We start from the raw sequence: 144179 nt of genomic DNA, 5'->3' as shown, positions 1-144179 counted from the left end.
ATTTTAATTTAGAGTAGGACCAAACTAGTGTACACTGTTAATTCAAGTATTTTCTAATTTAATTTTTACTCAAATTCCCTAAGAAGTGAGATGCATAAATGCAAGATAGATAGCATAAATTATTCTGATTTATATCTTACTAATCATTACTTGTGAATACAGCTATACATTTCTAATAACAATGGCTATTATCTCTTAATTAATTTAATTTCCAGTCTTTTAGCCTTTGCACAACTAGAAATTTGATAATCAAAACCTTTCAGTGATGTTAATTCTTGCAAATCAAATTAATGAAGATATTCCACGTTTGTTGCAGAATGTCTTTGTTCTAGCAGTACTAAAGTAACTGATCTTCTGAGGAACAGGTGGAGAATTCAGTTCAAATTTCTGAAGTAACTATCACTTATGATGTAAACACAAGTTTGTAAGGTTTTACCTTTATCATAGAATCATAGAGTGGTTTAGGTTGGAAGGGGTCTTAAAGATTATCTGCTGTAAGGTCTCCCCTGAGCCTTCTCTTCTCCAGGCTGAACAAGCCCAACTCTCTCAGTCTGTTTTCAGAAGAGAGGTGTTCCATCTTTGTGGCCTTCCTCTTGACTCTCTTCAACCGGTCCATGTCCTTCTTAAGTTGGGGGGCCCAGAACTGAACACAGTTCTCCAGGTGGGGTTTCAGGAGAACAGAGTAGAGGGAGAGAATCACCTCCCTCAACCTGCTGGTCACGCTTCAAGTCTTTCTCCTCAGGGCTGCTCTCAATCCATTCTCCACCCAGCCTGTATTTATCACTGAGCATGTTAGCTCTTCTACTGGTGTAAGTACCTGTGAGGTAAGGGGTATAAAATTGTGTTCTTTCTTACCTTTGTCTGCACTTAAAAAATACTTGGTATAAAAGGATGAACTTTTTCAGAAATGAAGGTCCTAGATCATTGCTTGGATGCTGTAGCCAAAAACCAAAGAAAACAAACCTGAAATCTTGTCAAACAGAATTTGTATTATAGTACCTGGAGTTTTCTTCATCACAACATTTTCCTGTGATCCCGTGTGATAATTTATTTCATCTGTGTGTTTAATCTCCTGATTTCTTCATGTACTCATCAACACTAATCATATATTTGCCAGTGAAAACACATATCCAAATGAAAGTCCATTGTTAAGCAGTCTTGGTTAGCAAAATTGAAATTCAGCTAAGGAAATGCTCAACTACAAAGGCTTGAAAATTATTATACCTTCCTATTAATGATGTGATATAATCAAAGAATGTTTTTGAGTGCTTTTAATTCCATATTTAAAATGATGAGCCATGTTTAGAAAATGTAGAAATATTTATTTACTTATTTACAATACAAAGCAATGGCACACATTATATTTATGGTATAAAAACATCCGATTTATCTTTCCAGAAATTCTAGGCTTAAATTATCTTGAACTTGGTGTATAAAGGTAACAGCATAAGGTTGTAGTCAAATTTTTACTTGCATGAGTCGTCCTTTTTGAATGATTCCTGAGATCTCAGCTGATTATCCTGTGCACTTCCTGCCCTCAGACTTGCTCAGAGTTGGCATGGATGCTAAGAACTGAGAATGAGGATGCAGACAAATGTAGAGATGGAAAGACAGAAAAACAAATGGACATTTATGTCTTTATGTGGGAAGGTGACGTATAAATGTTGCTGCTTGACACTCAAAATATAATGAACAGATGTAATCAGTGATTATCTACTCCTGCACTGTAATCTAACAAGATACAGATTAAAAAAAAAATACAGAAGATAGACCTTGATTCAACTTCTAGTCAGATATGATAAGTCAACTTTCAATTATTTTCAGGTTAATTTAAATTTGCAGTCATATTGTGTTAATATTTTCCTTAAATTAAGTAACATTCAACTCCACAGCTGAGCTCGGCCTACAGAATAATATACTTTAGCCATTAAAGAAAGTAATTTGAATACACCATGCATTAATGACAATCCATTAGAGAGCATACAGTTTTCAAAATATCCAAATAGCTTGAGACTAAGTGTCATTTTCCAAACAATTTGAACTTCTTTAAAAGTAAATAGGATTAGGCTCCTTAATGACTTGGGCACTTCTGAAATGGAACTTTCTGCAAGCATTATGCAAGATTTTTCTAGGGACTTTTTTGTCACAGTCAAATTCCATGCTTGAAGTTTAACCTTCATTATTACACTTCCATGTCAGCATGATACCGCTCATATAAAAGACATTAGTCTAAAACTAGTATGTTGAATTAAACATTCAGTCTCCAACTGTGTGCCTTTTTTTGTTCCTTGCTTTTTAACACAAATTTATTTGCATACCAATCAGGATATTCCCCTCTTCAAACTTAGGCTATTTTACTTCACTGTTTTTGACTCAAGCATCTGCTTTTTCCACTGTCTACAGACCTACTGCTTTCTAGCCACAGACTTGACCTAGTACTAGGGTTATTGTGATGGGTTGACCTTGGCTGGACACCAACTGCCTACCAAGCCACTCTATTACTCCTCCTTCTCCTCAGCTGGACAGCGGGAGAAAAAAATACGACAAAAGTGTCATGGATCGGGATAAGGAAAGAGTCTCATTTAGTGTGAAGTATTTGTACACATAGTGACCCCTATACATAAAGGCAAGAAGGCAAGATCTGTCGCAGACATCTATCCCTAACTCACAGGGTAGGGGTAAAAAACGTATTCTAAATGCATGATGAAATTATTTGGTTTTCAAACAAACAAAAAAGTTGTAAAAATATTGTTGTTAACAAAAATTATTAAAAGTTACAATTGGTTTTTTTCTAAACAAAGAGGTTTTTAGACATTCCAGATCCCTATGTACTTAAAAGGGTTTATGAATATTGCTTTCTATATAATAAATTTTCTTCATTGTCCCAGTCAAAGCAAATACTGACATAGGATATATTTTAATATATTACTAATAAATAATTGTTAAGTCACACAGAACTTAAGAAGTATTATCAGTCACAATTAAGAGACATATATCTAGACTTCCAGAGACAAACTGAATTTCTTGGAGAAGTTTTTATGTGTTACTTATGAATCATTTATCTTAAAGAGTTACTGAGTCACCTACTGTGTGCAAGTTGAACTGGAGCATAGGAATACATCTTTAATAGGAAAGCAAATGATGTTTTATAAAATTTATCCTCAAATGCTAGCCAAGATAATTACACACACCTTGCTGCTTTGTTTCTACCAAGTATGCTTTTCTCTTTTTTTTCTGATTCAGGTATCAACGGTCTCATGTACTTTCGAACTGTGGCATTAAGCACATTCTTTCTATGTGCTCTTCAGCTAATCTTGCCTGGTACTGGTTTTAAGACTCTTGTAACACACATATTTTAGGGCAGTGGGAAAAAAATCGAAGGGTTCACATGTTAATATATATGTGTATTTATCTATAGTTAAAGATGACAGGAAACCAGTAAAAATCCTGTAATTTAGAACTATGTGAGATTCATATAAATAGATAGTTCTATTATAATAAGCATCAACAGTGTAAAATTATTGTCAATTATCGATTATCTGTGACTGGAACAGCTGAAATATTTTTTGCAATAAACATAAAGCACACTTTAACAAAAATCAGCATTCCCTTTGGAAAACTTTCTGGTAAGGTTAATTTTGTAACCTCTTTCCATGGTAGCCTTGACTAGTCCTCTACACAACTATGTAAGAGTAGGCGTATGCAGGACCTCAAATTTCCTGGAGTAGCTGTTTCAGAAGATTTACAAACTTACTATATGTATTTAAAAAGGGACTTGTTATATCTGATCTAAGAACCTGATATCCAGTTATAACTTCTGATCAATTCTGTTGCACAAAAGCACCCAGGTCCCATGTGAAACCATAATCCCATAAATCTGAAGTCCTAAAAGGCACATCTACTCTATGGAACTATAGAAAGTAAGGAATTAAGTTCGAACACTGGTACCTAACCATCTACCTTTTTAGTTTTCTTTCTGAGTCAGTTGTGAATTAGTCTTCTGTAAGACAAAATCGGGGCAGAGTTCAAAGCATGCTATACATCAAATAGTCTTGCTCCAAAAGGTCAGTATGAAAGGAGTGCATCAGTTTTGGATCCCTTTATGTTATGGAGTCTTCTGGCACTTTCCCAGCACCATCCTTCTGATGCCCTTATGCCATGCCCTAAAGCTCACAATACATACTTTCAGATTAATGCTATAAAGCAGCATTCTGATGAGCTATAAACAGAGACTTTATTTCAGAAAACTTGAAAAACGAAAATAGAAGAATGGAAAGCCACAAAACCCTGATAATTATGTGTCAATGCTACAAGGATGCTGTATAAGATCCATGGGGGAACAGCTGTGATAAAAATATTGAGACAGAAATTAAACCACAATGTCTTTCTTCCTAATACATCTGCTATTTCCTAGTTAAACCTGGCTTCTGTCTGAAGTAGGCACAGCCCATGCTAATATTAGAAGATCCTAGTAACTTGCAAAACAAAGCCATTCAGAATTAATGAAGTAGCTCCTTCTGTGTGGGTCTAGATGTTTCAGAGAACTAAGCAGCAAACTGAATATATTATAGTGCTGCAATGCAAAGAAATGTAAGTCATGCTGCCAAGTAGAGAACCTCCAGTAAGTTGGTAATACTTCAAATAGAAGACAAATTCTTTTAAGGTCCCATTTTAGTGCTCAGATGTATCTGTATCCAATTATGTCCATCAAAATTCTTAAAACTGCCCTTTTTTATTATTTAGAATATAAGCATCTTTAAAAAAATATTTGTTACTGTTTGCAAGATGTTACAATGTACAAAGAAAAAACACCAGGCCCTACACCAAAACTACTTGCAGTCTAAATAGACACGATACATAAGGGAGACATAAGTAAAAATACTAAATTACTTGTGTGGTGCCATACAGCTTATCAAAAAAGTGTTTGATTTACTGGTACCCAACTATTCTAACTGGCAAGCCCAGCAGAAATTTTCTTGAGGATTCCTCCAGTGCAGACACAGCTGGATGAAGAGCTGTGGTGGTAGCAACCAGCTCCAGCTCCTTAGCTGTGTCCATCATAGAATCATAGAATTATTTGGGTTGGAAAGGACCTTAAGATCATCTAGTTCCAACCCTCCTGCAGTGTCACTCAAGTCTCTGTCCAACCTGGCCTTGAACACTGCCAGGGATGGAGGGGTGGAGCATTTGCGACTTCTTTGGGCAACCTGTTACAGTGCCTCACCACCCTCACAGTAAAGAACTTCTTCCTTATATCTAACCTAAACTTGCCCTGTTTAAGTTTGAACCCATTCCCCCTTGTCCTATCACTACAGTCCCTAATGAAGAGTCCGTCCCCAGCATCCTTGTAGGCTCTCTTCAGATACTGGAAGGCTGCTATGAGGTCTCCACACAGCCTTATCTTCTCCAGGCTGAACAGCCCCAACTTTCTCAGCCTGTCTTCAGACAGGAGGTGCTCCAGCTCCCTGATCATCCTCGTGGCCCTCCTCTGGACTTGCTCCAACAGCTCCATGTCCTTCTTATGTTAAGGACACCGGAACTGTACACAATACTCCAAGAGGGGTCTCATGAGAGCAGAGTAGAGGGGCAGGATCACCTCCTTTGACCTGCTGGTCACGCTTCTTTTGATGCAGCCCAGGATGTGGTTGGCTTTCTGGGCTGTGAGCGCACACTGAAGCTGGCTCATGTTCAGTTTCTCATCAACCAACACCTCCAAGTCCTTCTCCACAGGGCTGCTCTGAATCTCTTCTCCGCCCAACCTATAGCTGTGCCTGGGATTGCCCTGGCCCAGGTGCAGGACCTTACACTTGGCTTGGTTGAACTTCATGAGGTTGGCATTCGCCCACCTCACAAGTGTGTCAAGGTCCCTCTGGATGGCATCCCTTCCCCCACCGTATCAACCGAACCACATAGCTTAGTAATAGTTATGTAATAGGGTGCAGGCTATGGTGCTATGGCAACTGCCATATGCTGTCATTGCCAGATCATTTCATCCATTTTCCAGCCTATTCCTCTGGGGCTAGAGAGGAAGAGGACTAGTGGGAGTAGGCTTGGTGTATGTATTCTTTCTGCTGAGCAAAGGCTAAGGTTAAAAGTTGCATATCATAGCCTTTAGCCTTAGACTACAACACAGCATGCAGAATTTCCATGGGATTTTCTCTTTCAAGTGTTTTTCGTGTGGTATCAAAGGAAAAATACGCTCAATTTGTTATCAACCCGAGATAAACACAAGGGGAAGGTTGTCTTCCAGACAGCTCTCTGGATTCACAATCTGTGTCAATAAATGTAATTCTAACTTCTGCGTATTATTAATTCATACCAGTAGAGGATTTGGCTCTAACTTATTTTATTAAATTTGCAGGATGTTTTGCGTAAAATTCATATGAATATGTACATTATCTAAAACATGTATCTGCAGGGAATACGAAATGTTTCTCTGAGAAATAGAGAATGATAGATACTGAGACAAAACATTTGAGTTTTCCAGAATATCATAGAATATATGTATTTTTAGCAGTTCTCCATCGAAACGAGAGGAGAACTGTTCAGGTCTGCCCAGATTTTGTTTGATTCAGAACTATCTGGATTTGGATTAAGAAGAAAAGAATTCAAGTGCAGTGTCGTGGTTTATACCCAGCTGGTAACTCAGGACCATGCAGCCGCTCGCTTGCCACCCATCCCAGGCAGGATGGGAGGAGAATCAAAAGAATGTATAACCCACAGGTTGACGTAAGAACTGTTTAATAACTAAAATAAAGTAAAATATAGTGATAATAGAAAGAATACCAACAACAATAATGGTGATAGTAGGAAACAACAAGAGAAGAAATGAAAATTCAGAAAATGTAAGTAATGCACAACACAATTGCTCACCACACGCAGACTGATACTGAGCCCAACCTGAGCAGCAATCAGTCCCTTCCAGGTAACTCCCCCCAGTTTATATACTGGGCATTATGTGCTGTCATATGAAATACCCCTTTGCCTAGTTTGGGTCAGATATCCTGTCTCTGCTCTCATCCAGCTTCTTGTGCCCCTCCTTACTGGCAGAGCACAGGAAACTGGGAAGTCCTTGCCTTAGGGTAAGCACTACTTTGCAATAAGTAGAACATCGATGTGTTACCGGCATTACTCTCAGACTAATTGCACTCTCTACAGTACAATTTGCACTGTACCAACTACTGGGATGAAAAATAACGGTTACAGCTGAAACCAGGACAAGCAGCTTTTGCCCTTAAATCCATGAAAAATCGTCTGCTTTTAATTTGTAACTAACTGCAGTGAGCCTTGCAGTGATTTCTGAACAGCTAATAACCACTGGAAGTGAGATTCAGCTAGGACGTATCTCCTAAGGCCAATTTCCACAGTGCAGGTAGTGAAAGAAAAAATTAGCTGTGCTGTTTTCATGGATTATGCTTCAGCTAAAAGCAATGTGGCCCTAGCCAAGTCTCAGAGCCCTGAATGTACAGGGTCCTGACCTCCCGTTGTTCTGTTCAAAAGGGGAATGATCAGAAATGTTCTGTCAGCTGAGATACAGTAGCCAGGCAATGAATTGTGGTATGGAGATACTTGCATTGTTAAACTAAGTGATTACCTATCATGTGACTGGTGTTTGTCCCTTAGAAAGATTTATCTTTTAGTAGCTATGTATCAATCTCAGATAAAAGGGGATAATTCCCTCGTGAAACTTTAAATAGAAGTGTTAGCTGCCAGAATTCCTGTGTCAGGGAGACCCAAAAAGGCTATCTGAGAGATGCTGGAATTTTTACAAGGATAATCTCAGGATGTAAGGATTTAACCTGAAATGTATTTTACAGCAGTAGCCAGATTAAGTTCTAGTTGGTATTTCGCCCTTCTAATTTGCTCCCTTCATAACCTCACAACATCTTTGTAGTCTTCCTGAGTTGTCTGTCCCTTCTTCCAAAAGTCAAATTCCTTTTTGGTCATTTTTTGGGTGTGTTTTGGTTGGTTGGTTGGTTGGGTTTTTTGTTTGGGTTTTTTTGGGTTGTTTTTTTGTTTGTTTGGGTTTTTTGTGGGGTTTTTTGTTTGTTTGTTTGTTTGGGTTTTTTGTTTGGTTGGTTGTTTTGGTTTTTTTATTATTACTATTTTATTTTTATTCTCCTGAGTTCCAGTCAAAGCTCTTTTTTAGGCAGGCTGGACTTCTTCCCTGCTGGTTTGTCTTTCGGCACATGGGGCCGGCCTGCTCCTCTACCTTTAAGATTTTCTTCTTGAAGAATGTCCAGCCTTCCTGGACTCCTTTGCCCTTCAGGACTGCTGCCCAAGGGACTCTGTCAACCAGGCTCCTAAACAGGCCCAAGTCTGCCCTCCAGAAGTCCAGGGTAGCAGCTCTGCTGATCCCATTCCTTAATTCTCAGAGAATTGAAAACTCTTAAAATTTCATGATCACTCTGCTCAAGACATCCTCCATTCATCACATCACTAACAAGTCCTCTGTTCACAAATAAGGGGCCCAGTGGGGCATCTTCCCTAGTTGAGTCATGCACCAGCTGTTTCAGGAAGTTACTTTCCACATGCTCCAGGAACCTCCTAGATTGTTTCCTCTCTGCTGTATTGCATTTCCTGCAAATACATGGCAAGTTGAAGTTCCCCACAAGAGCAAAGGCTAGCAATCGTGAGACTTCTTCCAGTTGCTTTTAGAATATATTGTCTGCTTCTTCATCCTGGTTGGGTGGTCTATAACAGACTCCCACCATGATCTCTGCCTTGTTGGCCTTCCCCCTAACTCTTACACAGAAACCTATCATCACCATCTTTAAGATCTAGACAATGAAACAACTCCCTAACATAGAGAGTTACCCCACCGCCCCTCTTTCCTTGCCTATCCCTTCTGAAGAGTTTATAGCCATCCATTGCAGCACTCCAGTTGTGTGAGTCATCTCACCATGTTTCCATGATGGCAACTGTACCATAGTTTTCCTGCTGCACAATGCCTTCCAGTTCCTCTTGTTTGTTGCCTAGGCTGTGTGCATTGGTGTTCATGCCAGAGAGTCAGATGTCATCAGATAATGCTCAGTATTACTTGTCTTTGTTGTAGCAATAGTATTTGTTGTTACATTTGTGTGACTTGCCTGCAAGATTTTATACAATGGGCTTAGCACGCAGTAGCTGTATTTTTTCAGACCTTTTTATTGACAATAATTAAATTTTTGGCAGGATGTTTATGTCAGTAGGTATGGTACTTTGTTGCAATAAATGGAAGCCAACATAAACTGTAATGAACTAGACAGTGTGTTAAGGTAAATTTGTATAAAGACAAAAAAATTATAAAGAAGTGGTTATGATCAGGTATTCATCTCTACTGTGTCAGAATCTAACCACTATTAAAAACTAATATTGATTCTCCTTAATTATATGTGAAGGGAGCTTTTGAGGCTGAACCATAATCCGTGTGAAATACCGACTGGCCTCTACTTGAAGTGCAGTGACAACCACTTGGTTTCATACAACATGGTCATTAATTTTGTTAATAGGATAACATAAAGTTGATCTAAAAGTGATCTAGTTCATCTCACTGAAACGAAGTAGGATTGCTGTGGATTATGTCATTTCCTAACAGAAGTTTGTCCAGCCTGCACTCAGTTTACTACTGACAGAGATCCCCAAATATTCTAGACAATCTATGCTAGTGTTGAACCATCTTTACCTATATGAAGATATTTTCAATTTAAACTCATTGTTTTGGGGTATTTAGATGTATTCATAGTCTGTAGATGGTCCTAACATTGGCAGTTATCAGCATTTCTTTGCAATGGGTAGTCCTAGATATGCATCTTCCAAAACATCTGCAGAAGGTTGCATCGTGAGTTTCAGGTTATAGATATTCACCATCTCGTGGACCATTTCCTGTAGTAAAATAGTAAAAAAAGTATGATTTAATTATTTATGAAATTGATTTTAAGCCTGTGGACTTGAATATATAATTGTTAAACCATCTAGGGGAAAAAAAAATAATAATTTGGATTTGTGGAAAATATTTTTCTGTAGTTTTCGTGAGCTTTAAGCAAATCAGTTCAGAGGCCTGAAAAGCCATTGCGAATATCTGACTGTATAAATGATACAAAGATTAATTTTGTCTTTAAAAATTTATTCTCAATATTTTCCTTCTAAAATGAATGTTTGTATGGCTTCCATTCTTCTGGATTCTGACAAATACTGTCACACAACTGCCAAAATTCTGATAGCTCCTCTAACTTAAAACAGATGCATTAATTGCTAGAAATTTCCTGAGAGAGAGTTCTCCTGAGATTTCGTACACATTTGCCAGTTAATGTGGATAGTTGGAGAAGCAGCCAATTTTTTGTGATGTTTATCAGAAGCAAATCACATAGCCTGTGGTGGTTCATCCCTTGCTAATGAGAGAATTAAATTTAAGCTTATGTGCGTATACTGTTGAGAATATTATGGATAAAATCTGTGCACTCAGAAGGCAGGGTCCAATTTATCATTAATTTTAATGGGGCCACAGTTTAATCCATTGTACAAAAGCACTGTATAAAGCAGGTGGTTCAAAATGACACTAAAGTCTGTTGAGTACTAGAATTCTGAAATCCTGCAAGAAGATGAAGTACATAAAAGGAACACAGAAGTAAAGATGGAATTCTGTATGACCTTACACATTGGGGAAGTTGTATACAACATATAGATCTGACAACTGCAAATATAAATAAAACCAAGATTTGGCCCTACCAAGTACTAAATCATAAGTAAAGTTTTTTCTTTATTCTTCTCACATCAGTAGTTTTTTGTCATTTTTCATAAAGATACAAGCCCCATTATTCAAGCCTTTGGCATTTCGATTCACTTCTGATTCCGCTTCCACATATTAATTAATGTAACCAGCTGCTATCCAGCTTTTCCTAAACATTCCAAAATTTCATCTTGGGCATATCAGCTACTTCGTTAACTTGGCCTTGGAGATTTTTTTTTTTTTGTCCTATTTTTTGGTCATATTGATTTGTATTGTTTGTACAGTATCGTATCTGTACTGCAGATTCATAGAGCCTATTCTCATTATGCAGTGATAATGTTGCTTCATCTTCAGATCTCTTCCTCCTAAGCAGTTTGATTCGACTAGTTCAAAGACTTTCAACTACTTCATGCCTTTGCAGTGTCCTTCCGCATGAGATCATGAACAGTGGGTTGACTGTATTTTCTAGTCAAAATTAAAAACCCATTCGTTCAGCTTGACTTATGCTTAGTGACAGCTCTGTGTATTTCTCACTGTGATGTGAATACATGAAGGACACAGTATAAAGATGCACTGAATTATATTGCATTGTGTGGTAAATGTGATTGAAGTAATTACCAGTGTCCAAGTTTTTTATCCTTTTTTTTTTTCATTAAAGTTGCTATTATGCCAGTGACAGAGATAAATAATAGAACAGTTTTATTAGTGTCTGTCTTGCCTAAAATGTGAATGACAAAAAAGCAATAAAGCAGGAAGTAAAAATATTTAAGAAAAAAAGCACTTCTTAATAGTGCAGGTGTAAATGAAGTAAGAACAAATATTACTGTTAATTATTCTGGATTGCTTAAGAGCAGATGAGAAGATAAGAAGTGAGGGATGCTTGTAAACAAGACAGTTAGAAAAGTTAACCATTATACTGTATCATGCATTCTGTTGAACACCATATTCATTTTCCCGTACAGTGTAGCAAATCCTGTATAACTATGTTATACTGCATGGACCAACTTTGACTAAAACATCCCACATGTATGTGGGATTTTTTTTTTTTTCCTATGGTGTTTACAGAAGGTGTGTTTTCAAACAAACCTGTCTGAACCAGTCCCAGATAAACTATGGGTACTCTTATGCTGTATATCACATTGTTACAATTATTATTTACTACTAGTTACCATTTATCTAGTGGTGTTAACATTTTTTTTCCAATGCGATTTTATTGGCTTAGCATTATTTCTGGTTTACTGCTTGCATTTCTGGAGGAACTATAATGTTACAGTGTACTTGTCATTGACCATAGTACTTATCCAGCTGTTGGGTAAATCTCAAAGTTTGGACTGTAATTTCAACTATGGACTCATTATTCAAGTCTGGGAATGTAATGTTCTTCTAAGGGTATGCAACCATAGTTCATAACCAAGCACAGATCACAAAGTTTCATTAAATGCTCTATCCACAGATGGTCTGTATAGGGTGGTCACCTTGTTTTTTATGAATGTGGCTATTTCAACAAGTCCTGTTTGAGAGATGATAATTCCTGAAGTTTTTCTTCCTTACACAGAAGTCATGATTCAGTAGTTTAGTCTGATTCAGCAAAGTGTTTAAATGAGTTATTTTAGACTTTTCCAAATTGAGGCTAGTGAGAAATTGAAGTTAGTTTTTGACTTGTCTAGCTCTATAGATGCAAGTGGAGCTAGGATAATTTACACCAGCTCAGAATATGTCCATAATACTTATGGTCTCATTCACTAAATTATCATCATATCATGTTGATTTTGTGGAGTGATTAAAATTACATGTTAAGAAATTTTGACGAGAATGGAGAAAAGAAGCTTTTAAAAGTTTTAAATCAGCATTTCACTTTAAAACAACACTGCAAGGACCACCTGCTGGGAGAAACTACCAAGAGCAGCTCTTATCATAAAAATTCATTTCCTGAGATGCACAAAAGAGTCAATATTTAAAGTCTATTGTTCATTGATGTCATTGTTTAATGAAGATGGAAATAATGAGTCATGTGGAGTGCCCTTCACACTGAATGGCAGTAGCAATACAAGAGTTGCAGCACAAAATACTAATTCTATCAAAATATTCAAGTTCTTTTCTAACTAGAAGTAACATTGGCAGAGATGTTATTGTAACAGTATACTCGGTGAGTGCTATATTTCGAAATAACCAACATATTTCTTGGACTATTATCACAGCATAATTGATTTAGTATCCAAACTCAGTTTAAAAATAATTTGAGGAAAATAATACTGCTTCAAGCACGACAAACTAGGAAAGCAATGATTTAATACTGCTAACATAGTAAAGTTTAATTGCAATTACTCAGTTAATGTTATTTGTCTAATTTCTCACTACCTTTCTAGAAAAAAACATTCAATTTAATGTCTCTCAACTATCATGTGGAATCATCTGACAGGATTTCAATATCCACATTTGAGCAACTGTTCACATAAGCTGATTTGCTAAGGTTTGAAACATTCAAAGCCCTGTTACAGTGGTGCAAATGCTCAAAAACACCCTTCCAAGATCATTTGCATATGTTAAATACAGACTTAGTTGTCAAATTAAGCACTGGTCACACAAAACTCCAAGACACTGACACTGAAGTGTCAGAACAGTCATTGACTTGCTCATGTTCTCAGCATTCTAAAAATAACATCGCAGCTGTTTAAATTGTAAAATACCAGTAACATTCTTCCATTAACACTTTTTTTTTTTTTAATTAGGAAGAAACACTCATGAAAACGAGCTAAAGTCATGGTTTTCTTTTCATTAGACAGGAAATGCGTGAAAAAGTAAAAAGACCACAATTCTCAGAAATAACGAACAATGTAGAATAATATTTTAAATATACCTAAATAATGCTAGAAGAAAAAAGGTAAATTCTTTATAAGCACTCCAATAGTGGTTTGAATATTGAGAGACTCAGAAGATTTAATCCTTTGAGCCTTTGAGAATTTCATAGCCGCTTAAGTGTCTAAATCACATTTGCAAACTTCCCTTACCTATAAGTCTGTTAATGAAAGTGAAAATCTGTTTCATTTCTAAATAATTTAGATGTGTTTGAAAATGTTACCTCTAGCTAAAGAAATTACTTGAGCTGCTTCATTACAAAGATTTCTTCCTTAACTGTTTCTTTATGGTGTTCTCAGGCAGTAACAAAAGAGCAGAGCGAAGATGTAGGTCTCCAAGATAATCTCAAAGTTAAAAGGTGGATTTTCTTTTCCTTACCAGCTGGACACAAAAAAAAATAATCTTTAACAATGGGTTTTCTTTGAAGTATATTGGCTGTTATTTTCTTCATTCACAGTAAAAACAGAAAAGTACATTAACTGTCACTTTTATTTTCAGTTATGTGATTCCGAGTGCAGAACTCAGCCTTATAAAGATCTGTAGTTGCTGATAAGAATTAACAGTGTGAAAGTTATGCTTGGCCTACAGTTACATAGCCTTTTATATTTCATGTAAGACACAGACAAGTATACTGAATTGTCGTGGTTTGAGCCCAGCCGGTAACTCAGAACCACACAGCCGCTCGCTCACTCCCCCCCCCCCCTTTTCTTCCTCCCCCCGCTCCCGGAGGGATGGGGAGGAGAATGGGAAGAATGTAACTCCCACGGGTTGAGATAAGAGCAGTCCCGCAACTAAGGTATAACACAAAACCACTACTGCTACCACCAATGATAATAACGATTAGTGAAATAACAAGGGGAGAGGATACAATTGCTCACCACCCGCTGACCGATACCCAGCCCGACCCGAGCAGTGATCTGGGCCTTCCGGGTAACTCCCCCCGGTTTATATACTGGGCATGACGTGCTGTGGTATGGAATACCCCTTTGGCTAGTTTGGGTCAGGTGTCCTGTCTCTGCTTCCTCCCGGCTTCCCCTCCTCCCTGGCAAAGCATGAGACTGAGAAAGTCCTTGGTTGGAATAAACATTACTTAGCAACAACTAAAACATCGGTGTTATCAGCGTTGTTCCCAGGCTGAAAGTTAAAAAACACAGCACTGCACCAGCTACTAAGCAGGAGAAAAATGACTGCTATAGCTGAACCCAGGACAGTATCCACCCCTTATTCCATACCATTCACGTCATGCTCAGATCCCACATCTCTCAGCACACCATCACCCCTGTCCCATATATACACATATATATACACCCACACCCACACACAGAGAAAGATATCGTTCCCTAGTCCATGGACCAATCCCTGTAAAATTGCTGAACTCATCCAGTCCATGATGTCAGGCTCCATCTCTTGTAATAGTCTTTCAGGGCAGGAGGGACGGTACATAGTGTTGGGTTGTTGCCTGCTGATGATACCGCCAAACTCATCTGGTCACTGCTGAGCTCGTCTGGTTTCCTCAAAATTCATTCTTTGTTGAGGTGATGATCGGAGGGAAGTCAAGGTCAATGGCTGGCGACCTGAAGATATCTAGCTGGTGGGCTATAAAAGTGTTATAGAGCAGGCAACAGCGTACAATTGAGTTCATTGGCTGTTTTCCCCCAAAATCAAATCCCCTTGAGGTACACATCGGACTTCCCCATCTTCCCGCATTACCCACCAAGTATATCCAGGTCCCTGAGCAAAAGCAACCCCACGAGTGGGTTTGCCTTTACCTGAAGCAGGAATAACCCAGACTGTCTTCCCCAACAAATTCTTTATGTGCACCACAGGAACTTTATCCCCCTCTACAGTACGTAAAAGTTCTGATTGGGCTGGGCCAGCCCTGTTGGCAGATCCCCTACTGTTGACCAACCAGGTGGCTTTTGGTAAATGTGTATCCCAGTGTTTGAAAGTCCCACCACCCATTGCTCTCAGTGTAGGTTTTAACAGCCCATTGTACCGTTCGATTTTCCCAGAGGCTGGTGCATGGTAGGGGATGTGATATACCCACTCAATGCCATGCTCTTTGGCCCAAGTGTCTATGAGGTTGTTCCGGAAATGAGTCCCATTGTCTGACTCAATTCTCTCTGGGGTGCCGTGTCGCCACAAGACTTGTTTCTCAAGGCCCAGGATAGTGTTCCGGGCAATGGCATGGGACACAGCGTATGTTTCCAGCCAGCCGGTGGTTGCTTCCACCATGGTAAGCACATAGCGCTTGCCCTGGCGGGTTGGTGGGAGTGTGATATAGTCAATCTGCCAGGCCTCCCCATATTTGTACTTCAGCCATCGTCCTCCATACCAGAGAGGCTTTAACCGCTTGGCTTGCTTAATTGCAGCACATGTTTCACATTCGTGAATAACCTGGGCAATAGTGTCCATCGTTAAGTCCACCCCTCGATCACGAGCCCATCTATATGTTGCATCTCTGCCTTGATGGCCTGAGGTGTCATGGGCCCACCGGGCTAAAAATAATTCACCCCTTGATACCTTGATGGCATCAGAGTACACTGTGCACCGGTATCTACTAGAGCCTTATACTTCTGTGGGACTGATGTGCCAGGCCATCTGATCCACACAGTCCAGTAAACCCGATTATCCCTCTCCTCCACCTGGCTGGAGGCAGGGCCCCTCTAATAGTGATCACAAAATTCTCCACTTCTGTCTTGTAGAAAGGGATTAGTATTCCTTATCACAGGAGCTGGAGTAAAATCAGCTCTTTCGCTCCATCTGGGAAACTGCTCGCCAGAGACTGGAGCAGCAGCTTTCCTGGGAGGATCATCCTTGACCATTGTTCTCCTCTTCAGTTCACGCACCCGTTGCTCCAGAGCTGAAGTAGGTTTTCCATCCCACTTTCTCATGTCTTCTCCATGATCCCGCAGGTAAAACCATAGGGTGGCCCGTGGCGTGTACCTCGTATATTTTCTTTCTCGAGCAGTAGGGCGCCTTCTGTTGATAGCTGAGACATGGGTTGGTACGCGTGGAGAGCTGGATAGATCGGATAAATCGTCTCTCAATTGTTTGAACTCCTGGGACAGTTTTTCCACAGCTGAAATGATGGAAGGGGTGAGATTGTCTTCGAACTCTCGGAGTTGACGAATCAGGAAATCCACTGTTGGTGATACTCCGTCATTCCAGGTCATTGATGCCAATGTGTGGGCATATGATGATGGCGCACTCCGTGTAAGTTTCCGCCACATGGGTCGTGTACATTCGACTTCATCTGGGTCTACGGATGTGTTCCTGGAATCCGGCCTACGATAGATCATCTCTATAATGGCTGATTCCCTCAGGGACTGGATGCCTTTCTCTATCGTGGTCCAGTTGGCTGAGCGATTCGTAATATCGTCTTTGTAGGGAAACCTTTCCTTCACAGCTGCCAGGAGCCGCCTCCAAAGACTGAGGGCTCGCTTCTCTCTTGCAATCGCTTTGTCAATTCCTCCTTCCTTAGCAAGTGATCCCAGCTGCTTGGCTTCCCTACCTTCTAGTTCATGACCGTCGGCCCCATTGTCCCAGCACCGGAGCAACCAGGTGACAATGTGCTCCCCTGGAAGACGGGTGAAATCTTTTCGCATATTCCGTAGTTCGGTTGAGGTCCGGGGTCGAGAAGTGACCTCTTCTTCTTCTTCCTCTTCCTCTGACCCACGTAGTAGTAACTCTTGTTCAGGTGCTGTTGCATATAGTAATGGCACTGGGTCTTCATCTTTCTTCGCTTCGCGGGTTGCTCTTTGTGCCTTTCGTTTGCTTTTGCTTACAGGGGCAACAGACATTGTCACAAACTGGACATTTGGTTTAGCTGCAGTGTTTGTCACTGTGGTTGGAGTGGCTGCAGTGTCTGCCACTAGGATTGGAGTGGTTGCAATGTCTATTGCTGGGGTTGGTGCAGCTGTTGTGCTTGGGAGTTGAGTAACACCAACAGCTGCATTATCTGTTGCTGTCGGGGTTTGAGTAGCTGTTGTGCTTGTCACTGGGGTTGGTGTAACTGCTGTATTTGAAGTTGGAGTAGTTGCGTTGTCTGTTGTGGTCAGGGTTTGAGTAGCTGGTGTGCTTGTAGTTGGCATAGCTGCGTTGTCTGTTGCTTTGCCATCAGATCCAGAGACATTTTTTTCCCTTTGAAGGTGCTGGATAGTGTTGAGCAGGGCTCTGTAGGCATAGGCCAAGCCCCAGCACGTTGCCAAAATTTGTCCCTCTCTGGTATAACCAGGACGACAGCACACCTCGTTTAAGTGTTTTACTAGTTTTTCCGGATGTTGCACTTGTTCAGTGGTGAAGTTCCAAAGCACTGGAGGGGCCCACTGGCCTAGGTACTTGCCCATACTATCCCACACACCCTGCCACTCATAACTGTCCAGCCTCAGGGAAAATCTCCTGGTGGTCCTCCTATATCGTCGTCTAACCCTAGACCAGATTCGAACCTGATACTGCTGAATTTTTGACATTAAACGAAATAGGATGTTCCTACGACGGGATGGCCGTGGGTAAAACACACTCCGTATGTTTGCCAACATGCTGATCCCCAGCACAATCAGCAGGCAGGTTTCAAGGGTACTCAAAGGCCATCTAAAACCTTCAGAACTCTCAACTGCTGTTGCAAATAGGCTGGTGGGGGAACGGGGGGTGAAAGAGAATGCTTCCTTCGTAAGTTTACCCCCCGAGGAGAAAAAAAAAGATATGCAATTGCTAAAATATTTCATTATATACCTCCCAATGTATAGTGGTGATGGCCACGCTGGAAGCACAAACCAGACCAGTTTCACGATCAATGAGTCTATTGTATTACAAGTCATTACCATGAAGTACAGTGAAACAAGAACCTTAGCCCAGGCCCCCCAGCCGATAAACGCTAAAACAGCAAATAGTGGCTGTAAGTAAGGTACAACATGCTGAAACTCTGAGATCAAGCGCAACACGTCTGAGAGCCAAATAATCACCATTGTGACGAGTAGTAACAATGAATGCTTATCACAAATATGATTAAACACACTCTGGTCAGATCTGTCGTTATCTCAACCTTTCGTGCCCCACGTTGGGCGCCAAAAAGAACTGTCGTGGTTTGAGCCCAGCCGGTAACTCAGAACCACACAGCCGCTCGCTCACTCCCCCCCCCCCCCTTTTCTTCCTCCCCCCGCTCCCGGAGGGATGGGGAGGAGAATGGGAAGAATGTAACTCCCACGGGTTGAGATAAGAGCAGTCCCGCAACTAAGGTATAACACAAAACCACTACTGCTACCACCAATGATAATAACGATTAGTGAAATAACAAGGGGAGAGGATACAATTGCTCACCACCCGCTGACCGATACCCAGCCCGACCCGAGCAGTGATCTGGGCCTTCCGGGTAACTCCCCCCGGTTTATATACTGGGCATGACGTGCTGTGGTATGGAATACCCCTTTGGCTAGTTTGGGTCAGGTGCCCTGTCTCTGCTTCCTCCCGGCTTCCCCTCCTCCCTGGCAAAGCATGAGACTGAGAAAGTCCTTGGTTGGAATAAACATTACTTAGCAACAACTAAAAACATCGGTGTTATCAGCGTTGTTCCCAGGCTGAAAGTTAAAAAACACAGCACTGCACCAGCTACTAAGCAGGAGAAAAATGACTGCTATAGCTGAACCCAGGACATGAATGTTCATTCAAATATTTGATTGCTAGGCTGAAAAGCTGTTACTTTAATATGGAAGGTAAATGATAAGATTTAGGCTTTCACAGTGTACAGAGGAAAAGGATAAATCAAAACAAACAGCAGTCTGCACATCTCTCCAAACCAAACCAAAAAGAAAAAAAATCTACATCTACGTTAATCCAAGTACAAAGGAGACTGATAAACATATAACCCCAGTAGACAAGATATAACCTTTATTTTAGAGTTAAGAATGCAGAAATGGGAAGAAAAGAACAATAGCATAGATTGGTGTTTATCATCTTTAGATGTACATTGCTGGAGTTATGCAAAACAAATGTGGGTAAAAGCTGTTCTTTCTTTTCTGGCAGGCATATTTCCTTTGCTGATTTCAGACAAGAAAATCTTGTACTATCTGAAACTGTAAATCCTACTCCTAAAATTCAATTCACCAGACCCTAGAGGATTAAGTAGAACTGAATTGTGAACACCAGAAGAAGCTCTGAAAAAAGATTAAAAAATAAGAAAGACAAAATCAATTGGTGGATGTTTAAAACATAATTAAATTTATTCTTCTCTCTTTTTTCCCAGAAAGTAAAACCAACCTCTGCCCAAACAAGGTAAAATCTCTTTTTTAGTGACTCAACCCTTTTGAATTTTAGAACTGATTTTCTTTTCCACTGATCTGCATGGCAAACCAGTTTTAAATAATAGAGTATCACAGAACAAATTACTAGTAGGCCAATACACATGACAATGTCCAGCGCTCACCCCTTTCCCAGGCTTCACAATGTTGGACAGAACACATGCTCACTGTTACTATGAAAGCCTTAATCTGGTATCATTTCCTACTTCCTGAAAGCCCTGTACCATCAGAAAGTAAACACAGTGTCATTCCTGCAGTTGAACAGTTGGGTCAACAGAAAGAGGAGGGTCATGTGTATAGCTGCCTTGACTAGTTGCAGACAAGAAGCAGCTGATGCCCCAGAGGAAAGCTCCAGTTTCCCCAGGTGCTTCTTGTCTGGAGAAGCCAGACTCTTCAGAAATGTTGAGCCACTGCGAGAAGGTCAATATTGGAAGACAACTTATTCAAATCTGGACACACAACTGAGAAGGGCATAGTTCTTCTGTTTCAGAACATCGGTCAAGGGCTAAAGGAAAGATGAAAAGTTTAAGAAATGTAAGGAAGTCCTATATTCTTCAGTGTTTGTATTAATACATTGCCTTTTACCAAAGATTTGCCCTCCCAGTTTCCAGAGGTTTTGTTAATATTTAAGACAGACATAACCGGTATAGGTTTGCTGTGGTTTGGCAGCTTGTGCCTTTCAATGACAAATGGAATGGTGGTGGAGAAACATTCTTTAGTAATTAAATAAAGTTCTGACATATGGTCAAACATACTTGCATACAGTTACATAGCGTAAAAAGGAGAAAATTGAATTCCCTTCATCTTCCATCAGTGTTGGGGGATTTTTTGCACAAGAGGGGTATCAAGAAAACCTTCTTCTGGACTGCAGTTATGCCATAGAATGTACAGCACAGGAACAGAGTCCTCGGTACAGAGTGACTGAGTCCTGAGTAAAGACTTACAGTAGATCTGTTCATTGCATGACGCATTCTGTCAGTAGATTCTTAAATGCAAAGGTTTCAAAGATAACCACTGAGTGACCAGACCCTCAAGGTGATGACTTCAATATACTTGAAAAATCAGATTTTCAGCAGGTGATAAGCACTCTCCTTCAAAACTGTGGATCTTTTAAGGCCTCTATTTCCTTTCCTCTGAACTAGAAAACCAGAAAGAGACACACTATAAATCCTTGTCTTAAGTTTGAGGAGAGGTGAAAACTTTGCAGTGGGGTATGAGTGGAAGAATTTTGCTGCTGCATTATGATATAGAATGTTGTGTCTATATTAGAAAGTGGAGCTCAGGCAGGGTAAGTATCTTACCAAAGTAAGAAAACTGTTGATATTAAATAGATCGATAGTGCCTTCTTCACTCCCTTAGCTTTAAACTTTACATTTCTTTTGTGGCTGAAGCAAAGCAATGAAATCGTTACATATTGAGAAAGCAGGAGCCAGCAGTTCATAATTGCTTATGACTGTAACAACCAGAAAAAGAATAAATCCCTGTTGTATTTCTGATTCATTTTCATGATCCGTTGACCAGCTGGTATGAGAAGCATCATTAATGGAGCATGAGATTTCATGCAGTTTGGCCACCCAGCAGGCGATAGGCTTCACCTTATGCTGATTCTCTCTTTACTAGTTCCTACAGCCAGGAAAGTCAATGTGTTAAGGACACGTTAAAAGTAAGATATGTATATATTATTCAGTCGTCTTTGGATATCATTGGCAACTATCATACTGCTTCTCAGAGTGACAGCTTTCAGCAGAGCATTGCCCTGTGAAATAGAGTACTGAGTCACACACTGTGAAAGGAAAAATGTAAAATCAAAGGAGTTTTGTAACAGCTGTTATTCAGTGAGGGTTTAGATATTTTTAACAAAAGCAAACCAGGATTTTTTCTTTCTCTTAAGAAAAGAAAGTCAGTATTGGAAACAAATTAGATTTCATTTATCAAGTCAGTAACAACATTGAAAACGCATAGAAATATTTTTAAAAGAACAGTCTCGTGTTTATATGAATGTGAATTCATGGGCATTTCTTTGATACCTCTGTACAACAGGTATAAAATAATGACCAAGATCCAAAATCTAGTTAAGCCCCCAAGACTCACTACTGCCCTCTGCATATCCTGGTCACTTAAGATGAAGGATGGACCCAAGAGTTTTGTTAAACTACATATGAAAATTAACAAATGGTGTCAAAGTAAATTAATACTGAATTTTGGCATTAATTTACACTTTAACTTCCCAAACTTGATTTTTCAAAATGCTGCTGAATTACAGTACTGAAACTGAAGTAAAAAAATTGACAGGGGAAATCACTGAGGTAGGACCAGGCGTCTGGGGGATGTGTGGCAACAGTTACAGCTCTCCAAGCTTACATGTCAGATTACAAAGTCAGAAAGCCATAATTTTATACACTGTTCATTGCAAAGTGAAGAGAGGATATTCATTACTTTGTAGGACAGGGTTTTAATGGTTCAAAGAGGAATAGAAACATATAATTTGGTTATAATAAGAGGTAATAAACATACCTCTGGCATCAGCAACGAGTGTCACCTAGAGTAGGTTACACAGGAATGCATCCAGGTGGGATTTGAATGTCTCCAGAGCCAAAACACAGCACTGTACCAGCTACTGGGAAAAAAACTAACTCTTTCCCACCTGAAACCAAGACAGTAGCCCTCCTCTGGATTGCTTGTTGGCTCCGCCACCACTTGTAACAAAAATTTATTTTCAACAGTCTGCAGGAATTTCCTGGACTGCATGTGCTGGGCCGTGTTACCCTTCCAACAAATATCTGAGTGGTTAAAGTGCCCGAGGAGAATAAGGGTCTGTGATCATGAGGCTATTTCCAGCTGCCTATAGAAGGCCTCATCAACTTCCTCCTCCTGATCAGGTGGCCTATAATAAACACCCACAACAGTGTCCCTCATATTAGCCTGTCCCTTAATTCTCACCCATAGACTTTCAACTGGTTCATCTATCCCTGCATAGAGCTCAATACATCCCAGTTGCTCTTTCACATAAAGAGCAACTCCACCACCTCACCTCTAACCTGTCCTTGCTAAAAAGTACATAGCCGTCCATGACAACATTCCAGTCATGTGAGCTATCCCATCACAGAAACAAAGCTAGCTTCTGGGAAACTGGCTGAAATTCCTCTAACAATTTGTTTATTCAGAGGTCTTGCTGATACCACCTGACAGAGGAGTAATGTTTGTCCAAGTGAGAAGTATTACAGTTCAAAATACCATGTATATCAGCACCAGACTTTTAGGATGATATTGGGAATTATTCTCTTCTGAAAGAGGACATTTTTCATAATAACAAAAACAGTGTAAAGGAAGAAGACCTCCTGGGCTGAAAGGACTTTATCGGAAGTCTTCACCTCACTTGCTAGTAGGTGGTATTGTGAGTTTCAGAGAGGAGTGCTCCTTCTAAAGATAGTCAGGGAAGTGCCTGAAAATAATGCTTACTAACATCTAGAATTCAAAAGATAAAACTGTGAAGCAGGAACAAGCTGAAGCGTGGGGAAGGTTCCCATCAATGAAAAGAAATGCATACTGTGGCATAGTGATGCAGTTTGTGCAAGGTGGTCCAGAGGTTGTAATACAGCAGAGTCCAGAGGGTGGTTCAAAGGTTGCTAATAAATAGAACCCCACCAGAGAAAATCAGGACTTTCATGTTTTACAGAAAAGCATTGTACTGATCTTCCTAAAAACAGTCTAGAAAAACAACTAAATAAATAAAGCCTGATGCTAATGCTGCGCATGAAGGGAATAGAACATTCTTGGTTTCGTGTCAAGATAATGGGCGGATGTAAAGATTTCATCACAAACATGAACCAGATAAAGTCTAAAGTTTTGGGACCTTTCACCTTCTCCATGCAGGAGAGAATCTTGGTAACCCTCTGTCGTGGTTTGAGCCCAGCCGGTAACTCGGAACCACGCAGCCGCTTGCTCACTCTTCCTCTTCTTCCTCCCCCTGCTCCCAGAGGGATGGGGAGGAGAATGGGAAGAATGTAACCCCCACGGGTTGAGATAAGAGCAGTCCAGTAACTAAGGTATAATACAAAACCACTACTGCTACCACCAATGATAATAATGATAAGGGAAATAACAAGGGGAGAGGATACAATTGCTCACCACCCGCCGACCGATACCCAGCCCGACCGAGCAGTGATCCGGGCCTTCCGGGTAACTCCCCCCGGTTTATATACTGGGCATGACGTGCTGTGATATGGAATACCCTCTGGCTAGTTTGGGTCAGGTGTCCTGTCTCTGCTTCCTCCCGGCTTCCCCTCCTCCCTGGCAGAGCATGAGACTGAGAAAGTCCTTGGTCGGAGTAAACATTACTTAGCAACAGCTAAAAACATTGGTGTTATCAGCGTTGTTCCCAGGCTAAAGTTAAAAACCACAGCACTGCACCAGCTACTAAGAAGGAAAAAAATGACTGCTATAGCTGAACCCAGGACACCCTCTTCCCACTTGGAGAAAAGATTGAATTAGATGAACTTTAGATCTCACCTGTTAGGGTTGTTCTTTGTTTCTTATTCTAGGAACTGAAATCCCTGGGGTTTTGACTTCCTAACGGCTTGGCTACCATAAAGGTCCACCAAAGCTATTGGTGAGTATAATGCTGGGGTTTTTTCTGCAGAAAAAAAAAAAAAAAAAGAAAAAAATCTTTAAATTTCTGCTGACATTAAATTCTTTATGTTACTGAAATGTCACAGTTCTGAATCGGCATCAAAGGAGGCAGTGCTGCACTGGTATAAAATAATTAAAAACTTGCATACCAGACAACTTGCACTCTGGTTGTAAAACAAGAAGTATGAGGTGAATAAGGCAAAAATTATGGAAATGTGTTGGTCTGGCAGGCCAGATTTTGAAATATTAACAGCCTAAATACCATAAAATTTCCTGTAGAAACTTTTGAGAAGTGAAAGAAGAGGGGTTTGACAAGTAACAATGCAATTCCTGGACTTATACTTCTCTTATGTTAGAGGATAAGCATTATAAAGAATTTTGAAGCTGTTTATTTCAATGTTTAGCAAAATAACAATGAGGGGTAATGTTTGATCTCACCAGGGGTTCCAGGTAACTTTTTGGTAGACAGTAAAGAATGATAAGGAGAGTGATCAGCAGAGTGATTGATAAGCAATTGTGATTGATGGTCTTAAAAGCAATGCCTTTTAGGCAAGATACAGAAAGATAAGCCAGAGGAAGGTGACAAAAAAAAAATAAAAATAAAGGAATCGTTTATGGCCTTGATAACCATAAATACAAATAAACTGCAGTAGGAATGAGCCCCACCAAAAAAGATTTGTTATTTATTTATTTGTCAAGGATAGGTAGGATGACGTTGTAGTAACTGAGGAAGGAGTTTAGCTTTGCAGGCAACCTTCAAAGGAGTTGTCTTAGAGGCATTATACAAAACTGAAAGATTTAATATCTAGTAAATTTGTGGCTTAATGATGATATCCAGATGGAACTGAGTGCCATTCAGGATGATGATGTCAACAGAAAAAGAAGAATACTCTTGGTAGATAAGAACAGTTCAGGGAAACCTCCTGGATAAAGTGGAATGTGAGAAGACTACGTCTGCAAAATACTACGTATCCTCTGACTTCAGTGGTGGAAGAGCAAATACAGGTGAGATGGTTATTAGAAAAGCAAAATGGTCACTGGAAGACTGTTGGAAAGGGAAGAATGCATGTTTTTATCATGAAGAAAAAGAACCAGAAAAGAACTGTCATTCAAGAAGATTTAGAGAGCAAACCAGAATTGTCAGGAGAGAGATTCAGGGGAAGTAAGAGGATGAGATAAAAGAAGAAAATTAATTAATCGGAGGGAAGAACAGATTAGTAGAAGATGGCTGGATTAATCAAGCTGCATGAGCATTGCAGCAAGAGATAAAGACAAAAAAAACAAACCATGAAATGTGTAAGAGGGTCACTCAGTAGATGAACTAGCATTTTTCAAGTGAAAGTCTTTCCCAAAGCACCTTCCAATTCATTCTATGCAAATATGTGACACAAAACCCCCTATTCAATTTTGAAGTCTTTTGAAATTTTCTGTCTCGTGATCTTTGAAATTGTGTGATGGGCAGTGTTGCCCATTATATCACTTCCTACAGTACTAAAACATTCATTTGGTGACTGTCCACATAGCTGACCAAACCCTTACTTTTAAGATCATTTTATTAGAGTGGCATTGCTGCTGAAGAGAAGTAAAGTGAAAATGCTGGAGGGCAAAGTCCAGGTGCAGTGAGACTTTAATTAGTCAGATGTCTAGCTAAGGCTTACTTCAGCTTTCACTGAAGTCAAGAGAAAGTCTGCTGCTGATTAGAGTGGAATTGGATCAAAGGTGCATAAGACGAAGACTCTATGACAGTTCTTTGTCCTCCACTCTTCTTAACAGAGAGGTAAAAATTCGTAATTTTTCTTTGAAGGATATATTAAGGTTTTGGACTCATTTTCATATATTTTATAAAGAAAAACAAAGTAAAATGCTAGATGGTTTTTTTTTCTTTCCTCTGCTTTGCCGGGTTTTTTTCCTCCTTTTTTTTCCACTAGACTAGAAAAGGCAGAAGGAAAACAATTTGGAAGAGTCACCAGCAAAGAAATGCCCTTTTAAAAAAATGTTTCCCTCTCCCCTTTATATTTCTCTTCCTCCAGTGAAGGGTCTGTTACCTGTTAGGAAGCTGGTTTCAGTTGTAGTACTTTCCCTGCATGTGAAGACCTAGGGATGTTATGACCTCCTTACCTTCCTTCTTGAGTCAAGGAAAATGAAAAAGTCCTGTATTCTCTGCCTATTACTTTTTCCTGAAACAACCTGCTTCTGTTGGTAATTGGATATAAATGAGAGCAGCCTTTTCAATAAACTAGTCTTAATCAGAAAATTAACACTTGGCAATGTCAGAACTTGTGGGCAGAAAATTTGCCATTTTGGTAGATAAACTCCCTGATCAGCTGTATTGATCTCAAAAGCTCATAAGCCAGTCATATAGTTGATTTAAATACAGCTATAGAGAGATTAAATTCAAAGGCTAATTGGTATGAGTGAAGAAATCACAGCTGGGCTACTAGACCTATGTGTATCTCTAAGGAAACAATTATCAAGAAAAATATCCAATATTTATCAAATAAAACTTATCTTTCAGGAACACACATTTTATATTTTTCAACATTTAAATGAAGTCAGGAAATATTTTTCCGCTTCATAATAAATGAATGGTGTGTCAAATTTAAAAAAAATTCAAGTTTGGAAAATATTTTAAAAATCTAATTTTTTCATTAATCTCTCCATTTAATTTTTTCTTCAACTACTGCAAGGAAATGCTCTGTTTTAATTCTCCAAATGTTCAATTTCAGATCAGTAATTTAATGATTTTTCTTTTGCCTAAACTTCAAAGCACACTCAAAAAGAAAATTAATGTTCAATCCTAAAAAATATTTTGAAATTATTACAACAGGATCCTTTCAGGCAATTTGTAAAAATGTCTTTGTTTCTTCGTAATGGGAAATTCATTTATACTATCCTTTTTACCTGTAAACTTCCGTATCCACAATCATAATTTTGCCAAAAAAAACCCCTGAACTCTAGATTTGACGAAGTCTATAAGCCAAAAGTTTGTCAGCTGATCAATCATATCTGTATATCATTCTAGCTTTCACTTTGTCTAACATTCCAAAATGTATTAATATATTCCTTTAATTTATTCCCATAAAACTGATCTTGTACTTATCAAGTTGAAGAGAATCTTCTGAAAACACCACCACTGCCAGCAGAGGATGAAATAAAAATCAAAGTCACCTGAAAGAGAAATACTCTCTAGGAATTACCATGCATCATCAATCATTAATAATATGAGGCATAGGTAAATTTTAACACACAGGGAAGTGACCTTCTTTAAAGAAATCCAGGGGTGAGTTAAATGACAACATTTTTTTAATGGTTTGATAAATAGTCATTACACAATAAGAAGGAACTTGCACACCTTTTAGCATTACCTTACAATAACAAATTAAAAATAAGTTAACAACAGAGCAAACGATAGAGCACCACATTTCCACATTTGACATTTATGTAGAAAATGGATATTCCAGTAAGACCTTAATCAATATGAAAGCATCCGCCACTGGAGAATGAATTTAAATGAGGAAGTGGAAAATTTCCTCAAACTGGTTAATACTTTCAAATTTACAGTTGGGTATTTTTATTACTCAGGTTTTACTGTCACAAAATGAAAAAAACACAATGTGGAAAAATATCTCCCTATTTTTCAATCTACAAAAAGCACATTCACCCAGCTCCACCATCCTAAATTGTTCACTTCTTGTATAGTCATGATATAACGATTTAAAAATATATAGGTGTAAAGCATTCAAGCGAGGTCAAAATAAGACCTATAAGTAAGACCTACCAAAACAAGACCTTCCAGAAAACTTCCTTACCTACAATCTGTTGTTGTTAACTTCAAACTCTGGAGCTAAGGAAACAGAGATGCAGTTAAAATAACGATAAGCAATATCAGAAGTTTATTGTGGAGTCCTACAACATTATTGAGAAAGTGATCTGTCAGCCTCATACTATTTATTCTTAGATGGAAATGGAGTCACCTTCTTAAACACCAAAAGCAATAACTGGTGAAATAGTAGCCCGAGAATCAAATAAAAAATATTTTAATTCCATTGAAATTATAAATCTACACCTTTATTGTGTTTGGGGTTCTTTTAATTATTATTATTACTATTCTTAAATAAGTGAAAGACGCTTTCAAGAATCTGAAGACTGTCTGGTTTTATTGGTTACTGAAAATGTTGTATTTTTCTTCTTCTTTCAGGTTCTGCATGACTAACTTAAAAATTTAGTTAAAAAAGAGAAAAGAGTATCAGGTATATTCTTGGACTGTTCCTTTTCCTCAAGCCATGGTGATCAAGAATTATATAAAATATTACCTTGCAATGAGTTTTTTCTCACAGCTTTTGCTTCATTAGAAGGCCCTCTGGTCTCCTGATTCGATTAGTGGAAGTTTATTATAAATAAAGAAAAGTTGTGAATACTGACGATGCTTGTGTAATTTTCACAGAAGTAAACATGTCAAAGTCAACTCTTATCTCCTTCAGGACTTTAGCTTGCACTACTAACTTAGACGGAATCAACAAACCTCTCTGTTTTCACTGAGTTTTTGTTGTAACTTGATTCCTTCAAACTAAAAAACCATGAAACTTTTTATATTAGTTATGTTAAAGTTAGACTTTTTATGAGGGCAGAGCTTCAGCACTGTCTTAAACAGAAGAAAGTATTCTTGGGTCAACTCTTTCTTGAGTTTTACTATGCTTCCAGCCTATATTTATCTCGTTTTCTTCAGAAAAATTAGTGTCATTTACTGCCACCCAATCATAATCCTAAATTAAGCTATACACCTTTGCAAAAATAACAGCTTAAATGAGCAGAAAATACTACTATAAAACATATTTAGTTATGAGATGGTGCTTTACAAAGAGCAGGTTTTAACTCTGTCCCTTAGACATATTTGAATTTGAAGAGAGCTCAAGCAGAAGAAGAAATGAGAAGGACAAGGGAAAAGTAGGTTAACATAGGAACAAATACAACGCAATCTAGGATTATATAGGGCCAAGCAATTTCTGTGCAAGCAAAGATTTTTTTTTTCTCTAATATATAAAAATAATTTATCATAGGAGAGTAGGTTTTTAAAACCCTTTTGTCAAGTGAGAGTAAAGTCTTAAACCTTGGCAGTACAGATAATAATGCCCCATACTTATTTTAAGAAATCTCTAATCATCCTGATCTGAGACAACTGATAGCTGTAAACCCTTCTAATTACTTCCTAGAATAGGATTACTTTCACCTGACTGAGTAAACTGACATTTTAAATTCCTTTTTACAATATAACTGGATGCGTTCTGTTCAGTGCTGCATTTCTAATGTCCCAGTGTCTGGCAGAAGCATATTGTGAATTTCATTCTAAATACCAAGGCAGGTGTTTAAATAGATATCCCAAGCTTCAAAGAAAACACAACAAAACCCAGCATTTAACTTTCAATGAGGAAAGGAAGGCAAGGAAACATGTCAACTTGTGCAATCCTTAACACAGAAACTATTTAGACTTGCATCAAATTCATCTACTTGGCATGCAAACCTTTAGAATCACATTTTGCATGAAAAAATCACGCTTTGACTGCAGGGATCAGCTCTGCTAAATGAGCACGCTCAGATGCAAATCCTGATGTTACTGGAGCGGTAACAGTTAAAAGTCAGTAGAAAATAGAAGGACCAGATTAGTCACATATGCAACAGTTGTTTACAGGTGGATGTGATATAGGTGAGAAATGCAGAAAACTTTTCACATCTTTCTCAAGCAATGCAGCTCAATCATAATAATTGAAAATGCTCTTGAAATTTAGAATTTGGTCTGGTTACTCAAATATGTAAAGATAATGACTTCTCCCATCAAATTCTCAAAGAATGGATCTTACTGAAAAACTTGGAATATAAAATAGAGAAAATACTTCAAGGATATCAATTTGGCAAAGATACGTGTGACTAACTTTATACAGCTGGGTCATCCCACCAAGTCAAAGGAACAACTTATTTTAGCAGCCTAACATTTCAGATTAAAAAAGTTATTCATATGTATTTTAGCCAACTCCCCTCCTATAATTCCTAATTCAGAAATTTATTTCAAAATCTTTTTTTGGAAGAGATTTTGTATGAACTCCCACCTTCTTCCAGTGAAACCCATTGGCCGCGCATGATTGACTTCAGAGAAAAAACTAAAGAAAAAATTCTTTGGGGAAAAAAAATTGATTTCAGATGAGAATAGGCTATACTTAATGTACCCTGAGAATATTTCCTGTGCTGAGATACAATGCACATGTTTAAAGAGTGCAAAATGAGTGGAAAGCACTGATCAGTAATCTGAGATTTAAGTGAAAAAAAAACCCCAAACTTAAGAATTGGAGGTTAATACAGCAGAAAGAGATGAAAGCTTGGCTCTGTAGCAGTCATTATATGATTTGACGTGAGCTCCAGTGGATACAGGATTTCAGTCAAGAAGTTTGGCTGTCGTTCAGAAGATTTTCAGAATTAAACGTGATCTTAAAAATATTAAGCACATTATTACTTAAAAATGTACAATCAAGGCTACTAAACAACATTAACTTTTACACAACAGGAAATACAATGAGGAGTAATAAGTTTGTTGGGGTGTTTTCATGAGACGTTGGTTACATTTTTTCCTCTATAGCATCATTGCAAAAGACATTTTTGACAGCTTGAGAGTCAAGACTTGCATATTTTAACACTAGTTTGTATTTCTTTTAAATAAATCTTAGCACTACATTTTCTTAATGTGTAGTGGTTGATTTTGTGATAATTATATCACTATAATAATTTCTGCTCTGGCAGTATAAATACGTACTTCTAACTTTTCCAGATTTGTTTGAGAAACTCCCATGAAAAATTTTAATCATAGACAAATACAAATCAAAGATATTCTTGAAGGTAATGTTGTTATAAAATATTTATCACAGTTTAAGGATCTATATTTTAAAACTTTAAGCTAAACTGAACATCAGAATGACCTTGCTGCTTTTGGTTTTGGTTGAACTGTATCATCTGGATCTTTTGTTTACCTCAGAATAATGGAAAACAATGAAAGCATGACCAAATTAAAATGAAAGTTGACCAAATTAAAATGCATTTACATCTGATTTAGATTTTCAAATGTATCTGTCAGTTCGAGGCTGAAAAATCTAATATACTGCACTAGAAATATCAAAAGTGTGTTTCTTCCAACAGTGGAAATTGCACTATGTGGCTTTTATAAGGTGTTTTACGTTGTAAACACGGGTAGAAGGGAAGATGTCCCTCTTTTTAGATACGGTCCGGTATATTACATGTAATTTAGACACAGAGTTGGTCGCTTCTAAAGAGACATTCGGTTATGTGAGTTCAGCAATGCCATCCCAGTTTTGAGTAGTTGTAATATGAAGTAGATGGAGTTTTCCATGGAGAAAGAATCAGATTTCCAGATTGATTGTAGGGAAGCTGGGCTAATGAAGTGGTTGCTGAAGGCAGTGTCACAGATGCTGTGAGAGGAAAGAAGAAAAGAAAGTGGTTTTCTAGTGAGAACATACACACCTCTTTTATCACAGATAATTGGATTAATCAGAACTCTAGTGCAAGCAGAGCCTCATATCCCTGTCTCTTGATTCATCTGTCAAAGACACTTGTAAACAGTGGCCCATGGAGACGTCACACCAGAGGGACGGGCAGCATCAGAGCAAAGGCATCATGTCGTTTGATAGCATATTTGGGAATCTGACATAGAATCATAGAATCATAGGATCATAAGGGTTGGAAAGGACCTTAAGATCATCTAGTTCCAACACCTCTGCCATGGGCAGGGACACGTCACACTAAACCATGTCACCCAAGACTCCATCCAACCTGGCCTTGAACACTGCCAGGAATGGAGCATTCACAACTTCCTTAGGCAACCCATTCCAGTGCCTCACCATCCTCACAGTAAAGAACTTCTTCCTTACATCTAATCTAAACTTCCCCTGTTTAAGTTTGAACCCGTTACCACTTCTCCTATCACTACAGTCCCTAACAAAGAGTCCCTCCCCAGCATCCTTATAGGCTCCCTTTAGATACTGGAAGGTTGCTATTGAGGTCTCCACACCCCCTGCGCTTCTCCAGGCTGAACAGCCCCAACTTTCTCAGCCTGTCTTCATACAGGAGGTGCTCCAGCACCCTGATCATCCTCATGGCCCTCCTCTGGACTTGCTCCAACAGCTCCATGTCCTTTTTATGTTGAGCACACCAGAACTGTACACAATACTCCAAGTGGGGTCTCATGAGAGCAGAGTAGAGGGGCAGGATCACCTCCTTTGACCTGCTGGTCACCTCTGTAAACAAGATATTTATATATTTGTAAAGAAGTTAACTATTGAATTTTTTAGCTAACCTAACCAAAACTTCAAAACATTGTTCAGGTAAATGGATAATCAGAATCTTGAAAACATTCTATGTTATTTTAGAATCTGGGATGTCTCCTTGCTATGGACAACTGAAATTTTTCTGTCAGTTTTACCTGATGTACAAAATTTGCTTTAAATCAAAAGTAGTTTCCATGGAGAGTTTATGCCTTCTGGATTCTAATTTTAGTTTTAACTTCAAGAAATCAAAAAACTAGGAAAGAAAAAAAGAGCTTAAAAAAAAAAAAGAAAAAACCCAAACAAACAGGATTTCTTGAGGTGAGGTTTTGGTTTTGGGGGTTGTTTTTTTTTCAAATGTTAAATTAAAGGAAAAAGGTTCTTCTTTGCATTGTCACTTAAATCTTCCATCAAAATTACTTTTTCACAGTGCTGTTTTCACTCAGAAAGGACTTATTTATGTACGTTTTTGGTAAAAAGGAGTAGTATAAATTCCCCTACCTAAATCAATGACTCCCATATTTTTGTTCATGATTAACACATGTATAACACATGTGCTGTACACCCAGCTTTGTGCACATAACTGATGCACATGACAAATACTGTCCATATTCAGGCATGCAGTTCACAATAGATCAGCAGTTCAGATGCATCTGGAAGGCCTTGGAACCAGTATCACATACTGTACTGTTGAAGTACTTGTGAAGAGTAACACTGAAGAATCCAACCAAGCTGTAGCAGGCATGTCTACTCCAACCGGCTTCAGTACATCAAGAAACCATGGACAGGTAGCTAAACTTCAAATTTCTTCATATTTTTTAATAGCCTGAACTACAAACAAACCTTGATACACTGTTGTCCTGCATGCAATTGTCCTCATATATCCATAAAACAAGAGAAAACATGCATCAGTTTATTTCAAAAAAGAATTGTAATGTGTGAAACCTAATAATTTACAATGGATTACATGCATGTATTTGGTTCCGAAACAGCAGAGGTTGTTATATGCATACTTTATATCAGAAAGCACAAGCAAGGAAATAAAGTTAAATAAAAGAAACATAGATATCTGACTCTCTCCCTTGAAGAAGCACTAGATTTCCCATTATCACAAATACCATGCACTCTAGACCAGTCATTGACACTTTGTCTACTATCACTATGGTTTATTAGGCTTTATATTCCTAACATTAGGAATATTATAGATGAGTTGCTCTGGTGTTTGGTAAAAAGAAGGGGCAGGTGGTTTGAACAGGATTCAGTACAGGAATGTGATTACAGATGGAAAGGAGTAGGCTGCAACACTAGTATTTGAAGGAATATGTAACTGCTCTGCATATTGCAGTAACAGTACACATCAAAGCGCTTGAGACATTTTCCAACTTTGTTATTGGAGAAGGCACTTCTTGTATCACCCTCTAATCCATGGCAATGCTACAAGGTGCTAATGTGCTTAGATAATAAAGCATTAACCAGTGAGTATTCAAGAAATAATTGGGTGTCAAGTTGCCTCTTTAAAGTTTAGTGAATAAGAATCAAGTTTTCACTAATTCATAAATAAGTGGTTCTTGAAGTGCATGGACTGCTTTCTTTACCCAGTGTAAAAGATGGCCTTTTCTGGCGTCTCTCTGCTCATTCTGCTCAATGTATTTGTATTGTGATCTTGCCGAGTTATTTGGTTTTCTTTCTATTTTTTTTTTTTTTTTAATATGTTTGGCATCCTTGAGGGGTGTTCTCACCATGAGCATCCTGAAAGCCAAGTCATGTAGTATACATCACAACATGGTATCTTCAGACGTCTACCCAGACGCTGTTTGAAACATTCCACCTGATTTGCTGAAGACTAAAGACTGAAAAACAAAACACAGAAAAGCAAGCAACCCCCCCATATGCACATTCCAAAACTTCTGAATTTTCTCACTGAGATCTGAATGTATGATGTGCTTGCTAACTACACAGAGCACTGCTAAGTCTGTGTTCACTAGCATGATTTCCTCTTTTGAAGCTCATGCTGTGTTAAAAAGCTGCTTTGTGTGTAAAAAGGCAATAACTCATAATTTAATTGTATGTGAAAACACAATTATTATCTTAAACAAGTAATTAAACGGAAAGTAATGATAATGGCACACTGGCAAGTATGTATAAAAAAAAAGAGAATGAGCTAATCTTTCAGTGGCAAAGAAAAATCTGTTACTGTACTACATTATCCAATAGGCTTAAATAATAACACTGTTATGACATGAAGTTTATGTTCCATTTTAAAGATATACTTTACTTAAAATATCATATTCATTTAGTATGAACATACTTACTCTTTTTTTCCATGCTACGTTGAAAAATATTCTATAATATTCTGCCATACATCAGTTTCAAAGAGTTGAAAGGGTATCTTAATTTATAGCCTGAAGTTATACAAACTCAATCATATTGGTACAGCTGTCAGGAAACAATTTTCTTGTCCTTTAAAAATTTTTGACTTAGCAAAAATTTTCCCATCTAAAATGAAGCCAAAAAAAGTAAAAATGCCTCCCCCCTCCCCCCAATAATTAGAGCTGATTAATCCTTCAGTCCATACCCAGTTTAGTTTCGCATATTGTGTTTTGCATAGGCAACAACAAAAAAACCCACCCCACTGATTGTTTTAAAATACATTGTATTACTTTGGTAATTTTCTTTTGAACTATTAATTGACTTTTAATTAAGATATTTTGATAGAAAAAATATTGTTAAAAATATTAGCTCTATTAGCGTTAGCTCTATTTACTAGATCCCCAAGTCTACACGGAGAACTGCCATGGAAAACTGATTTCTCCTTAGTAAGAAGATGAGAGGCCTGCATCTCTGAATATGCTTAAAGGCAGTTATTTAAGTTAAGAAATATCACACACAAACTAAAGATATAAAGATTCCTCAGAAAACTAAGAAAAAAATAAGAAGATTAGTAAATTCTTGTCTGATTTTTAAAAATCTGCTTTGACTGTACAATTTTTTGCAGCCCAACTCATATTTATATCCTTAGTTTATAATTCTAAAAAATACATTCACTCTGAGATAGATGGGGGAAATGATACTATATATTCAGTACATAACTTGCAAACACTAATCATGGTAATAGTAATAAATTCTCGATAAACAGTTCTTTAAATGTGTTGCAGACAAACAAAACCATGTTATTTTTAAAAAATGTGGACATCTGATAGCTATTTGCATGTTTACCCCATGTTCATTATTTACATTTTGTACATTAAAAGTCTAATTGTTTATTAAAAACAAATTAATGAAAGCAAACCTTATGGCAACAGAGGAACACACCAGAATGAAACAGAAACTGTCAGAATAAAGCAAATTTGCCCTAAAGCCATGTTAATCTGAGGCTTAGCACAAGGCCTGCTGCTTGTGCTAAGATGTGAACAGCTGTTGTGGGTTTGGGATATTTTTAATCTCTAAATGCAACAACCGTCAGTCAGAGGAGAAATTACATTTGAGTAAATGAATGTGGCTCTCCTTTGGGGTAAAGGGAAATGTGTCAGAGTTACCACAGCGAGGCTGGCATAGTGTCTGGGCTGAATTAATCTATCAACGGATGCCTTTAATGTCTCAGGAACATTAGTGCACACAGACTGCATGCTTTTTCTGACACATTGAGCGATTTCCCAGAAGACCTTGCTTTGGTCTCCAGTACCACAAACAGTTTTAGGCACCTTGACACAGACTGAGTTTCAGCAGTAGTCTATTTTCCCTAGGATTTACATTGCCCTTAATGCAAACAACAGTGTTTGTCCTTGGGGGAAGTTGCACACGGATGGATTTCTTTTCTTTTTTCCTTTCTTTCATTAGGATTATGAATGGCACTGTGGGTAAAAACAGTGATAATACATAGTTTAAAGCTAATCCGTGACATGTAGTATATCATCAAATTCTTTTCACACACTACATCCCTAACTTGAGAGGAGAGCAAATTCAGTTTAATCTTCTAAGAAGCTTGGCAGAAGGTATATAAACTGAAAGACAAGACAAATAATTTAGAACTTATAAAAAAGAAGGGAGTCTTGATAAAAATCGCAGAGAGCAGTTTTAAAAGAATGGAACTTGTGCTCAAGGAAATGCAGCAGCCACTGGTAAGCTAGTCCCTGCATCGATTGTGACTATAGGTCTGAGGGATAAAAGATCATTGCATCTTCCCTAACATGAAGGACCCTCTGGCTGCACTAGGTTTTCAGTTTAGCAGGAGAGAATTAATTTTACAGTACAATCCCTTCAGAGTCATACTATAGAGGAAATTCTTTTAATTCAGAGCCTCCTTTTTAACAGCCCTCCGACTGTTTGGTTTTGAGTGCTATAAAACATCTAGTTTCAAGCTAAAGGGCAACAAAGTGGTGCTTAGGGCTCAGGCACTGGGGAGGAGCACAAAAGTCCTGTCATTTCTTCACAGATGAAGGAGGAAAAGAGCAGAGCAGTAACAGGAAAGCAAGTGTTGAGGCATGATCACACCAGGGCTCTGGTTTAGAAGAGGCTAACAAATGGGTGGCTGCTCCTTTTTAGTCTTCCCAGCAGGGACCATATCAGTGCCTGAAGAGAAGAATTGTGACTGGCAATATGGTAAGATCAGGTCTAAATGAATCTGTATATTTTATACCAAAAGAATCGTTAATGGTACAGTGTGATTAAAACTAAATGCATTGAGATTAAAACAGGGGCATTTCTTTTATTCTGCTGAGTTCTTACATGTAAGCTAAGTATTACTCAGACTCATTTTTCTAAACAACATGATAAGCTTGCAAAATAAGATTTGCAATAGAAAAGTCAGCAGACCCTATGCTAAAACAGTAAAATGACACCACCATAGAAAAGGCATTTATTCTTTGTTACCCATCTATGAGGGCCTCTAACTTGGAGGTTTTCTTACTGAAGTGGCCTCAGCTCCTCGGTGGACTCGGCTTGAGGGAACAGAAGAGAATTCACTGTATTAACAGCACATACACTAAGTAGCTAAGCTTGTTCTCAAGGCAATATGATAATTTTTATGCATATAATAAAGATGGTTTCTTGGTAGCAACTGGACGACATTATTACTGAAGGTTTATAACAAAAACCCATGTTGAAAATTGAGGAATAACAATTCTTACTCAGAAGTCTTAATATTTGAATTGAACATAATATATTTCTACAAGCAGAATTACAGACTCAGTACTCAGAAATAACTATGGTTACTGGAAAATTATGTTATCTTACTTAAAGATTATATAAATTATTTGCTAACAAAATGGGGAAAATTTGAAGAAAAAATGTTACTGGCAGTTTAGTTATTGCAACACATAATTTGGGATTTTTATTGCTTATTCCCATACTTTAACCCATGCTTTCGAGAAAGGTGGTTTGATTGGGTTTGGTTTCTTAATTTTCCCTACTGTTACAATTGATGTAGCTATAATTTTAAGTTTTCTTTTTTATTTGTTCCAAAGGAAATTTTTAAAAGGGATGTGCATGACAACTAAGCTCGGAAATGCTACCACTTAGTTCGTCTGGCTCATCTTTTCAGAGTGATTTATTTGGATGTGTTTTATTTTAATTCCAGTATCTGGCTTCATGAGTTTTGATCTTGGGGTGTGGGAGTGCTTCTGAGCACTCTTTTAATTCAAGAATAGATAATTGTCTCCAAGAGAGAAGAGCTCCAAAGGGAAAGAAATGGGAAGCGAGTAGGATTTGACTACATTCATGGGGTCACTTTGATTTGCAACTGGCCAAAATATGCGAGCAGATGGAGCTGTGTTACCACTACTTCAGCTTCCTGGACAACGTGCGTCACAGTCATTTGGCCACTGAATGCAATGGTTACAGCTGAGAAATACTGAACATCTCCAGACAAGATGGAAGATAGCTCAGCGTAGTCAAGGGCATGCTACATTTTCACAGATGTCGGTCTGATGATCTATGACCATTTGAGGAAAATCCCCTCATGTAGGCACATGCAGTCAATTCGATTGTATGAGATTGTACCTCTCCTCCCCCATACAGCAACAACAACAAACCCCAGAAAAATCCAAAAGCTATTCATGGCAAAAACTACTGCTGCTGAACTGGCAGGCAGTGCACTGCTGAAGTTCAGACTGATGCGTCAGAAAGCAGAAGATGCATTACATTCCCACTAGCCAGGGCAATGTGGTGACAATTAAAGTTTGAACAAGTTCCTGTAAAGTGGTCTGATACCAGCATTACAGTCTAGGGGAGACACAGCACTTAATGGTGAACATGGAGAACTCGTCCTCTCATTCCTTCCCTAAGCTGGTATATGACTGAGGAGTCCTTGCAGCATAGTTTCATATGTGCTGTTCCTTCACTTCCCTTCTACTGACATTAAGAGGTTAGGTTAGGTTGGAGAAGACCTTTAAGATGAAGTCCAACTGAAGTAAACCTAGTACTGCCAAGTCCACCACTAAGCCATGTACCCAAATGCCACATCTACACCTCCAGGGATGGTGACTCAACCACTTCCCTGGGCAACCTATTTCAGTGCTTGACAAACCCTTTCCGTGAAAAAATTTTTCCTAACATCCAATCTAAACCTACATTCAGTAATGTAAAACCACAGTCCTACAGCATGCTTTCAAAGAATCTAGCATAGCATGTTCCTGAAATTTATAAAAGCCCTCTATTCACCACAAAAATAGAAACAGATGATAATAATAAAAACTGACTGTCACACTGTAGTGTTGGAGACTCATTCTAACACAAGTTTATAAATCTGGCTACATGTAAACCACTGTGTTGTCCGTCTGCTGAACTAACCTGACTATTTGGTGTCAGAGGGGACTCAGTAACAACGTACTCCATTACTCCATCTGGCCTTCATCCTAAGAGGATACCCATTCACTCCAAGATAATATTTTAAAGCTTGAGCTATTCTGTACCTCTTAGGATAATGCATTTTTGGAGCACTGTATATTGTTTTTCACTAACATGCAAATATCTTTTGGATTTTCAATAAATTCTGATTCTGAATAAATTTTGGATGCTGCACTAGGCAACAAAATAACCAGATGATCAGACCTCCCATTTGTATGCGTTTATCTAATATATTTTCCTCTCATCTGCCTCCTTTCTTTTTATCCCTGTAGTGAGTTATGCTCCCTCCTGCAATTTTTTCACATCCCCATACCTAATGTGCAGTAGAAAACAGTCACTGATTTCAGGTTATGTAAAAAACAATAAGTAAATAAAAAGTATAGCATTTTTATGCTAATGTCTATTAGTTCACTTGTTGCTTGCACACTTACAGAATATGGTTATGGGTTTTCCAATAACTTCTTGGTAATATCCAGCAATTCAGTATAATCTAGACAGTATTGCTTCTGAAACTTATAGAGAATCTTACATGAAACCCCCCCATAAGGGTGTCTCCTTTTAAATTATCCTATTGTGGTTAGACTAACATTTTCCAAAAATGGGTGTTTAAGGAAACCTGGTTACATAGGACTTGAAGCAACTTAATGTTTCTAGTTAAGAAAAATGCACATTAAATCAATCAAAGCTTTATGAAAATAAATGCCAGGAAACTAAGCACTCTGTAGATTGTAGTTCCATACAATAGGGCATATGGTTTTGCATAATAATAGAGATGGCTTATAAATATGAGCACAATATTAGTTCTGTCTCTTCCTCTCCTCCTACTAGAGAAAGAAATGCTATTAGAGTTGTCTGAAACAGAATTTGTTAAATAGTTTAGGGTGGTGGTTTGGTTTGTGGGTTTTGTTTTTTTTTTTTTAATCAAAATTAAAGGCTGAAATGCTAATAATTTTTTAAAAAAGGATCAAGAGGATTAAATATCCTGGAAAAAAACAAACCCTCAGACTCATCAGAATACCAAAATGCCCTGATTTTTTCAGAAGATATGGGCCAAGTTGTTTCCCCATGTACTTAAGTATATTCCCATTGAGGAGGCCTACACAAGGCACCAGGAAGATTTGCCTGCAGAGAATGCTGCCTTTCACTCAATCCACACATCCCAGCTCAAGGCATGGACACTGGCTTCCCTCAAAACCACAGCTCCAGCCTGAAGATCTTAGACCTCACTGTCTCCAAGACTATTGCTGAGTCCTCAAGTCTGAATCAACTACCAAAGCCCAGAAACTCTCTGATTGGCCTGACAACTAAACAAAGGCCAAAACAGGTTTCATTAATTTCCTGATTGTGCTTTGGTGAAATCTTGGGCAAATCAAAATGTTTCCTTGAAATCTACTGGTATTACCAAACTGATTTTGTTGTTGTTTTCTTCTTTTTTCTACTCTAAAATGCTTTTAATTAGAAACATCTTAATCATCTATGTGCTTCTCTTAATCATCTATGTGCTTCCTATGCTTGCATGACTATTAGAATCTATCTATAGATCCATTAAATCTAATTAGTTTAAGCAGGTCAAACTGCTCAATAGGACTGCTTGCTCTCTCAGTATTGCTGTACCTGTATGATATGTATAGATACCTTTTTCTATTTCAGCCGCATGGAAAAGCCAAGCTCTGAGAAAACAGCGAGAGACCATCATATTTTTGAACAAATAACATGCTAAAATCTTTCTTGCCTTCTTTTTCAGTTGCACTTTCATTCTTTCCTTCCAATCATGATGACTAGAAATATACTTTAACAACAAGTTTGGGGAAAAGATGGATCTTGAATAATTGGCATCATAATCATAGACATGTCACAACTCCAGGAGCTGAAACTTGAGGACAGGATTCATCTCACCTATTAGCAGCAGCTAAAAGTTAGGCAAACAGTTGAACTTCTCAGCAGGGTTCCCTCCATAGTCAGGTGAGAGAAAGAAAAAAACCATACAGATGAGGTTGCTTAGCAACTCCAATTTTCTTCAACTATCTTAGACAGCTATCTTAAAAAGAGATGAATCTTCCTCTAGAGACCTCTTTCTCCTTCCAATAATTGTAGATGAAATAGCTTAAAGAGGCTGTCTAACTTCTGGACCGGTAAAATAGGTGAAATTAATTCCATCTCAAGATCCAATTATAGCACAATCACAGAATTTGGTTGTGCTCCAAGAGCTGTAGTAGAAGGGAACTTGAGTATTACCACACAGAAGGTAAAGAAGTTTATCTAAATAACTTCAAGTAAACAGAATAAAGATTTGCCAAACTGATGGAGGACAGCAATGACATGTGCTGTGAATATTATTCATTTATGCATTCCTTTACATCCATAAGCAGAGAACAACATTGGAGAGGTCTAGGAATATTCTACGCTGACAAAGATCCCTGTTAATAGAGACATTTATGCATGTATATTTATCCCAGTGTAGAAAGAATTAAAGTTGACTTACTCAGTTTTGGGATCATTCTTTATTTTTGTCATATCAAGGGGCAAAGCATCATCTGACAGACCTTTGTTTCTTTTTTAAAAAAGCTGCTGCTTCTGCTATTTTCTTTATCCTAAATCAGCTTCTCCTTCAATGTTAGAGGAAAAAACCTCTCCTCCTACGACTTTTTTCCAGTAACTCTTCATAACTGTCATATGTCACACACTGTAAGCAAAGAATTTAAGCATCAAGCTTATGAAGCAATGACAGTTGAAGTGTTAGCAGTTCATCTTGATAAATTTTTGAATGCACGTACAAAGCTCATATGACTCTAGCTATGGAGTTAAGGATGGAAATACCATGTGGAGCTAAAGTGCTTTCTAGCTGTTCCTTAGCAAGTCAGAAATATCACAGATTTTAGTTTTATCTCCAGAAAATAAAGGGTGAGTTCTTAAAAATCATTGCTTTTAGTGATATTCTAAAATTCCACTCAAATTAATTACCTTTTTTTTTTTAGTATTATAATTTTGTGTCATATTTGCAAATTAATTTTAATAATTTAAGATATATCTCTACAAATCCTTGTATATCTTCTGAACCACAAAGACTGCAATTGTTGCCCTGAAACAGCTAGCTAGGTAGGTAGGTATTTTTTGTGTGCATGTACACATGAATGATGGTGGAGGCAGTTTCATATAAATGTGCCTGAGATGAGGGCTTTGCTGTGGCCCACCAGAGCGATTGTTTCTGTAACAAGAAAGCGAAGGTGGGTTATGTCTGCCCATGGGAGTGGCACAGTTTTTAAAATTACATGCTTTGTTTATGTAGTTGTTTTCTCTAGAAGGTACTTAAATACCATTGGGGATCTGGTCTTCTGTTCTGTAAGTAGTGTATGTGGAGGTCCACCCTCTGCTGGAACATATGCTCTGGTGGGCTTGTCAGGAGTCTTGTATATTTTGAATAATATTTAAGAAGTCCTATTTTTTTTGTATTTGGAAGTAAGGATGGTGCTGTTTTGCGTAGAAAGTGGATTCAGGGTGTCCAAATCAAATTATTGCCTTAACTTTATTTCCTGTTCCAAAAAAATACTTAACTTCATTATTTCACCCCTGCAGCTGAAGCTCATTTATTCACAAGTGCATCTTATAAAAGTGTATTGCTATTGCAAGAAATTGGGTAATTACTGTAAAGAGGTCAGAAATTTTCCATTCAATGTGATTTTTCAAATTTCTGAGAAAGAAGAAGTCCTATCCCCAAGTAAAACCGTCTCAAAATATTTTTCAGACTGAGATGCAAAAAACTATTTGGATTAGGTCAATCAAAACGATGCATTTAAGTGATTTTGAAAGGTTTCAATTTGTGCAGGAATCATATGCTCACTATTTTCTCCCCAAAGAATTCATAAAGGAAATAAACAAGAAGCAACTGATATTTGTCAATAGTTTCAGTAAACCAATATTTCCAAGAAAAAAGTTGCGTTAAAGATTGTGATCAGGTCTAATTATCCAAGTGAAAATTGTTTATACAGGACTGAAAAACAATGTGCTAAAGTCAGTTTATAAGAGTTACGACATGAAACTCAGGCTGGCACTCACTCTTCCCTGTACATGACTTTACTTTGTCTTCTTATGTTAGTATCTTCCATCTAATATTTGTTGTTTCTGCTTAAGAACACTGTACTTTTTGTGTATGCAATAAATAATGCTTCTAGGAACATTTTGTTAAACTGATTGAAAATTAAAACATTTTAACTTTATACATATTTACATTAGTTACTACGTACTTTCAAAATCTTCACCAGCTTTGAACTGATTAAATGCTAAGAAAACATTAAAGCCTTGCTGCTGTGAAATCTAGCCTGATGTTTTAAAACTTCAGATCAGCAAAACCTAACTCAGACTTATTTTAATATTTCAAAACTGATTCTGAAGACCAAGGAAAGAAAGCAAGATAGAAGTGATCAATAACACTGATTTATGGATAACAAAAAAATTAATTCAAATAAAACTAATAAATCTGAAACTGCTAGGGATTTCTAAAAATATTTTTCTACCTATTTAACCCATGAAATCAAGTTAATTACTTTGATTCTTTACTTACTGAGATAAACTTTCTAGTAGAATTATGTTGAATGTGTGCATATATGTAAATATGCATATGCATGTGTGTGTATGTATGCAAATAACTGCAATCATTTCGTGCCAACTATCTAAATAAAAGGTCACTGGCTTTTTATGAAGCTGCGAAAAATTCAAATTTAGTGATTTAATTGACTTTAAGATGCTGTAAATAGAGTATAGAGATTAAGCTATGAAAATAATTATTGCATATATTCTTAGCTAAAGCTTTTGCTACTGTATTTCTCAAAACAGAAACACAAATAAGTATGGAGACACATTAGCCCTATCCAGTGATCTCTGTGGCACAGGTTTGCCTTATATATGTGGTTTAACATTGCTTTGTTTTGAACAGCTCAAGGTTTAGCGATGTCTTATTGTTCTTATCATCTTTGGGTCTTGTTACATGTTTTTCCCCCCTCCCATGTATATGTTTTCCCTCCTCTCATGTCTTTACTGGGAGCTTGGAGCCATATACATAATGTAATTCTCCTTTAGACATCATAGAGTGGCTGTTCTTTGCATTATTGTACCAAAGGAAGAGGTTCAAAATTGGGAAATGAGTTTTCTTATTCTCTCTCTCATGCCCTATCCTTTGTATAACAAAAGGGGGCAGCCAAAATCTAGTGTTTATTAGGTCTGATTTAGTAATGCTCTGACAGTCTTTCAAAGTCATGCACTTCATCAGTCTTTAACAAATAAATCATTTAAAGGCTTTTACAGAAAGAGAGGAGAAAGCTTGGAAAAAAGCTGGAAAAGGAGCTAATCGCATTCCTTTGAAATGATTGACTAAGTGAAAATACAGGTATGGTTAGAACTAGTTTTTGAACTAGTGGTAATTATTTGATCCATTTTCTTTATGTTTCAGAATCTTAAAGGCTCCAGTGAAAATGAACAGAGCTGAAGTTGCACAACTGTTAGCTTTATTCTTGTGAATCATGGGGAGCTTTTCTTACTTATGTGCTTCTTGATTGTTCTATTCTGTTCATCTGTTCTTTTTTTCTAGCATCACAGACTCTCTTATTTGAGAAAGATTAAATACATATTTAACATTTCTGACAATGGAAAAAACTCATAAAAGTGGCGTATGAAAGGGAAATTGTTACTACCACACCCCAGACCAATTTTTCCTTACAGACCCTAGGACATCTGTGGGAACTCATATTTGTGAGAATTGAGGCTTGCCTTGGCTTATTAGAAGCATGGGAAGAGCTTGCATGGGATTTCAAAATCTCACTGGCAGATTTCCAGACATCATCTGCTGACTGTATATAGGTAGAAAAAACTGGGAATAAAAATATTCTTCTGAAGTTTTATCGGCATTTAGTTTTGCCTAAATAAGTTAAGTGTAAACATGTCAAGAAAAAAAGATGATTGGAAACAGTGATTGAACTCAGAATGATTTAACATGGCAACCAGCCCAACTGTGCACTGCTGAGTGATCTTAGCCTCTGTGAAATATGGAAATGTTCAGAATTTCAAGAAATATTGGGTACGTAATCACTGCTTCCCATGAACACCAGCAGGCAAATCTTTAGGAAGGTAAAGAAAGGAAGATGAACAGGGGTCAAAAAAGAGACCTGATTCCAAAAAAGACTTAATAAAACTGAAATACAGTCCATCTTGCACTAAAAGCAATTCCACCTTACCCTTTTTTGCTTTTCCCACTTTCTTACCCACTTTCTGCTTTTCCATATCTCTTTCCACTGCCCACTCGTTTTCAGAAGGAGCATTTTGTTTTCCTCCCCTATATGGAGTAGCCTTCTATGTGTTAAAGCACAGCCTCAGATTTCCACCCATCTCTCCCTATTTGCTGTCATGCCTATGCTTTTTCCATTTTTGGCCTACTTTTGATGTGTTTTCCATTCACAGTGTATATTGCAAAACTTTTTACCCCCATCATGCAACACTGTTTGCATTAGAAGTGCCTCTTAGTTGTGATTGTATAGCACACAATTTCAATTTTTTTCCCCTGTAGTAGTTACCATGCTATATTTACAACACCATGAAAAATATATGTGGCAGAGCAGGCATTGTGCTGTCTGATATAAATAATGTTGCCTGGTTTACTACAAACTTGTAGATGGCATCAACAGAAATGGAGCCATTCCTATTTATCTGTGTCCTCTGATGGTATTGAACAGATCTATGCCTGCCTTTAAAGCACAGGCCAGTCCTCCTGCTGACACTGAATAATGTTTTCTAAAGCTTAAGGAAGCATTGTGCCATTTCAAGGATTTCTCTGTACCTGGATGGTCTCCTAATACTGATTAGAGTAGCCACAATGTTCCCAAAGAGCAGCCAGAATAGTGAAAAAAAGCCAATACAGTGAAAAACATAGAGCCATTACTCATGCCTTTTTATCATCCAGCCATCTTCCTATTAAGAAAATATCTTTCAGGATCCTCAAGATTTAAGGTTGCACTTGAGACCATAGGGCATCAGAGATATACACTTGTCTGTAGCTTTTCTTTTCACTCTCCCATGTAATGACTGAGACAAAAATTATACTAAATATTATCTTCCAGCAGTTCCACTGCTAAAGTGAACCTCCTGTGCAATGAAAGTGATTAAACCTTTGCTTTATGCATTTGAGCTGAGGTATAGTAATTGATATTGTTCTGGATCTGTATTTTGCTTTTTGATTTTCAAAATTTTAGACCAAATTCTGCAGTCTGTTACACGTATGCAAATACTGTTTTAATGGATGTGTAGCAATCTTGGAGATGACTTATTTCATTCATGGCCCAATTTAACTGCCACTAAAATCAATGGAAAGGCTCTGACTGATGTCTACATGAATTGCATCAATCCCTTAATCATTTCAAATGGGATCTAACAGTGAAATGGTTCTCATTAGAAACAGTGTACTGCTAATATGAGCCTGCTGAGCTCATCAACAGTGCTTTTAAAGCAATAATAAGAGCATAAAAGGAATAATTTACTTAGGTTTCTCAACTGGCTATTTGATGAAAATATTCTTTTTGTTATAGTAAAGTTTCTCCATTAGAATAAACATATTCCTCCATTCAGACCAATTACTGAACCCTAATAGCCCTAATGATATTTCATAATTAGAAAGTAGCCTTATGATCCATCTTTCTAAGAGGAAATTTTGGTACTAAATTACTTATGCTACAAGCCCAGAGAACTACACTCTGCAGCATTTCATGTTATTCTACTGGTGCCCACAACAGACATATCCTGAAAGCTATCTTCGGGTTTGTTGGTACAGAAAATGATTACAGTGTACCAGTTCCTAGAAGTCTCATTGCAAATGTTGGTGTTATGCCAATGGCTGAAATAGTCATTTATGCTCAGAAACCCACAAAAATGCACAAAAATAGCAGATCCAAACCCAGAACTTATGATACTCCAGTTCTCTCATTTTAATAGGTAACATCTTATGCTTCAGTTGAAGATGCTAGTTCAAGCAAACCACAATATTCTGTAATATTGAACATCTGATTACATAGGAGGGAGGAATGGTTACTTGTACCCAAACAGGCTGCGCTAGGAAACAGGAAATTCGATGCTGTTGCCAGCAAAACTGTATGTTTCTGTGAATGACATGAACGTTATTAGCTACAATTCCTGAAACATCCTTTGCAACTTTGTATTATGCCCATTTTCAGTAACCGTGACAAGCCCATCATTATCAATAGCTGTGACACTAGTGCTGTAAACCTATTGAGTACTGGGGGCAATCTCCCACACCTTACATTCTTTCCACTTAAAACAATTTGTCACTGTAGTGTTACAGGATAATTTTTCATTCTTCAATGAGCATTTGCAAATAATAGCACTGTATTGCTAGTGTAGATAATTAGAGTTTTTTCTCCACGTAATTCACAGGTTATGGGCATGCCTTTACCCTTATTATTAAGACTGAAAACATACCAAACTGAGATGGTAGCATGAGTCTCTGTATTTAAGCCTTAGTTAATAAGAGGGTCCTTAACAAAGCCCTCCTTTCTGAACCCTCCCACTGCATTCACTTGCAAATCACTGTATAGTTGGTGAAGCCGTAGTCCTGCCCCCCCGCCAGCCCCAAACCTTCTCATGTTGAGCACTGCGGCTCTATCGGCAGCAGCATTTCTCTCTGTAAGGGACGTTTCTGATTAAGCAGGGGCACTGAATGGAAACCAATCAGATAGAGAGTCCCTTTAGCTTCAGCTCCCTGCCTGCCTGACTTAAAAGTGATGCTGGGAGAGAGGGAGTTAGATGCAAGTGCATAGAGCGTTGGAGATACAGTAACAGGGAGAAGGGAGGAAACAGGTAAAGAAGCAGCATTGAATGGACAGAGCTAGGCTCACGCTGACAGAAATGGTGAGTAGATTAACTTTCTTTGGCACTGAAATTGCTCACAGCAGAAGAGCAGATGCTCTCTTAAGTGTCTAAAATGTTAAAGGAGCCTTACAGATACTTTTTAGGGAGGAAGTGTGGGGGGCAGGGTGAGCAGAGCACTTTGGGGAGATTTCAGCTCAGAAAGAAAATAATTGCACTAAATTGCTGAAATCTAAACTTCTGTTGCTGTATATAAGACCACTCCTTGTGCGTATTAGAAAGCTAGCAATGTGTATACTATTTGGCAATGCCGTTAGACATTATTCAGGTTTTACTGCAATGTAGTAGTAACCATTTAGCCTAACTTTTGTGCAGGATGCTCTTTCACATGTCCAGATAGAAGCTATCTTTCTTCTCTTTTCTTTCTTTCACATTTGTTTTTATCAAAAATGTCTAAGCAAAACAAACCCAATTAAGAAGGGTGAAAAAGGAGAAGGTCTTTACTACTAATAAGAATGAAGTACTGATGCTTTGTTTTGTTTTTCTTTAGTGGGACTAGCAAAATTGGTATATTTTTACTATGTGCTAGAGGGGAAAGTGGCAGCTCAGGGTTCAAAAGGATTAAGAGCTGAGGGAGATGTCCCTTTGGATATTCATAGCAGTAAGTCAAAGTCAACAGGCTTTAATGTGTAAGGCTGTTTTCCAGAAGTGCTACCAAACAACCTTATCAGCCTAAGATGTATAATCAGAGACTAGCACAGAAAGGAAGGCAGAAAGCATAAAAGGTCAAACTGGCCACTTGATTGTGAAGTAAAGAGCAGAAACTAATTGCCCAGTGAATGACATTTTGCTTTTGCTTTTCACATGCAAGAAATGTGTGGTCACATCCACGCAAATTCACTGTATGAGCTTCAAAGAAAGAATGATGCTTATGAACTATAAATAAATTGATGTCCCTTGCAGTTGTGTGGCAATGTGCATACAGTAGCCACTCACCTTCTCACAGACCTAAGTAGCAGGTCAGAAAAATAGAATGGTATTTTCTTATGATAATTTCAATTTTCAGTGAACAAATATACAAGTGTATCAGTCTTGCTCTGGTTAAAGGCAGTGACAAACTCATATGTTACTTAAATCACACCAGGTTTATGCTTCATTGCTGAGTACTATAATAGTTTCTCATGCTAAGGACAAATATGGATAAAAAGGCAAGTATTTATACTTTCAGTACTTTCACTAGTGGAATCAAAAGCTTTGCTTACTAAAAAATATTGGTGGTAATTATAGGAATTGGCAATATCTTTAAAAATCGTTGGTTCCAATGTAATTTTCCACATCTAAAATGTTAATTTCTATTCCAAAAAATGAGAATGGACTAATCAAATATTTAGAATGTTCATGTTATATTTTTTTTTCCATGATTATTAAGAACTCCGAAGAAGAACTTTTTTAATTTTAAAAAGGGCATACTGTTATCTAAATGTCAATTTGACAGGTCAGTTACATTGTCCTGTCATTTGTCCTTCACTATGTAATAGTATAAGTTTAAGATAGAACTAAATATGTTTACAGTTAATGTGGTATTCCATTAGCAAAAATATAAAACTTTTACAAGGTCACATTATACTCTCAAATGTCTATGAAAGAAAGAATTCTTGGTTTCTTTCTACAAGTAAGATGAACAAAATTAATTTTAAATGTGGAAAGTAACTGTATCAAGACTACATACTAAACTTGTACCTAAAAACTTGTAAAGTCTTCTTAAACTTGATGGGGTGATTTCAACAATCAAAGACTTTCATATGTTTATTTGTGTGAACAAACTAGAGTATTCAATTTCAGAGGCTGTCTTACAGCCTTTATTATGAAAAGTTATGTTGTATAAGTAACCAGTACATCTCACCCAAACACAAAAAGCAGATTGGAGATGCATTTGGAGACAAAATGTGGAGAGAATCAGCTCTGCCATATGCTTTGTACAGCTCCATGGTAAAACTTTCACGCTTTCAGCATTTTCACACTTGTCTGCATAAGTGACCACTGCGAAAATGCTGTCCTCCCCTCCGGACAGCAGTCCATCTGCAAAGATCTGTTTTCTCCCCTCATCTGGCTGCTGCTCCACAAAGATCACCATCCTCTCACCATCAGATCAGCCAATGAGTATGATTTAACTGCCCGACTTACCTACAAAATAAAATGTAAAAACCTAAGTCCACTAGTTTAAATGTTATCATCCATAATGCTGCAGAAAGAACTGTACAACTTAATTCTGAAATTTGCTTCTGCCCTGGTATCAGAACATAGTTTCCGAAGCTGCACAACACAGGTTGCAGGGATTCCACTAGCAGAAGCTTTGAGAAGTAGAGCTAGAAAGTAACAGGACTGACAATTTCCTCTGAGGATGAATTTGTTCAGGAGATAAAACAAGGTAGACTGATGTCTCCTGTTGGCTGTCCAAATCTGATGATAACAGGACACATGAAGTAACAATTGCTACTTCAGAATTTTCGTTTTCTTATGTAGTAACACACACACACGCAATATTGCAGCTGTTTTCAGATATTCTCCTTTTCTTCTTCCTCTTCCTTCTTTTCCCAATTTGAAAAGCTGTTCTGGACTAGATACAGCAAGACCTTACTGAAAATTAAAACTCAGTAATGCCCACTGTTTAAAAAAATCTCCCAATTCCTGCACAAATATTGTGCTGATAAGAAAGTTGGGCTGTATAGACCTGGATACAAGACAATATAGACATATATAATTTCATATGTTCCTTTCATGCAGTCAGTGCTATTTAACTGCAGAAGGCAACTGGAGCAAAAACCTTGAAAAAAATACATCTCCCACTCATATCAGAATGCCTTCTGAATTTCTAAGGCTTGCAGCAGGTGTTACATGCAAATGCTATCTGCAGAAGCACTGATATTTGAACATGAATAGGGATATCTGAGTGAAAGCTAACTGCATTCTGCATGTGAGTGAGTTTATGAAAAGTCATTTGTAGGAATAAATCAAAAATTTTGTTAAAAGGGCATGGGAGGAGAAGGAAAATAAAGGGAAATGATCAAAAAGAATCTTTGTAAAAGCAGTCAAGTGTAATTTTAAGAACTTTCTCCTTTTGCCTTTTAAACAAACAGGAAATTGCTGAATGGCAAAAGGCAAGTTACTGTCCTGACTTTCAGTGACTGATCGTGATAAAAAAACCCCAGTGGCTGAGGCCTACTTGCCAAGCATGACTGAACAGAAGAGACATATCATTATCAGATCATACTGTGTGTTTGCATTGCAAAGTCCTAGTGAAACTGGGCTTTGGTTACTTCAAGGAAAATGTTGTCACTAAGTTCAGGGAAAAAGGAAAAACATTGGACATACGTATACTACAGCTTACAAAAACACTCTAGTATGTTTTAGAAAGAAATATTTTTTTTATGCATAGTATGTAATGTAATTATTGAAAAGATAGGAAGTGAAGTATGTTATTTATAATCATCATTCTGCAATGTCTGAAAGGTTACAAAAGGAGATGGGTGGCATTGTCTTCATCCCATAAACAGAGATTATTGCACAGAGTTGAACTGACTTGGTCTCAGCCACGGCGTAGCTCAGCATTAGAACCAGGGGTAAACCAGGGCCTCCACTTTCCCAGTCCTCCAGTTTCTTCATCTGAATGCATCAATGTTCATAAAAATAAATGTGCCTCAAAACACCCATGAATGTTTCTCTGGAAATATATTTCTGTAACTGCAAAATAGGATGTCTGAAGGGATGGTCAATATATTTTTTTTGCCAGTTAAATGTAAATTTCTATATTTAAATTTTACACATTTTAGTAGTAAAAGTAATAGTAGCATCAAGACAACAGCATATTAGATTCAGTTTTCCCTGTCTCATATTAGAATCTCCTGATATGAAAATGCAAATGTCATAAAGGTTTATGTATGTACAAATATTCTAGGTGCTAAATGGTGTTCAGGTTCCTTCATCCTCACAAGCCCTATTCAAGGGCGATAACCACCAGCTTCATGGATATTCTGCCTGGAAGAATACTGCAGCATAGGGCCATCTATGCCATTGCTTAGAGACTCCAGTTTTCAAAAAACACTGAAAGCATTTTCTCATTGTACATAAGTATGTTGAGAAAGAGCTCCTAAATTACTTGTCCGAATTCAAAATATGCTCTTTATAAATGATACCCAAGAAAAGATTCTGTGAAATAGAGAAAATTGTGGATAATGCTGTTATGTTTGAGGATGGAAACAGCAGGCCTTTCTGTCACTGCAGACAAACTACACAGCTGTCATAAAGAGATTATCTCTATTTGTATATTTTAATAATTCAATTTAAGGCAATTAATAATGTATACAGGCCTATCTAGCAATATATACAGGCATCATTAGATTTAGCCATTAGTTTCAGAAAATGATGATAAATTACATTGATAATCAGTGGTGCAGAATTCAACATTTGTATTTTGGCACATCTTAAAAAAGAATTCAATAAAACATCAGGTTGTATAAGAGTGTTCAATAAAGGAAATTTAAAAAGTATAATGATCTAACACACTCAGTTCAAGATCTTACCTTGAGCTTACTCAAGACCTCAAATAACTGTTCTTTATTTCCTCTGTATTCTATCATTCAATATTTACTCCTGAGGAAATGATGAAGAGGTAAAGTGAAAAAGGTGTGAGTTGGGGGTAAAGGCGAAGTTAATCCCTTTGCTTCTGTTTTGAAGGAAAAAGTAGGTATAGTAGAAATGAAAATCAACATTTTAAAATCCATCAGTTATAGGTTATACATGATTACAAGGTACCAGTAAACTACTCACATCTGAATTTAATAAATCAAAATAGCCCCAGTTCATGAACAAAATTATTCAAATATATACATGTACATACATTCATACATAAATATACACATATGTATACAGACGTAAACTCAAGCATAAATCATGCAAATTATAAAAAGAATGATAAGATAGTTTAAAAAAGAATAGATTAAAAGAGGTTTGCTTAAGTTTGCAGTGCTACCTTTTAGCTGAATTTGTTTGCCTGCTTACTTTTTCGTTTATCACAATACTTTTACATTATTTGCATTGTTCTTTATCATAATACTTTACACTATTGAAATATGAAGTTCTTACTGTTGTAAAGAAGTTCTTTCTTCTGACTTTTAAGGTGTAGGTGCTGGTTGCGAGAAATGTCATGGAAATTATTCTGCCTGCGTAGTAACGTAAAAAAAAAATAATCAGGTAAACATGGTAATTTAAAAAGGAAATTCTTGCAATTGTTTATATTATTTGTCAGGAGAGCTGTTTGTGATTGTGCCACATTCTGGAACCTTTATTCAGAATGCCTAATAATTTGCAATAAAACTAGTCCCACTGAAGCTACGGAAATAGCTTTTATGCATTTTCCTTAGCTGGAGTAAAAATGACTGCTGAATCTGTGTTTTCATAATGATTCTGTCTGATGAAAATATTTATTTTCCTCAGAGTAAAAATAAAAACATTATGTTACAAAAACTATTTTCCTATTTCCTGCAAGATTTGCAATAATCCCTACATTTGCTTCCCAAATGTAAAAGGAAACTTCGCTTTTGAGGAGAATTCAGACTTGTTGACAATGGAAATATGAAAATTAATGTAGATTCTTAATTCCTTACTGTTATCTGCATCCCATGAATTACCAGCAATTGAGCCAGATATTGCTTTTAAAGTTTTTAAGTTTGTGTGGTACATGCCTTCTATCCTAATGAAGACACATTTCTGAATTTATTTCTGTATTTATATCTTTTCTAGGAGTAAGATACTAAATGAAACCCCTTGTGTCCTAAAGAAAAATAATTTGTCTCTTAGTTTTCCTTCATGGAGATAGAATTTCTTTACCAATGATACTCAAGATACTGTTCTTTGCTTAGTAGTGGTGGTAGTAGTCAGCAGCATCAAGGCTGAGAACTCACATACCGCTTCAAGTAAGGGGTTTGTAATGTTATAATAGCATTTGTCACATTTTAACAAAATACAAGCTTCTGGTAGTGCTTGCTCTTCCAGTCATAGTCCTACTGAAAAATCCTCATTACTCATGATGGCAAACCATCTCTACAGCAAAGTACAGGACTTTAAAAACAGAAAAGTATGCCATGTATTTAATGTACCTCCAACTACTTTTTAAGGCAATTAAAAAACAGGAATTCTCCAAAAATATGGTACAGCTGCAAGTTTTCATCTACAAGTGGCCAAAAAACCCCTGCTGGTTGAGAACGTTTCCCTGAAACTTTCATTCAGTAAAGGAGAAAATAGCACTAGCGAAGTGAAAAAGGAGAGTAAATTAGGAAGTAGCTAGACTCTCTACAGATTGATTGTCTTTTTTTTTTTTTTATAAAAGAAAAAGACAAAAAGTAAAATAAAAGATGCTCATTCTTATTGTCTGTCATCGATCTGAAAAGGTTAAACCTAGTAGATAATGGTTTAGGAAAGTACCTAGGGTTGTACATTCAGAAACATAACTGCTGGCACTGATAGAAGGAAAGATTTAGCACTCCTGCCAATGATACTCTAATTATTTATTTTCCATTTGAATTTGCATTTGTTCGAGTCACATTTAAATTTTAGAGCAAATTCGTGAAACAGCCCCCTACAATATAAATCCACAAAGAGTAAACTTTTTGAATATACAAAGGTCTTCTATTTTTTTTTCTGTCCCCAACACGTTGAGATTCTAGTTCATAATACTTTCCCAAAACTAAAAACCTACAAGAAGAATACATACATACTTCAAGCATTATGTTTACTAAGCATTTGTTTTATTAAATAGTGAACTGCACTGCTATACACAGGCACAGGATCACAGTTTACCTTTGATTACTCAAAAGAGAGATACTCAGTAATGCCAAGTAATACATAAATGAGAATTTAAAAGATAACATACATCTGAAAATTTCCTAACGATTGCATATGAAAGAGACTAGAAAGTTCTTGTGTAGTTTGAGTCCAGATCTGTATATGTATCACACTAGGAGTGTTCAACAGAACTAAAATGGGTCTTAAGGATTAACCAGCAAAGGATTAAAGTTCCTGGTCTCATGACATGAAGAGGATCTCAACTTCTATTCAAAAAGAATTTAACTATTTTTTAACTGGCAGAAAATTTTATAAACTCAGTATAACTATTTAAGTGATATTTTTCTGAAAGTGCAGTAGTTTGAAACATATGTTCTATGCATGTCACTGGGAAATTTCTTAAGACCTATACACAGGAGTCCCAAACAATACAAAGCCAGGGCAGAAATGTACATTGAGTAACCTGATGTAATTATTAAAGGACATGCCTAGAGCCAATAGAGGAAACCCTCATAACCTGGTAGAAAGAATCACTAGTTCTCTGGAGAAGAAAGGAAGGAAAGGCAGGGTTCCTCTTCACAGCTTCCAGAATGTATTCACGAAGCTGAAGCAGCATAAAGATTTGTGTAAACCAGCATAAGATTCTGGATTAATTGATTTGAGTTCTTTTTAAACACAGTACTGTGGGCAGCTAGAATACAAACAGGACCAAAATGGATGTTGTAGTGTTTTTATATCCTTTCTGTGCAAATAACATCAGAATCATTAATTTATACAGACTGACATCTGAAATCTAAGAAAATGTGTTTTTTAAGGAACAGAAATAGAGGGACATTGCTTTAGAATGGGAAAAAAATGAGTCACATTAGTTTTCTGCTTCCTTCACCTCAAGTTGATTAGCCCTAATTAAATTTCATGCCAGTCGGTCTGTGAGTTTAGTAGGCAATAAAAAAAAATCCTGGAATTTCATTGCTTGTGGTGAAAACAAACACATGTATATGTGCATACATGTATGTATATCAGTATCGATGTTGATATAATTTTATAGAGGTGAGATAAAGAGATCTAGAGACATCTATTTAAATATACCCCATCTCTACATTTATATAATGATATCAATATATATGTGTATATATATTTTTTTTATGTGCACAGCATCAGTGTCATGGAAGCCATGCATACACTTGCATTTTAAGGTCTCCAATGTATATGCTTTTGCTAATTTGAAGTAAAGTAAGATGCTTATGTGCTCCGAGCTGAGGAAAACTCTGCAGGCCATTTCAAGTTTCTTTTCTTTAACAGCAGGCCCAGACTGGTAAATAATAGAGGAAAACACAGCAAAGCAGCTGCTCTGCCTACACCATCAATCCAGAATCATAGCATGATTTGGGTCAGAAGGGACCTTTAAAGATAATCTAGTTCAATCCATCTGCCATGGGCCGGGACATTTTTCACTAGATGAGGTTGCTCAAAGCCCCATCCAGACTGACCAATTTTTTATTCACCAGTATCCCCAAGTCCTTCTAGGCAAGGCTGCTCTCAACCTCTTCATCCCCCAGCCTGTAGTGATACTGGGGGTTGTCCTGACCCAGGTGCAGGACCCTGCACTTAGCCCTGTTGAAATTCCTGAGATTCACACAGGCCCACTTCTCAAGCCTGTCAGGGTCCTTCTGGGTGACATCCCTTCCCTCAAGTGTATCAGCTGCACCACGCAGCTTGGTGTCATCTGTAAACTTGCTGAGGGTGCACTCAATCCTACTGTCTATATCATTAAGATATTAAATAGGACTTCTCCCAGTTCAGACTCTCGAGGGACACCACTCATTACTGGTTTCCACTTGAACATTGAGCCACTGACTCACCTATCCATCCATCCATCCATCCATTCAGTTCCTTATCCATCTAACAGTCAAACCATGAAACCCAGATGTCTCCAATTTAGTAGCAAGAATATTGTGGGGATTATACAAAGGCATTAAAGAAGCCCAGGTAGATAACATCTGTAGGTCCTAGTCCACTGATACAGTCAGCCCATCGTAGAAGACCACTAGACTATTCAGACAGGATTTGCCCTTGATGTTGGCTGTCCCTAATCACATCCCTCTCTTCCATATGTTTTGACATGTTTTCCAGGATGATCTGTTCAGTGATCAGATCGGCACAGAGGTGAACCTGACGGGCTGGCAGTTTCCGAGGCCCACCAACAAGTCAACGTCAGTTAATTCTTTCAAGATTTCCAGTAAACAATTTTCACCTTATTCAATAACTTTGTGTTGAGGGAAGAACTCCCTGAAAGAGGAACTGATGACTAAATCACCTTAATACAATGATACGGCATGACTGATTACTTTCAGTGAAGCACCTGTGTTTACTCTAATATCCGTACACTTTCTACCTGATTACATGTATTGACAAAATTCCTACCTTCAAAAAATTAAAGCAACTATTTCAAAATGGGGTTTTCAGCTTGTCTCACTGTTTCTCACCTCAAGGGGCAAAGATTCAGGAAACCTGAATCTTGTTGCTAAAATGCAGTTTTCAGAATATCTTCAGCCTTACTGTAGGGTTATCTAAACAATCATCCCCAAGGTAGACAAATCAGTACCTTTGATAACTTTCATATAAATGTCCCTCTACAATGAAAATACGAAGTTGACTTCTTCTTCCTACTTTACTTAATTGCTCCTGAATTTTAGCTTTATCCATGTAACTAGGCTTTATCCATGGGTCAAGCAATGTGGGCATGCTCCTTTTAAACAGAAATTTCCATCCCAGTGGCCGCTACCAATTTTACGAACAACAGGAAGGACAATGAAAATATACATGTTCTCTCTCTTTTCCAGGTAGGCTGTAGTGGTTAATTCTAAGGCACACTGAATGAAGTATGAGGTTTCCAGGATTGCCACAGAGTATCCATAATTTCTTATCCTATTTTTAAAAAAGAGAATTGTAGATATTAATATTTAAATAAAAAGGTAGTCATAGGACAAAACAACTTCCACTTACAAGCAATTTTTTTCTCAAGTGCATGTGACAAACAGCATCTAGCCATCCTATTCAAAAGATGAAAACCTGTTATTTGCCCTGAAATATAATGGTGTTCATCTTTGGAAGCAGTATGTATTGTAATTTTTTTTTCCTCAAGAAATTGAATGTTACCATATGGTATGTTCAACTGTTGTGTCTGAGAATTGATATGTCTTAATACTTTACCAGCCATATTCATTAATGGTAGGAATAGATGTTAAAACTTGCAGTGTATCTCACTGAGAATTTAATAAGAAGTACTTGTCAGTGTTCATTTGGATTATTGTCCACAGTTCTATGAAATTACATGTGAAAGAAATCTAAACATAATCAGTGCAAACCCCCGCAATATTTAAATGCATAAACATACATATGCTTTACTTACTTTTATATATGCATTTATAGGCGTAAATAAGTGTAATTAGAAAGTTGGAATTTACTTACTAGTGAGATTCAGGTGTATTATAATTTCATATTGTGCATCTGCTAGGGAGCAGGAATACCTCGAGATCCCAGTAAAATTTAAATTTACATTATGCCAATTAATAAAATAATTATTTGCCAGAATAGCAGAAGTATCGTAACACTTTAACATTTATCTCTTCTCATACTCTGTTTCCCTCCCTAAGGTCTGGCCTCAGTGATTTCTGGAGCAAGTGGCTTTGCTGTGTCCTTCCTGTGGTTTGAGCTGGAGGACTATTGAGTTTTGTGGGGTCAGACAGACTTGCCAGTTTGAAGAGAGCACAGTGAAGCAGATAGAGTGGTCCTCAATTTGAGGGAAGTGAGGGAAAGGGGGATGACACCTTCCACCATACAGTCATGTGTCAGTGAAAAAGTTGTTTCCTTTTGCTCTGGAGACCAAACTGGTTTAGCAAATGGAGGAAAAGATCCTTCCCCTCACTTCAAGTCTCACTGACCTCTTCTCCAAAAGAATGAATCTCGCCATCATGTTTAACACTTTATTGATATTCAAACAAACAATGAAAGAATTGGAAGATCTGAAAAATCACTAATGCCTGTACTCCATCATTAAGAGACTTCCAGAAAAGTGCAGGACTGGGCTAAAACACAGGATCCAAACTAAGCTAAGTTTATATCCATACTTTGTCGTCCTATTATGGCATGCTTTGATCAGGCCACCTGCAAGTTACATATTCTTTTATCATATTTATGTCCACTGATAGTGACTGCCTGGAAAAAATCAAAATCATTAACTAATAGAAATATTAGTAATATTTCTGCATTCCCCCAGCACGGAAAATATTGCCTATTACTTAAGTGAAAGTCAGTTTATGGTTTGTAAATTAAAGACACTAAAGCCAGTTCTCATAGGACAACACACCACCACCTAGGTCACTAAGGATACACTGGTTTAAGCGAGTAGTTTTACTTTATGAGTCTGTAGGCTTTTAAGGAGCCTATTTCTAAGAGACCCCTACAAAAAATATATATGCCAATTACAAGCAGCTTTAAATTTGTTGTACAGAATCCCACTTCCCTGAAGGAAAATATTTATAGTGTCTGTAAACCACAGCAATAAAAAAAGAAACTTAGAACAACATTTGTCTATTGCATTTTCAATCGACTTGAGGTTCATAAAAAGGTATGTGGCCTAAGTAACCTTATGTTCATATGCCACAAATACTGGAAGCACACAACGAGAAGGTTGTGAAAGGACTTGAGAGTGGAGATTTTTTTATTCATACTTTGCTGTGATTTTGATATCACTTACTTATAAATCTGAAGGACAGGAGAATAGACAGGAAGGCACAGACTGCATTTTAAAATAACTACTAACCAGTCAAGTTTTAATATGAAGCTATTTACAAGTTCAGAAACTTGTAGGTTATAAGTCTGCATTGCTTAAGTTCAAGTTTTGTCCTTGACTTCAGATGAAAGAAGAATAACCAAATAATTTTACTTCTGAATTTGAAGTCTTATTAAAGTACTAGTACAAAAGGCAAGTATAAACAGCCATTGCTTACAGTTTAGTAAAAAAACACGCAGTAACTTGAACAACAGGTTTTCTCATTGAGCACAGGTATTCTCATTGAGAATAAAATACCGAAATTAAATCTTGAAGAAGAAATACTGGAACCTGACAAAATTATACAAATAAGATTAATGCATCATATGTAATATCTTTGTAATGGTATGGTTCTATCTTTTTATCACTGAACTGAAAGATCAGTGTTGTACTAGAGACCAAGTAAATCAGTATTCATGTAGTGGCCCACAGAAATTACCAAGTAACAGCTAGCAATTACAACAAAGTATTATGAAGTGTTCTATGAAAGCAGATAAGTGTAAGCTTCAGGTAAACAACAGAAGAGCACATAGTCCTGATGGAAAGCTCAACATAATCTAGCTGAATATTCCCATGGACATCGGTAATATTTAGATCCAGTCTTTATAAAGGGAGGAAATACTGTCATAGTCACTGATAAGCAGAGCAGAGGCGATGAAAGTTGTAAAGGGACAGAAAGGGCAGAATTTGCACACAGCTGAGCACCAGCTTGTTCAGGAATGCCTGAAGTGTCTGACCTGCACCAGAGCCCACCCACTGGAAAATAACAGCCAACTAAGGGGAAAAAGGCCACCTGTTGTGTAATCAGGACTAACATTAAAGTATAAGAATTTTTTTATTTCCAGCCTCTTCATACTCTTCCTCCTGAACAGGGGTTGGTGTGTGTGCAGAATCCACATTAATTTATATAATGTTCATGTGAATATAATGTGACTAGATATATAATATTACATGACAAAGCCAATTTACATACAATATCTGAAAAAAAAGGTTAATTATTTTTTAAAAATGTATTATCTTCTGCACATAAGTCATCAGTATTCAAACAAACAAGTGAAATAACTCCCTGTTCCTTGCAAGCTAAATGTCAAAAAATACCAACAAATACTGATTTTGAATACATCAGAGGATAAAGTTAGAGGAAAATTCAGATAAGGATTCTTGCTGCACAGGCTTGGAAAGAAAGGGAAATTATAGCTTGTTCAGCTATTAAAATGAGATTGAAATATAATTTCAATATAACTCAAAATGGGATAAGTGGAAGACTGTGAACGTACTGCTTATAAAAGTAATAAATTCTTTTATTCAATAAAATAAATAGTTATACTTGAGTACCTTGTAATTAAAGCAATAGATAAACACAAAGCACACAATTTTAAAAATTGTACAGGGCTAAGAAATCTTTAGTTTAAAAATTAAAACTCAAATGTATACATTAACAACATGTTGAAGAAGCCATTACTTTAGAAGGCATTAAAATGTATATATTAGACAAAATTTCATTAAAAGACAGAGACACTGACTAATGCTAGACAAAAAGTGAAAAAACTACAGAAATGCAACAAAACCTAACTGTAAGCCATTGAAGTTAGCAGAATCTTTTCTCTGACTTACACAACTTGGAGGAAAGCTCTAAAAATTCCTGCAAAGACTGGAACAGCAAACACCTGAACAATATTATGGATACCTGAGCAGGGGAAATAGTGTTCATGGAGCAAAGAGGAGAAAAAAAAGATACACCCCTGTAAAGATTAATTACTTATTGAAATAATGCTCTGTGTGAGTGATGGAGGAAAGAAGAATAAAAATAAAACGTGCCTTACCACACTTAGGCTTTGAATACTGAAATAAATACATCAGAAAAATCCAGAATGCTTTGGCCTTCACAAAGAAGAAAAAATATATTTATGTTATAGAGAAATCACCAGAAATTGGGAATTCTAGCTATGAAGACCATCTTTTCTTAGTGGTAGGTACGAATATAACCTGCATTAAAAACAAACAGTAATTAAGCATTAAATGTAATTCACTCTATGACAGAGGACTTACATGATTAAAACAATACATAGAAAGTATGAGTGGTTTTGACTTGGTAATGGAGTATTTGAAGTAAGCCTGATGGCACATAAAAGAACTTCACTGAACATAATCGGAGAAAATGTGAGCATATTTTCAAATGCCAGCAGGGAAAACAGAAAGTAAAAATATGGCTGGAGTAAGCACTTCTATTTTTAATTAATTCATGAGGTTCACATCCAAATGAGGAAAGTTTCACTTGAAGTATATTTTGCAATGCATTGTCTGTTATAATTTCAACACTCAGAAGCTGATGTTAACAAGTGTCTTTTCTTATGTATTCATCAAGACCAAAAGGGAAAGATAAAGATCAAGAAATAAATTTAACCTCAAGCTCCTAATTTCTTTTATGATGGCTTAATGGCAACCGATAACACCTTTTTTATTATTTTATTTTATGAAATTAAGTTATGTTCAAAATTATTCACTTTTATTATAACACAAGTGTGGGGGGGTCAATCTGGAAATTAAGATAAAGTATTTAATTCTGTATTAGATAACAAGGCCTTTGATAATTAAAGTGGTTTTATTATTGCATATTAACTACTAAAGCCTACTATGTCACAAAAGAAGTTGCAAAAAGCCATTTGCATGTTATGAGGCAATATAATAAAAGCTCCTGAAATATTGATATTAAAACTGAAAAACATAAATTTCAAAACATACCAACTAAAGTTCTCTTTTACAGAAAATTTGAAAAAATGCTGGTAATGATAGTAAATGGTGAAAGGTGAACACCTCTTAACAAATAATAACAACTTCTTGAAAACAAATAGCTGTAAACAATCTTTTTTCAAGTTCTGAGTTCAAATGTAGTTTTTCTAAAACTTATCTATATGTTAGATTTTTAATTGAAACAGAAGGTGACTTCAGGTACCACTGTGGTAAACACTGATTTCTGTAAACTATGCTTATTCCCAGGCATGTGTATCTTTGAAGTTCCACAGAAAGTAGCAGAGGCTCTTAGAACACATACAGAAAGTACTATTATTACATATATTTGCAGCAAGGAAAAAGCTAGGGGCAGAAAAGTTTAATGGATTTCAAAATAAATGAAACAGTAGACCCAATGTAACATAGATTGTTTTCAGACTTTCTAAGCATTTATAAAACTAGTTTAATTCCTGGACATGCTGGCACTTGGCAGCTCTGAAAAAGCCAAATCCATGTTTCTTGAACTGATTAAGAGAAAATAATGATTCTAATGGACAGCCAAACTTTATCTACTAAATATATGCTATGAATGGAATGCTTGCATTTAACTTTATGTACTTTTTTAAAGAACACTTGCCCTCTTTCCTGGCTTTTTTGTTCTCAAGTGTTTGTATTCTCTCTCTTCTTTCCTCTTCTTGGAACACTTGCCCTTTCCCTTCACTATACTTGCCTTCCTCTTTTCTTATTGTAGTACTAGAAGCAATTAAAAAACCCACACATTCTATGCAATGGGTAACACATTTTCACATAAGTTTCATAAATATTAGAATATATGTGCTTTCAACCACAGGAGTTGCATTTGGACTTGCATCTCTAGGGTTTTAACTTGGCCTGTCTTTTCTTCTTTACCAAATAGGTCTATAATATCAATATTAACATTACTTTCTGCCAATTACGTCACTATCAGGTAATGAGATGTGGTCATAGCCAAACCAGCAGGAGATCTTTTTTGTAAAGCAACAGGCAAATCAAAACTATACTTTAGTTAAAAAATACTAGAAAGGGATTAAACAACTATCAATGCTTCTCTGATGCCAAAAATATCAAAGTCCCTCCTCACGATAAGCTTACTGGGGTGTGCTGGTCTCTCCACATGGCATAAAGATTATTGGAGAGACGAAGAGAATGCTCTAAAGAAATTGTGAGAGTAAAGAAACTGCTACTGATCACTCCTCGTATTTCTATTCTACTTTCTACTCTTTCAGATACGTCCTAGTCTACTAACCTTTCAGATTATAAAGTCAGTCCAGTCCATGCTTTCCAAAACATGGGTAATGCCTTTATGACTACTGTGTTCTTCCAAGCGAAGGTTTCATAAAACTGGACATCTCATCAATTATTAAGAGTGATATTTTATGTCAATCTCACTTTCTACAGAGACAAACAATAAAAGCATGTTTAGCAAAGGCCCCAGCACTCTTCTTTAATAATTACAGATATATTTTCTATTTCATAAGGTGGGAAATGAGTACAGACAGACTAATATCTTTTCTCAAAATTGGCGAAAAAAACATGGTAGAACCAAGAACAAGAGAAATGAATCGACATTTTTTATGACAGGATGTTTTTCTCTTGTTTAAGCATATTTATCTCTAGTAAAAACATTTCATCCTGTTACAATAAGATCATTAGAATGTATTATCTAATTGTGAATTATACTGTGTATTCATATAAACCAAAAAAAACCCCAACAAAACAAAAACCAAGAGCAAACATCAGCTTCAAGTACAATTAAGAAAAAGGAATAAAAGACTGCATGCCGTTTCATTGTCTCATAAAGTGGAAAGATACAGAATAATGTTGTGGCTCCCTCTTTTGGATAGCACATATCTAGTATTAGATAATAAGAAAACTCATCATGTCCTTAACACCAAAAAATAACACAAGCCTTTCTGTTTTCCCCCCAGATCTTGCTTAACAGTGATAAATGCAGCCAATAAAACCAAATTTTTTGCAAAATGCAATTATGTTGCAGATGTCTATACTCTGTAAAAGTAGATATGCATTTCCCAGCTAGGACTGTAGCTAGAATATTTTTGAAATAAGTGAAATATTAGCCTACCAAGGACCTATAAAAACTGGAACATAAACTCTCTCATGGATTGCTCCTTGTTTTAGCAGTGCTGTTAATACAAAATGAAGGAGAACCATAAACAGAAGATTGATGGAAAGCATGCACTCTCTGGACAAGTGACCAGAAAGGAACAAATTTTGTTCCTGCACTATTATTACTTCATTAGGAGCTGTGAGTGAGACATAAAATAAACGGTCATTTGGGTTGCTCTTTTAAAATCTTCAGTGTAACTGTGACCCAGTTAAAAGTCCACAGACTTGTGTGTGCATTGGCTTCAGGAAATTTTTGAACATATCCTTGAAGGATTAAAAGACATATTTTTAGAACAATAAAAATAATTTCTGTAAAATACAAGGTGTTTTATGAGATGGGAAAGGTGAGAAAAGATTTAAACTGTTAAAAGTCATCAATCAACAAAAAACAGTGAATCCGGACAGAGCCTATGGTGTAAGATTTTTTCCTAATGTAAGACTAGTAATCAAATAATGTTGGCTTTATAGATATAGTTATATTTAATTCTGAATTTAGATTTTGCTTTCCCAGCTATTGGAAGCATACTACCGTTCTACACTAATATCTAGGCATAATTCCACATTACACAACAGGTTCCATTTTCTGCTGTGTAAGACAACCAGAAATAATTTTTTTTGTAAAAGATGTTCATGAAAAATTCAGTAGCACTATTCAATTTCTTCAGTTGTGTCATCTAGAAGATAGAACTTATTTCACTCAAAAATCCTTCTTATTGCTTTCTTATTAGCTTTGTATAAAATATTGATGTTAGGCAGGTATATATAAATGAATTTACATATTATTATATATAATATATAATATTTATATAGTTTTAATGTATACAATATTAATACTTTATTATATGTTTACATATATTATTACATTTATTATATTATAAAGAGCAAAATTAAATTATTAAACGTATATGCAGGTTGCATGTTTTCCCTTCTTTAGACTCAGTTCCTGATGGGTCTTAAGTTTTCTGAAGTTGCCTATCATGGTAGTAACAATAATCTTGAAATTTCAACAGAGGGAGAAAAAAAAACAACCCAAACCCAATTACTTTAGAAGAATTCTTTCCCAAGAGAGCTTTAAAACTTGGAGTAATAAAAGTTCAGTATGAAATTGAGCATGGAAGACAAGTTCTGAGCTACTGATCAGAGTTCTTGGTGGGCTTTTCTGCAGGACTGTCAAGCACCAGAGGGAGGATGTCTGACAGCATCTAGGCTGCTAGGTCTTAGAGAGAGCATAAACCCTTAGGAGACAAGGAATAGAGAGGGGCTCCACTAGTACAGCATATACACCCAACACTCATTGCTGCATATCTGTGTGATACCCTTTCTGTCATTTCATGAGAGGCTGTGGAAACATTTTGATTTTAACAAACCATTATAATTAAAACCTGAAAATTTTTTGCTAACTTCCATGAAAAACTTTACCATCAGTGCTATGCTTGTGGCTACCCAGTATTCTGTGGTTCATTTGTCACAATTTTCAGGAGAAAATAAGAGTTATAAACCTTTAAGCATTAAATACCAGATTGGGGTTTTTTTTAAATATTTTATTTATTTAAGCAGGGACTCATCAGAAGTTCTAATTTCGGTATAGTGGGATTTCAGTTGCAGCTATTTCACACATGCAATCAGGAAACTTCAAAATCTCAGTGATGAAACTGCTGAAACAGTTCTACCAGGGACAAATTGCAGGGACAAAGTCTGAGGCCTAAACCAATGAAAGCGTTATCAACTCATGAAGAATACCACTGTTGGACATATGACATACTCGGGAAAAGTCAGTACAGCTTTTGGAAAGGGAAGTCCTGCCTCACAGACATTTGAGTCCTCTGGAAGAGTTATCAAGAATATAGATAGCTTTGACCTCTTTGATTGATAGGAGCTAGAAGCTTGTGCTTCTAGAAGGTTTTTGACAAGGTCACTCACCAAAGGCACTTAAGCAGCCAGGAGCCAGAAGTTAAGGTCCCTGTATATATCAGTCCTTGATTAGACGACAGGAACCAGCAGGAAGAAGTGAATAATGAGTTTTCACATTGATATAAAGTCTGTTGTAGTCTTCCACAGGGATCTGTATTAGGGCCAGCAGTGTTCAGCATACTCATAAATAACCTGAAAACAGGTTTGAATATCAAGGTGAGAAACTTTGCAAGTGATATTCAGTATGTTCTAGTTTTGGCGGCGATAAAGTTAATTTTCTTCATAGTAGCTAGGATGTGCTGGAAACAGTGTTGATTGATAATACAGGGATGTTTTAGTTACTGCTAAGCAGTGATTACTGGGCAGAGTCAAGGCCTTTTCTGCTTCTCACACCACCCCACCAGCGAGTAGGCTGGGAGTGCACAAGAACCTGGGAGGGGACACAGCCAGGACAGCTGACCCCAGCTGAACAAAGGCATATTCCATACCATATATACTTCAGCTGGCGAGGAAACTGGCTTTTGCAATGCAATTGTCCTTACCATTTCACTGTAATTACAGTCCCTAACATCAGTTTAGCCGGTACGAACTGGCACTCTCCCAGAAAATTCCTGTTAGTGTTTGAGGATGAAGCCCAAGATGATTTGTCATGGTAACCCTGCTTTGAAGAGAGGCAGGGGAGAGAAGAGAATTCAGCCATATGGGTTTGAGCCTTCCCATGCAAACCGGTATCTAGTTAAAAATGGTTTAATAACTATAGTTATTAAACTTAGTAGTTATTATCTACTTTAGTTATTAAACTAAAGTAGTTATTAACCACTTTAGTTATTATATAAATATATAATATACTATAAATGTATATATATACGTTTGTGGTCTATGCAATGCCGAGAGTGGACACAAAAATGATGCATGGTGAAATTGTTATGGAATTATGTAGACACACATGTGGTAACCCCCAGATTTTACATTTAAAATGATAAAGTCTGACAGTTGCCATTGAGGAATAACTATAATGTAACTAGATAATAACAGGAAAACTTTAACGCAGAGCTCTGCAATAGAGAAAAAAAGCTATGTATCATGATGAAATTAAGTAGACAATGTGATTAAGCTGCTGTCTGTACATGCATGAAGTTCCTGCTGCTTGAATACTGCAACAGATTATGATCACCAGTCTCCAAAGATTTTGTGATCCTGTTGGAGACAGTAGAAGGGCATAAAATGGGTTGAGATCTGATAAATGATAGCATTCAGCAGCTGCTTAGTTACTTCAGGAAGGAAGCAGCAACAGTGGTCTGCAATTACCAGTCCGAATCTGCTAACTACATTTAATTGGTCAGCAACTGAGTTTTTTCCAGTCCAGGGAAGTGAATGCATATTCCCTTGCAGACAGTAATTAAGTCTGATTTTCACTATCCTTCTCTGTAGGAAAAAATTTCTAATGACTCAGATGTACTTGAGCAAAAAAAGAGAGGAGGATAGGAGGCACTAATATGTTTGAAAAATCCAGGAAATACTAGCTTAAAGATGTCTTTATTCCAGGAAATTCTGGCTTGTAAAAAGCTCTTAGGCTGTGGACTCAGAAAGTTCAGCAAGCTCTCATGCTCATACATGTTATGCTTAGGCGACATGCAGAGGTAGGAGACACCTGATATGGAGTCTCAGACTGCTTCGTTAGGACCTATCTGTGTGACTAGCATGGACTGCTGCATAATGAAGCAGCGAGAAAGAGGCATTTGGCAAAAGCACTTAGTCCCAGTTACCAGGACTATGTGCTTACAGAGGATATACCAGGACTTAGGGTAAGTACATCCTGTCATTAACAGTGCTGCCATAGGTGAATCTCATCTGCTTCATGCAGAGAGACTGATGAGAATCGACACATCTGGAAAACAGGAGCCTATGCCTACAGCTACTGCTTGGTTTTGTACTGGGAAGATAGAGGGCTATGCTGTTTAAGAAAAAACAAAACAAAGCAAAAACCACAAAAAACCAAACAACAAAACCCCCCAAAACCAATCAAGCAATAAGTGCCTTAAAAATATTTCAGGCTATCAATATCAAAGTACAGCCATCCAGTTTATGAGTGACAGAACTTGAGACAATCCTAAAGGGGAAGTGAAGATAAGAATTTTGCTTTGATGACAACATTTATTTTTCTTCCTTTTTCTGAAGGCTATTCTTTAAAAACTATGAATGTGATGACGAATGTGATGAATGAGCTGCATTTATAACTAAGGTGTGATATAAAAACTAAAAATGTAGCTTCATTATATGAGAAGAGTGAAATGTGTTCCCTGTGAAGAAAAATCGATACTAAAGATCAAAGTAATACCTACAAAAGACCTTGTGTTAAGGGTTTACAAGTGCTATATTTCCTAATTTTTCTCATGCTGATGAAAAGTAGATCCTGTAGAAAGGTTTATTATTGGAGAAAAAGGGTCTTTTTTTTTTTTCTTTTTAAAAATGTGAAAATACACACTTCACTTTTGTAATCCAGTAACCTGCTGCCTCAGGAACGGGTATTTTCAAAGTCTCTTTTTAGCTTCACTGAATAGTACTGCTAACAAGTGAGAGACCCTTATACAGGATGGGTTGACAGGAGGCTTCATTTGCTAGCTGAAGGGATGATGGTTGAGGAGAAAGAGTCCAAAAACAGTTTCATCTGCACCTTGGAAGAAACTTGTTCCAGGGAAGGGCAGATGGTATTTTCACTGCCCAGGGACAGTTACTTTAAATCACAGCTGTGTCTCTCCATGAGTCTTTGCCAGTGGGGATTGTCCAAACATGAATCGATACATGCTCTTGCCAGATCCACACACCTGGGGGATTGGTGATACTCACTGTGAGTGCTATAGAGAAGATGACTCAAGCCACATTGAGTTGAATTTGGACCAGTGTCTCCAATATACATACCCAAGAGACTGGCAAAACACTAAAATAAATGCTAGCTCTCTCTTGTCACAGCAAGAAAAATGTTTCTCATAATGCACCTACAAACCATAGATTCATTTGCCTAAAGACATTAATTCAATAGACTTTCCAACGCAAATTGCTATTCGTTCACTTTCCCTAAAACTTTATTTATATTAGTGTGACTCCCTGACTCACGTAGCTGAGAGAACCTGCAGTGGTGTCCCAGACACTGCCTTCAGTGTCTAAAGAACTGCCTTCAGCTGTTTCCTGACAAAATTTTCAGCTGATTTTATCTCCGCTGTATATACTGTTGAACAGACCAGCAACCCAATGGGCAAAAAGCAGTTCTGAAAATCTGTTCTGAAAGGTTTGCAGCAGGAGCTGCTGGCTGGGGAAATGTTTCCTTTTTCATGTGGTCCATGTTTATGTGCCTGAATGTGAACTGAGTACCTGTACTCAAAGAATCAGTGTTCATCAATCAAAAATCTGTCCCTTAAATTTTGGGGATCCTTCAAAAGCTACTTCAGCTCTTACATAAATAAACTAAAATACCTTTCTTGATTCTCCCAGGTTCAGCATGAGAGATCAGTCAAGATGCACATTGTCTCTTTTTTCATCCTTTCAGTATTACCCCCAACCCCATCTTTACCTATGTAGAGAGGAGAGGGAAGGAAAAAATTAGGAAGATGAAAACAAAAGGATTCAGCCATCAGTGATACATCCATGGTCTATATTCATGTTTGTACAATGACTGCACTCAGAGAATATTTGAGCATTGCAGTCAGAGGGAAACATGTTTATGCATATATGGGCTATCTTTTAATTAGCTTGGGGAGTAATAAAAGTGAACCTACAGTGGCACAGACCTAGCCTCTACTTGAGTCTTGGTATCATTGGTGGCAGTGTTATTCATAGCATAACTTTTTACTGCTACATCTTCACCGTTCTGAGTATTCAGTCTAGATAGATTAAAGGTACATTCAGATATCTAGTTTTCAAAAGAAACACAGCCAAATTCAGTAAGATCACTTCCATGCATGCAGGCTACACAAGTTTTATACTTGCTGTATCCTATTTTACAGATTTTAAACATCAGATGCATCTTTACTATTTAAAGATTGGTAAGTGCAATATGAAGAACTGCTGATGCAATTAACTCTGCTATTTTTAGCTATACACGAGCACTACAACCTGTTTCTTTTAGAACAGAATTTTACTTCACTATTAACAAATGAAGCAAACTTATGTAGGATACATTATCAAGTTGCCGAAGGTTAGCTTTTCTTCATGTCATGCTTGTGAGTGACTGTGCTGTACTAATTAAAAACATTGCCATGGCAATTGCTATAGAAACATTTAAATTGGCATCATTGCTAACAAATCCCTGCTATTGATCCCAGCAGGGCTTATTTCACACTACACCTGAAGAATCTAAATAGAATATTTTGCATTCAAAAAGACTTTAAGAGATGCATTTTTTTCCAGTTGCTAATGTGCTCAGGAGATAATTAATTTACCTGGAACTGTTGCTGATATCAGACTTCTTACTGCAAGGAGAGACTGTAATGGTTCTAGACTAGGCCCACAGATCCTTTAAACCGTAAAAATAAAAACATTTATAGCCTCCACTCAGATCCTCTGATTTGCAAAGTGGGGAAAGAATACAGGTTCTCCACAATTTGGGGCATTAAAAGGTTTAAAACATGAATACCTCACCTTAAGAGACATTCCCAATGCAACTAGAAACAAAACCATTTTCCATTGTTTGACAGGAAGTTGACCATTGTACTGATTAAATAGTGGAAGCAGAAGTGAAGTAAGAGAGATTATGTATATAATTTTGATCAGTTACTTAGGAAAAAAGCCATTAGAATTATTCTCTCTGGTTTCAGACTTAAGATCTTTGCTCCTTTTAAAAGAAATAATTTACCATAATGTTCAGTGGATCCAGACTGATCCAGAACAATAACTCTTTACACCTAGTACATCCAACTATTGTAAAAAAACACCCCAAAATTCTGTCATTCCAAAACTTGAGTCATATCCTTCTTGACATGAAGGATATTATCTTTCCTCTTAGCAGCAGTAAAGTTCTTCTGTTAATTTGAAAATCTGAAATCAGTAGAGGGCAGTACTATACAGAATACCACACATTTTAAACCATCTCAGATTAAGTTCTGCCCTGGCTGAGACAAAATATGGGAAACGAGATTCTTCTAAGGAAAAAAAAAACAACCAAACAAAAACCCTTCTATTAAAATAATGGTGTTTGCACAGAAATAATTTTTTAAGCAGGCTCAGAGCATCTATGCACAGTGCCTTTTGGTCTCCTGAACAGCTGCTCTTACTTTTCGAGATTACACCAGAATCCTTTGTTTCAGTATTAAAATAACACTCAGACACCTTCTGAGTCTACCAAATGCAACTCCTGACCAACTTGAACAGCTGACTGCGAGACAAGATACATAAACCAGTGACCACCTTGAAGTATTTCTTTGAGTACAAAGTAAAAAGTCATATAAACATCTTATGCATTTGTGTGAGTATGGCAGATAGTGTTTGGACAGAATGGAATGAGGACAATTTCAGGAAGTTAAAAATGTGTCATTCTGAAAAATCAAAAGTGAAGTTTTTGAAATTTGATTTTCGTTTGAAATTATCACAAAACTGAAGATGTAATCACACATCTCCAAATGGCCAAATGAAAAGACATTGATGTCCCCTATTCTTCCCCCATTTCAAAGAAAAGTAAAAATAAATCAGACTAAATCATCTGAGTGTTAAATTTGTCTAAGTTCTGAAATAATGACATTTTGAAGAGAAAATTCAAACTGTTTGACAATTTAGGACAACCTATTTTTCACAGCAGTCTTCCAAGGCCTAGAGGTTTTGTAAAATATATTTTTAGGAATTTTAGGACTGTCATAGATTCACTGTGTGTTAATATTTTGCCAAATATGTGTGTAGTTTTCAGGGCTTTTTTTTTTCATTTTGTGGTTTGTTTTATTTTATCAGCGGAAGAGCTGATACTCCAAGAAATTGGAGAAATAAATCAGTCATTACCTTAAATATATAAAAACATGATATTTATTGGAATATTTATGTAGCAACACTTCACTCATATACAAAGTAAAAGCAATCAAATCCAAAATTTGATCAATATGAATATTTGATCATGTTATAGTTCAGAATGTATTTAAGGTGAATTATTGAACTATAGTCCAATAAAAAGTACTGTAATGCAGCTGTGAAAGATCAGTATTTGAGGACACATCAAGCAAGAGTGTCTCAAGAAGAGATAAGAGACTTCAGAGCCATTGGACAAGCTTGATAATCTGCCTTTTGGTTGCAGGTTAGGGTTTTTTTTTTCCAAAAATTGTTCCTCTTGCTGTTCACTTTCATTTTACAATAATTTAACCAGGATCTAAGTTACAAAGTCTGAGGAGGCCCTGCAACCTGCCTCTGTTGATGCAGTGGGTTAGATCTGAGTATCTAGATGATAATATCTTATGTTCTACATTGACAAATAGTTTCATTCAATGATAAAAACTAGTTCATTCTATATTATACAGGGAATTAGAATTATCAAAGATGATAGGATGAAAGATTGGGTGAGGCTTGGGGTTTTTTATATCTTTATCCAGGAAAAGTTTCAATCACAAGGCAAGATCATCATATGCGCAACGTATTTTCCAGTTAATGTCAAAAATTCCTGGTATTAAATTAGCCACGGGAGAGTTCCCCCTTGCCCCTCTGCATGCAACAGGAACATACTGAGAATTACAAGGGAGAAAACAAGAATTCAAAGAAAATACATCCACTAATGTATGTCAAGATCTATGTACATTCACGATTTTACGCAAATAAATTCACAAATTAACTTACTTTGTGCTTTGCTTCTTCAATTAAAATAAAAAAGTAAAAGAAGAGTTTTCCTGCATTATATACATGATCTTCTGCATAAATTTGACACCTATGAAATTGTTTTCTTTTTGAACATTATGTTAGAAAGTGATAAATATTCCAAGCCTTCATTTCTTACTCAGCTAAAACTCTGTCTGAAGTTGCTAAAATGCTAAGACTTTGATCCTCCTTCAGGACTGCTAGTTAAGACCATACAGAATACCATCTTCTTAAGGAAAGCTTCACACAAGGGGACAATTCTGTCAATTTTATCATTAAGGTCTTTAGAGCACAATTCAGTGAATGCTTTCTATTAAACAGTTTTTGTTCTCAACTGACTAATAATTTTCACAAAAAGCATATTATTTTAAAAAAGATCTATCTTTTTTATACAGAAAAGGTCTCCATTCCCTTTCTCTGAATAAAACAAAGTAAAAGTAGCTGCTGGTAATGTTGGTTTGTGGGAGAAAGGAGGATGGGTATGCATGTTTCTTTTAAATTTCAAATTTTCAGTATCCTAAAACTTCTGGATAGTGTGGCTTCATGCTCCTATCACTGTTCACGGACTTGGATTCCCAAAACAAACGATGCTTTTGCTGCTGAATTGTTTTCCTATGCTTTCTGTGATATACAATGACAGCTCAGCTAAAAATATCCTAAACCAAAAGCAGACTCGACAGGAAACCCAAGTTGTGGAAAAGACTGAGGCATCAAGCATGTTGGTTATACTGCCAAAAAAAACCCAACAAACCCAACACAAACCCTCCCCTCTAAAAAAAACCCCACAACCCCTTTGGTTTTGATTAAATGTTGTTTACAAACTTCTACACAAAACATCAGTTCCAGAAAAATAAAAACAAGATTCTATATCATGAAAATTCCCATTCATTCAGGAGGGGAAAAAATAAAATAGATTCCAAATTGAGAATTCTATTCCAAATGCAGATGTTTGCTAACCCCAGCAGGATTCCTATGAATCAAAATTTATGTAACAAGTACTTTTTCTTTCTTGAACAAGGAATCTGTTGAAGTTATCAATAATACTTTAAATTTCAGCTAATATTATGAGTTCCTTTGTGCAGAAACAGAAGCAGATCCTCTGGACAACTGGGGGCTAGCAAAGGGGAAGAAGGGGTTGTGTTAATCATGAAGTAACAGAAAAATCAGATTTGCAGCAACTCTGAACAGACAGTAAGAGAAGATAGCATCAGGCTGAGCTGGGAGAGAATAGGTTGGAAGGCTTCTTACTATTTGGGCTGTTTAGGTGTGTCAGGAGGCTGCTGGAAGCTGAAGTTTTCAGATGAAGTAGTATTTTTCTCAGATTGTATTTTAAATTTGTGTCTTTATACAGTGTGAGTGAGTGAAATAGAAGATGCTAAAGGAAATATTAGAGAACTTGACTTAAAACTCCTTGAGTAATTTTTATGGTTATATGCAGTTTCCACAGGTTAGTGTCATGATCACTAGGCTATTGGTATTGCAACTTACCCAAATACTTTTCTCCATCCCCTAGGTCCTACTTACAAGAGGAATATAACATTTTAAAAAATTCATCTTGTGAATTATTAGCGGAGTGAAGGCTAACAGCATCTCTGTAAATGATGAGGACTTACTTCTTCTTGATGGTCTTTCTTTGGAGCTGTATATTTCATGTGATTCATGTGATGCCATCCCAAAAAAGGACTAACAAGCACTCAGGCAGTGAAAGGTTAACAGGATTGTCGGAGAATGATGGAAAAACACTGCACCGCACCAAGCGTGGTTGGATGTGGAATCAATTTTTCTTGCTGGAGGAGTACACAGGTCCAGATACTCAATATGTGGGCAAGGTAAGCCTTGTGTTTAAAGGATTCTTTGGAGGTGATATATGTGACATCCTTAGTATTTTGCCTCCTTCTCCATGGTTGTTTTGCTTTTTATAAAGAAATGGTCCCAGTTTCTCATTTAAGTCAAACGAAGCATGTCATGGTCTGCCCGAGTCTTCCTTAGTTGTTCAAAGTTGTGGAAAAAATGAAGTGGCTGTGGGGAAAAAAAAAAAGAAAACTGTTCAGACTAAAATGTTCTGATTTCTTATTACATATGCCCATGTAAGTTTTATCAATGCATAATTTCCAGTTTTCAACTGTTAAACATAAATATTAGATAAGGGAATATAGAAGTTATGCCTTCATTCATTTACCTTGCGTCATTTCTCAGTGTACTGGGATGTGTGCTTCCTCAAGTGAAAAACAGAATTCTATTTATTAATAATAAAATTTCTGCCTGTGCACAATTCCAAGTATGGATAAAGTGTTTGAGGAAAAAAATATATATGTTTTTCATCATTTCTGCAATAAAGTGAGATCTTACTGGCTTGAAAGACTTTCCTTTCTTTAAGACCTACCTGCATGAGCTGTTGCTGACAAAGCCACCTCTTGGTGGCTTTGATTGTCAGGTAGCTCTCGTTTGCTGGTGCCCAACTATCAAATGGACTGAGACAATTTTAATTCAAAGACCCAAAAATGGTTTTGAATATTTGCTAAAGCCTCTGGCATTATCATCTGGAAAATGTGGAAAACATCTCTCTTTATTAAGAAACAAGTGCCAAAGAAGCCAACCCCAGTAACTATCAACTTGATTCTGACCTCGTTTATACCAACACTACAACCATACAAATCTGTTTTCGGTGAAATTACTTCTGACTTGCAATAATGGAAATAAGATGACAGCCTTAATGCTATTGGTAGATCTGTTTATCAGTGTGTAAAATAGGAAGGTTTGTTGCAGATAAAGGGATCTTCCTTAAAAAGTGAACTAATTGTACAGAGAGATTTCTAAAAAAATTTTCTTGGAAATAGTATTGAGTAAACTTGCAAAGAAATCGTACAATCTTAGAATCATAGAATCATATAATAGTCAGGGTTAGAAAGGACCTTAAGATCATCTAGTTCCAAGCCCCTGCCATGGGCAGGGACACCTCGCCCTAAACCAGGTCACCCAAGGCTCTGTCCGACCTGGCCTTGAACACTGCCAGAGATGGAGCATTCACAGCTTCCTTGGGCAACCCATTCCAGTGCTTCACCACCTGTAAAGTTCTGTAAAGAATTTCTTCCTTATATCTAATCTAAACTTCCCCTGTTGAAGTTTGAAGTCATTAACCCTTGTCCTACCACTACAGTCCCTAAGGAAGAGTCCCTCCCCGGCATCCTTATAGGCTCCCTTCAGATACTGGAAGGCTGCTATGAGGTCTTCACACAGCCTTCTCTTCTCCAGGCTGAAGAGCCCCAACTTTCTCAGCCTGTCTTCATACAGGAGGTGCTCCAGCCCTCTTATCATTCTCGTGGCCCTCCTCTGGACTTGCTCCAACAGCTCCATGTCCTTTTTATGTTGAGCACACCAGAACTGTATACAGTACTCCAAGAGGGGTCTCATGAGAGCAGAGTAGAGGGGCAGGATCACCTCTTTCAACCTGCTGGTCACACTTCTTTTGATGCAGCCCAGGATACGGTTGGCTTTCTGGGCTGCAAGCGCACACTGCCGGCTCATGTTCAGTTTCTCATCAACCAACACCCCCAAGTCCTTCTCCACAGGGCTGCTCTGAATCTCTTCTCTGCCCAACCTGTAGCAGTGCCTGGGATTGCCCCGACCCAGGTGTAGGACCTTGCACTTGGCTTGGTTGAACTTCATGAGGTTGGCATCGGCCCACCTCACAAGCGTGTCAAGGTCCCTCTGGATGGCATCCCTTCCCTCTAGCGTATCAACCGAACCACACAGCTTGGTGTCGTCAGCAAACTTGCTGAGGGCGCACTCAATCCCACTGTCCATGCTGCCAACAAAGATGTTGAATAAGACAGGTCTCAACACCGATCCCTGAGGGACACCACTCGTTACTGTTTTCCAACTGGACATTGAGCCGTTTACCACAACTCTTTGAGTGAGGCCATCCAGCCAGTTCTTTACCCACTGAGTGGTCCATCTATCAAATTGATGTCTCTCCAATTTAGAGACAAGGATGTCATGTGGGACAGTGTAGAACGCTTTGCACAAGTCCAGATAGATGACGTCAACTGCTCTGCCGCTGTCCGTCAGTTCCATAGCCCCATCATAGAAGGCCTCCAAATCGATCAGGCAGGATTTCCCCTTAGTAAAACCGTGTTGGCTGTCACCAACCACCTCCTTGTTTTCATGTGCCTTATCATGCTTTCCAGGAGAATCTGCTCCAAGATTTTGCCAGGCATGAGGTGAGGCTGACTGGTTTGTAGTTTCCCTGGTCTTCCACCTTCCCCTTCTTGAAAATGGGGGTTATATTACCCCAGTCGTTGGGAACTTCACCTGACTGCCATGATTTTTCAAATATGACGGACAGTGGCTTAGCAACTTCATTCGCCAGCTCCTTCAGGACCTGTGGATGGATTTCATCAAGTCCCATGGACTTGTGCACGTTCAGGTTCTTAAGATGGTCTCGAACCTGATCCTCTCCTACAGTGGGCCTAAGGTCTTCATTCTCACAGTCCCTGGATCTGCCTTCCAAGACTTGGGCAGTGTGGTCAGAGCATTTGCTAGTGAAAACTAAAGCAAAGAAGTCATTAAGAACCTCAGCCTTCTCCAAATCCAGGGTGGCCAGTTCTCCTGATAGCTTCCGGAGAGGGCCCACATTGTCCTTTATTTGCTATGTACCTATAGAAGCCATATATAGAAGCCAATAATATAGCTCTCCATAGTCACAAGTTATACCTACACTCACAGAAATATATTTTTTTAAATAGAAAGCTGTCTTAGAGGAGACGTAAGTAGCAAACATAAGAACTCGTTCCAATTTCAGTCCCATTGCTGCAGATGAATGGACCCCAAACCATCTATGTCATTCTAAATCTCAAATAAATTAAGCTTAAATCAAGACTGTTCTCGGCATCTCTTTTTCACGGAAGGAACGCCTACATGATATACTGCAACAGATGCAAACTTACTCTGCACTTATTCCAAACCAAACAAAAGGCATTGGACCTTATGACTGTAAAGCTAAGCCCAGGAAGGAAAACAAATGGCTGTACAGCAGCTGGATCTGAGATGATTCATTTCTTACAACTCAGATAATATGCTGAGATTTTTCACAATCACTGCAAAATATTGTATAGAGGCCCTGAAGGAGAGGTCAGTATTACTGATTCTCTAAGCAGATGTAAATCACCCCAAGTATTACCCCATGTTCTAGAGAGATGCAGTTGGATTGAAGTGATAAAATCCATGCAGTTGCATTAACTTTAATACAGTTTATGATGTGACAAAATCATAGTTCTGTCTTCAGTGTTATAAAACCACAGTAAATCCATTTGAGTCAGTTCAAATTAGCCTAGGTACACGTGATATACACCACCAAGAGGGAACTGTTATAACAAGAAGTCAAGTAAGGAATTTCTCTTAAAAAAAAAAAAAGAAAAAGAAAAAGAAAGAGAATAAAACAAGCAAGCAAGCAACAACATTTTTGAACAATTTTATTCCGAGAAAGGCTTAAATCTCAGGTTTAGTATTCTCCTGCTCAAAGTGATAGTAATTAGCAAACTGGTATGTGTGAAGAGAGAGCAATTTTATTCCAACCCACGGGGACTAGTTCATAACAATTATCCTTATCCAGTCCCTCTTTAATACGGATATGCACAGGCAGATGGATTACTGGGGTAGAATAATAAATGCCATACTAAAAATTAAGTAAACTGAATTAAGAAACTTTATCAGGAAATAAACTTCTAACATATACTTCCCTTGATTGTATCCATAACATTGTGTTTCATTAGTGAAGCTACACTGTTGATGCTTGTCGTGGTTTAAGCCCAGCTGGCAACTAAGCACCATGCAGCCACTCACTTGCCCCTCCTCACCTCCCGCTGGTGAGCAGAACAGTTTAATACTTGAAATAAAGTAAAATATGATAATAATAATAACAACAATAATAATAATAAAATGAAATAAAGAGACAATGAGAGGAATAAGCCCCCCCCCCCCCCCCAAAGACTAGTGATGCACAGTACAATTGCTCACCACCTGCTGACCAATGCCCAGCCCACCCGTGAGCAGCAATCAGCCCCTTACAGCTAACTGTCCCCAGTTTATATAGTGAACATGACAATCTATGGTATGGAATAGCCCTTTGGCTAGTTTGGGTCAACTGTCCTGGCCATGGTCCCTCACAGCTTTTTGTGCCCATCTTCACTGTCAGAGCATGATAGACTGAAAAGCCCTTGACTTAGGGTAAGCACTAATCAGCAGCAACTAAAACATGGCTGCGTTATCAATATTTTTCTCTGACTAAAGCCAAACCACAGCATTGTACCAGCTACTAGGAAGAAAATTAACTCTAGAGCAGCTGAAACTGGGGTAATGTTTTATTTTGTTACAAGTGCATTCTGTTATTGGCTGCAGGGTAGGATCACTTGGTATGACATAAAAATGCAAAATTAATTTACTAAGAAGGATGGGTACATGGGATGGAGAGATATCCTGTGACATCCATGCACCTCTTACTCTCACTGCTCAGCCTGCCAGCCCAGTTTAGACCAGCAGCTGGGACTCAGGAGAACTGGACATTTGCTTTGTCCGCAGGACTGTCCAAGTCCTGGCTACACTCGGTGTCAGGGGTCCCTGGAGAGAGGAGTTTCATCCGCATATCTGAGGTGTTATTGTCTTAAGCAGCTCTTTTTAAAATTAGATTGTTGGGAGCCAATAGCCTCACTAGCCAAGCAGACCCAGGACAATCTCTTTCCCTATATCTGAGGCCAAATACCAGTTGTTACTGGGGTTACTCACCCTCTCATCATCTTCTTCTCAAATACCTTCCAAGAGCATAAAGCGATTAACAGCTCCATCATCCCTGATTTTTCTGTTTCTTTCCTGGACATACCAGGCTAATTTAAACATTTAGGGCTGGCAGATGCAACCATTTATCTGAATGGTTCTTGTGGGTAGGCTTCACCCTGTGACAAGAAATAACTAAAAATGAGGTTTGGAGTACCTGTAAAGAAGACAAAACCTCAGCTCCATGCAAACCTGGTGCATGGCTCTCAGATTAATAATGGGTCTAACATGGTGTTAATGGACTCTGAGCAGCTAGAACAGAGCTTATGTTCCCAATTTTATATTTAGATAGCTTTTAGACAAACTCAGTGATAGTGGTGATCGGTGATGTAAAATGGAGACCACTAAGTGCATTTAATGCACTTAGCAGAAATAGAAAATTTTGCTTGATGAGCAAAGAAAGCTAGCATTCAACAGCTGCCAAAAGGCTTAATGGCTAGGACAATTATAGTAAGGAAATTATTCAAAGAACAGACCTAAATCACTGTCACCTTCAGGGACAGGGCATATATGCACCTTGTGAATGAGATGAGAGTCAAGTTATCTCCGAACAACTTAGAGTATATCCGTCAAATATCTTTCTTTCCTCCTCCCAACTCAGAGGACTCATCTCATGTACTGGTGCATGAATCAAAAAAAAAAAAGTGCATATAAAATCTTCAAATTAGGTCCTGTTACTTCTACCTGCAACAATGCAAGAAGTCCTTATGACATTCTTTGATTTCTTCTCTTTTAAATTATATTCAGGAAATGCTAAGAGAAAAAAATGTCTGCTTCATTGTAGGTGTTGCATGAAAAAATGCATAGAGATTTAAACTTTGCTCTGGAGAGTTTGCAGCTGAAATATTCAGTCAGACATAAGTAAGGTAAGCAGTATTACAGAATCCTAGTTAAAAAAATAGTGAAGGAAAAATTAAATTTTTAGAATGTAAAAACAATCATATTCCTTCAAAATGTCGGTTACCTATTGTGAATGTGGATATATCAGTGAGATCATCAATGTCAGGAATTTTCAGGTAATGTAGTGAGGGGAACTGTAAAGCTCATGCTTCCTACAAAAAATTCACAAAAACAGAAAAAGAGAAAGTGAATTACACTATAACATTCAGAGTTAAATGTATAAGAGAAGTTTCTTTTTAAAGGAAAAGAAACAACCGGCATTTTTTTGTGAAATATGAAGAGGTTGAGAAAATGAAGCATCTGACTGTATATCATGTTGTGACATTCCTTGATTCCTGGGAATCTCCTTTTCTTTCACTAGGAGAGAGCCACACATCCAACTTCTCAGCTGCTACTAACTTTAAGCCCCAAGAAAATCCTAAAAAATTAAATCTAAACCACTGATATGAGAAAAGTCTAGCAAATTTATTGACTTCCTAAACAAGCAGTCCAAAGAGATAATTAAAAAAAAAAAAAAAAAGGAAAAAAGGACATGCAATTTAGGAAGTATTAAAATGTTGATGAGGGTGATGTTCTTTAATTAAAGAAAAAGCTAATAAAATGCACAGAAGGCTCTAACCAAGCAGCCCTTTAGGGATAATTAATTTTATTTTCCAAAGCTAATACTGATTTTATGTGTCCCCACTTCCAAATAACTCACCTGATACCATATGAACGGGCATCAGTTGTGCAAAATGTCAAATATGCTACCTCTTTAACTCCAGTCCTTATCTTTAACTCCAGTCCTTTATGAAATATCCATTGGCAGGAAGAAATGGGCCTACAACAATATACTTCAGTGATTTCAAGAGACAAGAGTTTTCCCTTCTTTAAGTCACTCAATTACATTTTTTACATGAAAGCTAGTCTCTCTCTATATGAAACAGGCACTTTGCTAATCAAAACTGCTAATCTTGATGGGCAGGTAATGTGCGAAATTCCATGCAGTGTATGTCAGACCCAATTATAAACTGTACAGTCAAATCACTTGTCATATCCCAGAATTTAAAAAATAAACAACAACAACAAAAGCATTTTTGTACAGCACCTGCAACCTTTCTTTTTTTTATTATAAGAGGGGAAATACAAAATCAAATAAAAAAGAACTGACACTGCTCAAAATTAGCTGCCCCATGAATAACCTCCTGTTCAATAACTTCCATAAATACAAAAGAACTAGGCTTTGCATGACATAAAGCATCAGTTAAATTGGATGCAAACTGAAGAAAAATCTCTGTTCTACCTCCAGTTAACCAGTGAGTTTGATTCATGACATTTGTCTGTGCGCCTGAATAAGAAGTATAAAGTGAAAAGAGAAATATTCAAAGGGTGAGGTTTGTTTGAGAGGGGTGGTTGTTTTTTTGGTTGAGGGAAGCCAGGTATAACATTTATTTCTTGTAGTCTGCACTTAAAAATATTCAGATATCTCCAAGTGAGGTTGCCTACTACAGCAGTCTGCCTTATAAGAACAGAGTCAAGATTAGAAGAACTTCATTTAACAATTTAAGAAGTCTCAATGAATTACCAACCTTACCAGACTTGCTGTTGCTTAATATGAAACTTCATTCAGTTGCCCTATTATATATATAGTGTATGTTTTTGTGTGTGTGTGAGGGAGTTCCCCCTTATTTAATGGAATTGGAGAGTATTTCCTTGCAAATAAAGACTGAAAATATACTAATGCTTGGAAATATTTTCACATTATTTTGCTGGCTGCCTTTAGTACACTACCAAAGTCCAGAGCAGGCTCCCTCTTAACATGCAAAACAGTAGAGAAGTCAAGAAGTGGGATCAGTGAAGCCATTTCTCTCTTAGTCTTATCCCAGTTCATCCATCACTTGTGCCTTTAATAAATTTATGCAATTAATCCATAAGGATTTCTTTACAGGAGGGAAATTTATTTTCCCTCCACAGAGTCAGTTTGAGAAGCGCTTATTCTTAGGATGGGAGAACATACAGGTGCACTATCCTTTCAGTGTTTGAGGTGTGCCTTCTATTTTGCTACAGATGCATCCCACTTGTCTTATTCGAAAAACTGTTGCATTTAGTACAGTACATAAATGCGGCTAAACCCAGCATGTTTCTCTGACATCTTTTGAATTAACAGCATGATAAGTTTCAATAAAACAACAGAATCATCAACAATCATATGTTACTGACATATAATCGTAGAGAAGTGTAATTAAAGTGGGGAAAATTTCATCACATTCTTAATATGTTCCATTAGTATGCTCCGTGTCCCAAAGCTATCTTTTAAAAAATAGCTTTTGAAGATTTAATAATATGTGTTCAGTAGCATACCTGCTCTCTCTTAACATAAGTATTTTCAGATTAAATAAAAGAAGAAAAATTAGTGGGGTCTCCTGTGTCTTCTCCTTTTATCTTTACTTTCCTCTCTCAGACCCCAAGTTTTTCCTTGTCTTTGAATGAATACTGCAGAAATAATGATGTATCAAAACAGAAAGGAAAAAAGCCATAACAACAGAAAAGATCAAAGAAATAAGAAAAAGAGTCTGATCAATATTTTAAAAAATAAGAAATGGAACCCCTATTTGGTTCCAAAATTGACCAATTATCTCCACTTATATTGCATTCTTCAGCTAGCACATTTTTTTCAACAAATATTTGATCTACCTTCAAGCAGCCACATCTCTCAGCAGATGAATACCCAAAATAAAATTAAAATGGAAACAAGCAAACACAGAAAAAATGTGAAAAAAAATGCCAGAAGTCCCTGTCTCCGGATGTATGAGTAAGTTAACTACAAATACCGATAAAGACCTATAGCTTTACTTGTTTAAAAATAACTTATTATCTGAAGGCTTCCAATATAAACCTTATTGAAAAACTGCTGTAAAAGAAATTATTTTTGACAAAAAATAGTAAAAACTAAGGTTCTCAATAAAATTTGATTGCTACTTTCAAAAAGAAGGCTGGAGAGCCAGGGGAAAAAAAATGGTGAAAAAACAAATGCTACATCTTCCAAAAACAACAGGACTGTTTTCTTTTGGAGAGAAGACATCAAGTGATTTCTGTTAACCTAAATAATTTTTTTATTAAAATCTCAAAGATAGTGAAGAGATCTAATCACATCAGGCATAACCTAAGTATTAACAGTTTAAATATGAAATGTCTACAATGTTACATAGGCTTAAAGTAGAATTTTACAATCAAATTTGGACATTATATTTCACAAAAGAGAATCACAGAATCATAGAATGGTTTGGGCTGGAATGGACCTTAATGATCATCTAGTTTGATGGTAAATACAGTCAATATAGTGAAGTACTAGGTAAAGATCACTCAGAGAGACAGGATTATCTTGATAATCCTGGGGGTTTTCATGTCAAACTTTTTAGTTTGTCACACTAAGTGCCAGAAAGTCCACACTGATCCTACCTGGAAGCGGGAGGATGGCACAGGTTATCTCTTTTGGTTCCTGTCTGTTCTGTTTTCCAAGATTCTCTGTGTGTTTTTCAAGTTCAAATGCTAAATCAGTGAAACTGCTTGTGAAAAACAAAACTAAACCAAGAATAAACTCAAAAAAATAAAAAAATGAGGAAATCCTCAAAATGTTTAGTCCAAACTCTTCCCTTTCCCCTTTCTTTTCTCCCTTCCCTTCTCCCAAGACAGAACATCCAGTATGCAACGATTTTCAACTTAAAAAAAAAACAACTAAGAACTACTACATGCCTTTGTAGAGCCTTTGTGTTTAACGATAAAAGGAGAAATTGCAAGGTATTTTTTGAGAATTTAGCTAGGCTAAGTGACACCTTCATCCACAGCATGAAAACAGGCACCTGAAGAACTACCCAGCTACTTCTGAAGCCAAAGCAAAAAAAAAAAAAGGCTCACCCGACACCCAACATAGCAGCAAAGGCTGCTATGTGAAATCTAGTTTATTGTTCACTACGATTATTGCTTTTGGCTTAATCACAGTTCTCCTTCCCTAGGGATCTCCTGAATGTGCTTAGAACACCCAGGGGTTGGACCAGGACAACAGTAAACAGGGTCTCCGGGTCTGCCCAGTGGAGGCCCCTCATGTGGAGTTTTCTGGGATTGAGGGTGTTTACAAGCTAACAAAAACCAAGGCTCAAAGTAAAAACACCTGATTTAAAGGCAGTGGGCATGGAGAATGGAGTACTGTTCTGTCTCCAGTGGTAACTACTAGTTGCCATTTAAGATACCATTTTCATTTCAATAAAAACTGGCTTTTCTGGGCTTAAAGGCATCTTGATATTAGAAAGCTCCTTATGCCAAAAAGGTCTGCCTCAAAGATCTGTCTGGCTCAGGAACTTGCCACAGTAGGTAACTGCTATTCACAGAATAGCCCCATCTTCTTATTACAACTTCATAGGCTGGTATTTCTTAGCCTTGAACCTTTAACCCAGTGGGAAGAGAAGATTAGTCTAGTGGCAGTCTGCAGAGCTATCACATCTGTTACTAGGCAATCATTTATTGTGCATGAAAAGTTGGGAGGGTGAGGAAAATGTATTTCACAAGATACTTTTTTTCATGATGTTGTATGTTTATTGAATTGGTTGCATAATGGGAGCTGATTCTAAACAGGGGAAATGTTTTGACTATATTGTGGTTTACTGGTACTTGTCAGCCTTGTGATAAACAGTGCAAAACCCACCAGCGCAAATAAATATGTGACTACTTAGAAACGGCAATTTGACTGCAACAGAGGGTTCTATTGTGCCATATCTTGTCTGTCAGAGAAAGGTTTATGAATAGTCACCTTGAAGACAAACAGAGGAGCTGTTAACAATCAACTGTCAAGAATATCAAGTCTTTTCTTCCTGTCCAATACATCAAATCCTGTCGATTGCAGGAATCATCGCAGACTTCAGCCTTCTAGAAACCAAAAAATATATTAGTATAGACAAAGTAATCAGTCAATTTAAAGCTATGCTAGGTATCAATCAAAAGAGGAACCTGTGATCTCTTATCAGTTACAGAAAAAAATAACTATGGGCAAATCCTAGCTGTATGTATTGCTCTAGCAACACAAACACACTGGGCTAACTTCTTTCTCTTATATGAATCTATGGTCAAGAAACTCTGCTGAAATATCTCTGTTCTGTTTTTACACAGCAGAGTGTAATAGAAAGAGTGAGAAAGCATTCCAGCCTCCATGAACATTTCAGAAATTATAAATTCCTTCCATCTTGCTTCACATTTCAGGGACAAGTATGCCCATTTCACATGGAAGCCATCATACCATTTTTGGCAAATTGGGAGTGTGAGGAAATGATAAACAGGCTGACCACCTGTAGGCATTTTTGCCCCTTGAAATTTTAGCTGTTCCTACATATTTCATATTAAGAGCTGAAATAGATTTAGTTTCTAAATACTGAGAAATAATTGGTTCTTATAAAAAGTTCTGATTTACAACTTCTATGCAGCTTAAATGGAATTAACATTACTGTATCACACTTAAAAATGTCGCAACTACTGATGTAAGCTTTAAAAATGGTGCTTTTCTGATAGTTCAGTCTTACAGGGATTGCAAAAGTGAGCATATTTTTCTTTTTTAATAAGCATTTGTGATGAATAAATGCTGTCAAATACCAGGAGGTAACAGAGCATTAAATATTCACATGTAACTGGGTCACATAGCTGACTGGAAGTCCTGAATTAACAAATGAAAAATAAAACATAGAAAGTGTTTCCTTACACTGTCTCTCTACCACTGCAGCATTTGCATTTAAAATGCTGAGACTAAAGATCCTTTAAACCAGTAATTAGAAAAAAAAAAATTGAAAAAGTTACTGTATGTTTTGTGTAACAGAAGTGACTAATAGAAATAACTGTGTATATTCATCTTTAATTTCAAACCTATATTAATCAGATATAAACAGATTATGTGGACAATAAAATTAATATAAAGAGGAACTTGGCATGGAAGCTAGCACTTCTGTATATAGATTGAAGCAAGGTTGTTGCAAGAAAGCAAAATAAATTATTAAAGGTTTATAACTGTCTCCGTAAGTTTCACAGAACATTAAAATGCGTTCGTCTCTGTGCATGCTAGTAATTGTGAAGTGGAAGAGGTCACAGCCTGATTCCCACCCATTCCATATGAAAGATTTAGAATCACATGCAGAAAGGCATGAAGTGAAGGGCAAAATGTGAATCTACCCCAGAAGAAATTCTTTAGTCTTTCAAAAATACTGTTCATGGAGGGAAACAGGATTGATCCATTCTGTTTTCATTCTGTTAGAGGTACTGCAACTAATTGTCTTTATATTTCAGGTGGCTAAATCTGATCTAACTTAAAAGTGTGTAAAAGAAAAAAATAGAATACAACCCCCCCCCAAAACAACAGCAGAAACCTTCACAGTTCAAAATTATTTTATGCTTCTAAAAAAAATATGAGAATATGTATATATATTCTTGTCTGTGCATATATATGTATAACATTGTTTTCAGGGCAAAGAAAATTTGTTGATCTCTTTGATGAGGGTAAAAGAGGAAAGGATTAATAAAACTTTATGTTAAAATGATGATGCTATGATTATTAATAATAATTTCCACTTTCCTAAGGACCATTCCACAAAATCAGAGAATCACAGACGATTTGTAAGGAACCTTAAAGATCTTCTTGCTCCAAAGCCCCTGCCACAGCGGTGAGGGACACCTTCAATATGAAAGTAAACAAAACAATATGATAAAATATATCAAAGTATTTTATATTAAATGAGACAGGCAATGACAATCTGTTCTGAAGAGAAAACTGCAGCAGAGTTGCTGAAATAGTGATTTGAGGTCACAGAGCTAGTCAATGACAACAGGTAGATGCAGAACTGAACAGCCACTGCACAGGGAGAACATAATGGCAAGGCTTATCTATTTGAAAAAATCAGAAAAAAAAAAAAAGGCAGAAAGGACAGCACACATGAAGAGTGAAAGCCATTTGAAGAAAGAGCACTCCTCATGCCTTATTTTGAATATTAGCAAAATCTGAAATTCAATGATAAACCATCTCCAATGATCAACAAGACCATGATCAGCATTTAACTCCAGATGAAATCATAAGATAATTAGACAAACAATCAGTTTTACTTTGTGTACTGTGTGCTTCTCCAAAGTACAGAGTAATTCTTTAGACAAAAATGGATTTCAGTACAGGATGCAGACAGCATTGAAGACTCCAGTTCCCTCAGAAAATCTTCTTTTTATCATAAAGTTAATACAAAATTATCATTGATACATTCAGATCTTTATCTGCTTTCACCAGAAGCAAATGACTACCTGAGCTGTTAAACTAACTTTAGTTAAACTCATTCTTTATGCACCTCCTTTTGGGCTTCTTTTTCATTGATATTTGCTCTGAGAATCAAAAAAAAAAAAAAAACCAACCAAACAAACAAAAAAACCCTCTTAAATAATTCCTACATTGTCTAATGTCTCCTTATTAATCTGACTTCATCTGATCAGCTTGCAGATTCAGCTATTAAATTAAACATACCCTCAATGAAGCAACACTCTTGGTCTTCAGGGCTTTATACTTGGTTTGCGCCTTATGCTTTGGCTATTCTAAGCCCTACTCTTTCATGGAGTTTTCATCTGAAGCCCCAGGCAGCCTTATCCTGGTTCTCCTCTAAGCCACAGTCTTCATGCTTAATTAGACAGGTGCAATCAGCCTGTGGTTTATGCAGAACCTGAAGCCCATCTCAGGCCCCCTCCAAATGGCATTACACTTAACAGGTTCTGTAGTGCCAGGAAAGTAATTATGTTGTTTTGATAATTATTCCAGCCACAGCCTAAACAAGCAGTATCAAAGGACCTTAGTGATGCTTCAAGTGAAACAATGACCTTACCTACCTTCAACTACTGTTCATTTGAAAGTTTAGCTTTAGAGAAACATTTAAGGTACTTAAAGAGTTACCATTTAACAACCACATTCTGAAATGAGTACTGGGGAATGAACAGATTTCTTCTTGTGAGGGCTGTGCAGTGATTACTTAGTTTATCAGTTTGCAAAGCAGGATCTTAAGGAAAAGTACATCTTTTAAAATTATGATTAGAAGCTTTGTGGTAGAGATCGTTGTGAATCAATAAGCACGGAACTCAGAATCATCACTTCTTAGGTTTGAAATCCATTCATGTAAAAGTAAATATGTTTTAAGGATAGTAAATAACTTAAAATTTTTTGAACATTACTGGAAACAAAATACAGTTGAACTGCTTAGGACTTCCTGAAAAGCATTCAATCTTGATCAATATGTCTACAAGCATACATACCTACATGAATATGTACACATAAAATTGTGATTAAAAGGAGTAAAATGCTCCTTTTATTGATGTATTCTTCAGATCATTGTGGATGACCCACAGCTGGAAACAGTTCAGTATAGCTTCAGTCAATGCAATACTTGTCCAAAGTTAGGGCAATAGGTAACTAGACAGGTACAAGGACATCAAATTTATAAAGCAAAACAAAACAGACCCTCCCTCTCCTCCTCCCACCAGGTCCCTCTAACATCCCTATTCTAATCTGACAGTTGTAGATGCTGGGTCTGGGAGGACAGAAAGTGTAAAAGAAGCAAGAATTACAGAGGCCAGACTTTCATGCTCTCTCAAACCAGCATGTCCTATTGTTTCTGAGATAAAGTACTTGCCTATACAAACCATTGGTCTCTCCTACTAGAGTATTTCTCACATGCTTATTAATGTAAATCTGAGTCCAGACCAATTAGTTCTGTGGAGGGTAAGACATAATTCATCCATATGATGAACTCATGTTGCTTTTATTCCTGCCTATCTTTGTGACCATATTTTGGACCTACACTGCATTTTGGGTGCCTCTGAAACAGCAAGAGATAATCACATACAGAGACAGATTTCACTCAGAAGATTTTGGTGAGAGAAAAATCTATGCAAAAAATACTCTTTCTTATTGTGAAACCTTTAAAATAATAATGGATTTGCCACCTGTTCTAGCAATAGATTGAAGTGACAGTGCTTAATGTTATGATGTAATAATTTCTGACCTGTGGACATAATTGATGACCATAGTGCCTTCCTGTAAACCTGTATTTCATGTTATGGAACAGCCAAATGACAGGGTACAGCAAAACATAAAACACCCGGTTTGGCTCTTTTCATCAGGCTGGAAACCTGCAGCCCAGCTGTTGATTTGGAGAATAGAGAACAAACAAATAAATTCTATGTGCTGTGAAATCCAATTCTTTGTGCAGAAGTAAGAACACAACTACTGTTCTGGCTTTAACTACAATCTAGTATACAGGGCACAGGAGATGTAAAAGGTATGCAGGGAAAGGAGGCACTTGAGAAAACATCTCAGGTTTCCAGTACTCCCCCATAGCTGTGAGGAGAGTTACGTGGAATTAATTTCCCTACATTGTGTTTGCAGAACCAAAAGACTACTAAGAATGCTGCTGAACCCTTTCTGAATGAAAACCAGATTTACCCTTACCTACTAAGTCAAAATCAGCACCTGCAGCTGATGTCAGCAGTGTTTTTCACAATAACATTCTCTAGAGAATTTGTAACAATAGACAGCTGAACACAAGGACCAGATGCTGCAAAACAGAAGATAAGAAAAGTAAATGTCATTTGCCTTGTTTAATATACAGTCACTTAGGTTACCAACACACACAGAGTTTGGTTGTTTAATTAAGAAGTTTGTGCTGATGTCACAAATTCAAGTCAGGTAAATAAATTGCCATTTAGCACATAAATAAAACTTTCGATTAAATGCATATAAATAGGAAATAAAAGTAATGCAGATACTGCTACTGCAATCCACACTGAAGAACTACTGCAGTTATAAAGATATCTTTTGAGCTTTTAATTATTTAAAATGCTAATGAAGGAGAATACTGGCTGCCATTGGTGCTGTATCCTAGCTGCTGTAAATCTCAAAGGTCTGAAATCATACAGTGGGGGCACTGCTTGATATCCTACCTGTCACTAGCACTCAATGTATTTTCTGTGAGATTTTAGGGTTGGCTGGGATGCTACAAGCTCTTACTTCAAGTACACTTCTTGCATTTTGGGGATGAATTAATTTGTTTTGGTTTAAGTAATACTCATCTATCCTTGTTCACAATTACTACCTTCTTTCCCACCTCTGTATGCATAACTTCTTTACTTGGAGTAAGTTTTGAGTGATAATTATGGTCATTTCCTGGGCTCAGATCAATTTGTGCTTTAATACGTACTGGGCAGATTTGGAAAAGTCAATCTTTTTTTCTGTTCCACAGCTTCAGAATAAGTAGCACAGTACAATCACATATGAATAGAAATTAGATGTAAAAAGGCACATGGCGGCTTTGTAAAAGTAACATAAACATGTGCTTGTGTTTTCTTGTATTTTGCATGTTTTTTCTCTCAGCCCAGGAGCTTTAGCTAGAAAATGTGATTAAAAGGTGTTTGAGGAATCCTAAAATACAAAAGTTTTCTTTTTCCCCTTTCCTTTCAGAAAGGGCACTTTGGACACACCTGAATAGCTTATGCTTCCCTGTTCTTTCCCATTGCTTACTATTTATCCTCATTGCTTTCACATTTAAGAAGACATAAGAATATCTGAAAAAATCGTGCTAAATCTGACAGTTGATGACACTTAGCCAAGCTGATTGTTTATGCCAGGTACAGTCTATTATAGTTTTGGTATACGTTTTCCAGAGTCAGTAGGTCTGGCTATATTACAGCCAAAACTCAACATTTTCTAACTGTCAAACTATTAATATAACACTTTAATATGTTAATTTTATAGAAAAGATTGTCAACCTGAAGTTATACATAGCTTTAGTCTTTTGCTTTAAGCCATAAAGCAAGCAATGTTATGAAACGTAAAGTCTGACATATGGGAAAGCACCTTAACTGTACCAGGAACTAAGACTTTAAATATACAGCATTTTGGGGAAAGAGGGAATGTTTTCCATCTGAAGCATAAATTGCAGATGAAATACAAAAAGAACAGAGATGTGCTCAGACAGCTGCATTATGGTTTAACAAAACTTGAAACAGAAAACTTTTAGTATAAAAAGACAATACCAATGTATCTCTTGGTTCAGCTTTCATTTTCGCAGGACGGAAAAAGAAAAAATCTTTGTCTTCATAGCTTCAATTTTCCTCTGCTGACTTGTGATAGTCTCACTCCAAAATAACTAGCACCATTTACAGTTCACATTTTTATTGTTTTGGCTCCAGGAACTGGAGGATAAAAAAAAACCCCAGCAAACAAACCCTAATATCCTCTTTCTTTGAGAAAGACCTTTGAAATATACACATTGAAACAAAACCAAAGCCAGCCAAAATGAACAAAAAGCATGCAGTAGGCTACTGTTCCAAGCATCTAAAAGATATATACAACCATACGCAAACTTACCATTTTCATTTTTTTGTGTAAATATAGATGCAACCTAACTTTACTGGTGAAGGTGGAAAGAAATAAGAGAGAAGACTGCAGTAGACTCCTTAGAAATTACTTTACTCAACTATAATATGAAAAAGGAAATAACCCCTTTAGATTATCATAGCAATAATATGATATGGTATGGAATAGGTTGAATTTAAAAAATGCTGTAAGGACATTAAAATTTTCTACTGTAATATGTAGGACTTTTACTCAAGTATTTCTGCTTACGTACAACAGTAGAAAGAAAGTAAGGATGAACACCCAGGTTTCTGGAATTTGGGCCTGGGCCTGGGGATGCCCATGAATTTACTTGGTCTCCAGGCCAGATATCAATCTAAGTTGGTGACACATCTGAAAAAACCAAAACCAAACCCAAAGAATTTCTGTATTTAAAGAGGCACTGTTTGTACCTGCCATATTCACCTGCATTCTAGCTGTGATTGCAGCTCTATGCAGTCCTGTGCCCTTGACATACTCTTGAAGAGGTTTTCTTGTGTTCTGGTAGTAGTTTCACCACAACAACTTGGAAATAAGCATGGTCTTCATCTCCCACTAAAATACGCAGATTTAGTGAGTCTAAAAAAAGTTCATTTGACCATGATAACCCCCTAACTTCACTTAAAAAGTAAGAAAAGAACATTGTTCACCTTTTCTAGAAGGCATTTACAGGAAAACAGGGTCTGAAACAGAAGACCGTGGGATATGAGGATTCATCTGCTGGAATCGCCTGTGTGGTTGGAGGCAGTGGAGGTAAGAAATCTGTGGAATAGCCCTTTTTCTATACCATGATACAGAGGCACACTGTAAACCATCAAAGTTATAAGTTTTTATTACAGTACCTACCACAATGTAAACTTGGATCTACCCTTTCATTGATGTGTCTTCATCCTTCCTTTCCCCTCATCCCTCTCCACAAGAGAGAACATACCTCTTTTCTGAATTTAGGCAACCAAATAAATGTTTTCACTGTATTTATTCATAACAATCTCGACAGTCATAAGTAGTTCATCTTGCTCATTTTTCTCCTTTTCTTCTGCAACAATAGTTGTACAGAAATAAATTGCAAATGAAATGAAATCTAAATGGTCTGGCAATTGCTTACTTCTAAATGGGAAAAATTCATTCATATCATTATATAATTTGTTAACAGTGTCCATTGATTCTCCCCTCTTCCACTGATTATATGTGTGCCTAACTTCAAATACTGTCTATTACAAAGAGCTGAGAACCAGAACAGCTGCATAGTTTACAGGAAATTTAATAAATTATAATTGAATTAATGAAAAACAATCAAGTGCTTTTAAACATGTAAGAAACTATTCTACGGTGACATTTTTTTTCTATCATTTCCTCTATGTTTTGTTTGGCCACCCCAAACCAATTCCTGAAGTTGATAATCTATGAGATATCTTTTCCCTCCAAAGAATGCTGCTATCTTCAATACTGTGTATAATAATAGCGGTTTTGAGAGAAGTTATGGATTAGCCTTGGACATAGTAAGGATGTATATTCAAATAAAATACTTCCGGAAACCAGGGAGTTACGTGTTATAACCGCCATTTGCTGATAAATAGTGCTACATGAGGGTGAAGTGTAAGCTGAAGGAGCAAAGTACTTAATTTAGGGGAAACAGAATTACGCTGCAGAACTCTGAGATAATCTGCTGTTTGGTTACTCATTTACTTATTGGAAATTACACTAACAGGGACCCATGTAAATTTATGTCAAGACATCTTTTGAGAACATCAAGATCTCAATTATCACATCACATAAAAATTCAGTTTCACAGAACTGGATAGACAAGCTAATTTGAGATGCACACTTTTCCTATGTAAATAAAGAAAAAAAGATTGAAAGAGCATTTATAAGTACGTCCATATTTAAAAGATGTACTTTGTGACAGAAACAGCTAATTGTTACTCCCATAACCATTACTGATGTCTTTGTGTCTGGTGATCCTCAGGAAAAGTCATGTTGAGAACATGTTTAGCCAGCCACACAGAAGTCTACAGAAAAAGACATGTGTGCAAAAGAATATTAAGAAATCAAGATACTCATCAGTGCATCTTCTAAGTTATGTCTTCATTCCAATGTGTTTCTGTTGAATCGATGCTGGATTTTGAATGGAATTGAATGGCATTTGTTAATGATGTGGTCACTATATACTGAGAAATCTAATAACATATTATCTGATTTGGGGGGTTGTTTGTTTGTTTACTTTCCCTTACCTGACCTGCCAGCTCTTTAAAGAAATTGCAGAATGAACAATTTATGGTATGAGAAAGGACACATTTTTCCACCCATACATAGGTTTTGCTTTCTAACATACCCGACCCCAAACAGAGAAAAATGATCATGTAGTGTAAAAGAAAACAAAATATTTCAACAGGAATTACTTTCTGCTGATAGTAAATGGTGAACCTCCCAGAGCTTCTGAGTCAGTAAGATGCAGAGGGAAACCACAGCAGAGATTACTTCAAATCAAATGGATAGATACTATTTTTCCAGTTTGAATATATGAGCCTTCTTCACACATATAAAGTTTGCTAATAAAAAAAAAAAAAAAAAAAAACAAACAAAAAACCACAAACCATTTTATATATAAAACTCTTTACTACAACTGGAAATAGGATTTAGGAAATTGTTCTTGTTCCTTGGTTTTAGTGAATAAAGGGCATGATATTTTATAAACTTATTATGCACATTTTTGCATGTGATTTTCTGTAAGCTTTCTGTAGAACAATTAAAATTTGAAAAGCTCAAATTTTCAAGTCATATTTAATGTTATAAGTTCAAAATATTTCAGCAGTTTCTAGAAGTTTACCAATCATAAAGAAACACAGTATAGATTGGTCAAAATTAAATTACAGTATCCTTTTTAAAAATGTTTATGTCCCTATAGCTATTTTGCATAAACATCTGGAATCTTATGTGGAGTTATTCTGTCTCATAAATTAAAGCATATTTTGTAATTATATAAGTCAAGCATAGTGAGAAAATGGCATGATTGTTCTGTTTTACACAGTTACTGTTTTATAATGTGCTGGATAATATTTTGTTTTATTTATTTATTCTTCAATATGAATATGGTCCCTTTTTTTTTTCCCCAAACTATGATGCTGTAAAATTACTTCACAGACTAAAGAAGATTCCTCAAATGTGACGTGGAAAACAGAATATATATAGGAATTAGAACAGGAATTATAACATGTAGAATAAGTGATAGTTTGCAATTGCACTTCAAATGAGCTTACTTACAGTAAATTAACAGTAGGAGGTGGAAATCTTCATTGCTAGGAAATCATATTCTATATCAAATTTATCATGCTTGAAAATTGTGTTTATGATTTGGTTGAAATAGGAGATTAGTAGGAAGCTTAAAATACCCATCACAGTATGAGCTACCTGACATCTTTGTAGATAGTTTGAACAGACAGACAAACTAAACCTATTCTCTGAGGATCTGTGTATAGTTGAGAAGCAGGGTAAGGGACTGGCAATGGATAAATGCAATTTTTTTTTTCCAGAATTACTTGTTAGTGCAGAAAAGATCACTGGTCCTACTACTTGCTCATCTTCGCCCCATTTCAAGAGGTTGCTGACCCTGGACTACCAGCAGAATTGTTCATATGAGCAAAGTGAGGTTGGCAAGCTAATGGTATTTACATTCAGAGCCTGGATCTCTATTACTCATCTGCATCTCTCTTCTTTTAATATACAGGACCTCTTCTCAGCAGATGACCAGCTCTTCAAGTCTAGAAAGTGTTTGTAGGAATAAAAAAATTCAAATAGCAAAATTTGCAATCTTCGTATATAAAGTACTAACTTTAAATCAGTTTATAGTCTCTGAAAAACTCTTTAGGTAGCAGAATTGCCTTGAAAAAGCATTTAGCAGGTCTTCAAATATGAACTACGTTATTACCACACTTACAAGTAACATTATGTTAAAATAATATTCCAGTTATAATTTCTGATAAAATGCATATTATGTACTTAATATTTCTCAAAAAATTCCACTTGTATAATATATTCCTATTTCAACTAAGAATTTTGGTTTCTGCTCTAAATCAAGATGAACAATATAAAAATCTCATTCAGCCCTCTACCCCCTTCTTTCTTTTATTTTGCAGTTCAGAACTGTGTGATATTTTGTTTCAGCAGTGGCTGCTTGTTTTTAAGGTGGGAAACTTCTAGTGTCTCTGGACATATTCCATTCTTCCCATGCATAGCAGTCCTGACAATTAAAGTCCAGGACTCCTGTAAGTTAAGTTTCTTTCTTTGCAGTCTGACAGGCAAGCTGCTATGGAGATAATATCTGTGGGCCAGAGTCTAGTTTAATTTATATAACAATAAGCAAGTTAAATAGATTTCTGTGTGTTGAGGTATACACATGTGAGAATCAAGAAGCACTTCCTTATATTCTGTGTTGAGAAAGGATGTTAGCTTCACGGAGTCTCCAACCTCCCTAATGCCTTATGTTAAGTGATGTCCCTTCTCCTGATCCATGGGATTGATCCCTCACCAAGTTCCCAGATACAGCTCTTGATATGCCTGCTTGCCCAGGCTACCTGAGGATGTTAAGGAGGCATGTAACAACACAGGGCATCGTAACTGATACTTGGACTTTTTAAAGACTCAAAAAGAAGCGGGCCCGTCTTCATGAGAAAATTAGGTTCAAGTGCTAGCCATCAGTCCTGACATCAGATCCTCATTTGGGATATTTTAAAAAGCTTCCACCTCAAGAAAAAAATGAGGAAGCTATATTTATGCCACAAGGTAAGGAATATCTCAACAAGAATGAATGTGCAGTTTCTCAGGGACAGGAAATTGTGCTGTGTGGCAGAAGACAGAATCACCTGACTAAAAGAAATACGCTATGTTTTGTACTTACAATACAAATCAGTCAACTCTTTCTTTTTTTTCCCCTGAAAATAAGAATCAAATATGAAAATAAGAAAAAATATTTTTAATGAACTCTATATATTGATTATATAACTCTCCACATTCTGTGTCAAGATACCCATAAATATTTAACTTTATTTTCTGTGTATTACCTGTAGAATTGCCAAGTTGATGGGAACTTTTTTTTGAGGACTATGTGCATGTTGTATGTCACTCTTTCAACCCACTGTATGCAATCCTTAAGAATTTTCACAGATACATATTACAGATATACTCTTAATATATTAAGTGCTAAAACTGTTTGGATAGTTATTTTATTCAGTCTTACCTCTAGAAGACCATAACAATGCTTAATATATCACATTTGGTGACTAGTGTTAGGCTACAAAGTTAAACTAGAGGAAAAAAAATCTAAGTGAAGAAATGCAACAAAATCGACCACAATCACCCTTCATACAAGGATAGTAATAAAGAGATGCAAAGGCTCAGCTACAAAACATGGAGACAAATACTGTTAGGAATACAGAAGCAATGAAACAAGGAACAAAGAGGCATAAAATATAGCTTACCTGGCTCTAGTGACTATCTGGAGTAATACCTTTACTGATACTGAACAATATTTTCTCAGGTGGATGATATATTACATTTTTCTTCTCAGAAAAATTGAAAAAAAAATGCTGGGATAGCCTTCCTTCTGTCCACATTTGAAAAACACCCAGGTCACCAATCTGTGGCCAGGTGTGACTGTAAGCATAAAGCATATATCTGAGGAAAACATGCTGCAAATGCTAATAAAAAGGAGCTGCGGTTCCCTGTAAATGAAATTAGAGGAAAAGACTTCCAAAAAAAAAGAGTATTATGTGAGAATTTCTAGTATTTGGGTCAACTTCAATGGCTTACTTTGGCTTTAGTTTTAGGTACTTTCTCAAAATGTCATATATGGCAAGTAATCGGTGCCTGTAAGTTCACAGAGAAAGAGTTTTGAACTCTTATGAAGAGGTGTAATAGGAATAAGACTGTTAAACCCCACTCAATGCTTTGAAAATTTACCACCTAGTGTTCTTCAAAATTATTTCTCCTGCATGAAGAGGACTAGAAAGAAGGAAATAATTAACTGAAGAAAGATGTTCCTAGAGAAAAAAAAAAAAAAAATACAACTAGAAACATAAGTTTCTTAAATCAGAACATTTGTCGGTGATTTTGGGAAGTTGAGAAGCTATAATCCTTAAACCCCATTTCTTCTATGTTGTTAAACTGGTTGCCTTATCATCAATCAATAAATGGGAAGACAAATGTTATTTTGCAAATAGAAACTTGGGAATTTTACACCCCCTGTCATCTTTAAAAAGGAGACTTCTGTTAGTTTCTGGAAAGACTACTCAAAGAAATACCATTTTTTGTTTTAAGTTGGTAATTTTAAGTACTAGCACAATATCTCCTACATCCTCCTGTGTCCTTATGAGTTTGTTTAGAGCGATTTTTTGTGTATGACTGAGCCTCACATTTGCAATTTTTCTAACAGTGAAATAGAAGATAACCATTACTAACCCCAATTATAGTCAAGATTTTACAGACTTTTTATTCATATATGCTGAATGATTTTGTTTGTAATAACAATACATATATTTATAGAATTCTTCTTTTCTACCTCCCTGAAGCTACACACTGACCAAGATAAAGGAGATGGAAATTTAAAATACATATTAACAGGAGATGGGGCTGGCAGTCTGTTCATTATAGATGAAAATACAGGAGATATTCATGCTGCAAAGAAATTGGACAGAGAAGAAAAGTCCTTATATGTGCTACGTGCCAAGGCTATAGACAGAAAAACTGGAAGACAAGTGGAGCCAGAGTCTGAATTTATCATTAAAATCCACGATATCAATGACAATGAACCAAAATTCACCAAGGACATGTACACCGCCAGTATTCCGGAGATGTCTAGAGTTGGTAGGTAAAAACATATCCTTACATAAAATACAAATGGGTTTGAGTTGATTTGGAACTTTTAAATAATTTATCATTTGAGGCACATAATGTTTGAGGCACTTAATTCTGTGAATATCCATGGAACTACTTTTGTTGCCACTAGTGTATCATAAATTATTTAGTCTGCTTGTATCTGTTTCATCTTCACCCACTTTTTAGTCCTTTCTCCACACTATAGGGTATTCTTTACCCTTTTAACCCACCAGAACCATCAAGGAATGTAGCATATATGATTGTCTTATCAGTTAATACATAGTTTTACCACAGCTGAGAATATAACCTGCGTAAAAATATATCCTCTTTGTATTTGTAATGTCTAATTTTTCAAACCTCTCTGTACCTTTAGACACAAACAACTTTAAACATGTAAGTATGTACGTCAGTTAAGATCTCAGATGGAAAATATCTTCCTCAAAATTCAAAAACCCCTTGTTTGTTTATTTGTTTGTTTTGTTGCTGTTGGCTTTTTATGTCTGTTTGGATGTTTTAAAATTATTTTTTTCTCTTTGGTATCAATATTAGTAGTTGTTGGTTTTGTGTTTTTTTTTTTTTTTTACTATGATGTACTTGTCTGGGTTTTTTTAAGATAGCAAACATATGAGCCCCTTCCCCAAAGAAATAACTATTTTTGCTTAAAAAAATGTTTTTCTTCATAGATAAAAACTTACAGCTATTCACAACAGCCACAATGAAAAGTAAAAACGTGGAATCACACTAGAAGATAGGTGAGAAATATAGCATCAAATGAAAAAAATTCTCTGAGTTTTGTTCAAATAATATAAAGTGATAGATAATATTCATCAGCACACATTCATCAGAAGTTATCATGATTACTTAAATGCTCCGTTGTTTTATAGAAGAGTCTCTCTGATGAATAAGCATAAAATACATAGGCTACAGGAAGCAACTGACAGAAAAATTCTCAAGAGTTATTTACCTATCATGAATTACTGTAATGGTTCACAAAATCAGCCCTGTATGATGGCATTGCTAAGAAAGACAATAAAATACCAATCAACATTTGTGACTAATATGTATCTTTGCAAACTAATTTCCAGAAGCTAATAATTATCTCTGAAAGCGGTAACAGAAGTATAAAGGAACAGGACTCTATTTTATAACTCTCTTTTATAATCATAAGAATAGAATGCCTACGCTAATATGCATAGTGCAAAGAGTCCAAGAATGGTTCTTTTAAAGATACATGGGAAATAGAGCAATCCTTTCCATTCAGAATCTACTTTGCTGATAATCTGTGAAGGAAAAATGTTGGCAGTGCACCTGTCATATTCAGTTTGAAATATATTTGTAGGAGGGAACTCCATAGGAATAGATAGGATAAAAAGCATGATGTCCATGTTTAACCATATCACTTAGCCCAACTTCATCAGAGTCAATGGAGAAGCAGGAATAAAAGACAAGAGAAGAGAATAAGATCCAGTGCTTTGGCACTGACTGTGAATTTTTAAGTCTATGAAATGTCTATGTTTGATGAGGATGATAATAGAATAAGTACCGTTATCTACTTTAAGATGAGAAAGTGTCCATAAAAGACCCAAGTAAAGGTGAGTCTTACAGTGAAGAAAGAATTAGAGGAAAATGATTTAAACAATAAAAGGTGTCCCTTAGATTCCAATTTGAAGGCAAAAAAGGGATCTGAGTTACTCTTTGCTCTGTTTAGTTGAAATTTGCATTTGGGGATATAAAAGTTACACTGGAATGGCAATTTTTAGCATTTGAAATAGGGCCAAACCTTTTAGCTGGCTCTGGACTCTTGAATTTAAAATAGAATTTCAGGTTGGAGGATTGTGTAAAGTCATGAAAGAAGAACAAATTGTGAAATTATTGAGTAAGCAATGTATATTAGGGTTATTGCTGCTGTGAAAGTAAGTGCATCTGAAAAAAAAAAAGGACAGAAAATATACTGAAAATTGAAAGAAAGAAAGAAAACAAACCTGAGATCCAAAAGTGCAATCCAGAAAACCAGAAGACTTCAGGATAAAAAAATTAAGTGCTCCTTAATTCTATATGTTCGTCTGTAACAAATGGAAGAAAACAAGAATAATAAAACAAACCCAAGAATCCCTGGAGTAGTGTGGTCATCTTCACTAAGACTACATAAAATGAAAAAGTCAGTGTATTCCTGCATTTCCTGTATAAATACTTAAGATGGTGAAGGTTTTTTTGTTACAACTGTATGTATACACAGATTCTTGCATACCTAACCAAATAACTTTTCTGACTGGAAACAACTGTACAATTACACTATACACATTTTAAAAAATAGATGTACTCTTCATAAGCAGGTCAAAAATTTGTGGGAAAATCTGTTTCTTCCCATCTTTCACTACCTCCCAATTTTGTGTCTTTTTTCTTAGCTATTATATTTATTATGTTTGCCAAGTTCAACAAGTATGACAGTAGATATTTATGAAAGCTCAGGAAAATGTCACTAAGATTGAAAAATTGAAGAGGAATCATCACTAGCAATCTTTCCAGTGGCGTGTGTATCTGTGATTCAAATGACATATCATATTACATATTTCTCACTGTGTTACTGAATGTTTCTTGGAATAACTAGATCTAGAGCACACAGGGGAAAATGATAAGTCAACACCACTGACAGAATGTGTAATTTTCGGTACCAATAGGCAAACCTCAGTCATGTTTAACTAGTTTTATATTAAGAATAGTGAAAATGTAACATGGATTTTCAGCACAACCTATCCAAGCCCAGGGTAATATGAATGCTTATTTGTGCACTAGTTCGTGCTTATCCAATCTTGTAATATCTACACTGCAGCCTTCAAGCTATACATCAACTAGCTTTGCTTTGCCTAAATAGGATCCAGTCATATCTCCAACAGCATTATGGGTATACCTAAAACATTTTGTAGCAAAGCTATTATGGGGAGCAATCAAAACCACTGAAGTGAGCTGACTGCAGTGCCACTTCAGATACATAGCTTTTATGGTAATGATCATGCTAAATGTTCACAGTGCTATTAAGTTAAAAAATTAAATGAAAAAAATTAAAGAGATTCTAAAACTCAGTAACATGGAATTTCTCATTAAAATCAGCTACTATACCAAAGAACTGTAAGATAATAAGTGCTGTAGCTATATTTTTAAAGAGTGCTAGAGTTGACTGGAAGAATCTTGAGATTTCTGTTAGAAAAGGTAAATTGATTCAATAAAAAATAATTCTGTAAAAAAAAAAGAGAGGAATATGCTAGACAGACCCATAATCAAAACATAATGTAGGAAGTAAAGGAACAATAGACTTCCAACATTTTTAACCTGATGGAATGCCAAAGCTGTAAAATATAATCTTGACCACAATGAAGAGCAGGTGGCTTTGAAGCATCACCTATTCTGATTGAGCTATATTTTACAAATACTACAGGAAGAAACCAGATAAGCTAAGTACGTATTATGCATTTTGAGAATAATCTTTTCATTTCCTTTTCACGTAGAAGGAAAAGTACAGCCGTGATCGTACTTAAAATGTACTTTTTTAATCTTCAAGGCTTACATGAAGAGAAGCTACGATCCAAGAATTTTTTCCAAGTGAAAGAAGATGGCTAAAAAAACCCCCAACATAAAATTAAATAAAAACTAACCCTATGCCTCAATATGAAAACAACTTTTCTCAGGATACAAATCAAATTATTAGAAATTTTTTAAAAGGGAAGTTAGCAATGAGATGTCTTGTGGAGTTCCATCCCTTTGACACCTGGGTCAATATTATTACATCCTGCTGTACCTGCCTTGCTAATTTTAATGAGCAAGACTTATGATTTTTTCACATTAAACTTCTTTAGCACACAGCTGATGAGTATTTCACAAGTATTTTTAATCTTTAAATTGATTCTATTACAATAAAGGATAATGCCTAATTTAGTGCTCATTTCTTTATACTTAACAGCTACTTTCTAGATTTATGGATCTAACCAAAGACACCTCCTGGTTCAGAATTTCTACATGACAAGACTTGTATAATATATAAGTATAGAGGACCATATTTTAAATGTTTAAATATAAAATTTATCATTTTTTCATTACTTTTATTGCTAATACAGTGAGAATAAAAGAGTTTTTCTCTAGCTGAATGGTGAAATTTGATAGAAGGTCGTTACATATTAAATATATATATATGGCCATTTCCTACTCAGGCATACGGGATTACAGCATGCCTAAACATGCCTCGTGTTTAACAGCTACTCTAAATAATATATATATTAAAAATACATAAACACAAAGAGAAAGAGAAAAAGACATTAAATTGCAGTAAAACACACAGGATAATACACATTATTACAACCATTTTATTACCGTGCTGTTGACTGTGAGTGCAGTGGAATACGCTACAACAGCAATTACACAATGATTGTGTCAGAAGTTCCATTATTATTGTTCACTAATCTATAAGCATCACAATTACTGCTGGATTTAAGACCGCATTCTGATATTTAGTTTTAGTTACATCATGTTTTCAGCATCAGAATCATAAACACATATTTGTTATTTGGTATAGAAAACTCTTACAAGAACAAATAGGAACAAATTGGCTTCATGGTAAAAAAAAAAAAAAAAGGGAGAAAAAGAAACTGAACCAAATACAGTAACCATCGCATTTTCTATTTTTGAATTTGCTAATGTCAGTAAGCATTAATCTACAGATGTGTGTAAACGACTAAATGGAGACAGCTCTCATCTTTCATATTTCAGCAGGAAATAATTATATTTTCTTCTCTGCATGTTTTCCCTGGTTTCAGATGCTTATTAGAAAAAAAAAAAGCTATGAGTGACTGTCTTGACTTTGCCATGAAAGTAAAGCTTATGAAAACTGCTTTGCTGACTTGCACAAGTTCAGAATGCTAATTGTTAACATATACTCTGTTTTAAAATGAATTATTGAATTAGCTTTAGAAGAAAGATATATTTCAAATAAATATTTTATCCACAAGTTCGTATTTTACATTCTGCAGTTAAAATACAGTATCAGAATTCCTTTTAGTCAAACTAAGCATGATGGCAGAAATCCTGTAGCTAGAATACTTCTAACAATTCTATTTCAATTTGCCACTATAACTAAAGAATTTTAAAATCTCTATAACTCTCAGAATCTGCGTATGGTTCTGTTTTTTAAAATGCAGTATTTTTAGCCTTTTTTAAATTTATACTTTGTTATTTTTATACACGTCTTTATAGTGAAAAAAAATAATCCCTTTCAACAAAAAGATGAAAATATAAAATAAGAGTTCAATACCTCATAATAGTTTCTTAAAATAAACCATCAAGGTGAAAAAGGCCAAAACTTTTTTTTTAACAGTTTAAAATGTAAAACTATTTTTTTCAAGAAATTTGGGGTATTTTAGGGTTTTGTCAGTTTTGTACATGCATTCTGTTAGATACATGCATAGCATTTTTATTTACAAGAGGCTTGCTACATTTGTATTAGAAAAGTATATGGAATGCTTTATAAATATTTTGTGTTGGCACGAGGCAAAGCTTCTTCAGAAGAGTATGAATGGGCGCTTTAACACTTCGTATTTCCAGTTTAAAAAACAAAACAAACAAAACAAAACAAAACAAGCACTGCAACAGAGTAAATCATAATTTTTATTTTTTGCCTTTACATTATTCCATCATTTTTATAGTTATGTATATAATATGGGCAGCATATTTTGGCTCTTCAAGAAACAGAATGAAACTATCCTCAGAGGAAAATCTATGAGTTTACAACACTCCCAAATAATTACGAGATATCAAGAAACAAATAATCATACATTTTGATCCAAATGAAAAGCAACTCTTTCCTTTTAGGGTCCAAACAAGCAATGTAACTGCTTTTTAACAATAACATTTTGGGATTACTATAATTGTACAGCTCTATTCCACATCCAAATGTAACATATGGAATCAAAAGTAAACATTAATTTGTGTATTATTTTTTCCCTTTCAGAGCTTTGTTAATTTTATCTTTACACAAATTGTTTTAGCCATTATTGATACTGCAATATTCTTTGTTACCGACTGAGGAAAATAACTTAAAAAAATAATACAAGCAATCACATAAAACTAATATGCATATATTATGTATATATATATTTATGAAGGCAAAGAAGAAACTTAAATAAATAAGTAAGGTTTATAAAATTTGGGGAATTTCTCATAAGTCATCAGAAATACCATAGTTTCTTTAAAGTTTGTGCAGAGTGTATTAATTTCACACTTGAAAAAACCTGAGACTGCACATTCAAAAAAATGAGGGATAAAAATTAACCTTAACAAGATTCAAAGCAGTGCTTCTGAAGAATTTAAATCATTCACAAATTTAAGTTTTACAGAACTTTTTTTAACATTTCGGATAAGCAGATCTCAAGCTACAGCCAAAAGGAGTGACACTCTGCTTTTGGTGCCTCTGCTCCTAGTTGTGCTGTCTTATGCCTTACCCACTGTCCCTCTAAACCCCAAAGAGAAAAGTTTAAAGAGCTAAATCATTAGGAAAAAAAATGTATTGTACAAGTCAATTTTTTTTTTTTTTTTTTTTTTTTGCTATTTTTGTTCCCTAGGTCAGATCATATGAGGTTTGATTCCAGAGCTGGCGCTAGGGAAGTGACAGGAGCATGTAAAGTATAGCAGGTAAAAGCAGGAGAGACTCTTTCATCCAGCAGTATCTAACCTCAGCTAAAAATTCACTTGAAATATTAATTTTTCTTCAGGTACAAAATCCTCATATCTTCTAAACAGGACTTCTCACTTTCTTTCTTGTCTTTTTTTTTTTTTTTTGGCGGGGGGAGAAGTTTGGTTTCTTATTAAGACACCACAAGTCTTAAACCAGAATTGTCTATTCATCCCCAGTGAGTAACCATTTACTCTTGATGCTAGAAAAATATCGGGATTTTGTAGAAGTGTTGTTGACAAGTAAAGGTAGCTAGCACTTGCTGTAAACACAGGAAGGTATAATTAATTCCCTTATGTCTGTCCCGTGGGAACTTGGCCGCTGTCAACTCATTGTTAGAAGTTTGTAACCTCCTCTGAGCTCCCATAAACCCCCACTTGCTCACCCTTCTTGAGATTCTGGTCTGAAGTATTTCTTATATGAAGAAATAAGATGACAGCAGTTCAAATGCTGCAATTAGCAAACAGGATGGGTTACTTTTAAAGCACTATATGGGACTTTAGGTTTTGTAAACTGGTTGGCCTAAACTTTGGAGATGTAGTTTTAAGGTGACCACAAACTCATTTCATCTCTGTATGTCTCATTTTCCCACTAATTATTGGAAGATTAGGACAGCTCTACTCTATACATATGTCGAAATGTGTTCAGCTATCGCAGCAATGGACATCACAGCACCTTTGGACTGATAGTCTTGCTGCCAAGTGGAATTTTCAGACCCAGGTTATGTTACATGTGGCTCCCCTTTACATATCTCTGAAATAATTCAATGCAATGCTGTTTGGCTGGCTAATTTATTGCAACAAATTCATTATTTCTTATTATCTGTGTACATTGAGAACAAAAAAACCCAAAACAAACCAGAGGCCTGGACCTCTCCAGATCAAAGCTTGAAATTAGCATTAAAAGTTCCTGTATCATCTTTACACTAAAAATTGTTTATTGTATCCATTTTCCTTCCTTTTGTAGATTTTCAGCTATAACACTATAGTTGCTGAACAAAAGTGTAATGGGCCTGGATTCTATACTCAGCACTTTTGCTCATACTGCAGTGCAGTACAATGGGATATATTCTGCATTGTTGGAGATGTCCTCCTGATAGGATGTTAAACCAAGATCCTTTCATTTTTTACAGCTTCACACCTAAAAACGTAAAATTCTCACTGGCATTCTGAAAATAGCAAGGAACAGCCATGCTGCTTCAGCCAATATATATACCTCTTGATACAAACATACAACGTTTATACATCCTTTGGTATAAACGCGTGTTACAATCCACAGCCATGTGCAACCTGTTTTCAGAACCACTGTAAATATTGAGTCCCTAGGCATGATGCCAGTTTACAGGCACCTAATTTATTCCCTTTTGAGCTCTTGCAGCTACCAGCCACCAAATAATTTTGCTTCTTTTAGATAAGCTACAGTATAAGAAATGAGCCACCTCTCACACTTAAGTGACCATATTGAAGCCATGGCAATTGAACTGCTGGTACTAAGAACTGGAATAGCTGGGACTAATTAACATTAGTAATATTAGGAACACCTGTGTCTTTGTCAGAAGGAACATTTGAAATAGAGGCATACATGTGTTATATCCTTTATTAAAACATAGTAGGAGTAGTGGAGGTTATCTGTTGCTTAAGTGCAGACCTTGCTCTTAAAGTGGTAACATTAATGTCTCTATATCATGCAATTGCACAAGATTCTTTCCTGACACCATGTAGTTAAACTACTTGTTTAGTTTTAGGTACCTGAAAAAAATTCTTTTCTTCATTTAAATGATTTTTGATAATGGGATTTCTCAAATGTACACTGGGAAGACTGGATATACAGATCTAAGCCAGGAATTGTAATTAATTACATAGAAGTTAAATCTGTTTGAGAATTGGTTAGATGTAGCCATAAAAGACATTTGCAAATTATATTGAGAAGAATTATTTCATTTTTTTATTCTGATAAAACAAAGCACATATGGAATGCTTTCATAGTCTAATCTTATGAAGGCATAAGCTTTTCAGTTTTTAAAAACAAAGGCAGCTTTCTGAATGTCTGAATGTCTGAATACATGAAAATACTTCCCCAAAAGAAGTCCACTGTTCTCCCTAAAAGACACCATCAAATGGCTCTCTATTGAGGTGGAAGGACTATGAATGTCTGCCCAGAATGGATACAGTATTGTTAAATAAGTAAATTTCTCGCTTAAAATGTGTCCATACATATACACACACACGCGCGTGTATGTGTATGTGTATGTATATGTATATGTATATGTATATGTAGTATATATGTATGTTTATATATGTTACAGAAATAAAATATGACATTTCTTTTAATTAAATAATGAGAATAGATATGAGAATTAATAATAAGTTTCTGGCAAGATAGAAGGTTAGTTACGGAAATGGCAGTTGCTGCATGTATGGTTTTCATTGTTCAATTAACAATTCAGCTTGAATTCTATTATACATCACCATTTTTACTTCTTGACAATCACACAGTAAGTAAATTTGGAAATTTTGTGTGTCGTACACAGCCTTCACAGAGTCGAGAAAGAGAAGGTGAGAAAAGTTTTATCCTGGACTATCTTGTCTAACTCCTGCTTATTTGAAAACTACTTCATATTATTCCCACTGAAACAAACTTATATTTTAATAAGTACATGGAACAAGATAAGTTACATCATTTCTGATGGTAACCACTGTATTTCTCTTAACACCTTACAAAATTCACATCTGCAAGTTTTCACAATGACGGCAATCTTGATGCTTACATTTATTTTACTATCTACTATCTAATCAGATTCCTCAAAAGACTTCCCTGAATAGCTTCTTCCTACAACCTCATAGCTGTGTGTCACCATGAAATTAAGATCAAGCATGATTAAGATCTGAGGAAGTATCAATTTTATTTCTTATGAAACTTGTTCATATTTAAAACACATATTGCTTACACCTAGTTGGTAATTTAAAACAAAACAAAAAAACCCCAACAAACCAACAACCTAACTTGCTGTTCAGTTAAAGCACATACACATCTGCATTGCCAGAGTTGCTGGCAATAAACCCCAAATTTTTATCAAAGCTTCCTGTCAGAAAGCCAACTCAGTAACAGTTACTTCACACTGCTCCAAGGCAAATGACTAATAGCCTGTGATAAATAACACTATGTACACAGTATATTGGAGATGTAAACAAAAAATCAAAATGTTTATTTCCTCATAAAGTCAACATATGTGACAGTTGTGAGAAAAACAAACAAACAAACAACCCACCACCACCACCCCCTGCTAAAGAATAGCCACCTCTTTAGTGCACCACGTGGTTCAGAAAAAGGACAAGAAAGAAAGTCTTATGTTTCAAGGTCTGGAAGATTAATACTTAGCGATTTCATGAATAAGATTTTAAAAGATACCTTAACTATCAGCAGCGTGTGTCTACCTAAGGAAGATAAACTATTTAGAAGCATATGCCCAACTAATTTTCACTGAGATCTGGACACCCAGTGTCTAAACCTTTGGAAATTACCTCAAGCATTTCTAAGAGTATTTCCCAAACAAGAAGTTTAGAATGAATACTTTTAATCTTTTTCAACAAGAAGTTTTCAAATCTATGTGATTTGTCCCCATAATGTGTCTCATTTACTGTTACTGTAATCTTGCAATAAATAGTTAATGCCCTTATGAATAATTTGCAAACGTAGTGAAAACTCAACAGTGTTTAGCAGAATACTTCTGCATGTGAGTCTTTTGACAGATTATCATAGAATCATAGCATAGTTAGAGTTGGAAAGGACCTTACGATCATCTAGTTCCAACCCCTCTGCCATGATTATCTGAAGACATTTGAACACTTCTGAAGATAAATGAAAGATATAGAAAAAAATAACAGAAAAGTCCTTACAGTGACCCTACTTAATATTCTAGGTTTATCTACATGTACTTACACACACACATATATATTCTTACATCTATATTTACTTAATTCTATTCATTCAAGCTCTAGAAGTATTTTTCTTTTGTCTAAAAATGGTACTCTAACTAACGAAATTTTAAAAAAGCCCATGGCTAAGATAACCCTTGAATTTGTTTTATTTTCTCTACTTTAAACTCTATTTCTCTTCCAAATTACAGGTCTTTATAGTTATTTCCACACACAACATCCACAGTATCTAAACACAGCAGAAGAAAAAGACTTTAATGAATCATATATTACAAACTAATGTAAATTTAAGTTTACCAATAATATTTTCATTTACAAATTACTATTTTCCACAGCTGTATTAATGTTTAAAGAGACAGACTTTATCACCTTCCAAACAGGAGTTCCCACAGGTTATGAAAATGTCCCCAAATAAAATAAATATGAGACCAGCCTGTTGTCTTAATAATAATGTACTACATTCTTGTGGTCATAATAGAGATTGACATAGGGTTTTAAATAGCACCTGTTTCCAGACCTGGCAAAGGTAGAAACTCTGTAAAGATTTATATTTACTTGTATTAAAGATAAATTTTGAAGACGCAAATGAGAGCGAGGTTCTAGTTCCCAGTCATAGATAGAAATTGATAGTAAAGAGACTCTCCAAAAGCTAATAAAGACATACAAAAGCCAATCTCAAACAAAAGAGAACAAATTAAAAGTAGGAAAAAAAAAAAAAAGAAAAAAATTTAGAAACCTGTCTATGTTGCATTGTAAACTACAGAACTGTACAGGCATGTACATCAGAAACTCAAAGTTTAGCCCTAAAAGGTGGCAATTATTAAAAAGTGTTTCTTTTTAAGATTCCTTTTTTTGCTTTTAAGTGAAAACTTTAGATATTGTATAGAGGACCTCAGGTAACTACTTTTGAGAAAAGGGCAAAACAGAAAACTTCATTTAGCAGCACCCTGAAAGTAGTGATGAAATAACATCCTTATGATTATTTCATTATTTTAGAAACTAAAAATTATAAATAGAACTGAAAACTTGTTTGGAACTGTTGGCTAGGAATTGAGATATATAATCAATAGATAACTACACTGCAGCCTTTACAAACTTCTGCTTCTCCTGCTAGGGTCAACGGGGACAAGCTTTTCCTAAGTTTATAATAAAAACCAGCTGAAAGGTGTTTCCCTCTTTTGGAGTATTCAAGAAATCAAGATGGGGCAAAGGGCCAAGATCACCAGCTCTCACCTTTATAAAGGAAACAAGTGGTGGAGTTCCCGTGACTGACCTGCCATGGACGGCAGCTGTCAGTCCATAAAACTGGCCTAATTCCGCATACTTCTTAAAAGCATTGTGGGCAGAGAAAGAGTAACCAAGGTAATTAACTGCCATATTACGGCATCACTTGTTGCTCCTTCAGCATATTGGTTTCATTAACAGCTAATTCTAGTTGGTACAACTTTACCATATGCATAGCAGCTCCAGGCCCAGAAACACACTACTGGTGAGTTTCATCACTATTTTGAATAGAAATTTTGAGGATCAATTTTTAATTAATTCTTTTAATTTTTAATTTTAATTTCTTTTTTAAAATAGACTGCAGATAATTGCTCTGCCTAAAAGAAGCTTGTTTTCTAATTGTAAGTATTTACACCATGTTGAACAAAATGAAGATTTCTAAGCTGCAGTTCATTTATTATAAATGGCAGATCATTTTATACCGTACTTCTTTAGTCACTAAGAAGCACAACGTAAATGCTAGTTAACATTAACTCTTGAAAGAATCTGACTTCTTTTTTCTCTGTCTTATATTTGCCATTTGATGGCACCAGTGTTGTATCAGAAGTGACTTTCTGTATGGTGAGGAAGAAAAAAAGAAGCTTCCCAAAAGAATAAACATACACAGAATTGTTCACCTACCAATACTTCCAACTATTTCTCATTCTTCTTAGTTTCCCACTTGTTATTGCATCCATAATGCTTTTCAAATTCTCACACAGAGCACCTGATGCACGTCACAGTTACAATTGCTGCCAAAAGAAAACTAAAGTTACTGTGTCAAGGTATTGAACAGATGCAAGGCAAGGGCTTGAGGTTTCATTCAGCTTTAGCCATTCTTTTCTAGTTCAATTTCAGACATTATGTTACAATGGTGTATACAGTTTATTACTGGCAAAACCCTCTACCCCAAGAAGCATTTCAGGCAGATTAAAGACAAAGTAGTTCAGTCACATTTCATCTTTCTATGTGGTGAGACAATCATTAACACATACTTACGTCTTCAATGCACGATCTAACAACAGAATCTAAAATATGACATAACCTTGTCATAAAAAAAGAAGTGTTGGACAAACCTCAAAACACCAAAAGATAACACACAAGAAATTACGAGAATTATTTCCAGTACCCATTTACAGGAGCTAGCGCTTCTAAACTGACTTCTAGACCAGCCATTATGTGAGACTATATACAACCAAAAATAAGAGACAGCATGTTTTCAAGTGAAATTAAGTTTCACCTCATACCTATATGGCAGATTATTAAAAATAATTAATTTTGTACAATGTAATTTATGAACTATTACATCTCCTGTTTTATGCCACCTTTTTCTCTCCTATATTTTTTCTGGGTTTTTTTATACATTTCTTCTCAATATGTATGGCTGAACTGCATTTTAAGCACCTTCTTAATTTTCCAGTGTTACTGCTCCTTTGAGTTAGGTTCCTCTATTAAATTGTGTTTATGTACAAAAGAGCAAACTTCACTTTGCAGTTCCCTATTCCTTCAGCTTTCTATGTAGAGGTGTTTTTGAGTCAAAACATAAGAGTCATATCTCAACTTTATTTAGCCCTACTCTTTGTATAGAAAGCAGTCTGAAGTGATATAGTCCAACTTATGCAGTAATGAGATCCTTGTTGGTGAATTCTACATATTCCTAAGCATTCCAGGCTTAGGTAGTGCCATGTAGCTGCTTCTAGTTCAGAATTTCTCCAGTTTATCTCCTAGGCATAGGTTCCTCTCCAGAGAGAAAAACCTCCTCTCAAGAGCAAAAGTGGTTTAATAGCCCTCAGAATTTCTGAAATTCACTTAAAATTTCACTCATGTCATCAGCAGGGGCATCTCCATAGTATCTCCCTTGTGAAAATAATCCTTGGAGCCATGCTGTCTGAGTAAACTATCTGTCCTTTTATCTTCCTTAGGCTTTTAGCCAACAAAATTTTTAATTTTGCCTCCAGAGGTTTTCCAGAGCACTCCCAAATCTTTTCAGCTTGTAAAAGTAATCCACATCTAAAATCTTCTCTTGATGAATAAATTTGACGAACAGCAGATTGTCATTGTGCTTGGAAACAGGAAACAAGCTCAAGAGCTTCTCATTTAGGGAGATAAAGTCCTTCCTACCTCTCCACTTACCCCAGCTGGCCTTCTATTTCTGAAAACGAAACAGCCTTTCTGCTTTGAGTGGAACCCTCTCTTAAATGGAGCTAGATACACATACATACACACAAGTTCTCTGTAAAAATCAGAACTTTTCAATAACTGCCAATTTTGACAGAAGTTGACTTGAGAAAAAATGAAAAGGAAGCTGTCTGGTAGTGTAAAAGGCACTTGAAAACTTTATATGAGAAGGCCAAAGTCTAAACCAGGCATTTTTCTTAAAATCAAAATTTTTAATTGATCTGAAATCCTACTTTTACCAAAAAAAAGTCAAAATCAAGCTCAAAATGAATTTTTGAGTTACAGAATTCCCTTTGGAATAGAAATGTCAGGGTTCTGAATGATATTTAAATCATTATCTGTCATTTTTCATCCAACATTCATGGTGGAATCTTGAAACATACGATGCTAACAACATAGTCTGCTCATTTTCTTCACCCAAGATGGAGATTACTGTTCAAAACGAAGGTTACAGAAAAAGTTATCGGTAAAAGCAGCATTTTCAAAAAGACACAGATATATTCTTCTGTCAGAAGCTGTTCTAATTCATGTTAACTAAAGGAGCCAAGTAAGAACACGAGTTGCATGCTGAAGAGTATGACTTTATATGAAATGGTAGCAAAATGTACATTGATCTCTTCTAGTAGAAGACCTTTTTTCCTCTGTAGGCTATTTACTTCAGCTTTGCAATGCACTCTGATATCATGCTGTAAGACCTAACTATACCAGAGGGACTCTTTCAAAGACTTAATTTCACAAAAAAATAGAAAGTATTTTAAACATAGTTCAGAGAAGAGTTCTTATTTCAAATTCTTTTTCAAATTTATGTCTCACTCCTCATGATTTCTGGAAAGCTGTGTTAGTGGGACTCAGTTCTGACACTGAGTTATACTGTCCCAGATATGGAGTGATGCTCTCTTTAATTTAATTCTCCTTTTTGACTCTACAGTCTTACATGCACATACATGCATACATACTCACACACAAAGACACACATACAAAGACACTACTTGCACAGATTTAGTCTAGTCATCTTCTCTCAGGTTATCTTCACAATCATCCTTCTGTATTTTTCTACTCTTACATTAGGACCCTATCCATCACAGATGTGTTGTCAAAATGCTTAAGCTTCCTGACACGAATGTACCTCTAAGCAAAGAGAAAAAGAAAAAAAACCAAACCACAACGCTTTCAGCAAACTGCTATTCCTTGATTATTGTATACAGACAGAGAGAGAATCTTTGAGAGACAAAGCAAACAAGTCAATCTCAATGCTGTGTGAAAGTATTGAGAATTCAACAAAACAAAAAAAATTAAAAAAAAAGCCGAAAAAAAAAAGAAAATTAGACATACCTCTTGAGAACTCTGAGATTCAGTTCACATTCTGAGCTGGGATAGGCTTGCTAGGTAAGAGTGAATTGAAGTTCACTTTATTTTGCGATGTTTTCACTCCTTAGACTGCTGTTGTAGTCACTGCCACATTTTCTCTGTCATCTTTCACACCAGTTTGCTTGTGTTGTGTATTTGATCTTGGCTTGCTGCCAGAGGCCTACCCTACTGCTCGCTCACTCCCACTTCTCAACAGGACAGGGGAAGAAAATAAGAAGGAAAAGCTTATGAACTGAAATAAAGACTGGGACATCACTTATCAATTACCATCGGGGCAAAATAGACTCAACTTGGGAAAATTAATTTAATTTATTGCCCATTAAAAATAGAGTTGAATGGTGAGAAACAAATAGAGAAAGCAAAACACCTCCCCACCCACAATGCTTTCCATGTTCTACTTCATTCCTGCTCATGTTAGCATCTGTGGAAGTATCTCAGAAAAATTCTAGTTTCTAACATAGCATCCTGATTTGTATTTTAAAATATGCTGACTTCTGCTGACAAATATGGGTAAAAGGCTGCTTGTGAGGCAATCTAGACGATAAATATACAAATGAAAAAAATGCATCCACATTCTTGGGTACTATTCAGGTAGGGGTGAGGATAGGGCACAGTTGTATTTAATTAAAAAGATTCAAACTAGTTTTGTCTTATTACCAATTATTTCATTATTAGTGCCGAGTTCCTTTATTTCACTGCCTTTTCAGACCCCAAAAGCTAACAGAAGTTTATTTCCTCATAAAAAAAAAAGCTGCACAAGCATTGCTTATTGTCCATGAGAATCCTATTTTATAATACAGCAGACTGTTGACAGAGAAGAGAGTGAACTGCATGCTGACAATAAATTTTCTGAGTACATACTTTTTAATTGTTTTTCATGATTTTACTATTAGTTTACTAGGAAGCAGTAGCTGTTATAACACTATTTTTTCACCACTCTACAAAGTTTGACAAATAAAAGAAAACATCAATATTTTGTAAACTATAGTAAGATCTCATTCTGTATAAGATCCACTTGAATTATCTGGTAGTAACCTCCAAAGTTTCTGTAGGGTTACAGCTTCTATGATCTCCTCAGCAATCATAATCATATGGCACTTGAACCTCAGGAAACAAAGATATACATTCCTATCTATATTTTCTTTTAAATCAAACCAGTTTGTCAGGAAAAGAAACTTAATGTGCATTCAGAGTTGTTATGACCACACTCAAACATCTGTGTCAGTCCTGAGACAGTGCCTAGATGGGGAGGTCACAACAGTAAGCTTTCCTGATGAAAATATTTTGAGGTTTTTCTGGGGGCAGGATGGGATGGACGTATAAATTTCCCTTGATTCATAACTTTTACATGATACAGTGGCACATAGTGTAAGCATGATTCTCCTGATGACTTCTACATTTTTTATAGGCTAGGAAGTGATATTGACTCCCCTTTCCCCCTTAGTCTTGAGGAGGCATGGGATCTAGTTTATTAGCTTTTTTGAAAGCAGATAGGACTCATAGAACATTACATCACTCAAGAAACAGTCTTAATTTTTTGTCCAGACAAGCAGTTCTGCTCGACACTGTTAGTGATTGATAGGTTGTTCTTAAAGATTCACTCTTCGGGATTTTCTTTACAGCTCAGCTTGGCGCACAGATGACCTCTAACTGTTTAACCAGGCGAAAAGTAATCTAGATTGCCAATGGCAAAAATCCTCTCCAGAGTTTGATGAATTGTGACAAAGCATTTCTACAACTTTGTTCTGCTGGTTTGTTGCAGAGAAAGAAGTAATCCTCCCCTCTTGTCATGCTGTTCAGATAACCTGAAGTATTTGGAATTGTTACTATTATGTAGGTAAAATTATTATGTGTAAAGTGGTATTACATACTATGAGAAAATAGATGGATCTAACAGGACCTAATAGTAACATGTACTTTCGTAAATCTCTTTTGATTACTCCGGGTTTCTACTTTCCCCAGTGCCTTGTGTGTACAGAAGAGTGACAGGAGAGATTATTCACTTTAGTTCCATTAGTCACAGGTAAATGAGTATCTTCTAAATTTGTAGTCAAGACAGATACTTGACTGCAAGTTATCTAGGTGAACTTCAATCTAGAGACAATGAAAGTGAAGAGAAAAAAAAAGAATAGGAAATTATTGCACTTAAGTGGACAGTGCTCACTAGACCTTTGTCTTATAAGGGAAGTATAACATAAAAAGTAAAACATGAAAAATACCCAGCCAAATATATGGTAAAGAGCTTGTCAGTTGGCCGTCTGCTCTTGGCAAGGAGTTGAAGAACATTCACCCTTCTAGCTATTGCACTGCCTGTGTTTATCCATACAGGCTCTAGATTGTGTTAGCAAAAAGTACCCTGACATCTCTAAAATTGCTTAGAAAGAAAAGCTTGTGAAGAACAGTTTTGTCCTTTCATATATCTTAGAAGGGAGTCTTTACAGAAGCTTTCCTTTGCTTCTAATCCATAAACTATACCAAATGTATTGGCTCACAATGCTGTTAATCCCATATAGCCTATATACTCCTCATTGTGATCACAGGACATGGGTAAGCCATTTTCATGCAAAATAATTGAATGTTGAGAAAATATGATTGTAGTTTAATGGCAATTATTTGCCAATAGGAGGTTAACTTTGACCAAGAGAGAAAAACAAAACAAAAGAAAATTCAGAATTTCTTATTGTAAAACCAAGCTAATTTTTTTAAAATCATCTTAAAAATTAGTTAGGATAAGACAAAATATTTTCTTCAGTCTGACTTCAGATATTTGGAGGTGGTCATCTAAGCAAAAAATGAGTATGGGGAAATTTGCTTTAGTTTAATTTACTATTAAGCCGAAGTTAAGAATCATAATGGTACTTGCCACGCAGCAGTTACCTAGCTTAAAGTGAACAGTTTCAAAACTGTTTGATCACCAAAAAACCCAGTGCTGTGTTTGGTTTCAAAGACATATCAGTCCCTCATGTTTATCTGAAGCTTGAATCTTAAGTGATAATGATTTTAGTTTTAGTCAGAAGGAAGAAGAGATTTTATTTTACTGTTTGCTTGGGTAGGATAACACTGGATTTGTCCACCAGTTGCTCTTCAATTTTTTACTGAATTCAGTACTGAAACAAGAGTATGTGGTTTACAAGAAGTAGGTGCTGTCTTAATATCTGCTGATTCCTTGTTTGGTACCCATTCAGGTACATCTGTTATTCAAGTGACAGCCACAGATGCTGATGATGCCAACTATGGAAACAGCGCCAAAGTGGTGTACAGCATCCTCCAGGGACAGCCATATTTCTCAGTGGATCCAGAAACAGGTTAGCAATTCATTTAGTCTTACTTTTTGCAATGACAGAGATGTGATGCAGGGATCAAGACACTTTTCACTTGCATTTAAATATTGGAACAGGTGTATGGTATATGGCTTGCCACAAAGCTGATACACATTTTCTAAATGGAAACTGGAATCACAATAAAAGTGTCAAAATAATATTATTGCAGAAGAAAAACAATTTTACTTAGCATGGTAGCGTCTGGAAGATGACTGGTAAGTGTAGAAGTCAACAGTTCAGAAAGGGTGTAGGATATTGTAAAGGATCTAAAGAGTCATGAAAGTATTTAAGATTATTTTACACCAATTTCTGCGAATTTCATCTGTTTGTCTTTAAGAAAACAAAAAGGGAGCTGGGTCATTTCAGAATGTAAAGCTAAAAAAAAAAATAATCCCCAAAGTTAATTCAATTATTTCTAAAAGTTTGTGATAGATTCTTTACCACTGACAATTTTTAATTCAAGATGCTTTTTGAAACTGTACTCTGATCCTGACAGCTATTAGAAACGAAGCAAGAAGCATTAATGCTTTTAAATTGCACGGCATGAATGGAAGCCCTTTTCATTGCTATGCAGGAAATCAGATAAGAAAAAGACACAAAGAAAAAAAAACTTTGTGTGAATTTTGTATATCTATAATCCACAATTTGGTTTCAAAAAAGAAACAAACACCACCACTTTTCCCCACTCCAGATACCTAATCCTAATGCACATAAGACTTAGCAGGCATTGCATTAGGTTTTTCCTTAATTTTATCAAATTTCTTCAACCTTGCAAGGCCACCACACTTCTAAATAATAAAATAAATTAAAAAAAAAAAAAAGAAGTCTGCTTGTTTTTCTAAAAGAAATCACTTATGCATCCACTGAAAAGGTCTTCTGGGCTCTGGATCCTGCAAGGATGTAGGTCATTTCTCTGTTCAGGGCACGGGATTTTTAGTTTTTGTGCCTGAGGATTCTACTCTCTTTGTGTGCTGTACAAGAGTCTGATACATTTAAATTACATTTATGAAATTCTTGAGATCAGACACCCAAAAAAAGATTTTCCAACACTAATTTTATGGTCTTGTCCAATTCTCTTATTATCTATAGCCCTAGATGGTTTACAGTGGCCATCACTGGGCATTAAAATTTATGATCTATTGAGGTCCAAAAGAATCCATCCAGAGCATGTAAGAGTTCAGCCTGTACTATAATATCAAAACCTCACCAGCACTGGAGATTACATAATGCATTAAAGTCATAACTGGGCATGATAACTCAAAAAATTCATTAATTCTACAAATATGTTTATATTTTTGTCATTAAAAGAATAATTAGATTGATTTAGCACATCACAAACAGTGAATAATGCCTCTGCTACATTTAATTCCCCTTTTTCTTAAAATCACATTGTATTAGCCATAGATGGAAAGGCTTATTGCAGTATACCTTGTGTTGATAGCTATGCATTAACATCTGCTCTTTTATTTACATCCATTTAAAAATACTGAAATTAAAGTGGGTGGTGCTTTGCCTACTTCACCTGTCTCTCCTTTTTCTCTCTTCTCCAAGGTATAATCAAGACTGCTTTGCCGGACATGAGCAGAGAAAACAGGGAACAATATCAAGTGGTCATCCAGGCCAAAGACATGGGAGGCCAGATGGGAGGACTATCAGGGACCACAACTGTGAACATCACGCTGACTGATGTCAATGACAATCCGCCTCGCTTCCCTCAGAGTATGGAGCATCTAATAGTTCTGCTGTTTTCCAAGATCCCATCCAAAATCAGCTGTTCCACTGTCATCATCTGGGATCTTTTTTCTCCCTTTTTTTAAAGTATAAATAGATTCATACAATGGTTTGGGTCGGAAGAGACCTTAAGGATCATCTAGTTCCAACCGCCCTACCACGGGCAGGGGCATCTTCCACTAGACCAGGTTGCTCAAAGCCCCATCCAACCTGGCCTTGAACACTTCCAGGGATGGGGCATCTACAGCTTCTTCAGGCAACCTGTTCCAGTGTCTCACAACTCTGATAGTAAAGAATTTCTTCCTAATGTCTAATCTAAATCTCCCCTCTTTCAGTTTAAAACCATCCCCCTTTGTACTACCACTACATGCCATTGTAAAAAGTCCCTCTCCAGATTTCTTGTAGGCCCTCTTTATGTATTGGAAGACTGTTCTAAGGTCTGCCCGGAGCCTTCTCTTCCCCAGGCTGAACAAGCCCAACTATCTCAGCCTATCTTCATTAGAGAGGTGCTCCAGCCTTCTCGTGATTTTCGTGGCCCTCTCCTGGACTTGCTTAGGCAGATCCATGTCCCCCTTGTATTGGGGTCTCTGGAGCTGAACACAGGACTGCAGGTAGTGTCACACAAGGGAGTAGTAGAGGGGGAGAATCACCTCCCTCGACCTGCTGGCCACGCTCCTTTTGATGCAGCCCAGGATACTGTTGGCTTTCTGGGCTGCAAGAGCACACTGCCGGCTCATATTGAGCTTCCCATCAACCAACACCCCCAAGTCCTTCTCTTCAGGGCTGCTCTCAATCCAGTCTCTGCCCAGCCTATATTTGTCCTTGGGATTGTCCCAAACCAGGGGCAGGACCTTGCGCTTGGCCTTGTTGAACTTCATTAGGCTGGCATTGGGCCGCCTCTCAAGCCTCATCCCTCTGGATGCCATCCCTTCCCTCCAGTGTGTTGACTGCACCACATAGCTTGCACTCAATCCCACTGTCCAAGTTGCTGAAAAAGACGTTGAAGAGCGATGCTGGCCCACTGCTGTGACTGTTTATGTGGCAGCATTATTAAGGCAAATAATGCTTTATCCTCCACTTTTTTAATAGTAAAATATTTCTTAGAATGATAAACTTCCCATTCTTACTGTGCTTATAGGAATGTGAACGGTAACAGTAACCTAGGCTAACTTCAGGGACTTGAAAGCCTTTAGAGGAATTTAATTACAAAATGTAGAGTTCCATTTTTGGAGATAATTTTAGTTCAACATTTTTAGGCAAGCAAATAGGTCAGCAAATTTTCTAAGGTTCCACCTTGCAGAGTTGATCATATGTTGTTCTCTGCTGGAAGTCTAAGCATTTGGTTTAGCTACTTGTAATCTGTGTTTAGCTCTTGATGTTGAAAAATTTTGGTAATCTAGACCAGTTTTACACAAGTAAGTTTTTTTTAAATGTCTGTAGAATAAAAAATGGCAAACAGAAAGCTGCACAATACAGAAAGCTTCTCAGTAACATACTGCATACTTTCATGCTAGGCCAGTCATTTAAATCCAGTCCCAGCTTGTTTTAATTAGTGTCTTCTAACCTTTTGATAGGCTGCAGATAGAAGACATTTACAGCCTCACTTCAGTGCCTGCTGGAAAAATGTCTGCATTATAAAATTTGAATTGCTTGTGAGCACTTATTAGGGACCTGACTGTCTCTCTTTAGCGAACAAACAGCTGATTTAGAAAACTCTCTCTGGTGCTTGAAGAAACTTGAAAAACACTTCAGTACCACGGCAATAAGTACACTCAGGATAGTATATAAAGGTCAACCTAAAACAGATTTTTAAAAATATGAGAAAACTCTGACAGTGTTGAAGAAAGGATTTTAGAAATTGCATATAACTTTTTTAATCTCTATTCATTATAACAGGTTGCTTTTTAAAAAGAGCGGGTAGGGGAAGTACTGCAGTCCTCATAAAGAAAATATAACTTGAGTTCACACTCAGAGTTTACTTGCTGAGAATCACCTTCACATGGCAAACTCAAACAACAATTTTTACCTGCCTTCCTGTTTGACTTCAGGAGGGGATACTGCTTAAACATGTATAGCATGATATAGCCATAATATTTTGCAAATAAGAATTCTTGAACCTAAATTAAAATCCAGTGTGGCACATTGCTTTATGAGCTTTGTTGCTGAATTAAATTTTCAACACTTCCTATGAAATCAAACATAAAGAAACATCTGGAGGTTTCAATTTCATCTTAGATTACTTATGAAGAGGGGCATACCTTCAAAGAACTATCTAGTTCTGGAAGTTTCTTCTTTCCAAAAATAGTTAACTTCCATTTTCTCTTATGTGAGGCAACAATACATGAAAATGGGGCCCAAAGCTGAGAGTGAATTGCAAATGCAAGCAACAGGACTTAACGTCAAGGTACAGAAGAACTCAAGATTGATTTCTTGGAGGTATAGAACAAAGGAAAATGGCAGTGGACTGTGAACTATTGGTTGTTCCAACTGCATTAAGAAGAAACAAATTTTCTGTTTTGTTTTGTTTCTTGAAAGGAATCTTAGATAGTTAAAAGACAGGCCTAAACTGAATTTAAATGGCACCATAAAAAAAATCTCACACATTTTGAATTCAATTGTAGTCTAAGCCAAATTAACCATCTCTCATGCCGAAAATGTGTAATATTCACACAACACCACAAAAATGAGGAATGCTTTCAGATGTAAAAGCACTAAAGACAGTTATTTATTCTGGAACAAATCATAAGTAGCATCATTGAATCTGTTCTTACAGTATTTCTGGCTCACTGGCTGAACCCTTGAATTTGAGAAAACCTTCAAACTTAGGATTTAGCTCCCAGGAATACTAACTTTCATCTCATTTTCAGCCTGGTTTAAAGGAATAATATGCATTTTAGTCTCTGTGGATTGCAGCCAAACAGTCTACTGCTGAGTTTTCACTTACAACCTTGTAACAGCAAATGCAATTTAGCATCAAGAATTAGCTTCCATTTTGTTACACATCCATTTAAATATAAGGTATTTACAGTGACACTCTTTTGTATTTAGTGTGTACAATTGGGGATGGAAACTCCTTCAGAACTTAGAGGTTTGGTTTATTCCTGGAACTTAAAAGGAACCTTCAGCACCCTATAAGTGTCTTAAAAGGAAGCAAAGGACATGTAAATATAAGAAATAGGCTAGTTGCAAGAAAGACACTTGACTGTAATTCACTACAGGCCAAAAAAATTTATACAGCTTCTTACTAGACCCTTCAAATAAGGATTGTGAATTTTAACGCATGTTAATTTTGTCAGTCTCTTCAGGTGTTTTTTCAATGCTACTAGTTCACTCAGTAAATTAATATTAATTTACATGAGAAAACAGATGCAAAGAAACATCAGATTCTGGAATGTCACATGTAAAATGCTGAATATATCAGTTTGTTGGGTTTTTTTTTACATTTTCTTGGTAACAAATAACTGAAAGTATTGATTTAGAAACATTTGTGTCTTGCTAGTTATGAAAGGTGTTCATTGTCTAGTTCTGGCTGGTCAAGAAAACTATTTGGTTAATAACTTTTCTACAACAGCATGTCTTTATAATTAGATTTTTATTGCATATGTTTTCAGAAAATACATATAAATTCGCTTTTTTTGTCTGTAATCAGATTTCTTTCTAGCAAAGCCTGATTATAAAAACATTAAATGAAATAAACCATTGAAAGAGCACAAAAAGTACATGCAGAGTAAATTAAAGAAAATATGAATGAATCTCCATTGTAATTAACTGTAGCAATTAACATGAACACGTATCCACATGCTCTTTATCATGACTCTTTAGTACTTCTTACCAATAATGGATGAATGAATTACTTTCACACAAAACACCTACAAATATTGACTATATTTTTTCAAAAGAATAAAAGAAAGCCTCTTCTATTTTAGTCTCTTTCAAAGAAAATTCACACTGGTTTCTACAAATCTTGCGCCTTGAGAAAACAAAACAAAATCTCTTACTATTTCTAAATATATATAGAAACATTACTAGAAAACCAATAAATATATATAGAGAGTTAAATAATCAACGTTAGAACTGGTGCCCTCCAACAACAACAACAAACCATTAAAAGCCCAGTAGTAAACAGCTTTGAAGAATCACTTAAAAGTTTTGTGACAGTTTGTCAACCAACTTCAAACTCTGTTTTAAAGTTTAGTATGACGACTAACAACATTTTTCTTACAGTGTTTCAAACTTCAAGTTACTTAAAAAATCCAGATGAAACAGAAAATACTTTTTATTCAAACGACAAAGCTTCTCAGAACAATAAATACTTGAATTTGCTCTTCTAGGTACCTACCAGTTCAGCTCTCCTGAGTCTGCACCACCTGGGACTCGTCTTGGCAGAATTAAAGCCAATGACCCTGATGTGGGTGAAAATGCAGAGATTGAGTATAGCATCTCCAACGGGGATGGATCAGACATGTTTGATATCGTCACTGACAAGGACACACAGGAAGGGATTATAACTGTCAAAAAGGTTCATTTTTTCTCCCTCTCTTTTATATGATCTTAGATCTCCAGATGTTACAGTTATTTTTCTTTTTCCAGGGGAAAGAAGGGTAGATCTCACAAGGGGTCAGGCTGCCAAGGAGTTATTGTATTAGTTTTGTCCCTCTCTTTCTTCAGTGTCTGTTATTTTCAAGTCTCGGGGGAAATTTACTGGCATGTCACTTCACATACAGCAATATTTCAGTTGCTATTGTCTGTTCAGTATATATACTCTCACACACAGTACTTTCAAATTAGGGCTATGAAAACCTGGAGGGGTTCAATGCACAGCGGGGTTTGCCAGCTGAATGCTGCCATAAGGCTCACAAGGCTTGGAGGCTCAGCTGAAGTTTGATGAACTTACACCTCCGAGGCTAAACTGTCTCTCTCTCTAATCTGTCCAACAGTCTGGTATCTCCACTACCTAAAATCTGTCTTGGTTTAAGTCCAGCCTTGGTGAAACATAGTGTTACATATTATGTCAATGGAAGTCCAAAGAAATTTAATTCAAAATACCATCGCTGACAGATTTATTGGTTTCTTTTTTAATGTTTAGACTGTTAAGCTCTGAACACTATTTTTGGTTCTATTCTTACTAAATGTATCAGTAACAATTGATATCTACATATGTATATCTAATCTAGATCTACACACATATATTTGGAAACATGCATATATTTATGTATATTAATATACATAAATATATTATGTATATATTTATGTATACATAATATATCATGTGTGTGTATATGTGTGTGCATATGAATTTATATATCAATATGCATATATGGATATGCATAATATAAATGTCACACAGATTGGAAATCAGACTTTGTATTTTTTCTTTTCACTCTGGAACATGGAGGCCAAGGACAGGTCTGGGTTATTTCTGGTGCAAAATGGGCAAAGGTAAATGGTAATGGGAGAGGAGTAAGGAAAAGAGAAACAGAACAGAGAGCATTTAAGAGCTGGGATAATTGGTTTTGTTCCTACCAATGACATGAGACAAATTAGACCTTTAGCAACTCCCACTGTAGACTGAGTCCAACTTCCCTGTTTCTTTCTCTCTTTCTATTCTTCTATGGGTTGGTTTTCTATGGGTTCTCCTGGTTTTTGAGGAGTCTGAACAAGTAGTAGGCAGAGGGATCATAATTGCCTTGCTGCTCTATAATACTCCCTATTTTTGTCATAGCTAGAATACATCCTAATACACTCCATCTTCACCAAGATGCATTAAATTTTAAAGCTTTTGCTCCAAATAATGCCTACACTTCTCATTCAGCATTATAAAACTGACTCATTTTTCTTGTAAAGTGACACAATTTTCTTTATTATTATTATTTGCTTCCCAGCATCTGGATTTTGAAAGTAAGATGTTATATACCTTAAGAGTGGAAGCCACCAACACTCATCCTGATCCTCGTTTTCTTCAGCTGGGGCCATTTAAGGACACAGCTTTGCTCAAAATTTCTGTGGAAGACATAGATGAACCTCCAGTGTTCAGCAGACCTTGGTATTTAATAGAGGTAGATGAAGATGCTAAGGAAGGAAGCATTATTGGACAAGTTGTAGCCCAAGATCCGGATATAACAAAGAATGCTATAAAGTAAGCCATTACATAATATAAAATGCTTTAGATGCGGGTCAGGTCTCATGCAAAGAGTAATGAGACTGCAATGTAACAGGGGGCCACTCAAGTAGTTAAGCACATAAGGGCTGCAGAAAAACATTACATAGAGAAATATCTATAGGAACTTGTGAAGACAAACACAGTTAACAGTGCAAGGTATGCTTTTGTAGGCCAGCCGACAGTCAACAGGTAAAACAAAAGGAGAGGTTAGCATTTAACTTGCATCCTCTTCTAGTACTTCCACCAACTTTTCGTAAGATTATGATTTTATACCATGTTTCCAGTGGCAAACATACGTAAAATACTCAAAATGGTGGTGTATTTCTACACTGCCTGCTGGTTGATAGCAGTCAGCCTTCTGCACCTTCATAATGCCCTAGACATAACTTGTCTACCATGTTCCACAGTTTATTTAATTATCACATTATATTAAATAAGAAATGTTTGCAAGAAAGTCATAACAATTACAGGTAGGAGTTCAGTGCTGTGAAATTGCTGTAATTGTTGGGCATCTGCTATTATTATCTGCAATGACAAACACAGAACTGAAATTCGTGTATTTACCATGCAACTGATTATGAAACCTGATTTCTGCGCTTCTGAACAAGCCTGTTATGTCCTGCAGCAGTAGAGTTTGAGGTAGGAGGTGTGAGAGGAGGAAGAAAAAATATTTTTAAGTAATCTATGTATAAAATCTCAACTTAACCTGATACTGACTGGTAACTAGTAGACTAATTAAAACACACCTGTAAAACAAGTTTTTCTTTGCTGGGAAAAATCAAAGCAAAAAGCAAGTTTCATAAAATAAGATTTTAAGAACTTTTATCTTACACAACAACTAATCCAAAGATTTTTCTGGTGATTTTGATGGTCCTTGTGACATCTTGAAAATATCTTATGATAAACTGATACTTAGTTATATTTGTAATATGTGTCCTTTCATGACTGACTTCTCCCAGAAACAATTAATTCACAAAAAAGTTATCTAAGAATGTTCACTTTTAGTTGTTACTCCAGTATTCACTTTATCAGCTAAAACGCAATTTCAAATATGAATCTAGCAAACTGCCCACATAAATAGTTTGCTCTTCATTCTGCTCACTAGTCTTAAAAAATTGTTTCTCAGTATTTGTAAACTCTTCAGGCAGCTACAGGAAAGCTTAGGTTGATTCTAAAAGACCGCAGTTCTTAACCACAGTTAAAATTAGAAAACTTTTAGAGGTGGCTGTGAGCTAAACTAGAGGCTGTAACAGAAGATAGTGATGCTCAGTTGTACGGTATCTTGGCAGATACTCTGTGGATCGACACACTGACCTTGACAGAGTATTCAACATCTATTCAGGAAATGGATCCTTATTCATCTCAAAGCCACTTGACCGGGAAGAAACTCCCTGGCACAACATCACTGTCATAGCAACTGAAATCAGTAAGTTGGAGATCATTTATCTCAGTAGAACTGAGGAAAGACTGAAATTCTACAGTATCTGTGATTTATCTTCTTTCATTAGTTCTGCTTTTATCAAGATATTATCAATAGACAGAGTATCTTTAAATGCACATCTGAAAGTTCAGTTTACTACGTTAGGACCATCTTTGCCCATTTATGAAAAGACAATTAGGAGTTCCTGGGCTCAACAAAACCATGTACAGTATATGTTAGACAAGGTAACTGGTTCCCTGAGAATTCCAATCAAATCATTTGATTCAAAGCGATGCTCTCACTTTACCCTAAGGTAAATCTTTGGAAATATCCTTGGAAAAAAAAGATGTTCATGGCAGACATATAACACATTTTCAGAATTAACACTGTAAACAGCGGAAGAAATTATGCTTTACCTTAATTGCTTTATCTCAGAAAATGGCTTCATTCGAAGACAGGACTAGAGGAAGCTCTTTCTCCTCCATGTCTGAAACAAACCCTGGACCTGAGTATTTATTTCATCTGGCTTCTTTACTGTTCAGTTGGACCCTTTTAAAAGATTTGGATATCTCTTTTTTTTTTTTTCCTGCCAACTGGTAACAGTCATCAGAGGGGAAACAGTGACACTGATTTTAGGGAACATCTTTTCTCCCTTCCTTCATTCTCCCCATAGATTCCCCAGGAGTTTATGTGCTTAACGGTCTGGGGGTCAGCTAATATGGAGAGATTAATTATATCTCCATTTTCAGAAAGACTAATGTGCACCCTCATAAATACTTTTTCATTGTTTGGTCAAATATGGTCTCCATTTTTGATGTGTGTACTGCGAGATTAATCTCCAGTGAGAGCTTGACCCTGGAGGTCTAGTTGTAAAAACCAGTGGATGATAACATCTACATATCTCTTTTTTTGTTTGGGGTTTTTTTTTACATCTTGGGGAGAAAGGACAACTTTGGTTTGCTGGTTTTGAGGTCTTTTGTGTGTTGTTGTTATTGACGGTCACCTATTTAACTGCTTTACTGATTTGAACAAGTTAATGTTCTTGACAGCTTGACATCAGGAAACACTTTTGCAATGAATAATTTACTGTACTGATGTATGAAATACAGGTCAATAATAACTCAGTGAACTGTTTTTAATACAAATCAATTTATATACTTCATATTATTTCAAAATATGTATACTGAAATAGAATAATTTTTTTCAAATATAAGTAGTACTTTTATGCATATAGAATGTATGTCAGTAGAACATGTAGTATAAATGGTTTAGTATAATCAAGAAAAATAAACATTTATAATGTCTATTGGAAAAAATATATTGGATAATTTCAGGTCTTTTCATAGACATAGACTGTAAAGCTTCCTATTGTAATATAAATAATTTTCTTGTTTCAGATAATCCTAAACAAAGTAGCCAGATACCTGTCTTCATCCGGATTTTAGACATAAATGATCATGCACCAGAATTTTCCAAATACTATGAAACATTTGTTTGTGAAAATGCAAAAGCAGGACAGGTAAACGAATACTTATGTTATTGAAGAACTTGTAATGAAACTATCCTGAAATACCATCTTGAAGACTTCAGCATACCTTAGTTTGAACAATTGCAAATCAACCCAACCTCTTTATTCCCTACCTTCTACACAAACTACCAGTTGATTCAAAAAAGGAGGAGATAAAAGATGCAATATTTTACCCTAGTATAATAACATAGCATATAATACAAAATTGTACTTTAAGGGTTTTTTCATTCCTAATATCAGAAAATTATTTTCAGAACTATTTATGCATAATGCCAAAAAACCCCTTATACTGTTTGATAATTACATTTATTTCTGGATATTTTTTTCAAAACCTTAGTTAATATAGCCACACCTTCAAGTACACAAAGCAGGAATATCTTTTGTTATGCTTTAGTAAAGATGTGAAAAATAAACTTTCATATTTTACAAAAATGAAAAATAATGTAACTGTTTCCATTGTAAGTTAAACTTCAGTTTGGAATTGGGTTGAATTTGGTCAAAGTTCGTGTATATCCCTTTGTAAACTATCTCATCATAATCTAAAAAGACAATAACAAGTATTGTAGAGAAATTAAAGTGATAATTTTGAACTGAGAAAGAAGGCAAATCAACCGAACTCAGAGCCAGGATATTACATAAATCTTCTAATATTACTGCCATTACAACAAACACCTATTTATGCTAAAGCCAGTCAGCCTTTCAGTTTTAAATCTTGTGAAGAAAGATGTAAGTTTTGCTGATTTTTAAATCTGTATTTACCAAAAAGAACTGGATTTAATAGCAGATTGGGTACCTCAAGATTGCCTTTCAAGCATGGGCCAAAGTCCATAGACTCAAGATGGATGCATTTTTGAGTAGAAGAAAAGTCTCGAGATCATTATTTTTACTAGCACAAATTAGAGTGGATTCCTACTGTAGCGGAGAAAGGCCAGGGTGGAGCCTAAATTCGTCTTAGGTCTCTCCTTGTGCCTCACTGGTTTTAAGCTGACATCATCCAACTGACTTCATGGAAAATTATGGAAAGGATCAGAATGTAGTGTTTTGTTTGTCCATAGAGCATAATGACCATACAACACTCAAAAGCTTTACAGGGCTGGGCCATATGGATACCCATCAGGAAGCATGCTCATCATTTACCTTGGTTTCTGATCAGTGTTGTATTCAACATAGTCAGGGGGCTGCATAGACGGTGTCTGAGATGAGTCTAGAATTTCAGGTCTTGCAGAATTCTAGACAGAGCAAGAAAATGCCATTTACCAGTTGCAATTCAAATGATGTTTTATGAATGGTTTGACTTAAAAAAAAAAAAAAAAAAGAGAGAGAGAGACCAAAAGAGGGAGAAAAAGAGGATACAGTGGATTGTTGGAGTTGCATTCGATTCTACTTATTTTTTGTTCATTGCACCTAATACTGGAATTTAGGTAAATAGGTTAGAAAGACAGAAGATACTTTGAGTGAAACCACTTGGCTTTGGAGAGGTATTTGACCATTCTTTTAATTATTTTTTCAATAAAGTCTTACTAATTTTTATGCAAATGACATAAATAGAGTCAGGAGAGAGAGGATATACATATCAAAGGCAGTGATGAATTAAAACAGTGGAAAGAATTATAATATCAGAAAAATTAACAAAGAACACTTTTGAAAACAACTGGGGTTTATGATCAGAACATGGTGTGTTAACCAGTGACATAAGTTGTCACATAAGAATACAGTTCAAGCCTTACAGAATGAGAAAGATTTCCCTAAATTTCCACTTATTGTACCCTCATAGTTTTGTTTTATGATTTATAAGCTGTTTTTCCAGGTGGAATACATTCAGATAATTCTAGCCATTAATTTCAAACAGCTGGCATACCAACTAAATTCTACCTGTGAAAAAAAATCTCTTTGAATAAGATGAAATTTAGACAAATAAATCTTAAAATTTCAGTATAATAACTGATAACAAGGTCAGCCATGTAGTTTAATTGCATAACACAAAGAAAGGTTCCAAAGCTTACAAATGAAAATTTCATTGAAATTAATCATGTGCAATTTTATCAATCCGCAAACACAGGTTTTGTCATATATTTGAGCCAAGTTTAATCCAGGCATACTGCTTGTCAGTTTCCTTAACCCAATTTCCATCTAGTCTAGCATACTTGATGAAATATCTATTAATATATAAAATCTAATTTACCTTTCTGGTAAATTCTGTGCTTTTCTAACAACAGAGATGGCAGAGTCCCATTAGGTAGGCATATTGATGTTCAGACCTCCTTTATATCTGGCGTAGTAATGTAATTTCAGGAATTATTTTCCTTAATTGGAAAAATTCACATAAATACTACAACGAGAGTGTGCACAAAAGTGTAGCTGTGGAAGAATGAGACATCCAGACCGTTCTATCTGTCAAAAATTTGACTCCTTGAAACAGGCATCTGAGTTCATATCTGGACATTTAGATATAGTTGACTTAGTATTTCAGAAAAGAAATTACCTTCAGTACATAAGACTACTTTTATTTTGGTGTCTAAAAATAGCAATGAATATAGACGTACAAACTTGAATATTTTGGCCAAGGATGCTAAGTTCCAGATAGCCCATATCACTCATGTTTAGCAGTCCCCCTATAATACAATAAAGATATAGAATTATGCTGTGTCCATTTAGTACTACTCCTCCTTATTTTAACAATCACCTAAAGCAATTGTCTTATTAGAATCATTATTGTTTCTTGACACATCACAACAGAGCTTCTACCTCTGGTGCCCATAGCAGGAAAGCCAGACTGAAAAGATAAATGCATATAGTTGATTTTTCAAATTTTTTATTTTAAATCAGGCCCAGCTATTAATCACACCAGTCTCTAAATCTCAGGTGCATCAGGAATCAGTCAGAATGATCAAATATTGCTCTCTGCCATCAAGTGACATTAGTCATTCTCAACATCAGCTGGTATTAGAGGCTGCATTTTTTGTTTTTCAGGTAGCTTTAGGAGGGTCTGAGGGAAGAAAACACTCCAGGTTCTCTCCTCTTCCCCTGCCACTCTTTTGTCTCCAATCAACAATGTGATGACTGAGGAGAAACATTATCACTAGAGGTGCATAAATAACCACATTCATTAGGCTGGAACAGATTTGTCACCATGCGAGTCCTGACTAATACACAGGCTAAAGAGAAGTATGCTACAGCTTTCCCTTCAAACAATTTAGAAATACCTAATCCTTTGATGGCATGCTAGAACCCCAGGGACTGTTGTGGGGAAGGCTCTCATACAAGTTCTCTCATGCTCTTGTCAGGGAATTAATTGGGTCTTTTTTGCTGGATTAGAGGATGAGTCCTCTCCATGGAAACTGGGAAGATTTACGTGAAAAGGAGACTGATTTAACTGAACAAATTGCTAGTAACAATTTAGCTATTTTCAACACCCATCAATAATAATGTTTAAGAAAATAACCTGTGTCGCTTTTTTTGCTCTGACACTAAATTCTTTCCTGCCATACAGGGGCTCTCAGACAGCAGAACAGAGAAAGAATTTGCTTCCTCCTTCAGAAAGCTGGCAGATTTTTCATTTCATTAGTCTTCATACCCCCTCCTTTTTTCAGATGGAGCAGAAGATGATCATATTTTTCACATGGCTGTTGCTAATTATCAGTTACGAGTTGTTGCTCCATTGTAGCTGCCTTCTTTAGGTAGACACCTATTGGCTTCATTTAGTGAGAGACCCATACTAACAATGTCTGTCTTTTGAAGTAAGAACTGGAGTTCAAGGGAGAATTTTCCAACTTCTGGTTAAGCAGTCAGTTCTGCTTTAACGGTGCCAACACATTTGTGGAACAGAGCCAAAACTTGAAAACCAAACTGTTTTGCATTACCAAACGCCAAGCTTTATTAAGTGGCAGACATTTTAGAACATTTCTCAAGACATAAAGCATCAAGATCAAAGGTTTATTCAAGCTTACAGACACGTGATGGAGACTGCTTTCTGCAGTTAGCACTCCACAGTTGTACATGCTAAAACTGTGCCTGAACATGTGTGATCACTCAAGCCACAAAATGATAATATGGGCATCCACTGACAGCTGGATTGATTTTGAAACACTTCCATGAGGGGACATTTGAACTATATTATTATTTTACTCATAGACTAATATAGCCACTTCAAAATCTTCTACAAAAATTTTTATCCCACCCACTTACACTGTGCTGTGTTTTTAATACCTTCAAGATTAGTGAGAGATTTGCCCTACCAGATCATACAGTCAGGAAAAGAGTTAAGAACAAGAAAGGATAGGATAAACACAAAGTTGCTCTTCAACCATTCCCTCAAAGCATTTCCACACTACTGTGTTCTGATGCCTAGCAAAAGCACGGTCTCTCACAATATGTTTTTTTTATAGTTTATTGTAGACAAAGTGGTGAGGTCTTTTCAGATTCCTTGAGATATATTTGTAGCACAAAGCAAGTTCGATAAATTTCAAAAATTACAAAGCCAATGCTGTGAGATCCACGATTTGTTCTGCTTTCTCCTATACCACTTCTGAAAAAGGTGTCAGACAAAAACAAACAGCAAAATATCCCAAATATTCCTAGTGATATTTTTTAAGTTTAATCTCAGAAGCAGCTGAAAGTAGGTAAATGACATTTGAGAATTTCTCTGTTGTACAATATCTAGGTTTAACTAAGAGCATAATATAATAAGAACAAAAGCCCACCTGATTCAAGCGGATTGAAGGTCTACTCCTCTGCATATCTATAATCATATACAAGAAACAACAAAATTCAGCAGCTTAACAACATCTGTCTCCAGTGGTCTTACTTCTCTGAGACTGGAAATATGATTTTCATGTTATACAACCATTACATTCTTTTAAAACCTCAGAAAGGCATTGTCTACAAAAAAAGACCATCTTTAAATTCCCATGAAAGTGACATTATTTCTCATTGTCTTATTTATAGTGAATTTTAAACAAAGGAATTTTGAAAAAAAAGAGAAGTTTAAAAATATGATAGCAACCACTGATATGCTGTTGTTTTAAAAAGAAGCAGCAGCAGATTACATGACATACATTATATTTGTCTCAAATCTTGTTTTATTAGTAGGAATTTTCAATCAGAAAATACATCTGTCCACCCATAGCCCTCATCTTGTTCAGCTTTCTCCAAAGAACCTTTCAAGAATCTGTCTGAAGCATGTTGCTGCATTTTTAAATTTTGTACCCTGGATCCAGTGCATAACTGTAGCTGATTCACATGACAAGCCAAGCTAGCACAGCCTGAAAAGCCCATCTTAGAAATGGCTAGCTGGTGCTGACCTCTATACTTTTAAAAGATGCACTACTAGCTTAATGTTTACTTTAATGTTTCCTATATTCCTTTTAGAGGCAGCCCCAAGGCTGAGCCCAACCCAAGTCTCCTACTTGTGCAATTCTCTGTGTCCACAAATGCAGCCTCAGAAACAGTAAGGGCATACTCTGAAGTGCACAGGGACCCTTATTATTTCAGAACACCCCCACCTAACTTTTACTCCCTTTCTATCTTCAAAACAGCTTGAAGAAAACTGGAAAGCAGGCTATGTCTAGGGATGTACCATATATATATATATAAGGAATCTGTTACTAGGCAATCTAGTCATCCCCAATAATTTTTTCGAAGATGAGTATGGATAACTATAACATAGCCCGAACATAAGCTACAATCACAATTTTGACTGTGGTGTAAGTCATGGCCTTAAAAATACAGTATCCAGGAGAAAAAACAAACAAACAAAAACCAGAAAACAAACACCACCCTCACACCCAGTATTATAATCAAACTATTTCCATATTTGACAAAATTATGCCAATGGGAAATAGGTCCAATCCCCTTAACAGAATCTCTGGATTCATCATGAAAGTAATTCTTCATTCACAACTTATCTTACATTGTAGAGCTGCTACAACCAGTTTGTCCTGAGTACAAAAGAGAAAACTTTATGTCAATACCTAAGTTTAGATTTTCAGTACCCTCAAAACCAAATGACCCCTAAAAACTTGAACTTTCTCAATAAGATCTATTCAACTGTATGTGACTGTTACTGTACATGTGAAGTGCACAACCCTCAAAATAATGACAATACTACTATATTTTCCAAAGAGTGCTCCTTCACAAGGGAAACTATGGAAGAAAGAAAAAAATTGGATTTTTTTTATCTTCTCTAAGTGTAATATACTTGAAATACATTTGAGTAAAAGGCAATTTCTTGAAATAACTCTTCCCTCATAAAGCTTACATTGTCAGAGATCTTTCTCTGAACTCCTGGTGAAAAGGGATCATAACTGAATGTCCATAACTGCTTCAAGAAGGGAAGAATATATTTCCAACATGAAAGTACAAAATATATATTGAACAGTACTATTTTTTTCATATAACTGTAATACTTACAATAAGAATAGCCACATCTCTTTAATTTCTGCAGTGATTGACCTTAACATCATTCTTTTTTATTTACAGCTGTATAACTGGAAAAAAAAAAATACGTAATTAGATAACATTTCTAATTTCCTTTTATTTTTTCATCATTTGGAAAAATTCACCTGCAATCATCTTTTCTTATTGTTCTTTTATTCTCCCATCTTTCCTTGTGAAAGAACAGCTGGTTCTCAATTTATGCAGCCAACAGAGCAGGTATTAAGTCTGGGGGTTTTGTTTGTTTGGTTGGTTTTTTTCTTCTTCTTCAGTAAGTTTTCAATGTAATTAGATTCCTCTATGCTTGCTATAATGCTCCTCCTTCATGTGTTTTGCACATAAAGGGAATCAAATACAGATCCTACAAACGTCCCACTGATTACATCTCAAAAAGCCCTAAGCTACACAACTGCTGTTTCCGGTACCTATGATATCAGGATGTTTTCTCCTTCAATTTTTCAGCAAGTAATTGCTCAAATATTGTCACTTATTTTACCTCTCTGATACTTTTACAATTTTTCTGTCTTTTCTAATGTGTAAAAATGTGTGAAAAAAAAATTTCTCATTTCAATTTGGTATTTTAGTCCTATCAGATTTTATTTTATTTTTTGGTAGCAATATTAAATATGTGCATTAAACAATGCAAAACCAAAATCAAGCACCATACTGGTCTTGCTCTCTGTATTGCCACTCTCAGAGGCAGATTACAGCAGAGACAAAACCAATGGGACATTGCAAAAATGTATACATACTGAACAGTCTACTTTGCCATAAACAGGGATTTGGCTAATATTGGGAAACAAAGAAAAATTTAAAATATGTAAAATAAATCTAAAGAGCAATGATCATCAAACACTTGGAAAAATGAAGAGACCTTCATATATAGATATTATTCTAATCATATTTAGAAAAACTGCATAATCCTGCCTTCAGTATAGTCACATCTTGTACATGGCTGATGTTTACAAATTACCTTTCAAGTCCTTAATATGCCTCAATTTTTTTTGATAACAACTTGATATTATTGGCTTTAATAAAAGTATTCCAAAACTAACTAGAAAAAAAATGGGCCAAATACTCATTGTGCAGTACAGGACTAGCAGCAGCAGTTTTCTGAATGATACAGTAAGAAAAACACTTCAGTATTTTTGGTAGCCCTGTAATTATGTTTCTCTAATACAGAGTTTCATCCTGAGATATGCTGAACACCCTCCAAAATTTAACTGTATCCTCAAGTCCCATTCAAGCCGATGCTCAGAGAATGTACATAAGGAAAAGGCATTCTTTACTTGATTGCTGGAAAGCTTAAAAATTGTATTACTTGTCAATTATTGTATTTCTTGAAGAAGTCATGCTGTAATATCGTGCTGGAAACATCAGAAAAACAAGCCTTGAAGTCTTTGATAACAAGTGGCTTTGATGTCTGTGGAATTTCAAGACACCCTACATACAGGAAACACTCAAAAACTCAAGACAGGCATTGACTCTCTCATGGCTTTGAAAGAAACAAGTCTGACTGCTGAGATCTTTCTGCCTTAAAACTTAGGTGTCATAGGAACTCAGCTGTACTGGGTTGCAGCATCCTCAGCTGAAGCTTATTCCCATTCTTATGCCACCAATCTTTGTTATATTGTGATTGAATGCAAATATGTCCTTGTAAGCCAAGGTGGAGTATGAGTCACTCTCCAGTGCAATACCCACTAAGGAGTGCAAAGGACATAGCAGTCATTTATATGTCTCACTGGAGTTACTACATGCAACCTGGTGTAGTGTTATCTGCTGCAAGTCGTTTCACAAATCACAGCTATTCCCAGGTATTTCCCTCCTCAGTTCTGCAGCTGTTTTCCTTAGCCTCACTCTAGCAGCAGATAGAAGCCAAATTGCTAGCATATATGCGTGTCTATATATACATGACTACATATCCCTACACATGTTTTGATGCAACAGGAAAGCCTGTGTAATCCAGAAGTACTATTGAAGCCTCTTTTTTTTAGTCCACTCTACTCTGACCCTGTGATGGCACCATTATCACTCCTTCCTGGCTGAGCGGCCTTGTTAGGGCAGCTATAAGGCTCCGCAGCCAGAGATTTCAATTTAGGAGGGAGGAAAGCATCTCTTTTTATTACCTCAGGAGAACTAAGCATCCTGCCAGTGCAGTACTCCAGTTTAAGCTTTACGAGAAGCTTAACATGAGCCGGCAGTGTGCACTTGCAGCCCAGAAAGCCAACCGTATCCTGGGCTGCATCAAAAGAAGCGTGACCAGCAGGTCAAAGGAGGTGATCCTGCCCCTCTACTCTGCTCTGGTGAGACCTCACTTGGAGTACTGTGTACAGTTCTGGTGTCCTCAACATAAAAAGGACATGGAGCTGTTGGAGCGAGTCCAGAGGAGGGCCACGAGGATGATAAGAGGGCTGGAGCACCTCCCGTATGAAGACAGGCTGAGAGAGTTGGGGCTGTTCAGCCTGGAGAAGAGAAGGCTGCGTCGAGACCTCATAGCAGCCTTCCACTATCTGAAGGGGGTCTACAAGGATGCTGGGGAGGGACTCTTCCTTAGGGACTGTAGTGGTAGGACAAGGGGTAATGGCTTCAAACTTCAACAGGGGAAGTTTAGGTTAGATATGAGGAAGAAGTTCTTTACAGTGAGGGTGGTGAAGCACTGGAATGGGTTGCCCAGGGAGGTTGTGGATGCTCCATCCCTGGCGGTGTTCAAGGCCAGGTTGGACAGAGCCTTGGACCATGTGGTTTAGGGCAAGGTGTCCCTGCCCATGGCAGGGGGGTTGGAACTAAATGATCTTAAGGTCCTTTCCAACCCTTACGATTCTATGATTCTATGATTCTATTCTATGATTATTGCCAAGAGCAGATGAGGAAGACTGGGAATTAGACCCACTTAACAACTGGTTTATACACTGCTCTGCAACATTGCTACATGAGGCCACATGAGATTTATGGCTTATTCACAAGGGCAATTGTTTCTGTATTACTGCAATATACTGAGTAAAAATCAAAGCACAGGGCTGTCTTGCAGTGAAACTGGTCCCTTTTTCATCCTCCTTTATGTGTTTAAACAATAAACCAACAGTTTGCTTACTGTAACCTCTCCTGTGTTTATGTGGGGTAAATTTGGCTTAGGATATCAGTTTGTGTCTTCAGACAGAGATTCGCTGGATTTTTACTGGACATGAAAAGCAGAGACTTTATTTCAAGCACAAGATTTCTAAAATAGCATGAAATATTGTTTTCTTTATAGCTAATACAAACTGTGAGTGCAGTTGACAAAGATGAGCCTCCTCGAGGACATAAATTTTTCTTTGAGTTGGTGCCAGAATTTGCTGTTCATCCTAACTTCTCCATTGTAGACAACAAAGGTAACTGCTCACCAGTGCCATCCTCCTCCTTCCCCCAGCCCCACTACCACATTACACTTCATCTAGCAACATTTATTGATTTCTGCTTTTCCTTTCTAGATAACACAGCAGGAATTTTGACTAGAAGAAATGGATACAGCCGTAGTAAGATGAGTACCTATCTCCTGCCAATCATAATATTTGACAACGACTACCCAATCCAGAGCAGCACTAGCACGCTGACCATTCGAGTGTGTGCTTGCGACAGCTGGGGGAACATGCAGTCCTGCAACACTGAGGCCTTGCTCCTCCCTGCTGGACTCAGCACAGGGGCACTGGTTGCCATTCTCCTCTGCATCATTATCCTGCTAGGTAAATATTGTGACAAGATGTTTAATTGACTAGGCAAAGGTCTGGTCATTTCTATGCCCCTAATATTCTTTAACTTCTTGTTCACATGGCCCCGCAGAACAATATTTCATATCGGATGTGCATTTTTTCGGCTGCTTCTTAAGATGGAAAAGAAGCTGGAAGAGGGGAGAGGGAGCTACTATGGACTGGTTGTCATTATTACTATTCAGAAGAATGTGCAAAAATAATGAAACTATTAATGTTATTTAGATGAAATAAATTTGAAAATCTAGGGTCAGTTTTAGAGTATGCATATTTGAGTAATGTTTTATGTTATAAACAGATCTTAATTTAGATACAGGACTTTAAAATCAAATTTCTGAAGCTGAGTGACAAGTTTCTCAGTGATTAAAATATTATCAATTATACTAGCTATTTAATCATTAATTATTTGTAATTTTTATACTCAGGAAATATTTCAAAGGCATAGAAGAGAAATCTTCAATTGCTTGCAAGTGGTAGCGAGAGCAGCTGATTAAACAAAGTGTGAGCACAGAAGTTAGATGTATGCTTGGAGAGAGGAGGTGATATATAAAGAAATTGGAATAAATGCTAGCTCATAACCTGGTGTAAGAACATAAAACTTGCAACTTGCATGTTTTGCTTACACGAGAAGTGCCTCCTTAAAAGTTCCATCATTTCTACATTCCAGTCAAAACCTGTGGAAAACCTTCCACCTATCCTAGCAAACACAGATTGCCACAGGGGCACTGACAAGATTACACATATCAGTTCACATAATTCTAAGGCGATCACTTTTTTTCAGCTTTTAGACTGGATTCAAGCTACCTCTAGTAAATATTCAGAGGACTACAGAGGCTAGTAGGAGGAAGGCAATATGTAAGAGCTATACCTGTATTGCTGGGCATAGGGAAGGAAGGCTACTTCTCTCTGACAAACTGATTGTCCATACTGGACGTTGCCCAGGCATAGTCTGAACAACAGAACTTGAAGGGCACCATTTCCATCAGGCAATTATGTTTCAAACTCTGCCAGATCTGGCTCTACATCTTGCATAGTTCTTAACACCATGTCAGCAGGCTCCTCGTCCTCAGAGCCATCTTTCATATCTCAACATAGACCATGAAATGTGTACCGTGAAACACATAGCCTTACTCACTCACTGTGAAGACATCACTCTGATGGGCTGCAATGGTTTAGCACAGAAACATTGAACTGAAAACAAAAATCAAAGTGTGCTTTAGGACCATGATAGCACTTGAGACTGAGAACAGTCTCAGGGACCAGTGCCGTGCCCTGTGCAAAACAAGTGTGACCACTTTGTGTCTCTTTGAACCAGGGTCAGAGACCCTACTTAGTCCTACAGATACAGCTGAAGCCAGAGTAGCATAAGACTGAAGAGCATCTAAACAAAATCATTAGTCTACAGCTGGTGTGATTCTTCGCACCTTATTTAATTGTTCAACAAGATATAGTATGTTACGATAGTAGACTAGTGTCAACATGCCTGAAGTAGGAGAGACATATTTAAGTATCTGGCTGTGAAAGATACTTCATCTTTCAGTGATCTAGCCTACTGTTATATATGAAGCAACATATGTAAGTGTTTGTCTAGCATCATTATTTGTCTAGCATCTATTATTTGTCTAGCATCAGGAAAACTTGAAAAGAATGGCTCCTGTACAGATACAAAACCTGCAAGCAAAACAGATGAGCTTTTACATTCACAGGATTGTGCCATGGCATGTGGAAGATCTCAGATACCCTCTCCCTACCCACAGCATGTCCAATCTTCCCTTTTATTTGCCAGTACTCACATCAATCAGAATAAAAACTTTGCCTCCTAAGACTCACCAAAAGTGCTCAGCACTGCTGTAATGTGTGATTTGGCAACCACTGTTATGCCTCATTTGCAGAGGATCTTGTTGGCCTCTCCTATTACCCCAGCTACTGGGGTTAGGGACAGATTTTTCAACGCATTTAAGCATTGAATTCCTACTGAAATCAATAGCATTTAGGCACCAACATGTATTTACAAACCTAAACTTCAGTATTTCATCTCCCTCTGTAGAAGTTCACTTCTGTGTCAATCCTTACCTCTCCAAAAGGAAGAATTATTCAACTAACATTTCTTAAACTAGGGAGAATCATGTTTTAAAAAAGAAATCTTTAGTATCAACGGCTGGATTTCAATTCTTGCAGTTGCTGAAGCCAAAAATAGTTTTGTCAATAATATTGATAGCTGAAGGTCTTCAGGTTCTTATATTTCAGAAAGACCAGTAGATCCTATTTTCAAAAGTGAATTGGACACTTAGGAATACCTAAATTACTAGCTTTCAAAAACATGAATTGCTTTTGACAAGGAGATTCAACTACACTTGATGAAATCACCCTTACTGACTCTCAGGAAGGTGGTACTTCACAAAACTAAAATCAAAGCCAAACCCTAGTAGGATGATATATTTTAAGACATCATCTGCTTTTCAACTTCATCTTAATTGTATATTTATTTTAAATAGATATTTTAATAATTGCTCCCATAGTTTTAAAAAAGCATAAGTTTTTGACTGCTATAAAATCATTAATATTTTTCCTTATTAACTTCAACCTGGAGGTAGCTTTTATGCCTATTTTTCCCAGTAAAAATCCCATCCCAGCCTTAAAACTTTTCCAGTTCAACAGTTATTGCAAAATATTTTGCTCATTTGTTCAATTTCTAACTTCTAATTTCTTCAATCATCTTTTGTTTTCTTTCAGTATTAGTGGTCTTGTTTACGGCTCTCAAGAGACAGAGGAAGAAAGAACCCTTGATCGTCTCAAAGGATGATGTTCGGGACAACATTGTGACCTACAACGATGAAGGAGGTGGGGAAGAAGACACCCAGGCTTTTGACATTGGCACACTGAGAAATCCAGAAGCGAGAGAAGAAAGTAAGATGAGAAGAGATGTTATCCCAGAAACTATATTTCAGATAAGACGGACTGCACCTCTTTGGGAAAACATTGATGTCCAAGATTTTATTCACAGAAGGTTAAAAGAAAATGATTTAGACCCAGCTGCCCCTCCTTATGATTCACTAGCAACATATGCCTACGAAGGAAATGATTCCATAGCAAATTCACTCAGCTCCCTGGAATCTCTTACTACGGAGGGCAACCAAGACTATGATTACCTTAGTGACTGGGGCCCTCGATTTAAAAAACTAGCAGATATGTATGGTGGAGAGGACAGTGATCAAGACTGAAAAAGTAATCCATGACCTGGTCAGTGTTAGTGAAATTCATGTCTATGTTACTAGATAAAGTGGCCTACTCTCACTTGGGAATAAAAAATTTACAAAAAAATAGGTGTTGTCTTAGTAAGGGTTTGCTTAATCAGTAAGTCAACGTGAATGAATATGAATGATTTAGATTTTAAAAAATCTATAATTCATCCTCTTTGCCTAGGAGCCTCTGATGAAAGGTTTTTATTGACAATGAAAAGACAATAAAAGGCTTTTTGTGCCTTTAATAATGAGATGGAAACTTTTTTTTTTTTTTTTGATTGCTTTGCATTACCTTTCCTACTAGCTGGAACATTGTGCACCTGCATCGTAACATATTCTCAAAAATATACTTAAAAAAAAATTAATATTACTGCCATATTTATTGAGTTAAAGAATGTCTGTGTGTTGATTCATCATGATATTTTTATATGTGTATATTTATATTTTTGTATTTTTATTAAATAAATATTTATAAAAACACTACTTACTCATGTATTTTGTTAATAATAAGGCACTGTCCAATCTTTCTGAACAAATGAAACTGCATATTGTGCAAGACTTAATTTTTTGAATGCATCTTCTTATATTGGATTAGTGGTTGAAATGTACTGTGCAAGAAAAATATGGAGAGAGTGCTCTTTAATGTAGTGTAGAAAAAAAATTTATTTTGAAAAAGTGATTATAAATAAATGACTTGGAATGTATATTACTACATGGCATAATAAAGTAGTTTCATAGTGAAACTTGCTCCCACACACCTTCTTATATGAAGCAACCAGTGAGAGGATTGAACAGATATATGCCTGGGGATTTAAGGAACCATGAAGGTTTATTCTTGTAGATATGGAAACTATTTTATAATATTTTTTTTAATGGAATAATTAAGCAAACATCAATAATGAAAAGGCGGCTTTTGTATTCTAATCTTATTTTTAGGTTTTGAGGCAATTAGGCAAATCAGACATGTTACTAATAGCTTTTTTCAAGTCAAAGTGAGCCAAGCAGTAAAAACAAAGTCCAACTAATATTTTACTAAAGATGTTGATGTTATATTCCTTCAACGAAGTGCATATGTTTGCATATTTTCTGAAGCCTTAATGACAATCTTCAAGTATATATATGCGTTTAAAATCCATTTTCTGGATCAGTTTTTATGCAATGCACATTTTTTTTTCACAGCACAGGATAGGAGGAATTTACGTGAATCATATGTATCTTACGTAAAAAGTTGCAAGGTTTCTCCACATGTATATGAAAAAAAGAACAAAACAAAACAAAACTCAAATGTATGAAAAAG

The 144179-nt window shown here is 36.4% G+C and overlaps 1 protein-coding gene and 1 long non-coding RNA gene across 3 annotated transcripts; both read left to right on the top strand.

Annotated features, from left to right (window-relative positions):
- Nucleotides 1–24406: 24406 nt before the first annotated feature.
- LOC115616661 lies at nt 24407–28774 on the top strand. Its single transcript, XR_003994340.1, has 4 exons — nt 24407–24469; nt 25328–25494; nt 27594–27769; nt 28688–28774. It is a non-coding gene; the product is annotated as an uncharacterized LOC115616661 (long non-coding RNA).
- Nucleotides 28775–48285: 19511 nt separating this feature from the next.
- On the top strand, nt 48286–143360 carry CDH9 (cadherin 9). Of its 2 annotated transcripts, XM_030496100.1 has the most exons (12): nt 48286–48557; nt 75332–75647; nt 99541–99835; nt 118492–118611; nt 120178–120345; nt 124689–124876; nt 126240–126493; nt 127807–127943; nt 129335–129456; nt 139148–139265; nt 139365–139616; nt 142374–143360. In XM_030496100.1, exons 2-12 carry the CDS (start codon nt 75417–75419, stop codon nt 142859–142861), a joined length of 2373 nt encoding a protein of 790 aa, XP_030351960.1. In that variant the 5' UTR covers nt 48286–48557; nt 75332–75416; the 3' UTR covers nt 142862–143360. The 2 variants fall into 2 exon arrangements, with proteins under 2 accessions (XP_030351960.1, XP_032776012.1); XM_032920121.1 differs by lacking the exons at nt 48286–48557; nt 75332–75647; nt 99541–99835; ... (4 more) ...; nt 127807–127943; nt 129335–129456 and adding an exon at nt 131184–132550.
- The last annotated feature ends 819 nt before the right edge of the window (nt 143361–144179 follow it).

Source organism: Strigops habroptila, chromosome 1 (assembly GCF_004027225.2).
Source record: "Strigops habroptila isolate Jane chromosome 1, bStrHab1.2.pri, whole genome shotgun sequence".
Classification (NCBI taxonomy): domain Eukaryota; kingdom Metazoa; phylum Chordata; class Aves; order Psittaciformes; family Psittacidae; genus Strigops; species Strigops habroptila.
This window is presented reverse-complemented; position numbering and strand designations above follow the sequence as displayed.

Bases quoted from the DNA above. Each gene is read 5' to 3' on its own strand.
- CDH9 (XM_030496100.1), top strand. From the start codon at position 75,417: ATGATGAGGACTTACTTCTTCTTGATGGTCTTTCTTTGGAGCTGTATA. The intron at 124,877-126,239 runs GTTCATTTTTTC...TTTGCTTCCCAG, and splicing joins GGATTATAACTGTCAAAAAG to CATCTGGATTTTGAAAGTAA. The intron at 129,457-139,147 runs GTAAACGAATAC...TTTTCTTTATAG, and splicing joins AAAATGCAAAAGCAGGACAG to CTAATACAAACTGTGAGTGC.